The sequence below is a fragment of the Miniopterus natalensis genome, chromosome 7, assembly GCF_054644295.1.
Source record: "Miniopterus natalensis isolate mMinNat1 chromosome 7, mMinNat1.hap1, whole genome shotgun sequence".
NCBI classification, from domain to species: domain Eukaryota; kingdom Metazoa; phylum Chordata; class Mammalia; order Chiroptera; family Miniopteridae; genus Miniopterus; species Miniopterus natalensis.
The window spans coordinates 5,194,929-5,323,173 of NC_142087.1; the positions used below are offsets into that span (position 1 = coordinate 5,194,929).

Below are 128,245 nucleotides of genomic sequence, written 5' to 3' on the forward strand. Positions count from 1 at the left end.
TGTGCTAAACTTGCATCAAGTGGCTGATTCACTTTCCGAGAACTGGTGTTCTATCAAGGGCTCAGCCTTGGTCTGTGCCGCTCCTCGTCTATACGTTCAGTAGCTGCATCAGCTTTCGTCCCTGTGAGCTCATACGATGCACAGCCTCCAGCTTTGTGATCATGGCAGCTCTACTCAGGGGTCCATTGTAAAAGCGCTGTCGTCAGTAAAGATAAGGCCTGGCCTATGTTAACTGGCTGAGACATCTGGTAGACCCAGGTGTGCCTCCTGTCTGAGGGCTAAGGTGCTTACTTTGTGCCCCCATTGTTCCCATGTCTTCTTGGAGTGTCTTGCTCTCTCTCTGATCTATTGATTATTAATTATGTAATATAGAATATATTTTTATACTACTAATAATTAATATATAAATAAGTCTTGAAAATACAGGTGTATAATATGTATTTTTAACTTTATTAAGATATAACTGAGCCCGGCCGGGAGTGGCTCAGTGGTTGAGCGTCGACCTGGGATCCAGGCGATCGGGGTTCGATTCCCGGTCAGGGCACATGCCCGGGTTGTGGGCTCGATCAATGACTCTCTCATCATTGATGTTTCTGTCTCTCTCTCTCCCTCTCCCTTCCTTTCTCTGAAATCAATAAAGATATATTTAAAAAGAAAAAAAAAGATATAACTGATATACCTTAATAAGTCTGGAAAAATACATATGTGTTATATATAGCATATATATAGTATATATAATATATATTAGGTTTTCCATCTTTGTTAAGAAATAATTGACATATAACTTGTGTAAGTTTAAGCTGTACAACATGTTAATTGCAAAATGATTACTACCATAGTGTTATCTAACACCTCCATCACATTACATCATTATTATTTTTTTGCATGGTGAGAACATTTAAGATCTACTCTCTTAGCGATCTCCTACCTCTGGTAACCACCACTCTACTTTCTGTTTCCATTATATAGACATCATATCTTCTTTATCCATTCATCTGATGACGGACTTAGTTTGTTTCCATATTTTTTTACACATGTTTCCTTTTAAAATTATTTTTTGTAAATTATTTTCTAATTAGAATATCTTTTAGGAAAAAAGATAGGTTTGCAAAAGGAGAGGGTTAGCCCTGGCCAGTTTTGCTCAGTGGTTAGAGCATTGGCGCACGGACTGAAGGGTCTCAGGTTCGAATGTGGCCAAGGGTACATACCTCCGTTGCGAGTCAGGGCACACTTGGGAGGCAACCAATCGATGTGTCTCTCTCACATCTCTCTCTCTCTCTCCCTTTCCACTCTCTTTGAAAAAGCAATGGAAAAAATATCCTCCAGTGAGGATTAAAAAAAGGAGAGGGTTAGTTATGTGACAGGAAGGACAGTCTCTACAGAAGCCCAAGGCCCACATAGAACAGGCCATGGGGAGGGGCGGGCACAGGGGAGGACACAAGGACTCCTGGCCCTGCCCTGGCCTGGCCAGTGGAGGCAGGGAGGAGCCCAGAATAAGCTGTTCTTTCTTTCCTTCCCTCCACACGCCAGCTTCCAGGAAAGGCCGTGTCAGACATAGAGCTCGCTGCTCAGGCCAGAGTCATGCCAACCCAGGCTCGGCTGCCCATCCTGCTTCTTTGTGTTCTGCTGCTGCAGGCCCAGGGAGGGCACTATAAATGGAAAAAGAAGTTGAGTAGGTGATGGGCTGGGGGGTAGGGATGGGGAAGGGGAAGGAGGGACTGTGTCCAGCTGAGGACGACCTGGGAGTTGAGACCTTTCAGCACATCCCACTCTGACCACAGCACTCTGAAGGTTCTGGGTCCTCCCAGACCATGGCTCCAGCCCCTTTACTGGCCCTGGGACTAGTGATAGGGGTGGAGAGGAACCTACATCTTTTTAGTCTCCATTCCCCAAACCCAGAGACATATGGCACATACAGTAGCAAAAGGTGTGCAGAGCTGAGAATCAATCCTTTGGCTTATTCACACATGTGAGGAGGTCAACATCCAGAGATGCTTGTGGGAATAGGTCTAGAATTAAAGGACACTGGGAAAGCAAATTTTGGCATGTTTTAGATTTCACTGAGTTCTCAGAGTCAGAGTATAGATTCTGTGGGGTGACTTCACCAAGGCCATGAGCTATATGACAGACAGGGTCCTGGCTGTAGGAATGTTGAGAGGGTCCCGGAAGCCCAGGCATTGATTTTTATTGCTGGATGATGGGTGTAATGGGTTGAAGATACTACCAATCATTAGGATTTGGTGAGGGGCAGAAAGTGAGTTCCCTGAGAAGTCCAACAGTGTCATGAGTGGGACCTGGGTTCTGGGGTCATGAGAATACTTTAAGCTTGAGAGGAGTGTTCTGTGTGGCTTGGTTCCATTGACCTTGTTCGTTTCCTTTTTAGGTATCCAGGCCTGTGATAAGAAGCCCAGCGTAAATGTTTGCAAAAACCACTGCTCATATTTTCTGAAGTGTCCCAAATCAGATACCATATGTTGTTTAACTTCTTGCGGGAACGTTTGCATGAGCCTCCTGTGAGTGGGCCCAAAGGCTGGGCTGTGTCTCCTGCTCCGCTAACCCCCTGTTTAAGACCGTGCCTGCATCCAAGCACAGGACCTCAAATCCTGGGCACAGGGGTGTCAGCCTCCCCACTGTCTGGACTGCTTGTCTCTGTCAAATAAACCAGAACAAATGCCCAGGGACCTGCCTCTTTTATTCTCCGAGCTTGCGATCACTGAGAGCCAGGGCAGACCCCAGGTGCCCCTGCCTCCCTGGGTCCCTCTCCCCTTGTCATGCTCCTCTCCTCTCTCTCCCTTCGGCCCATGCACCCTTGCCAGGCCCGCAGAGGCTCAGCCCCCTTGTTGCTCTGCTCACTGACCCAGTGCTCCCAGGGGGAGAAACTGCTCATGTGTGGCGTCCCCGGTGCTAAAGAGAACGTCCTCATGCTGGAGGCCCAAGGCCAAGTGAACCATGAGCTAGGTGGAGGCCTCTTCTTTGACTTGACCCACCCCTGTCCCTTTCTCCCCACTCTCCTTGTAAAGTTCAGGTAACTGTCCCTTTATAAGGAGTCCCAGAGCAGTTCAGTGACATGCCCAAGGCCAAAGAGAGGGAGAGATCATTCATGATATGGCCAGGGGAGGGTGTCTCCTCTGAACTCCTTGTTTGCTCACTTCTTCTCCACTGTGGTGACGCCACAGGCATGGAGGTGAGGGCCTGTGCCAACCCCAAACTTCCCCACTCCCTCCTCCGCCAGGACGGCCACCCTTACCGTGAGGCCTGGAGCAGGGTGTCAGGATCCGAGACGCCAGTGCCTTCCATTAACTGAGCTGTCCCTCCCTTTCCAAATCTTCCTGCTTATGGCCTCATTCTCTCTCTCTCCCTTTTTCAACCCAGAGGGAAGCCACGGGGTGTGGGGACTGGTGGTTCCATTGTGATGCTGTTAAGGATTAACTGGCACAGGGTGGCTGTGAGTCTTGTCCATGGTCTCACGGCAAGTCAGTGAGAATGAATCACCGGGGGACAGCCTCCCTACGACGACCCTGTGCAATCACAGCCCCTCTGAAACGGTCCTGGGGCTAGATCCAGGGGCTGAGTCATGTGCGGCCAATTGGAACGTGGCGTCAAGTGTGGAGAACTCGGGCAGGAGGCCATGCTGGAGGCAGGTGTGCAGTGTGACACTCCAGTCCAGTGCTTTCTGCTGGGCATCGACGCAGGAGACACCAGAGGAGGAAATCCGCCTCCATCAGGCCAGAGCCTCTCACCCACCTCGGGAGCATCACAGGGCTCCTGGTATTGAGGAGATTCTCCACTAAGAGCTGCCCTTGGGCAAGGGGGCCTTGGGAAAGAGGGCATGGCCAACCACTAACAGACATCAGAGACAGATGGGCAGAAAGGGGTGCTCTTCAGGAGCTCTTATAATGTGCTTGCTCAGAAACCTCACTCTCCAAGCATCTCCACAGCACTTGGCCGTGTCTCAAACACCTAGGAGAGACTCTTAAGAGAGGCAAGGCTACCTGCCAGGTCACACAGAGGGAATGACCTCCCCCGACCAAGTCCTGTGCTCACCACCAGGTGGATGCACTGTGGGTGCCAGGCTCACCTATTCCTTGCCCCTGGCATGAGAACCATGGACCGTGAATTATACTGGAAACAGTTGTTCTTCTTCCTTGTGATAAGCGGTGCCCTGACCCATGTTCCAGAGAGTTGTCTGGACACTGCCCCTGTTCCATGGAACTCAGAGACCACACCGGGAATGCTATGGCTGGAGGAGTTCTTGCCTGGAGTCCTCACTGCAAGTTCTGTCTTATTGGGACAGCTCCATGTTAGGTGGATTAAAGAGTGTGGCCCCCTGGAAGGCCTTGAGTCTTATGGAGGCAGTGGAAGAAGCAAATGCAACTTCTGCTGTGACCTGGTCTCCAAAATGTCAATTCCCAGCCTACAGGGAATCTCAGGTCAGAGCAAGTCTGTTTGCAACCTTGAGTACTGCTGCTTTTGCATAATTTATTGTCTTCTCATGCTCCAGACCAGCTCCTAGCAATTTTTTTGTTTTCATTTCTATCGACCAAGATAATCAGAAGTAGCTTTTTCTCATGTATCAACTCAGCAACATACCTTCCCTCTGGCAACCACCACACTGCTGTTTGTGTCTGCGAGTTTCACTTTTATATTGCACATGTGAGTGAAATCATATGGTTCTTAGCTTTTTCTGACTGACTTATTCCACTTAGCATAATATTCTCAAGGTCCGTCATGTTGTTATGCATGGCAGGGTTTCATCCCTTCTCATGGCTGAGTGGTATCCACTGTGTACATGCACCACATCTTCTCTATCCCGTCCTCTATCGCAGGACACCTTGGTTGTTTCTGCGTCTTGGCCACTGTGACTAATCCTGCAATGAACATAGGGGTGCATATATCTTTGCGAATACATGTTTTGGAGTTTTTTGGGTATATTCCCAGGAGAGGAATTGCTGGGTTGTATAGTAGCTCTATTCTTAATTTAAAAAAAAAGAAAAAAAAAAGTCTTCATTGATTTCAGGGAGAGGAAGGGAGAGGGGGAGAGAAACATCAATGATGAGACAGTCATTGATTGGCTGCCTCCTGCATATCCCCCACCAGGGACCGAGCCTGCAACCCGGGCATGTGCCCTGACCAGAAATCGAACAGCTATCTCTTGGATCATAGGTTGATGCTCAATCCCTGAGCCACACCAGCCGGACTCTAGTCTTAATTTTTTTGAGGAATCTCCAGACTGCTCTCCATAGTGGTTGCACCTATTTACATTCCCAGCAGTGAATGAGGGTTCCCTTTTCTCCACAACCTCTCCAACATTTGCTATTGCTTGTCTTGTTGATAATAGCCACTCTGACAGGTGTGAGGTGGTATCTCATTGTAGTTTTGATTTGCATTTCCTTAATTGCTAGTGTGGGCGAACATCTTTTCATGTATATACTCGCTGTTTGTATGTCTTCTTGGGAGAGATGTCTGTTCAGGTCCCCAGCCCATTTTTTGATTGGGTGGTTGGTTTGTTTGGTGTTGAGTTTTATGAGTTCTTTATATATTTGAAAACTAAACCTTTGTCAGAGCTACTGTTTTTCAAATATCTTCTCCCATCTGGTTGGCTGCCTCTTTGTTTTGTTGCCAGTTTCTTTTGCTGTGCAGAAGCTTTTCAGTTTGATATAGTCCCATTCATTTATTTTTGCCTTAACTTCTCTTGCCTTTGGAGTTAAGTTTATAAAATGTTCTCTATGACCAAGGTCCATAAGTTTGGTACCTATGTTTTCTTCTATGTAACTTATTGTTTCTGGTCTCACATTTAGGTCTTTGATCCATTTTGAGTTAATTTTTATACATGGGGACAAACTCTAATCTAGTTTCATTCTTTTGCTTGTGGCTTGCCAGTTTTCCCAGCACCACTTATTGAAGAGATTATCTTTACTCCATTGTGTGTTTCTGGCTCCTTTGTCAAAAATTATCTGCCTATATACATGTGGTTTTATATCTGGGCTCTGTTCTGTTCCACTGATCTGTGTGTCTGTTTCTGAGCCAATACTTTGCTGTTTTGATTATCGTAGCTCTGTAGTATAATTTGAAGTCAGGTAACATGATACCTCCAGCTTCATTCTTTTTTCTCAGGATTGTTTGGCTATTTGGGATCTTTTGTGGTTCCATACAAAATTAATGATTTCTTGTTTAGTTATTTAAAAAATGACATTGGTATTTTGATGGGGATTGCATTAAATCTGCATATTGCTTTGGGTAAATATGGCCATTTTAAGTATGTTGATTCTTCCAATCCATGAACATGGGATATTTTTCCATTTTGTTGTGTCTTTTTCAATCTCTTTTAATAATGCTTTGTAGTTTTCAGTATATAGGTCTTTCACATTCCTTGCTAAGTTTATTCCTAGGTATTTTATTCTTTTGGTTGCAATTGCAAAATGAATTGTTTTATTTTCATTTCATTTTCTGAAGTTCTGTCATTAGTGTACAGGAAAGCAATGGATTTTTGTACATTGATTTTGTATCCTGCACCTTTACTGTATTTGTTTATTGTTTCTAATAATTTTTGTGTGTGGAATCTTTAGGGTTTTCTATATACAGAATCATATCATCTGCAAAAAGTGACAGTTTTACTTCTTCCTTCCCTATTTGGGTGCCTTTAATTTCTTTCTCTTGCCTTATTGTTATGGCTAGGACTTCCAGAACTAAGTTGAATAAGAGTGGTGAGAGTGGACATCCTTGTCTTGCTCCTGATCTTGGGAGGAAAAGCTTTCAGTTTTTCACCATTGGGTATGATATTGGCTGAGGGTTTATCATATATGGCCTTTATTATGTTAAGACAATTTCCTGCTATTTCTATTTTATTGAGTGTTTTAATCATAAATGGATGTTATATCTTATCAAATGCTTTTTTTGCATCTATTGATAAGATCATATGATTTTTATCCTTTCTTTTGTGAAAGTGATGTATTACAGCGATTGATTTACGTATGTTGAACCATCCTTGTGCCCCTGGAATGAACCCCACTTGACCGCGATGTATTATTATTATTTTTTATATATGGCTGTACTCGATCTGCTAGTATTTTGTTTAGGATTTTTGCATCTGTATTCATCAGGGGTATTGGTTTGTAGTTTTCTTTTTTGTGCTGTCCTTGCCAGGTTTTGGCACCAGGGTCGTATTGGACTCATAAAGTGTGTTAGGAAGTATTGCCTCTTCTTCAGTTTTTTGGAAGTCATAATCTTTTTAAAATTTCTTTGGAATGGATGAAATGGCCTCATTTTCATTTCTGATTTTAGTAATTTGAGTAGTCTCTCTTTTTTTCTTAGTTTACTTAGTTAAATCTTTGTCAATTTTGTCTATCTTTTCAAAGAACCAAATTTTGGCTTCATTGATTTTTCTCTATTGTTTTTCTATTTTGTTTATTTCTGCTTAATATTTATGATTTTCTTCTTTCTGATAGCTTTGGGTTTAATTTTATCTTTTTTTAGTTCAAGTTGTAAAGTTAAGTTGTTCATTTGAGATCTTCCTTGTTTTTAAATGTTAGCATTTACAAGTATAAATTTTCCTGTTAGCACTGCTGTTGCTGTGGCATTTTTGTTTGCATTCATCTGTAAGTATTTTCTAACTTTCCTTGTGATTTCTCCTTTGATCCATTGGTTGTTTAATACTGTGTTTTTAAATTTCCACAAATTTGTGGATTTTACATCTTTACTTCCATTATTGATTTCTAATTTCAACCCATTGTGGTTGGATAACATATAACTTTTAAAATCTAATTGAGCCCTAGCTGGTTTGGCTCAGTGATTACTCATGGAACCCTCACAACAACCCTATGAGGAAAGGGCTGTTATTAACCCCACTTTGCAAGTGAGAAAATTGAGGCACAGCGAGGACTAGCAACTTGCCCAGAGTAAGTGGGAGCTAGGATTTGAACCCAGGTTAAGTCTGCGTTATAAATCTCCATGCTATGTGACCTTTTCCAAGCTCTTTTGGTAGGGCCCTCTCTTTTTATCAGCACAAAAGCCATGAGACATTGATGATGTAGTGTTAGGCTGATGCCAGCAGTGGAGAAATTAATATAGAGGTGGATGGGACTTTACAAAAGTCGTCACACAAATGTTAGGGAAAAATAGATACACAGGTTCTCCCCCGCCTCCACAGTCACCCAGACTTCCAGAAAATGTGGGTGCCGGGGGAGGGGAAGCTCCTGTAATTCCACAGTGCTCTGCTTCTACCTCTATTCCCTGCAGCAAAAAGAAAAAAGTACTCGAATAGGAATCTGATGACAATCTGTACGCATTCAACTTATGGCCTGGGGCAGAACTCACCGATCTGCCACAACAGGAACTGGTCACATTTGAAGTCTTTGAAACCTGTTCTGCTCATCACCTGCCTTCTGTGTGGAGGCTGTGTGGTTCCCAGACAACAGGAAGAGCCATCAGTGAAACAGTCGCCAGCACTTCCAACTTGAACGTCTTCAAAGGTAGGTGAATATCAGTCCTGGCTGTTTAAGCGTGAGCCTGCAAACACTTTTGTTTGTGGCTTGGTTGGATGAGTTCCCTGTTCAGTGCAGGTGCCTAGATTATGCCAACACTGTTCCTCTATAGAAGAAATTATTGTCTTTGTTGTTCAAGTGGAGAAACTAAGACAGAGAAAGATGACATGGATGGACACCGTGTCACTTCATATGTGATGGCCTGAGAAGGGCACTATGTGTTGCCTACAGAGTATTTCCACTGAGGAGACATAACCTGAGTCCAATTGTGAAGAAATTTCAGACAAACCCCAAATAAGGAATGTTGAATTAAAAGAAAACATTGGCTATATTAGTATTTGGAGCATTCAAAAATTCTAATGTCATAATAGACAAAGGACATTATTGGGTGAATTTATAAAATGGGATACTGATGGTAGATCAAAGTATAAAAGTATATTTTTAATAATGTTCAATTTAATGAAGTTGACAGTTGACCTATGATCATGTAAGAGAATGTCCCTTTTGTTAATACTCACAGAAGTATTATTCCTAAATAAGAGCCATGATATATGACACTCTCAAATGGTATATATATATGAAAGAAGGTATTTAGGGGTAAATTGTTTTTTGTTTTGTTTTTTTTTAATATATTTTTATTGATTTCAGAGAGCAGAAGGGAGAGAGAGAGGTAGAAATATCAATGATGAGAGTCATTGATCAGCTGCCTCCTGCACGCCCCCTGCTGGGGATCGAGCCAGCAACCCGGGCATGTGCCCCGACCAGGAATCGAACTGCGATCTCCTGGATCCTGGGTCGATACTCAACCGCTGGGCCATGCTGGCTGGGCTCAGGGTAAATTCTTAAAATAGGTGAATCTGAGCAAATGGTATTCAGATGCTCTTTGTACTATTCTTACTCTTGGCACTTTGAAATTATTTCCAAATATTGGTTTAAAAACACCTAAAGGGAACCCATCTAAAGGTCCATGTGCCTTAAATGTTATTTTCCTCTTGTATTTTTTCACGTATGCCAAGAAGAGAATAAGCTTAGCCCTTCTAAAGAGTTTTGCACCGTTTAAAATGTCTCTAGGTACTGTGCCTGCTTTTGAGCATTTGGGGCATTTCAACCAATGCATGTAGGTTATCTTCTGCTTGGCTGAAAACACCAAAGCAAGAATACTTTGGGAGAAAATTGGTCACTTGCAGGGAAAGAGACAATCACTCGGCTGTGACTGTGCTCTGCGCAGCACCCAGGCTTCTGTCCTCCCTCCGCCTGGCTCAGCAGACTCGGCGCCCCTGGGCGGGGGCCAGGCATTGTTCTGACCGCACGCAGCCCCCCCTTCAGCTCCCCTCTCACCGCCAGTGAGCTGCCTAAAATAATAGCCACCAATTCTTTTGCATCTTGTTCCAGGCCCTAGACCCTCCCTTATTTTTCTCCTTCACACTGATCTTCATCTATTACTGTGTGTTTCCTTGATGTCTTGTTTATGGGGTGTCCCCTTTACTGGAACATAAGCTTTCTGAAGGCGGGGATTGCTGGCTTCGATCATTCCTGTATTCTCAGTGCTCAGAGTAGTGCCTGGCTTATAACAGTCACTTAGTAGAAGCATTTTTGAGACAAGTAAATTGAGGACAGATGAATAAAGGATAGAATCTCATCCGCTCATCAGAGCTAATTAAAAAAATAGGTTAAACAGTTAAAAAAAAAAAAGACCACAATGAAATCAATGAAATTAAATAACTTTCATGCCTCTGGATAAGAAAAGAGAGTTTGAGTTTAATAATAATACTAGGCAACATTTATCTTGCATATTCTGTGTGCCAAGTCATATGTTCAGTGCTTCACATATTCAAAATGTGCATATCACCACCATATTACCCATGGGAAAGACTGAGGTTCTGAGAAGTTAGGTGTTCGCCAGTCATACAACATGTTAAGCTAAATGTGTTGGGGTTGGATTTCAAGCCCACATCTCTCCAACTCCAGTGCCCACATTTTGTTCTTTGGTCTGTACTATCCCAACAGTCTTCAGTGTGGTAACAAGTGGGAGAGAATTTCCTCCCTATGGGGAGACAAGATGTGTATCCTGTTGGTAGAATAAACCAATTTTAATGGAGAAAAAAACTGACAACAACTATTTAGGGTTTGAGATAGGCAGTATCCTTTCCCCAGGCCTTCCAGGTTGATAAATTTGGGCTCTGAAGCTAATACTGCATTTAACCAAATTTTAGCTGCAAGAAAGTTCCCAATGACATTCATTTTTTTCCCTAGGGAAGAGAAATTACAAATTTTTAGATGTCTCATGATTAATGGGAAAATATGAACGATGTGTGTAACTAATATGCTGGGAAAATATTCATGGGAGACGTGATAAATAAAATAAAATGTGTCTCAAATTTATTTGGAAGAACTACTTTTTTCCCTGCCTCTGTACGAGAGCTTGGGTATAGAACCTGACTTTTCTAGACACTGCCTAAATTTAGAACGTATAAAAATGTCTAAGCCCATGCAATAGTCAAAGCACTAAGCTTGAATTAAAATTGTAGGCTTCCCCCACACCTAGAAACCTGCATTTGGGGAAGAGACTGGCCAGTTTCCTCGCTCTCTCTTCTGCTGTTGGCTAAGTGCCATTTTGGAGGTGGAGCCGAGAGAAGAGGTGAGGGAGTTTATAGTTCTTTTTGGCAGGTAGTTTTGTGCCTTTGTCTTTGTGCTTTCTGGGCTTGGTATTGCTTAAAACAGACTCTGGCATGGGTGGTTTCTGGGTTCTTTGAGTCTTTCCACACCCAGCTGATGAAAGTTTCTCAGCTGTGGTTCTCTTGATGTGGCTGAATCCAGCTCCTTCCTGGCTGGTCTAATGGTCCTTTCCCAGGCCCTGGCATCTGGCCACTCACTTTCTACTTCCTTTAGCTGAAGTCCCATGGCCCTCCCAGGAAACCTGCCTGGAATAGTCTAGCACAAACCCGCACTGGCTCTTATCTGCATTTGCCCTGTCAAATTCGTGCAAACTGTAGCCTCTTTCTTGTGGTCATAGCTCACTTGGCGAGCCTCTTGGGCTTTTGTGTTCCCCGCTGTGACTCAGACACCTGGCAACTGTATCTCCACAAACCCTTGGGACACATACAAAGTTCAGTGGGAGGTATCATTAAAGCCTTTCTCGCGGCTTGATATTAAGAGAGCACAACATTTTTTAAAGAAAATCTGCTTAAAGATCTCCAAAAAATATGTCAGATTATTGACCATTTCCATTTCTAAAACAAGTAAAGGTTTTAAGAGTTCCTGAACCTTTTTTTGGGGGGCCAGCTTTCTCTCTCTTTTCAAAAGTCCTAAAAGTCAAAATGTATAACAGCAAGCCTGATAGGACTTCAACTTTATAGAAACAATTCATATTCATATATATGCACATATAAAAGACAGAGTAATATATGCCAATAGAGTGGGATTACTGGAAATATCTCATTGTGTTCTTTGTACTTTTTTAGCATTTTGAAAATTTTATATGTTGAATTTGAATGATCTTTTCCTCAGGGGAAGGTAACACATTTGTAAATATATATATTTTTCTGCACAAGGAAGGCGCAGAGTGTGAAATGGCTTAGCAGTGTCCAGCTGACGTGTGTGCCTGTTGCTGGGTGGGTAGAGGGCAAGGGGGAATAATTAGAAGATGAAGCGTAAAACATTCGATGAGCACTTTCTCTTGCATTACAACTCTTTTTATCTCTCGATCTCTGGCAGCAGTTGGGAGGGGAAAGAAATCCTGACAACATACATTCAGACAAGTACGGCCAGCATGACGGAGCTCTGGGCGCCTCTGCTCACGATCTTGTTTCTGACGCTGCTGCTTGTGCTGGGGGAAGTTAAGGAAAGACCAATCGCAGGTGATGAGACTGGGCTGGAGACAAAGGGTCGGGGGTCGTGCTGGCTTCTGGACGAGTTAAGGGGTGTTACTGTGTCTGGCACATCTGATTCAGGTCCTTCCTTCCCTGGATCACATATTGGAGAATCACGATGTTTCTATGCCCAAAGATCTAAGAAATTTCAAAGTTGAGGTCCTTTAACGCCTGAAAGCGGCAGTGAGTATCTGTACACTTTTACACACATTCCGTAGGTTACAAGGACATACAGCCCCGCCTCAGGCTGTCTTTGAGAGGGGAGCACCAGTGCTGAGCTGCTACATCTGCCCATAGTTCCAGAAGCTCTCTGTCCTAGCTGTTCGTACTTGGATGAGTCCAAATGGGTATTTCTTAATATACATACCCTTTGAATTAGTGGTAGGATCTTTCAGAATGTGGAAAGATAGAGAAGAAAACACGACGAAATGAGTCCTTAGTGGGACAAAACTGAGGACCATATGATAAGAAAGAAGAATCAATGGAGGGGGCCAAAAAATTGAGCGAGAGAGAAGAATTTGAGGGAGGCTGTTATTAAAGGCAGGGTCAGCAAGGAGGGGAAGAAAAGGGGAGAGGATCTGCTCCTTACTTGCCCTGGTCTAGCTTCCCCCACTATGAAATAGGCACGGTAATGAGGCTGGAGGACATCTCAGGCACGGATATATCCTGTTAGGTAAGTGTAGACTTGATAGGAGGGCACATGAAGGCTGGGGGTACACTGAGTCCTCTCTCTAGGATGCTCAACGAGGGCCCAGAGGTCTGCAACACTGGTAGGAACTTTGGGAGCAGAAAAGGCAAAAAATTCAGTGCGGGTACAACGAGGAGCCAGGTCAGTGTGGCTCAGTTGGTTGAGCATCTTCCCATGCACCAGGAGGTTGCGGGTTCGATTCCCAGTCAGGGCACATGCCCGGGTTGTGGGCTCGATCCCCAGTAGGCGGTGTGCAGGAGGCAGCTGATCGATGTTTCTCTCTCATCAATGTTTCTATCTCTCTCTCTTCCTCTCTCTGAAATAAATAAAAACATATATTTTTTAAAAAGATGCAATGAGGAGGCTCAGGAAGGGGTTTTTCTTTCTTTCTTTCTTTTCTTTCTTTCTTTCTTTCTTTCTTTCTTTCTTTCTTTCTTTCTTTCTTTCTTTCTTTCTTTCTTTCTTTCTTTCTTTCTTTCTTCCTTCCTTCCTTCCTTCCTTCCTTCCTTCCTTCCTTCCTTCCTTCCTTCCTTCCTTCTCCTTCCTTCCTTCCTTCCTTCTCCTTCCTTCCTTCCTTCCTTCCTTCCTTCTCCTTCCTTCCTTCCTTCTCCTTCCTTCTCCTTCCTTCCTTCCTTCCTTCCTTCCTTCCTTCCTTCCTTCCTTCCTTCCTTCCTTCCTTCCTTCCTTCCTTCCTTTTCCTTCCTTCCTTCCTTTTCCTTCCTTCCTTCCTTCTCCTTCCTTCCTTCCTTCCTTCCTTCTCCTTCCTTCCTTCCTTCCTTCCTTCCTTCCTTTTCCTTCCTTCCTTCCTTTTCCTTCCTTCCTTCCTTCTCCTTCCTTCCTTCCTTCCTTCTCCTTCCTTCCTTCCTTCCTTCTCCTTCCTTCTCCTTCCTTCCTTCCTTCCTTCCTTCCTTCCTTCCTTCCTTCCTTCCTTCCTTCCTTCCTTTTCCTTCCTTCCTTCCTTCTCCTTCCTTCCTTCCTTCCTTTTCCTTCCTTCCTTCCTTTTCCTTCCTTCCTTCCTTCTCCTTCCTTCCTTCCTTCCTTCCTTCCTTCCTTCCTTCCTTCCTTCCTTCCTTCCTTCCTTCCTTCCTTCCTTCCTTCTCCTTCCTTCCTTCCTTCCTTCCTTCCTTCCTTCCTTCCTTCCTTCCTTCCTTCCTTCCTTCCTTCCTTCCCCTTCCTTCCTTCCTTCCTTCCTTCCTTCCTTCCTTCCTTCCTTCCTTCCTTCCTTCCTTCCTTCCTTCCTTCCTTCCCCTTCCTTCCTTCCTTCCTTCCCCTTCCTTCCTTCCCCTTCCTTCCTTCCTTCCTTCCTTCCTTCCTTCCTTCCTTCCTTCCTTCCTTCCTTCCCCTTCCTTCCTTCCTTCCCCTTCCTTCCTTCCTTCCCCTTCCTTCCTTCCTTCCCCTTCCTTCCTTCCTTCCCCTTCCTTCCTTCCTTCCCCTTCCTTCCTTCCTTCCCCTTCCTTCCTTCCTTCCTTCCCCTTCCTTCCTTCCTTCCTTCCTTCCTTCCTTCCTTCCTTCCTTCCTTCCTTCTCCTTCCTTCCTTCCTTCCTTCTCCTTCCTTCCTTCCTTCCTTCCTTCTCCTTCCTTCCTTCCTTCTCCTTTCTTCCTTCCTTCCTTCCTTCCTTCCTTCCTTCCTTCCTTCCTTCCTTCCTTCCTTCCTTCCTTCCTTCCTTCCTTCCTTCTCCTTCCTTCCTTCCTTCCTTCCTTCTCCTTCCTTCCTTCCTTCCTTCCTTCCTTCCTTCCTTCCTTCCTTCCTTCCTTCCTTCCTTCCTTCCTTCCCCTTCCTTCCTTCCTTCCCCTTCCTTCCTTCCTTCCTTCCTTCCTTCCTTCCTTCCTTCCTTCCTTCCTTCCTTCCTTCCTTCCTTCCTTCCTTCCTTCCTTCCTTCCTTTTAAAAAATATTTCTTCGGGGGAGAGACAGAGAAAAACATCAGTGATGAGAGAGTCATTGATCAGCTGCCTCCTGCACGCCCCCCACTGGGAACCAAGCCTGCAACCGGGGCATGTGCCCTGACTAGGAATCAAACTGTGATCTCCTGGATCCATAGATCGATGCTCAACCACTGAGCCATGCTGGCTCGGCAGGAAGCGGATTTTCTTACAAGGCAGATAGATACCTTGCTGGGAACTTGAGCTTGGATTCTCAGAAGGGTTGTTAAGGTTATGAAGGGCTTCTCTTCCCATGCTTGCTAACCTCTTACAGTTTCATCTCAATTTTAGAGAATAAAAAGTTAGTTGAGGAGTGCTGGGGAGAGCCAAACATCATTGACTGTACCAGGAAGTGTTCTAAGACCTTTTTATGTATAAAACTGAATTACGTATGCTGCTGGACCTACTGTGGAAACATCTGCTGGGACATAACTGTGAGTTGGGAGATGTGTGCTGGGCTATGTATCTTCACTGATTCTCACCCTCTTCTCTGATGTGTTACTCCTAAACAGAGGACTGATGTACCCCAAATCCTAGGCACCAAAATAGCAGAAGACAATATCCCCTAAACCTGGAAAGCAATTCACTGGCAAATATACCAAGACATCAGATTGGGGCACATTGCTTCTTTCACTATATAATCAATGCCTGTGCTTTCCTCATTATGTTACTCAACAGTTTGCTCTTTTCCTAATTTTCATCCAGGTTTCTAACCATTGCCTCCATAATCAGACCTTTCCATGCGCCCTTTTGGCTCAACCACGCACCAGATTTCTACCTTTCTCTGTTTGATCAACCAATACCACACTTCCAACCCACTCTGAAGTGGACAATTCCTATTGTTACATAAAGTATACAGGATGGGTAATATTAAGCTTGGGAATGAATGCTTGTTTCTCAGAGTTCCTTAGCCTCTTAACATCTAACCTTTCCCTCTTGCAGAAAAACAATGAAAGACGTTTCAAACAGCAACCTCTTGATGACTGAGTGTAGCTCAGTGGTTGAGCGTCGACCTGGGATGCGGGAGATCGAGGTTCGATTCCTGGCCGGGGCATATGCTTGGGTTGCAAGCTCGATCACCAGTAGGGGGTGTGCGGGAGGCAGTGGATCAATTATGACTCTCTCATCATTGATGTTTCTATCTCTCTCTCTCCCTCTCCCTTCCTCCCTCTGAATTCAATAAAGATATATTTAAAAAACAAAAAACTATAACCTCTTACCTAGGACACCAGTCAGTTCTCACTGAGGGCTGGGCAGGAGCAAATCCTTGACAAATAAACTCATTTACCAACAATGGCCCTTGGCTTTTTTCTACTCCATTCCACTGCCCTTGATTGCCTTCTTATAACCCTCAAAATGGTTCTTATCCTACAGTATGCATAAGCTTCCAACACTTCCTTCCCCATCTAATTAACTTAGAACAGATAGGCTAATCTCGTGAGCTTCACAGTTTATGTCTCACATGCCATTTTAACGTGGGCAATTGGCAAGCAGCCTTTTCATTCAGTTTTTCAGAGAGCAGGTCTCTGGTTAATTGGTTTCTCACAGGGTATGGGTAAACAGTTCTAAAACGACTTTACATATATACAAGATTGAACAAATAAGTAAATAGCTGTTAGATGATAGGAGTCAGGTTTCTAATTGTCAGAGAAAAGAAGCCACAAATAGACAAAGGGAGAATGTTAGAATGAACTCTTGAGTATCCAGAGACATCAATATGAATTTTAGTTTAGCCTAATCTACATACAAATAGACAGGCAAAGAAATAATTATAAACACATGTGTATACGTAGATTAGTTATACATACCTATATTTCCTAGTTACGCCTGCTGAAAGGGCCTGGAAGCAGTGATATCACAGTAGCAATAAACACACCAAGAGCCCAGGTCTTGTTTTCTAAATACCATTTTCCAATTAATGAGCCAAAGCTTCTTAGAGAAATGGCAGATTCTAGAACTGGGCTTTGAAAATACAAGGTAAGAACTGGGGCATCTTTTAGGGTTAGAAAGTTAGGAAATGCTCAAAATTTAAAATATTGGAGAGACAGGGACCAACCTGAAAGAATTCAAGTGGCCAAAGCTGAGAACAATGTGAGCATAAAACTCTCACCATTGGTCTGTTAAAATAAAATGTTACAAAGTTAATGGAAAGAGAGAAGACAACATCAATGTAAAACTGCTATTAAGGAAAACAGAAAACAAAAATGGAAACATTTCTGTTGAAAAAATTCTCCCCAAAGGGTAATACAACACTGCAACTTTAATTAAAATGTCTGTAAACAAACACTTTTACATATGAAAAATAGCTTGTATCAGGCATCTAAAAACTTAGCACATAAGTAGATGAAACAAAAACAAAACAAGCAAAAAAACAACCCAGGAAGGTAGGAAATAAGGGGTTGACAAACGTAAAAAACTGAAGAAAGGGATAAAAGTCATCTGAGAAATAAAGATTGTACAACATACACAAGACAAGAAATTCAACTAAACTATAAGAGGTATTGAGAATAAGAATGAAAAAAGCCAGGACACCAAAAATAAAATGCAAAAAGTAGAAACAATAAGAGAGAAAAAGATTAATAAAGAAGATGGGCAAAGAAATTCTGAATATATAATAATTGGAGTTTTTCAAAAGAAAAGTAACTAATCTTAAAAATTACAATCCAAGAAAACTTTGTGTCAATAAAAGGAAACCTGAATCAACATAAAAAGGGACCATCATATGCCCAGTAATAGTGGCCCAGAATAGTCTTGGAAATCAGATGTTTGGTGTCCTCTAACTAAGAGTCTCACTTCCACCTTTTCACACCCTCTCGCTAACGATCTTTAGGAAGTGAACTCTTTCCCACCTCAGACACTGGACATGACCTTACCTGATGGGCATACTCTTAGAGAATGTAATTTTAATGGTAGAATTTTAAACTTCAGAATAACTTCCTCTGGATAAAACCTTCCTTGAACCCCGCATGCCATGCCCATTCTAATTTTATCTGGGCCAAGGCCCATTTCTTGGTGACAGATACTAACCTCGGCACCTATACCCAACCCTTAATCCAGACAACTTCCTGTGGCTTCTTATTCTTCTCCTTTTAAAAATATCTTTCTATTGATTTCAGAGAGACGGAGGGAGAGGGAGAGAGGAACACCAATGAGAGAGAGTCATTGATCGGCTGCCTCCTGCACGCCCCCACTTGGCATCAAGCCCAAAACCTGGGCATGTGCCTTGACTGGGAATCGAACCCTGACCTCCTGGTTCATGGGTCGATGCTCAACCACCGAGCCACACCGGCCGGGCTTCCTGTGGCTTTTTAATTAGGCATCCTGAGTTTGTTATGACACAGACAACTACCAGATGCAGGGTGGGGCACACTTTGCCGGTAAAGAAATCGATATGGATCCACCTCTGAGCACTGGGGGCAGCCAAAGGGTGGAAATGAAGCAGGAGCTGACCAACATCATGATTTATGAGATGGGAGATGCTTCTAGAGTACTCCCATCTGTATTGACATAGGGAGGAGCAGGTGTGGAGTATGAGAACAAATAATGCAAAACTAGTGGAAACCATGAAACTAAGTGTTTTGCAGGCTGAGACTTAATATTTTGGAGACCAGGTCACGGCAGAAGTTGCATTTGCTTCTTCCACTGCCTCCATAAGACTCAAGGTCTTCCAGGGGCCACACTCTTTAATCCACCTAACATGGGGTTGTCCCAATAAGACAGAACTTGCAGTGAGGACTCCAGGCAAGAACTCCAGCCATAGCATTCCCGGTGTGGTCTCTGAGTTCCATGGAGCAGGGGCAGTGTCCAGACAACTCTCTGGAACATGGGTCAGGGCACCGCTTATCACAAGGAAGAAGAACAACTGTTTCCAGTATAATTCACGGTCCATGGTTCTCATGCCAGGGGCAAGGAATAGGTGAGCCTGGCACCCACAGTGCATCCACCTGGTGGTGAGCACAGGACTTGGTCGGGGGAGGTCATTCCCTCTGTGTGACCTGGCAGGTAGCCTTGCCTCTCTTAAGAGTCTCTCCTAGGTGTTTGAGACACGGCCAAGTGCTGTGGAGATGCTTGGAGAGTGAGGTTTCTGAGCAAGCACATTATAAGAGCTCCTGAAGAGCACCCCTTTCTGCCCATCTGTCTCTGATGTCTGTTAGTGGTTGGCCATGCCCTCTTTCCCAAGGCCCCCTTGCCCAAGGGCAGCTCTTAGTGGAGAATCTCCTCAATACCAGGAGCCCTGTGATGCTCCCGAGGTGGGTGAGAGGCTCTGGCCTGATGGAGGCGGCTTTCCTCCTCTGGTGTCTCCTGCGTCGATGCCCAGCAGAAAGCACTGGACTGGAGTGTCACACTGCACACCTGCCTCCAGCATGGCCTCCAGCCCGAGTTCTCCACACTTGACGCCACGTTCCAATTGGCCGCACATGACTCAGCCCCTGGATCTAGCCCCAGGACCGTTTCAGAGGGGCTGTGATTGCACAGGGTCATCGTAGGGAGACTGTCCCCCGGTGATTCATTCTCACTGACTTGCCGTGAGACCATGGACAAGACTCACAGCCACCCTGTGCCAGTTAATCCTTAACAGCATCACAATGGAACCACCAGTCCCCACACCCCGTGGCTTCCCTCTGGGTTGAAAAAGGGAGAGAGAGAGAATGAGGCCATAAGCAGGAAGATTTGGAAAGGGAGGGACAGCTCAGTTAATGGAAGGCACTGGCGTCTCGGATCCTGACACCCTGCTCCAGGCCTCTCGGTAAGGGTGGCCGTCCTGGCGGAGGAGGGAGTGGGGAAGTTTGGGGTTGGCACAGGCCCTCACCTCCATGCCTGTGGCGTCACCACAGTGGAGAAGAAGTGAGCAAACAGGGAGTTCAGAGGAGACACCCTCCCCTGGCCATATCATGAATGATCTCTCCCTCTCTTTGGCCTTGGGCATGTCACTGAACTGCTCTGGGACTCCTTATAAAGGGACAGTTACCTGAACTTTACAAGGAGAGTGGGGAGAAAGGGACAGGGGTGGGTCAAGTCAAAGAAGAGGCCTCCACCTAGCTCATGGTTCACTTGGCCTTGGGCCTCCAGCATGAGGACGTTCTCTTTAGCACCGGGGACGCCACACATGAGCAGTTTCTCCCCCTGAGAGCACTGGGTCAGTGAGCAGAGCAACAAGGGGGCTGAGCCTCTGCGGGCCTGGCAAGGGTGCATGGGCCGAAGGGAGAGAGAGGAGAGGAGCATGACAAGGGGAGAGGGACCCAGGGAGGCAGGGGCACCTGGGGTCTGCCCTGGCTCTCAGTGATCGCAAGCTCGGAGAATAAAAGAGGCAGGTCCCTGGGCATTTGTTCCGGTTTATTTGCAGGAACAAGGTGTCCAGATAGTGGGGATGTGGCATTGCTGTTGACAGCCCTGTGCCTGAGACTGGAGGTCCTTGTTCTCTAGCCCAGTCTTAAACGGAGGTCTGGGGGCAGGATGCACTCAGAGAATGTTCATGCAGATGCTCCCGCAGAAGCTCAGACAGCACACGTTATTGGCTTGACATTCTCTGTGATGTTTACAGGGGCGATGGCACAAGTACCACTTGACTTTCTTCTCACATTCCTTCATTTCTTCCGGTGTCTCTACATCTGAAACTGAACAGGAACAGGGTCAACGACACGCCCCTCCCCCAAGCACCCTTTTAAAGCAAATAGCCCCCTGCAGGACCCCAGACACCTCCCACTCATGACATTCTTAGATTTTTAAGAGAACTCACTTTCTGTCCCTCATCAGATCCTGGTGATAGGTAGTATCTTCAGTCTCTTACCCACATTCTCCACCAGCAGAGTTCAATGCTTGGGCTTTCTGGACCCTCTCAACACTCCTCAGCCAGGACCCTGTCTGTCCTACTAGTCATGGCCTTGGTGAAGTCACTCGCATAGAATCTACAGTCAGAGCAGTCTGAAACGTCTGTAACCCCTCCCCCACTCTCCAGAATTTACAGGGGCCAGAGAAGAAGAAGATTCGCGCACCTCTCCACCCTCTCTTTCCTCTTGTCACTGTGTCTGTAGTATCTCTGCCCCTTCCCCTAAAATAACACTTGTAATATTTCCCTTCTACTGTCATCATCCTGGTCCTCTGATAATAATTTTAACTTGATCCTTTACATCCCAAAATTTGCTTTCCCAATGTCCTTTAATTCTAGACCTGTTCCCACAAACATCTCTGGATGTTGACCTGTCACAAGTGTGCATAATCCAAAGGATTGATTCTCAGCTCTGCACACCTTTCACTACTGTATGTACCATATGTCTCTGGGTTTGGGGAATGGAGACTAAAAAGATGTAGGTTCCTCTCCACCCCTATCACTAGTCCCAGGGCCGGTAAAGGGGCTGGAGCCATGGTCTGGGAGGACCCAGAGCCTTCAGAGTGCTGTGGTCAGAGCTGGATGTGCTAAAAAGTTTCAAGTCCCAGGCCGTCCTTCCCCCCTCCCCCCCCCCTCCCCTCCCCCCCCATCACCTACAATTTGGCTTCTTTTTCGGTTTATGGTACCCTCCCTGGGCCTGCAGCAGCAGAACACAAAGAAGCAGGATGGGCAGCCGAGCCTGGGTTGGCATGACTCTGGCCTGAGCAGCGAGCTCTATGTCTGACACGGCCTTTCCTGGAAGCTGGTGTGTGGAGGGAAGGAAAGAAAGAACAGCTTATTCTGGGCTCCTCCCTGCCTCCACTGGCCAGGCCAGGGCAGGGCCAGGAGTCCTTGTGTCCTCCCCTGTGCCCGCCCCTCCCCATGGCCTGTTCTATGTGGGCCTTGGGCTTCTGCAGAGACTGTCCTCCCTGTCACATACTAACCCTCTCCTTTTGCAAGCAGAACTTTCCCCCTGGAAGATATAATCTATTTCTATTTTCTAATTTCAAAATAACTTCAGAAAAGAAAAATATATAATTTAAAAATGATGATAATCTCATTGTACAGAATTAACCTGTGTCTCATTGTATAGTTGACTATGAACAACATGAATTTGGAGTGCACGGGTCCACTTATACTTGGGTTTTTCCATAAATACTGTTGACCCTTGGATATCCTTGAATTTCCCATTTGCTGCCTTAAGTAACTGTGATTGAAAACAGTATTCTTGCATTTACAAACCCAGAATAAAAAAAAATTATTGTTTTCCATCTGCCATTGATTGAATCTGTGGATACTAAGGGACAACTGTAGTTAAGTTTGGGAGTCAAATGTTATAAGTGGATTTTCAAGTGCGTCGCGGTGGGCACCCCTAACCCTCACATTGTTCAAAGGTCAACTGTATTATCTTTTTAGTTTGTTTGCATATTGAACTTAAGCAATTCTTTTTTTGTCACATTTTGAATCATTCCTTTTTGTTACCTATCTTGTCCCACCCTCATTTAATCAGGTAAATATTTCACAAAACATAGTTTTCCATAATTGTACAGCTCTCATTTAAGATAGATACTTATTGTCAAACATTTGTGTTGCACCAGTTACTGGTTATCTAGACAATATCATGTTGAGCATTTTTATTCATAAATCCTTCATTAAAAAAAAAAAATTTATTGGGATAACTTTAGTTCATGGTTACATAAATCTCAAGTGTACAGCCCTGTAACACATCTGCGCACCGCACTGCGCTCACCCCCCGAAGCCCAGTCTCCTTTCATCACTGTGTATTTGTCTCCTCATTTTCTGCACACTCCCCCCACCCTTTCCCCTCAGATACCCACCCTCCCCCACCCTTTCCCCTCAGATACCCACCCTCCCCCACCCTTTCCCCTCAGACACCCACCCTCCCCCACCCTTTCCCCTCAGACACCCACCCTCCCCCACCCTTTCCCCTCAGACACCCACCCTCCCCCCACCCTTTCCCCTCAGACACCCACACTCCCCCCACCCTTTCCCCTCAGACACCCACCCTCCCCCCACCCTTTCCCCTCAGACACCCACCCTCCCCCCACCCTTTCCCCTCAGACACCCACCCTCCCCCCACCCTTTCCCCTCAGACACCCACCCTCCCCCCACCCTTTCCCCTCAGACACCCACCCTCCCCCCACCCTTTCCCCTCAGACACCCACCCTCCCCCCACCCTTTCCCCTCAGACACCCATTGTACTGTTGTCTTTGTCTGAGTTTGTTTGTTGGTTTTGTTTGTTGTTTTCTGTTTTATATCTTGCACATGAGTGACTTCCCATCTGACTTATTTTGCTTAGCATGATACTCTCAAGATCTGCCATGTTTTTGCAAATGTCATTCTTTTTTCGCGGCTGAGGAGTATCCCGTTGTATGTATGCACCACATCTTCTTTATCCAGTTGTCCGCTTAGGTTGTGTCCATGTCTTGGCCATGGTAAATGATGCTGCGATGAACATAGGGATACATATATATTTATAAATAAGTGTTTTGAAAATTTTAGCGTAGATACCCAGAGGAGGAGTTGCTGGGTCATACGGCAGCTCTATTCTTACATTTTCTGAGGACTCTCCATCCTGTTTGCCACAGCGCCTGTCCCAGTTCACAGTCTCAGCGGCAGTGTGCGGGGATTCCTTTTCCCCCACACCCTCCTCAGCACTTGTTATTTCTTGTCTCATTGTGGTTTTGATTTGTATTTGCCTTCCAGCTAGTGAAGTTGAGCATCTTTTCATCTGTCTATTGGCCATTTGTATGTCTTCCTGGGAAAAGTGTCTGTTCAGGTCTTCTGCCCATTTTCTAATTGCTTTTTGTTGTTTTTGAGTTGTGTGATTTCTTTGTATATTTTGGATATTAGCCCCTTGTTGGAGGTATTGTTTGCAACTATCTTCTCCCATTCAGTTGGTTGCCTTGATTTTAAACTAATGTAAAAGGAGTGGACAAATATATGCTTTCTACAAGAGACCCACCTCAGAACAAAAGAATCACACAGGCTGAAAAAAAGCCAAAAAACTTCTGGAGGACTTTAAAGGAGAGATTGCCAGCAATTCAGTCACAGTAGGGGACTTTAACATCCCACTGACTTTACTGGATAGCTTTTCTAGACAAAAAAAATCAGCAAGGAAATAGTGATTCTAAATGACACACTGGATCAGATTGGATTTAACTGACATTTACAGAATATTTCACCCCAAAGCTGCAGAATATGCATTCTCAAAGATAGACCATGTTAGGACACAAAACAAGTCTCCACGAGTTCAAGAAGACTGAAATCACATCAAGCATCTTCTCGGACCGTGGAATACTATGCAGCTTTAAAAAGGAAGGATCCCTTACTTCATTTTAAATGAGGAGATAGTGTTCTAAATTCTGCATAGCTTTCTGCAGGCCCATCTGTATGATCCAGAGCCAGGAGTAGCAGGAATCCTGGGAGAACCCTCTTTGGTACTTGTCAGTGTCTGTGTACCTCAAACAAACCATCAAGAACCCCCAGCTTCTGGGCCCAACACAGAGCATGCACAAGGCTGTGATTGTCTTGCAAGAAACATTATTTTTCTGCAATATAAACCAATGTCTTGGGAATCTATAATTCAGTCATTTTAGGTTTGGCACTATTTGCAGTCCCTAGGTCCCCAAATCTGTCCCTACGTCCCCAAATTCTGCCTTTTGTCTCTGTACTGGTCCACCCTCCTCAGCCAAGTCTCCAGAATCCTGGCATATATTTCTTACTGCTCAAGACACCCAACAAAGCCCAGGGGAAATCACTCACATATAGATATCCCTTGTCACTGTATAAAGCATACCTGTGGACAAGGTTTGAGAGAAGGAAGTCTGCTCTTTGGGACTCCCTGGCCCTTGACCATTGACTCTTTTTTCTAGTGAGCTTCAAGTCATGTGCTCGTATGCCCAATATAATGGCCCCTGGTGAGCCAAATCTATTTTTTCTAAAGTCCTTCGTATTTGATCTTTTTTTATCTACTAAAAGCCACACAGCATTTGGTGGCAGATGATGTTATGTTTTAATTAGCAAAGGAGAATCAGTACAGAAGAGGGTGAGACCTTCAATAAACCACACAATTCAAAGGAAAATAGATACATAGACCATCTTCCACTCCCAACTTATGGATAGACTCAAAATGCATTAGATAAAGACTCTAGCCTGGGTGGCTGCAACCCAAGTACACAATGTTCCTCCTAGGTTAGTAGGAGATACTGCTCACATCAAAGAAAATCCAGTACTTCTGGATGGGTGAGTATTGAAGGAAACACTCAATGACATGGCCAACATGTAGTTCCCGGGCAGAACGTAAAGCTCTGCCACTACCAAAATCATCATTAAGTTCTAGGCCTTTGATCTTTGTTTTTTTTGCTCTTCTGCTCCTTGTTCCAGGACACAACCTCCCTTCCTCTCTCCAAGTAATAAGAATCCAGATGAAAGAGCTGTCAGCCAGTTACTGCAGACACTCAACTCAGTCACCTTTAGAGGTAAGTGGGGTAAGGGCCTTGAGGCATAAGCTTTTATTTGTGGCTTGTTTGGATGAGTTCCATGCTCAGGTGATGTCAACATTATTCCTGTGAGGTGGGGATCATTGTCTCTGTTGTTCAAATAAGATACAGAGATAGAGGTGATGTGACCTGTCTGAGGTCCCATAGGTAAAAGGGGCAGAGATGAAACAAGATACTAGCATTCCTGACTCAAAATTCAATACTTTCTCTCCTTTAACACTATCTGGAAAGCCCAGCGATCCTGAATTTTGTGGGGAGCAGTAGTTCTGTGTCTTTGTGATACCTAGGGACCTTTTCATTGTTCTACACTCCATTTCAGGATAGCCATAGAATTCACCCAGAACTCTGTATATGACTAGTACCCAGCCTGGGTGTGATGATATATTTCTCTTCTCTGGGATCACTTAGTACAACTGAGTTGTACAAAGAAGGGGATTTGGCATCCCCAGATCCTAAACAATCTTCAAGGGCAAGTAGTGAACTCAGAAAACTGAACTAAGCATGAGGCCTTTTAAATGAACAGATCTCAAAGCTCTGGACAAGTTGGGTCTAGAATGATATTTTTAAATACCAAAAACCAGCTTTACAGAACCCATTACTTTGGAATTATTGTGTTTCTGTCACCATGTGCCAGACTTCTTCCTTTTTTGTGCAAAAGACAGGTGCCAAAAATCCAGAGGCCATCCCAATCCATGACCACCTTCATCCCATACCCTCAGCTCTCATATCCTCACCTGCAAGTGGTTAACGGACCATCTGCTTTGCACATGTCTTGATCTGTGCCGGTGCCTTCAGAGGACCAGAAGAACATTCTGATGCTCAAGGACTGGGCATCCTGTCAATGCACACTGGCTTCTATGCAAAAAATACAAGTGTTTTATAGGATTTTTGGAAGGTTAATGTGCTCAAAGATAGTTCTCCTTTGGCCTGGAGCTTCACCAATTAAGTTGCATCCTTTGATGTAAATATTGCCCAATGGTAAATGAAACCTCAGCAGCTTAACTTGGCAATTTTCCTTCATTAAGCCATGCCAAGGCAAACTGGCAGGGATGTGGGTTCTGAATGGAGTAGGTTGCAGAGCAGATAAATCTCTAAGAGTGAAAGCCCCCAAACAGCTGATCTTTGACATTTTAAGGGTGTCTCTCTTTTTTTTCTATCTCTCCATAATCTCCTTCTCTTGCTCTTGTCTCACCTCAAGTCATCTAAATCCAATTTGCCTCAAAGTCAATGAGTCAATGATTCACTTATTTAAATCTGGCATTTACATCATCTATGTAGATGAAAGATTTAAGAGTTCCTTAACCAGTTTTCAGCCACCATCTTTTCTTGAGTCCTGCTGAGTAATCTGTCTCAGCACTCGCTCTGGAATCCCTCTGGTACTTTGTTTTAGGGTCTTGACTAAATAATATCATCCAGTTGCATATGTTCTTAAATAAAAAATCAGGACCCTCAATGTGTTCTGTTATTCCCATTTCATAAAAATAATGACTACAACATTAAAGGATACACATATACTGGTTATCTCTGGGGCGGTAGAATTCCTAATGTTTATCTGTTTCCCCTTTGTATTTTTTTGTCTTAGAAATTATACAATCTGAAGATTTACTGCTTTTTAACTGGAAAAAGAGCAATGTATTTTTTCGGAGAAATAACTTTGCGAAGGGAGCTGTACGCAATGTAAGATGGGGAAGAAGCCAGGGAAGCCAGTGGCCAGCTTGACATGTTGTTAGGTGCCTGAGGGTGAGAAGCAAAAGTAGGAGAAAGAATATCACAATATTCACAAGTACTCTCTCTCTCTTTCCTACCCTATGCTCCTTGGCATCTTTTCTACTCTAGCAGCACTTGAAGAAGGCCTGTCTTTTGCCAGAGCTTAACCCAAACACACGCAGAGCCACCATGAGGCCCTGGGCTCTCCTGCTCATCACGTCGGCGGGTGGCGCTGTGCTGCTTCTGCCTGCGCTGGGAGGCGTCAGGAGAGTGCCCGCCTGTAGGTGTGTGGTGAGGGAGGGGGGGCTGCCCAGGCCTGGGGTGTCTGGCATAACTGATTCAGGGCCCAGTTTCCAGAATCGCCCTTCAAGGCATCAGAACTCTCTTTAAAGTAGAAATATCCAAGAAAGATTAGGAAAGATCCCAATCTGGCGTCCCTCCAAGCTCCCTCTCCCAGATATGAAAGCAATATTGTATATGTGTAAAGGTGATGTAACTTCTGCCTACGTTTCATAAGCTCAGAGGAGATGATATTTTCCTATGTCAGACCACCTTGGGTAGTGGCGACACCCGCACAGCGCTTCCCTCTGAACTCACATTTTCAGAGTCTCTGAGCCTGATCTGAGTGAGCCTTGGTCACTACCAAAAGGGTAACATTTTAACACATTCCTTTAGTTTCAGGGGGAAAGACCTCTTAAACCAGGAGAAAACAGACAAGACAAATAGGAGGTCCTTAGCGAGTCAAAGTTTGGGGTCATTGGTAACAAAATGGAGATAATGAAGGGACTGAGAGGAAAGGTTGTGGGCCAGTAAAAGACACGGAATTTGGGGAGAGGCTGAATGCTTAGGTGGTGTCAGCAGGATGGACCTAGAGCATATTTATTCAGTGAAATAAGTCAGTCAGAGAAAGACAAATACAACATGATTTCACTTATATGTGGAATCTAAAAAACAAAATAAACAAGCAGACTGGAAACAGACTCATAGGTGCAGAGAACATTTTGATGGTTGCCAGATGGGAGGGGGGTTTGGGGGTGGGGTGAAAAAGGTGAAGGGGTTAAGAAGCAAAAATTGGTAGTTACAGAATAATCATGGTGATGTAAAGTACAGCATAGGGAATATAGTCAATAATATTGTAATAACTATTTTTTTGTTAATACTCACCGGAGGATATTCTTTCCATTGATTTTTTAGAGAGAGTGGAAGGGAGGGGGAGACAGAGAGAGGGAAATATTGATGTGAGAGAGACACATCAATTGGCTGCCTCCTGCACATGCCCCAACAGGGGCCGGGGGGGCGAGTCTCCAACTAAGGTACGTGCCCTTGACAAGGAATGGAACCCATGACCCTTCAGTCTGTGGGCCAACACTCTAACCAGTGAACCAAACTGGCCATGGCTGTAATAAGTATTTATGGTATCAGATGGGTACTAGATTTATTGGAGTGATCACTTCATAAGTTACATAAATGCCTAATCATTTGGGTTGTACACTTGAAACTAATGTAATATTGTACATCAACTGTAATTGAAAAAGAAAAATTATTAAAAAATAAAAATATAAAAGTTAAATAAAGAGAGAATAGAAAAGGGGAAAGTAGGTTCCTAGTCTCCCCCAACTCCGTTTTCCATTCTGCAAATTGGGTGTGGAAACTGGAGCCAGAGGAGAGTGCGGGTCCTAAAATCTAAGGTTATATGAGAATAGACTTGATGCGGTAATGTCAGACGTGGTGAGGGTGTCCTAGGGCCTGTCGTTGGGGAGCTTGGAGAGGACTCGAAGGCCTGCAATACTATGGGGACGCGTGGAAAGCGGGGAGTTATGTCATGCAAGGGTGGTCTCTTCTAAAAAGACACTGGCTAGAATTCAAGGAAGGGATTTTCTTGAAAGGCAGAGAAATACTTTATGGCTTTGAGCTCAGGTCCCAGAACCTAGGGATTAAGCTTAAGGAGGGTTTCTTCTCCAAATTGTAAATGGATAGACCCTACCAACTCCTACCATCTCAGTTGCATCTAGAGCAAAAGAAATTGAGCAGTGCTGGGTACAGCCTCCGTTACTGTTTTGTATGAAAAGGTGCACTAAGTTTGGAGGATGTGTGTTAGAAAATTATACATGCTGCTGGACCTACTGTGGAAACATCTGCTTGGACAATGGGTAAGTTGGTTGGGAAGGAATGCTGGGCCTGGGTATGATCCCTCACTCAGATGTGACCTGAAACAGAAGTCCGCAGTCACCCAAATCCTGGCCAAAGAGACGGGAAGCACAGGGCAATGTGCTCCAATCTCCACAACTTGGCTGCCACTCACTGCAAAATAAAGCAAAACACCAGCATGGGTGGGCCTCCACTCTTCTTTCACTCTCATTCGGCTCCCCCGAAACATCATCCTTCAGTCTGTTTATTCTTCCTTTGGCCAAGGCCCCAGTTACTGCCTCCTTGGTCTGGCCTCTTAGTGCCCCTTGTCTCAGCCAGGCCCAAGGAGACCCAGTCTCCGCTTATGGTCCCAACTCACAAACCTCGTGGGTGAATTTGCTTAAAAGCGGGTAACTCCTGATGGTCCAGAAACAGTGTCTGTTCCCATTAACTGGGACCAAGGGTATTATTAAGTTTGGGAATGGATGTCCTCCAGGGTCCCCTGACTTTTCACCACTAGACTTTTTTCTTCCAGAGAACCCTATAAATCTCTCCTGGTGGCAGATTCGAGCCAGTAGTGCGGGCAGGAGGCTGGCTCGGCGGTCTGAGAGCGCCCGGCCCCCTGCTCCAGCTGAGGGCCTCTCCGGTCTCCCCTCCATCTCTACCCTGAGAAGGCTCAAGGGTTTGCCAAGTAAACTGTTATACCAACCCGAGGGCTCCGCTTTCTCTTTTGACTCCATCCCTGTGGCTCCATTTCTTTTATTACAACGCCCAGTGGTCCCAACAGTTGTTCCCATCCTCTTATGGGCGCAGGCAACCAACTCTGCCTTCCCAGCTGGACCTAGGTAGTGGGCAAGTAAGCTCATGGCTGCAGCAAAAATGCAGAGATTTAGAAAAATCTCATGGGATTAACACAGTAAAAGTTTATCTCATTCACAATCCATTTTACTGAGGATGGTCAGTAAACAGACACATTTACCATGATTCAAGGATACTGGCTCCATCCATCCATAGCTCCACCATCCCCCAGGCCCTCCTTTGCATCCAGCCAGCAGATGGGAGAAGAAAGGTAGCACAGAGGCTCAAACAGAAGTGGCTTTTGTTTTTTTTGTTTTGTTTTGTGTTTTTAAATATATTTATTGATTTCAAAGAGAGGAAGGGAGAGGGAGAGAGATAGAAACATCAATGATGAGAGAGTCATTGATCGGCTGCCTCCTGCAGGCCCGAGACTGGGGATGGAGCCCGCAACCCAGGCATGTGCCCTGACCGGGAATCGAGCTGCGATCTCCTGGATCCTGTCATTTTTTTTTTTTTTAATTCAAACAGAAGGTTTTAAAGAGCCAGGTCTACAAGTGGAGCTCTTTGCAAAGGAGACTGAGAAACATATTTTATCTATGTGCCCAAGAGCAACAGAAAGAGGAATTTGGTGAACACAGGGCAGTCTCTGAGCTGTCTACTTATGTAAAACCAGACTCGTTAACCAAGATCTAAGACGCTGGCTTCCACATCACCTTGTCCAATTGAACGAGCACACCCCTGGTGAGAAACTAGCATCTCTCAGCATTAGAGAAAGTGTTTCTGCGCTCAGGGTGGTTACTCTGAGCTTCCAGAAGGATTCTTCCTTCTGCCATCCCCAGTATCCTGCTATTCCTGCTAGGTCAGTTCTGTCTTCCTGGCAGTTTTACCTGGGTAATATACTTGTATCTTGAGATTTTAGGTAATGCAAGGGAGGCCTTCCTGCCCACACTGTTTCCCTAGATTGTATCTGAATTTCTACCATTTGTCATACATATCTTGACCATTATTTTTAAAATATAACTTCCCTCTTGAAGAGATTATAGAGTACTTACAATGTATCCAAGTTTGTGCCTCTTTCTGGCCCAGAGGACTAGATATTCTCATTTAGATGGATGGGTCAGCACATCATCACACTTACCAACCGCATAGCCAAGGGAAGGCTTCTGACTGTGATGCAGCAAAGACCTAGGCCAGGCAAGGGATTAAGGTCTAATAGAGCAATGGTTCAGGGACCCAGGTAAACAGCCTGCAGGAGTGGGGCTTTGCCTTGGCCTTCAGGGATAGAGAGAACTTGGATTTCCTTAGAGTGGGAGTGGTTGTTCCTTCTTGACCGAAAAAAAAGTAGAGAACAAAAGGTTAAGGACCCCCAAAGGAAGGACCAAGGAAGGAAAGGGTCATCCTCTTGGGTATCCTTGATATTGTGGGAGAAGAAAAATCATTTTTTTCTCTCCCTCACTAGTTTCTTGGCTGAGACACACACTCCCCCCACGTTAAAAGACAGACTAGCAGGAGAAAACAAACAGAAGTTTAGTAACATGTATACTCTCTGTATACATGGGAGAGACCCAGGAAAACTGAGTAACTCCCTGAAATCTCACAAGCCATCACACCTTAAATACCATCTTCATCTAAAGACAAAAGATACTGGGGGAAAGCTAAAGGCCTTACGGGAGGTTACCAGGAAAGGCTCGGTAAGCAAGGATATGGCTGTTAACGCAGCTTTAAGTTGCTGCCTTCTCCACTGATAAAAAGTTTCTAGAGATTTAAAGTGCTTCTCTTCCTGGTACAGAGAGTAGGATGTCTTTACAAATGGAGATTCTCCCTTATACATAAATGTAAATGTTTCTAACAAAAGGGTAACGTCTGTGGAAATGTCTGCATGCTTCTTCAAGAAATTGGTAAGCTCTAGGAAGCCTCTTTCCCTTGTCACTAGGCTCTCAAAGACTGTGGACTACCAAACTTTGGGGACACAGAGAGCAGGAGACTATGCCTCCCCAGTCTCTGTATCCAATCCAACCTGATGACCCCTGCTTCTTCATCCCAGCCCCAGGGTCCCCACTCTCCACTTGCAGGCTTACCTAATTTATCCAAACCCCAGGAGGTCTGACATTTATGTCTCTTTGCTTATTGGATTTAAAATACCCTGAGAGAAGGCTTGTGTGGGCATCTCCTAAACCACAGAAAACATCCCTACCCCCAGGATTGGGAGAATCTGTTATAATTAAAGAAATGTGTTTCTCCAGACTTGGGCAACCAAATACCTACCCCTACTCTCTTCCAGAGAGCAGCAGTCTGGATAATAAAATCAGCAAAATAGTGTCCACTGCTAAGCCCTTAAGCCTCCAGTGAGAGTTGGAGAATTCCTGGGAGGCCTTGGGAGACGGCTGCATGACCTCCAGTAGCATCGTCTCCCTGCCCCAGCTGTGGGTGAGCGAGCGGGCCCAGCCAATGTTTCTTCTACCTGCCAACCCTCTTCCCTGAGTGATTATACTCCCAGGTTTAATTCCTCGACAAATAAGCTGTGATAGTAACCCAGAACTTCTGTTTCTTCTTGTAACCCTGGAACCGTCTGCTGCCCCCTCTCCCCTTTTACCTGAGACTCTAACCCCTGCCTCTCAGCAAGGATCTTCCTGCCTTCTTGCCCTTTAGAGGCCTGATCTTCTTAGCCAGGACTCCTGGACTCTACTCTTTGCTTATTGACTAACATCCCTAAGGGAAACTGCTTATGTGTGGATGTTCTTATGGCTATAGAAAACATCGGCCCTAGAGGTTCCTTGGTACACCCTTTCTCCTGTTATCTCAGGCTTGTGATTCTAGTAGCTTCTTTTAACTAATCCTTGGAGGTACAACCTTCCTTAAAGGTGACAGCACCAATGGAATAGAATCGAAGCAAAATGCCATTGGCCCCCCCAATTCTTTTCCCACACAATCCCTAAGTTGTTACCAATATTTATTCAATTATTTGGGATCTACAGGGATATTTTCAAGTGTACATGCTCCTAGAAAGAATAGGCAACCTTCAGAGGGTTATAGAAAGCCGTGTGCCCAGGCTTGTGGCAAGGGCCACTCCATGTAAGTGGAGGTGTCACTATGTCTATCTGTTGGCATATAGCCCAAGGAAGGGTAAAGTCTTATGATCCAAACAAGTAGAAACCAGGACGGGGCTTGACAAGAAGGGACCAACAGGACATACATTCAGTACCTTAAGATGTAGAAGACAGAGGGGTCGCTATGGGTCATGCTTGGTCCTACCTTGAGGAGTGAGGAGAAACTGAGATACCTAAGAGTGAAAGTTATTTCTTCTCCTTGACAAGATCAAATGTAGTAGTTGCAGACAAGTTCGGATCATGAATTTGGTATTAAGCTCTATGACCACAGCATGTCCTAATCTGTCAAGTTTTACTTGTTGGCCTCTGTTGTTATGTCCACAAAAGCCGCAGAGCACAGGTATTGTTTGATAAATTCAGCAAAGGAGAACAAACAGGCACAGACCTACCCAAGTTCACTCAGTGAGTTGATGGCATCCTCAGATGCCTCTGTGCTTGAGTTGCCTGAAACACACCTATGCCAGCAGCCAGAGGCGTGCTTAAAATTGGGGGTGTAGAGGGGAATAGGGTTGGGGAGGGGCACTGGCAGAAAGAGCGTATATGGAGATGGGTGGAAGAAGGCAGGTCCTTAGTGTTCTGGACAAGCAGGGGGCGGCTGCCTTAGGGCAAAATTAATGAATTGTTTCCTTTTGAGCAGTTAGTAAAAAGAAGCAATGAGAAAAAACTCTGGGGCCACCTGGTAGATAGGACACTCTCATTCGCCCCAGGTGCACTAAAGAACACCGAGAGTCTTTGCACTTGGCTGTGTTGCTTCAAAGCCCGGAGTTAACCCCTCTGGAAGCTGCAGAAGTGGGAGGTGGTTGGCACGCAAAGGTGTGGGCTGGGCGTCCCTCAGGGGGTCTCATTTTAGCCTTACTGGAAGGATTTGTCCCAAGTAAACTGGCCTGCCATTGCCATCAGACAATTAAACACACTTGTCTCCATAACTGATAGACTAAGAAGACAAAAAAAAAAAAATATATATATATATATATATATATATATAGTAAGAATATAGAAAATCTGAACAACATAAATAAAACAGTGATTCCATGTAATCAACTTACATCAAAAGGAACTCAGAATTCCTGTGAAATATACATTTTTTTCTTTTAAAAAATGTCTCAACAAATGTCAATAAATTAAAATTAAACTGACCAGAGTGGAAATAAGTTAGAAATAAATAAAATAAAACAGAAAATTTTTCATCTGATTAAAAATTAAGCAAAGCAATTCTAAGGAACCATGGGTCAAAATGAAATCATGATAGGAAATAGAAAATATTTTGAACTAAAAAATAAAAATATGACATATAAAAAATATGGATACAGAGTGATATCAACAAAATGATGACATGGGAGACCCCAGTCCCAGTCCCCCCCACAGAGATCAACAATTAGACAGTTATCCATGAACACACAGCTCTGGGATAGCTCTGGAGACCACTTGAGATGCTTCAGCAACACAGTGGAACAAAAAAACGGAGACAACAGCCAGAGAATAGAAGAAAGAACAGCTACATTTTGCCAGCAGCATCCCGCTCCCCACGCTGGCACTGCTGTGTCAAGAGGAAACCTCCTTGTTAGAAAGTTCCCCCCATCAGGAAAGGAAGAGCAGGGCGAGAGACCAACTTCCCCAGCCTTTCGAGGCACCAGACCCAGGCCGGCAAAGCTGAGGCCTATACACACAGCTAGCAACAAGGCGGAGAAGCAGGGGCCACCGGCAGCCACCCGATGGGAGTGATGGTGGGAAACAGTGACCTGCTCCGCAGACAAACCCAGCAGGTTTCACTGCTGAGGAAACTCGTGGCCAGCAGCGCAGCTGCCACAGACATCCTGCGGATTTCACTAGCTTTTGCCCCAAAGGTATCTGCAGTCACTGATACCAGCATCTGAGTCCCTCCCTGCCCCCTGCCCCCTGCCCCCTGCCCCTGCTGGAGTCCGAGAGCGGCACTGGCAGTCCAGGCCTCCGAGGCTGCACGGCTGAAAGATGCCCATCTAGGTCCCTGCAGCTGATGCCCACCGCAGTGCGCACGCGTGGGAAGGGACCCTCCAGCTGTGCACTTGCATGCTCCCAGTCGGACACCTGTCACCACACTCGGGGCGGGGGTTGGGGGGCTGCGCCACCATGGAAAAGCACACTGACAGCCAGGGCCCCTGCAGCTGCCAATTAGCCCATAGTTGGCCCTGGCCTTTGCTCCGTGCCCTGGCCCCCACCACTACGTGTGTTTGTAACTGGCCCCTACAACCTCACAGGCACCTGCAGGGGACCCCCGCAGTCAAGCGTAAGCACATCACAGCTCTGGCCACCACCACTGCTTACCTTAGACCTGGAGGTGGCTGCTGAGGACGCCAAAAGCCTTTGGGGCCATTGCAGCTTGAGCCAAAGAGACATCACACCCCTCTGGATCAGGTGCCATCACATGGCCTTGGGCACTTGCACCACTAGACCCAGGGTCACAGCATGCTCCACGTGTCCCCACCTGCAAGTGAAAGTCTTCCCTTACTGAAGTCAGTCAATAAAGTATGAAAGTGGTGACTACTTCTTCAAATGCCCAGGCACCTAAGCAACGCTAGAGATCATGAAGACCCAGGGAAACAGGACTGTGTCAAAGGAATACAGTCAACCTCCTGTAAACGGCCCCAAAGAGATGGAGATACAGGAATTGCCCAACAAAGAATTTGAAAATTTGTTCTGAAGATGTTTAGAGAGCTACAAGAGACACAGATAAACAACTTAACAATATCAGAAAAACAATACAAGAACAAAATGAGAGGTTCAGCAAAGACAAAGAGAGGGCAAACAAGAACCAAACAGAAATTTTGGAGTTGAAGAATTCAACAGAGAGCTTCAGAAGCACACTGGGCTCAGCAGAGGTCAGCTAGGACACAGTCAGCCAGAACACAGATCAGCTGAAAGGATCTGATCAGAGGAGCCCAAAGAAAAAAGAATGAAAAAGAATGAAGAAAGTCTACAGGATTTATGGGACACCATTAAAAGAAATAATCTATACTGGATTATTAATAATCATCACTGGAGTCCCAGAGGAAAAAGATGTGGAGAAAGGGGTAGAAAGCTTATTTAAAGACATATTGGCTAATTCCACAAACTTGGGGAGATATTTGGACAGCTAATTTCATAAAGCTAATAAACCACCCAAAAATTTCAATCCAAAATGATTTTCTGCAACACTGTCTAAAATCAAAGACAAACAAAAAAAATTTAAAGCGGAAAGAAATAAAAGTTTTTCTCATATAAGGGAACCCTCATAAGGCTATCAGTGGATTTCTCAGCAGACACCTTGCAGGCCAGGAGAGAATGGGATGGTATATTCAAAGTACTGAAAGAAAGACACTGCCAACAAAGAATAGTTTACCCAACAAAGTCGTCCTTCAGAAATGAGGTAAGGTAAAGGCTTTCCCCAATCAACAAAAGCTGAGGGAGTTCATCAAACTAGGCCTGCCTTACGAAAAATGCTGAAACTAGCTCTTCAACCTGAAATAAAGGAACACTAATTGGTAATATGAAAATATACAACACGCTGGTCAAGGTAAGTATATAGTCAGGTTCAGAATACTCTAATACAGTAGCAATAGGGTGGTGTGTTAACCACTCAACTCTAGCATAAAAGTTAAAGGAAAAATAGCATTAACATTGCTATAGCTACAATAATTTGTTTAGAAATACACAATATGAAAAGATATAAATTATGACATCCCCAAATTAAAAAGGGTAGAGTAAAAGGATATTTCTATGAGTTTGAAGTTAAATTGTTATCAGCATAAAGAAAATAGACTCTGTCTATGTTTTCTGTAAGCCTTATGGAAACCACAAAGCATAAACTTCCAATATTCACAAAAGATAAGCAGAAGGTAATCAAAGCACACCACCACTTAACATGATCAATTCGCAAAGGAAGTCAGCAGGGAGTGGAGGAAGGAACACAGGAAGTATAAAACAGAAAACAATGAATAGAATGGCATTAGTAATAGATGGATTTAAAAAAAAACAAGAACTAACTCTATGCTTCTTACTAGAGACTCACATCCATTTTAAGGGCAAACAGGCACAAAGTGAATGGATGGGAAAAGATATTCTATGCAAATGGAAAACAAAAGAGAGCAGGTGTAGCTATACTTAAACAAAATGGACTAAGCCCAAAACAGTAACAATTACAAGCAAAGTACTTATATAATGATAAAGGGGTCCATTCATTAAGAACATGTACCTATTCGTTGGAGCACCTGAACAGATTAAGAAAGGGTTAACAGATCTGAGGGGAGAAATAGACAATAATACAATAAGAGTAGAAGGCTTTAGAACACTTCTTTCAATAAGGATAGATCATCCATACAGAAAATCAACAAAGAAACGTTGGACTTGAAGCATACTTTAGATCAACTAAACCTAAAGACATATACAGAACATTTTATCCAACAGCAGCAGAACACGCATTTTTCTCAAGTGCACATGGCACATTCTCCAGGATGGATCATGTGATAGGTCACTAAGCCAGTCTTAGCAGATTTAAGAAGATTGAAATCACACCAAGTATCTTTTCTGAGTACAACGATATAAAATTAGAAATCAATAACAGGAGGAATTCTGGGAAATTTTCAAATAGGTGGAAATTAACACACTCCTGGACAAACAATGGGTCAAAGTAGAAATCAAAAGGGACTTTTTTTAAAGGGGGAGATAAAAAAATGTCTTGAAACAAATGAAAATGGGACCACAACATACCAAAGCCTATGGGATGCTGCAAAAGCAGTTCTAAGAAGAAGGAAGTTTATAGCAATTAACACCGAAATTAAGAAAAAGAGAAATCTCAAATAAACAACCTAACTTTTTACATCTTAAGAAACTAGGAAAGAACAAACTAAATCTAAAGGTAGTAAAAGAAAGGAAATAAAACCAGAGCAGAAATAAATGAAATAGAGGCCAGAAAAACAATAGGAAGGGTTAATGAAACAGCTTTTTAAAAAAATTTCAGTTATTATATTCTTTAATTTTTTTTTTTTTAATCCTCATTTGAGGATATTTTTTCCATTGCCTTTCTGAGCCAATAGGAGGGAGAGAGAGAGACATTGATGTGTGAGAGACCCAGTGACTGGTTGCCTCCTGCACGCACCCTGACCGACCGACTGGAGGCGGGGACCCAACTGCAAGCCAGGTACGTGCTCTGGGCTGGGAATTGAACCGCAGCCCTTCCCTGTGCGGGGTGATGCTCTAACCACTGAGCGCACCAGCCAGGGCATGTTCTTTATAAAATTTCCATTTTATTCTTCTTGAGTCTTCAGTTTCTTTACTGACACTTTCTACTTTCCCATCAGTTTCAAGGGTGTTCCTGAGCGCTTGCTGCAGGATTTTTATACCTACTCTCAGGTCTGTGTCAGATAATCGCCACATTTCTTGAACCTTGGAACTGGAGCCTGTCCACCGTCTTTCTGAGTGTGAGCTGACGCATCCTTTCCGTTCACTTGCTGCATAAGTCTGGACTGTCTACCGGACATTTTGAAAACTTTCTTATGAGGCTCTGGCTCTCCATGGAGAAGGTTGATATTTTGTTTTCCAAAGTAATTGAAATTGCTCGGCTCAGGCTGCAAAGTCCAACCGGCCCCCTGTGGGTCGGGTTCCAGGGTGCGCGCAGGTCCCGACGCCCTTCAGCTCGGGCGTGTTCCCCGCGCGCGCCCCCTCGTGGCCGGCGGGGGCCCAGCGGGGCCGCGCCCAGGGGGAGCCGCCCGTGCCCGCGCGGCCTGGGGGAACCCGAGGGTGGACCACCAGCCTGGCGGCCTTGCTGCCCTGGCTTCCTCCCTCTGCGGTCTCCCCAGTACCCTCTGTTTTCCCAAGGCTCCAAAAGCCTGGGGCTCTGGTTTCCCTGCTCTGCTAGGCGCGCCCACATCCAGGGCCAAGTGGTGGGAGAACGGAAAGGAAAGAAGAAAGGGGACCAGGGGGGCCACCCACGCTCTTAGAATTCCAGTGGCCCCCAACAGAGGACGATTTCCCCTCCCTCGGAGTTTTGGCTCCTTCCAAGCCCCACACCAGCTGCTGCCTTCCTACCACAGTATTTAGGGGGCAGGGGGCAGGAGAGCACAAAAGGCAAAGAAACCAAACCAAACCGGGGGATTTCTGCACCTCTTCTGAGCACCCTGTGTTTAGGGTGGAGCTCGGTTTATCAGATGATTTTCCCCCCAGATGACCGCTCTACCCTCTGCTTTGGGCTCTCTGTGAATGACCGGCTCTTGCAAGCTCTTGTTAAATGTTCCTAGCCTGGTGGATTAGTGGGGTGGTGGTGGTTGGGGGTCCATTCTCTGTTGTTCCGTTAAGTCTGGGTCTTAGGCAGACACTGTGTCCCTGGGTCTCAGGGATGTTGTCTTCTTAGTGATCCTGCCCTTCTCCGGACTCCCAGGACAAAGTTTTGAATCTGGCTAGTATTTCTGCCCTTCCCCAGCTGCATTGAGATTTCTCTTGTACCCTTAGGGCAACAGTGTTGCTCCTCTCTCCCAAGATTAAAGCTTTGTTCTACCAGTTTTTTTGGGGGAACTTTAGGGTTTTCTATGTATATTATCAGGAAACACACTATAAAGCTGGGGACCAGACACCTTTCGCTTCTTGCCCCTCCCTCCTAGAGAAAAAGCCTCAATTCTGTGCTTTTAAAAAATCTTACAGAGCAGTGCCTCCTGTAAGAAGATACCCCCTCCTTTCTTTGTTGCTAGCTGTCCCAGTACTTGTTATATTTGGCCACTATATAATGCTAAAAAATTCAGCTCACCAGGAATTCATTCATATTTACCTAAATCAATAGAATCAGGATATAGTAAACAAATACCAATGGAATTACAGGCATAAACTGAGAAATCCATGGCCATGTGAAGAGCCTTCAACATACTTTTCTCAATTATTGTTAAGTCAAAGAGAGAAGAAAGTTAGAAATATTTAAGACATTTAAACAACACACAATGGAGATACATCGCGCTCTGCCCTCCACACTTAGAGACAGCCTTTCCTCAGTATCAGAATGCAGATCCCTGAGTAGGAGTTATTTAGAAGGTCATGTCTTTGGAGGAGGCAGCTACTTACTCTGAGTTTAAGGCAAAGTGTATTAAGGAGACCTACAGAACTAATTATCCTCCTAAACATCTCCTGCCCAGGGACTGAGGCTAAAGGCGCATTCGTGGTTGAGTAGCCATGCAGCAGAACACACCATGACACTGGGTAGGAAGATCTGAACAAGGAGCTTTCATGCATGGAAACAAAACAGGATCCTGAGGCAGGGTGTGTTCCCAGTAGGGGAGCAGGACAGGGTCATGATGGGGCCTTACCTGCAGTTTTCAAAGGTTGTAACCTGGAAATTCACACTGTTTCCCCAGCTCCTGGACATCTGTAGATCTTTCTGTTTCAAAATGTTCCTCGGTTTACTGCAAAGAGCAACCTCTACCACATGGGGAAAGAGGTAGGTTCAATGATGGGGATCTGGAGAAACTCCTGGCCAACCAGGCTCAGGAACCAAGGAGCCTACTGGGTTTGAAACAATGTCCTAAGGAAAGTTGGGAAACAGGAAACATCTCCTCACCATAATTCTAAGTGATTTAGATTGTTAGGGTCCCAGAAATTTAAGCTAATTACTTTAATTTCTTAAAATATCTTGATCTATTAGAATGACTAAAGTAAAAACATTTCCAATACTAAGTGCTGGCAAGTATGGGAGCAAGTGGAACTCCCAGCTGGTACTAGTGGAAAAGCAAAATGCATGGCCTCTTTAGGAAACAGGTTGGCAGTTTCTTACATATGCTCAGCATATAACCCAGCAACCCCACTGCCTGGAGAAATGATCATTATGTTCCTATAAAAACCTGTATACAAATGTTTATAGTGCATTTATTCATAATTGCCAAACCCTGGAAACAACCCAAATGTCCATTAACTCATGAATGGGTAAGCAACATCTGGTACATGATACAATGACGATAACTCAGCAGTAAAGAGGTACAAACAATACACAACATAAAAGAATCTCAAATGCACTGTGCTAGCATGTTATAGATATTAATATTTTAAAAAACTGCTATGTAACTTTGACAGACAAATTAATTGGGGTCAAAATACCACACTAATTTGATACCTACAATCATCCATTTAAAAAATATATGACTTTTTTTTTCTGCTGGAACTGACACCTTCCAGTAATTCACCAAAATAACCAACACAAAGGGAAAGAGGAGAGACACCTGCTGTATGTTCTCCAGGCCTTTTAGAAAACATAGAATTGCTCCTTTGGTCACATATATACAAATCTGTAAGAAAGGTGGTATTGTGGACATCAAAGGAATGGGCACTGTTCAAAAAGGAATGCCCCACAGATGTTCCCACGGCAAAACTGGAGGAGCCTAAGGGTCACCCAGCACGCAGTGGGCAGTGCTGTGAACACGCAAGCGAAGGGCAAGATTCTTGCCAAGGCAGTGAATGCGCGTGGCAAGCACGTCGGCGCTCTAAGGGCCCAGACGGCGCCCTGAGCCGTGAAGGAAGGTGATCAGGGAAAGAAGGAACCGCAGAGGAAGGTTCCTGGGTTCAGCTGAAGCGCTGGCCTGCCCCGCCCAGGCAGCTCACTGAGAACCGGCGGGAAGGGGCCTGAGCTGCGGGAGCCCAGGGCAGCTGAGAACCGATGGGAAGGGGCCTAAGCTTCGGGAGCTCAGGGCAGCTGAGGACCCATGGAGCCTGAGCTGCGGGAAGCCCAGGGCAGCTCACTGAGAACCGGTGGGAAGGGGCCTGAGCTGCGGGAGCCCGTTCCCTATCAATTCCCGGCACGATGAGTGTGAAAAACTAAAAGACCTCTGTACTGATAAAAAAATATATATACATATATATATATATATATATATATATATATATATATATAAACCACCTTAATAGTTGGAAATTTAAAAACCCTTTTTCTTCTCCTTGAACTCCTATTTCCATTCCTCTTACTTAGACCTTTAATCTAATGGAATATCCTCTTATGCTCAAAGCTCTTTTACTCATGATTTTTCATACTTCTATGCAATAAAAACATGCATATAAATTACAATTTAATGTTTGCATCTACCGTGACCATGAGACTCTAGGAATAAAATTTTTTCTTATGGATTTATTTTTGGTTCCATTTGTTATTTAAATAACATAATAATAATAATGACTATATAAATAATTACATTGAGCCCTGGCTGGTTTTGCTCAGCGGTTAGAGCGTCAGCCTGAGGACCGATTCTTGGTCAAAGGCAGGTACCTCGGTTGCTCGTTTGATCCCCAGCCCCAGTCAGGGTGCATGTGGGAGGCAACCAACCGATGTGTCTCTCTCACATCGATGTTTCTCTCTCTCTCTCTCCACCTCTTCCTTCCCTTCCAGTCTCTGTAAAAATCAATGGAAAAAATATCCTCACCCTGGCCGGTTTGTTCAGTGGTTAGAGCGTCAGCCTGGGGACTGACCAAGACCCCAGTGCCATATGCCCAGTCTCTCCTGAAAATCTCAGTTTCTTGTCATGAGTGGTGCAAAGAAAGGTGCTCACTAGTGCCTGGGATCGCCCTCCAGATGAATAGCTGTGATCATTCAGGTGGGGCCTCTCACCCAGAGCGAGACAATGGGCGAGGGTCTGGGAAGGGTGTGGGACCACTGGGAGGGTCCTGGGACTGAAGGTCCTGTCCCACTTGCCATGTGACCAGAGACAAGCCCCTGGCGCATTGTGCGTCTGCGCTTTCTCCTGTGCGAATGAGGGAATTGGCGGCTTGTTTCTCAGGGTCATGGGCCTGTGCTTTGTCTCTCTCGGGCTGGGCCTCACCCCTGCCCTTTCTCGTCCCCACAGGCCCCTTCCTTGCCACAGCTCCACCTTCCGCAGCAAGAACATCGCTCTCCTGCTGCTTCTCTCTCTCTCACTGGAGCAGACGTTTGCATCGCTACACAAGAAAGTCAAACGTGGGTTCAGAAAATCTGCAGCCGCGTCCCCGCAGGCCTTGCGGACCGAGGGTCAGACGTGAGGCGAGGACTTGTGTTGGACCAGGCGGCTCCCACCGCGGCTCCGGGAACTAGCCCTGCTCGCCCGCCCCGGCCCTCCAGAGCTTTCCCTCCCCTGGTCCCCGAAAATCGTTTCCCTGACTTTTCCTGATATGTGTCTTTTCCAAGTTTAATGTTTTCAAATGAATTAGTCACTAGACAGGAGTGTGAGGGCAGAGGACCAGCGAGGAGGCTGCTGGGAGAGTTGAGGAAGGTCGGAGGAGATGGGGTGCTGGCTTGGGGAAGGAGCAAAGACAGAGGGGAGATGGGTTTGGAGAGTTAGGAGACCGAATTGACCCGGGTCCGCGACTGATAGGGTGCTAGGCTGGTGGAAAGGGAAGACTGAATCCCATGGGAACTACTGATGCCAAATGTCAAGATGGGAACAGACTGAAGGTGCTGCTTGGGCACCGGGAGACACTGGCTCTGTTTAAACATCTTGCAACAGAGGTGCTTATGAGACGCTCAAGTGCGGGTTTCCCCAGGTGGTTGGATATAAGTGTCTTCTCCTGGAAGACAGGATAGGTCTGGAGGAGATAGGGGATCACAGTTGGGAGTGTCACAGGAATGGATGTGGTCACCTGGGAAGTATGTGTCAAGTAATGACAGGAGAGGGCTGAGACCAGAGCTTGGGGGACTGTCCCCAGTAACTGCGGAGGAACCCCTGGGGTGTGTATCACAGAGGAGACTGTACACAACAGGTAAGTGGCTGAGAGGGCTGGCAGGGAGGAAGAACTCTAAGTGAGAGTTCAAGCTTAAAGTGGGGTAAGAGGCTGCCATGACTGAAACCCAAACAGAGGTTTAAATGGCCCCCCTGATATGTAACTGAATCCTATAGTGGAACTCAGGTTGGTCTTGAGCTCACAGGGAATTAGGGGCCAAAATCAGGCCTCCTGATTCCTATTTCCATGATATTTCTACTACTCCCCACTAATTAATTCCCCTTGTCAACTAAGATACTAGAGACAGTAATTAGGCATTAAAATATTAAGTTTCGAGAGGACAGAGGAGCTCCTGAATTTAAGGCAAGGATCTTGGCCCCTACTTAATCCCCTACTCTGGAATCCAAGACCTTTCTCCTTTAGTTCTACCTGTGCTCACATTTCTGATTCAGATCTATCTAAATGGACTAAGAGTGGTGAGAGGCAGACCCAATCCATAAATACATGCGGAGTAAGAACTGAAGATTAAAGGCAGAGGACATGACTGAGAGAATTGCACTCTTCGCCCTTGCTGTGGGAGAAGAGCTGAAACTCTCAAGCGTTGTGAATTCAGACATGTTTTTCTTGCAGAGAAATTGGGAGTGTGCCCCAGAGAGAGGGCCATCTGTAAGACTAAGGGCCCAAACATGTGCAAAGACGATTTCTCCTGTATTGAATTCCTGAAGTGCTGCTCTTTCGGCTGTGGGAAGAAGTGCATGGATCCGTACCAAGGTAGTGGCTTCCAGCTGACGGCAGAGGTGCTGTTTGAGGTGCCCTCCTCCTTGCTTGGTCCAGAACTGGCTGACCAATTCCCTGGGATGTCAGGATAAAGAGGCCAGGGGTCATGTTTTGCTCCTCTAATGAAACTCCAAACTTTCAAGTGCATGCTCATTGTGTGTCAAGAGATTATTGTTTGCACAGTGGTAAATATAAACCTCAGTCAGCTTAGAGGACGGGGTTGCTGTTGAACTCTTTGGCCTCCAAGGAAGTTTTCTGGTAACTCAAAGTACTGAGCATCTAATAACAGGGAATTGTGCATTTTATATAGATTCATTCAACAAATATCTATTGTCAATGCCCTTTGGCCAAAGACCACCAGGAACACGTCTGTAATTGACCAAGTTGGGTTTATTACTCTTGAAGACACGGAGAATGTTCATCATAGACAACCTGAGGCATCGCAGTAAGAAGCTATTAGGAAGAATCTACTGTAGGACTGAGGCGTTGATAGGGTAATTTCAGGGAGGGTCCAAGGAAGTGGGGGTTTGTTCTAGATTGGATGCTGTCAGAAGTGGGGGCAATTCCATGAGTACCTCAGTGAATCTTATCTATGGAGAGGGCAGGCTGGAATAGGATAGAGTTGTAATTGGTAGAGACGCATAAATCACTCTTAGGAGTTTGGTATTTTGTGGGTTTCACAATGATTTTTTTTTTTTTTTTGCCTCACTTTATCCTGGTCTCAGAGTGACCTTGACTGATGTGGATGTCCTGTGAGATTGTTTATGTCCAACAGAGAAACAACATGACTTAGCTGTGAGCATCAGATAAATTTCTAGTCATGAGGGGCTATTTTGTTTTTTTCCTTTCTCAGTGTTTTATTGCTCCTCCATGTCAGGCACTGTCTTAGGCACCTTGGATATTGTTGCTGAATAAAGCTCAGCAACTATAGTTGCCCTTCCAGAGCTCAGGGCAGTGGAAAGATCAGCTCCAAAGCATCCTCATGTACTCTTCATGATATCCTTTGCAAGGAAAAATGATGCTCAGAGACGCTGTGCACTACAGAGTATTCATAGTAGAACTAGGACTAGAATGTTTATTGACCAGGGCTCTTTCTATGACTTGAACGGTAACACCTTGAACTATACAAAGGCTGAGGGCCTGACCTCTTCCCTCTTTTGCTACCTTTTATGTTTTTCCCTCTTTGCTTCTTACCCTCAGAACCCTGCATGGCATCCTTAGATCCAGGACACTGTAGGGAACTGAGGAACCGCTGGTATTATGACTTAAAAATTAATTTATGCAAACCCTTTAAGTATGGAGGTTGCGCTGGGAATGCCAACAATTTCCTCAGCAAGGAAGACTGCAAGAAGGCTTGCTCACTAACTGGTAAGATTCATATCCTTGGCAACCTGAGGGCCTAGTCTAACTAGAAACAGAATACTGTCATTGTCATAGGCTCAGCCTTTGAGGTTAAACTGCCTCTGTTCAAGTCTTAGCTCTGTCTTTCATTGGCTGGGTAGTCTTGGGTCAGTTGCCTACCTTTTTGTGTTCCAGTTTTCTTGTCTATAAAATTGGGATAATAATAGTATTTACCTAGTGGATTTGTGCTAAAAATGAGATAGTGCACATAAAGTGTTAATAAACTTTGGCCAATGGGACCTGAGAGCCCAGGCTATCCCTTGGAAGCAGGTGTTTCCTCATTGCATTGACCTGTTGAGTGTCACCTGAGAAGTCACTCCAGACTGAAGCATGGGCAGGCCAGCCCTGGAATCCCATGATGTAGGGACAGAGCATGGAGTAGGTGAAGAGTAGGATGGGGTGAAGGTAAAGGGTGTGGATTCATTCCTTAGTATGAAAACCAGCGCCCGTGATGTTGGGAGACAGGGTCCTACAGAGATTAGAAGCCAAATAACCTGGATTAAAATCCTACTTTTCCCATTTGCTGCAAATTTCTTCACCTCTTTGAATTTCAGTTTTCTCCCACGTAATGCTGGAATAATAGCAAAGACCTTGTTGGGTTGTTGGTGAGATTATATGTGAACAAGGACACAGAGATCTGACATGGTGGCTGTCCTGTAGTGTGGGCTCAGTAAATGGCAGCAGCTGAGATGGTGACCACTGATCTTCAAAATGCAGCGCTGTGTGATTTACAAGGAAGCATTAGCATTTTGACCATAGACTCTGTGAGGCAGGCCAAAAGTGTCCCATCGCCACCATTGTACAGATGAGGAAAGGGAGTCAGAAAGGTAAAGTTAGTTGTTCAAGGATTCACAGTGGGTCAGGGTAGAGCTGGAATTATAATTCCATGAGCCTGAATGGCCAAGGCAATCCTGTTTTCTGACCTGATGAAACTAGGACCACAAGCTTCCCTTGGGAGGTTGTAAGAGATCATGCCACTATGGATAAGACCTTGGCCCTCTCTCAGGAGCCAGCAGAAAGAAGAGGCCAGGGAAATGGGCTTGGGCTGGTTTGTGGGAAATTTAGGTTTGGGGCGCACAGAGAATTTGACAATAGCTCTGAAAGCCAAACATATTACAGTCTGAGTCTAACCTGAGGAAGAAGAGGGAGTGAAAAGGAACACTTCTTGCCACTGTAGAGTTTGCAATCAGATGAGGACAACAGGAGACATGCGCATAATCCTGAAGAATTAACTTAAATATCATCTATGTGCTGATGATACACGAAGGTGTCTGTCCAGCCCAAGTCTGCCTCCCAAACTCCAACCACTTACTCTACACCTTCATCTAAATCTCACAAATGCCTCACATTTAACTTGTCTAAAACTGAATGTCTTACCTGAACTCTCCCATCTCAAACCTGCTATAGCCATAAATCTCCCCATCTTTGTTGAACAACACACACCAAACTCCTAAATCCTCCTTGATACGTCTCTTCTCAGTCAACATCCATTAAGTTAGGAAAACAGATCCAGAATCTGACCGCTTCTTCCCACCTCCACAGCTGCCACCCTGATAGGAGGTGCTGTCTTCTTATGTGGATTAGGCTAGAGCCTCCTCAAAGGTCTCCATGCTTCTATCCTTCCCTTTTTACAATCTATTTTCAACACAGTAGCCACAGTGATTCTTTCAAAATGTGGGTTAGATCCTGTCACTCTTCATTCAAAGTAAAACTAAATCTCCTAAAATGGCTTACATTGGCTTGGGTAGATTTCACATAATTACTCCTATTTTATAGAGAAGGAAACTGAAGTCACTTATTAAGTGGCAGGACTTGGACTTTACCTTGGGGCTTCAAACGCCAATCCTAACTCTTTTTCTACTACATCCCATAAAATGTGAGGCATTTCATTCCTCCACAGCTCACTAGAGGTGGGCAGAATAAACCAAGTCACAGAGAAACTAGTTTTGAAGAGAAAGAAAAGCTGCCTTAAGTGTGGGGGGATGGGGTGGAGTTTGAAGGAGCTCATATCTGCTCTTGTTTTAGACGATAGAGGACAATGTCCACTCTTCCCTTCCAAGAGTCGTATGGAATGCTTGTCTTCATGTCTGAGTGACCATGATTGCTCTGACGGGGAAAAATGTTGTGATTCCATGTGTGGCTTTGTTTGTACTAAAGCCTGGACAGGTGAGGACTGGGATATGCCTCCCAAAGTCTACTGGGCTGAGGGTGCCATGCTGTGTCTTAGGTTGACCTTAGAGTTCTCTTGGAAACCTTTCCCCTTTTAATGCCTAACCAACGCACTTACGTTGCCCTCCTGATCTCAGGAGACTATTATGTTATTCTTCAAAGCCAATCATGCATGATATTACTCCCCATTTTCACCCATGAAAACTCATTTTTCTGAATCTCATTCTTTAATGGCCTAAAGGGTGTCAGGATGCATTTATTCATACAAAAAAAAATCATAACCACTATGTTACTAATAAGTCTGCAGAGAACTTTAGAGCATGCACACAATATTCATATTCACATTCTGTAAGGCAGGGGTGGGGAACATCCAGCCCTCAGGCCGTGTATGGCCCACGAAATCATTTGGCCTGGCCCTGCCAAGGTCTCACCAAAGAGCAGTTCCAGCCATCACATTAGGGCTGAGTTAATTAAACGTTTGACCATATATAGCAGGCTAATTTTTAAGTTGATAATTTTGTATGGCCTGCAAATGTTATAAATATCCAAATGGCCCTTGGCAGAAAAAGGTTTCCCACCCCTGCTGTAAGGTGTGCTAGGGAAAATGGTAGCAAAATGCTGTTGGGGTAGAAGTGAACTCACCGCCCCTAAGGCTAGTGATCATTCCCCCACACAGTGCTCAGATAGTATGGTCTTGTCTCAGGAATTATCAGTGTTTTGAGGTTTAGGCAACCCACTTCCCCTTACATGGTCTTCAGTTTCTACAGTTTATAAAACAAGGAAGTCCTGGATAACCTCTAATACTCCTTCTACCTCTCTACTCTGGGATTAGATAACCAAAATCCTTTAATTCTGTAGGGACAGGTAAAAATACTTTCAGATTTTGTAAGTCAGAGATGGCAAGACTTTTTGATGCTCCTCAAATTATTAGCCATAATTTGAGGATAAATTATGGAGGATATTCTGCCTCCTTCATTCTATTATTACTCTAGGGGGAAAGATAAAAGGCTTAATCAGAAGAAAACTCTGTTTAAGGTTCCCAAGAGTCCCCAAATTTGTCTCAAACTATGATCAAGTATTTCAAGGTCAAGTGTCTTGTTTTATCCCATAAAGTCAAAACAGGTTCCTGCCCACAAAAGCCCCAGACCTGTCCAAAGATTGGTAAACCCAGGTGCACGGATGATCACGACTGCCAGTTGGGAGAGAAGTGCTGCTCACTTTGTGGACTGAAGTGCGTGGAACCTGAAAACTAGATAGTAAGTCAAAAATATTTTCATTATATTTTATTTATTTTATTTTATTATTTTATTAATCCTCACCTGAGGATATTTTTCCATTGATTTCTAGAGAGAGGGGAATGGAAGGAGAAGAGGGAGAGAAAGAGAGAGAAAAAAAAAATCAACGTGAGAGACACATGAATTCGTTGCCTCCTGCATGCTCCCTGACTGGGGACAGGAAACCTGCAATGGAGGCACGTGCCCTTGACCGGGAATCGAACCCGGGACCCTTCAGTCTGTGGGCAGACGCTCAAACCACTGAGCCAAACCAGCCAGGGCAAAAATATTTTCTTTTTTAAAAACTTATTTTAGAGAAAGGAGAGAGAGAGAAATAGAGAGAAAGATCAATCTGTTGTTCCCCTTAGTTATGCATTCATTGGTGGATTCTTGTATGTGCCTTGACCTGGGATTTAACTCACGACCTTGGCATACTGGGATGATGCTCTAACCAACTGAGCTACCTGGCCAGGGCAAGTCAAATATATTTTCATCAAAATAATTGTGAGTAGCATGATAAAAAGCTATCAATTTTGTCTTGTATCCAACTACCTTGCCAAATTGTCTTATTAAGTGTAACTATATTTAATGAGGTTATTGTGATTTTATATATATCATCTGAAAATGATGATAAATGTGGCCCTTATTTTTTCCCAACTTTATGACTTACTTCGTTTACTTGTCTTATATTATGTAGAACCTGCAAAATAATGTTGAAAATAAAGGCAATGACACCTGTTCCTATATAGTTTTTTATTTTAAAGTCAATGTCTTCTGCTGTATAAAATATATTTGTTGTTGGGTTTGGGATAAACAAGTTTTGTCACATGTGTGGTGTTTCCTTTTTATCCATTTATAGCTGCTATTGGAAATTACTGCTGAATTTTAGCAAATACCTCTTAGGCATCTAGTCATATAATGATTTTTCTCTTACAATTTGTTGGTATAATAACTTACATTATTAAATGTTTATATGTTGAACCATCCTTGCATTCCTGGAATTACCTTAATCATACTGAGGATATACTTGTATTAATACACTGTTGGTTCTTTTAGCAAATAGTTTACTGGAAATTTTCATATCTATAGTCAAAAGAAAAATAGGTTCTATGACTTTTGTTTTGCTATTTGAGTCATACTACCTTTAAAAACTAGCATGGGGGGAAAAAAAAACTAGCATGGGAAACTTACCTGTTTCCTATGATCTGTAATATTTCTCATATATCAATTCTCTGTCCTTTGAAGGATAGATAAAACTCCAAAAGCATCTAAGTAAGATTTCTTCTATAATGGTAATATTTTTACTAATTTTTTTTGTACTTCATCTTGTAGTCTGTACAGGCTCTGTACCACTCCTTCTGTAAATTTCAATCTTTTATGTTTGCTAAAATAAATGCATTTTCTTTATATTTTCAAATGTATTATTTTAGAGTAGTAAAAATTATTCTCTATATAATTCTTTTCATATCTTTAATTTTGGTTAATGTTTTCACTCATCATTCATGTTTCCATCCCCTTCACCTATGCACCAACCATTTAATCCACTTACTTGCCTATCCATCTGCTCATATAGTCCTCTAACTGACATACCTTTCAACTCATCTATCTTCCCACTCATCCTTTCACTCATATATCTATCCACTTACCTTTTTCACTCATATTCCTTCTATCTATCCAGCTGTCCATTTAAATCCAGTGTTTCTTCCATGCACCTATTATCTACCTATTTATCTTTCACATGCACATATTCTCTAATAGCCATCAACATATTTCTCTATCATTTCTATACCCACCTCCCCTCCATCTACCTATCAATCCACTCATCTACCTCCCATTCAAACAGCTTCCATCAATAGATCCATTCATCTCATCATTAACCTAACCATCCTTAGATTCAACCCAGTCCTCTTCTTCACCCAGTCATCCATCCACTGACCCTTATCCATGCACCCAAATATCCATGTTATCCTCACCCATTCTTCTTCCTACTCACCCAACCATCTTCCTAATCATTACCCTATGAATCATTCATATCTACCTACCAATCCCCCACCTACCTTGCTCATCCAACAAATGTACTTAGTGTTTATTCTGGGCCTATTCATGTCCTAAGCACTAGGTTCTAGATATAAATATATCCAATGGAGCTCAAAATTTATCTGTGGAAACAAACATGAAACTCAGTAATACAGTTAGATGCACAGGGAACAACACAGAAAGCCAGTGACAGGAAGTCAGAGCATGTGACAGTGCTTGGCCTAATGAACAAGCAGAAATTTCCAGGTAAAAAACATATACCTTGGGCCCGGCCGGGCGTGGCTCAGTAGTTAAGCATCGACCTAGGATCTAGGCAATCAGGGTTCGATTCCCGGTCAGGGCACATGCCCGGGTTGCGGGCTGCAGCCAATCAATGACTCTCTCATCATTGATGTTTCTATCTCTCTCTCCCACTCCCTTCCTCTCTCTGAAATCAATAAAGATATAAAAAAAAAAAAAAAAAGAAAGACATATGCCTTGGTGCTCTTTGGAGTCCCTCATTCTGAGCCCAGGATTGGCCCTAGAACAGAAGCGTGTCTGAGGTAGAGGCGAGGCACTATGTCCATCAGTGAGAGGTGATAAGGGAAAGAGGGACAAAGGCTCAGGTGGATCCTTACCCAATCTCTCCAAGAAATTTTGAGGGAAGGGCCAAAAATGGCATTCATCCCAGGGTCCAAAAACAGAAATTTTATCTCATCTGCTTGGAAAGTGAGATCTTTGGGTAGGGCTGGAAATTAGGCAGAACAGAATGGGATAGAACAACAAGAAATTCTGAGTTTTGGAGTCCCTGTGTGAGCAGAGGGTTAGAGGCAGGGGCAGAAGAAACAAAGTTTGGGGGCTTCTCCCAGGCTGTTGTCTGGGTTGCCTGTTTGACAGCCCCATTGCTCACAAAGGCAATGGCTTCCAGACTCCTGTGTGTGGTCATCCTTGGGCCTCCCGGCTCTGGCAAGGGTATCATGTGCCAGAGAATCACCCAGAGCTTTGTCCTCCAGCATCTCTTCAGCAGCCAATTTTTGAGGGAGAACATTAAGGCCAACGAGGCCAACATGGACATTAGTGATATGACAGACCAGTACAGAGAGAAAGGTCTTTTGGTTCAGATCATGTGATCACATGCCTAATGATGTCAGCTGGAGAAGAGGTGTGATCGGCACTGGATACTAGGTGGTTTTCCTAGGACATTAGTTCAGGCTGAAGCCCTGGACAGAATCTGTGACCTAGTTTTAGTGGTCACTTTGAACATTCTATTTGAAACACTCAAAGATAGTCTCAGCTGATGTTGGATCCACTCTTTTAGTGGGAGGATGTATAATCTGATTTCACCTTATGCACCTTCCTTCTACCTATCCAGCTGCCCATTTTTAATCCAGTGTTTTTTCCGTATACCTATTATCTACCTATTTATCTTTCACACCCACATACTCTCTAATAAAACATCAACTACTTCTTCATTTCTATACCCACCCCTCTCCATCGACTTACAAATCCACTCAACTACCTTCCATTCAAACAGCTCCATCAATTGACCCATTCATTCCATGGGTCTGCAATTCATTTTTTCTCTTAGGAGTGACATCTTCTCTGCATCCATGCTTCATAGAATCTCTTCTTTTCAGACATTCTGGAACGAAAGAATTTGGCTTCTGCTATTTTATTAGAATGTATTTTTTTTACATCTATTTTCTCCATTCCTAGGCCATAAATACAGATGGTTATTGCTTTTGTCCCTCTGAAATTCCTTTCTAAGAGCTGAGCGCTAGGGGACGATGTTGAGTAACTTCAATGCTCCAGGAACTGATACACAGGACTGATGAAGTCACTGGTGAACTCTTGGTCCAGCAGGAGGAGGATGAGCCTGAAGCAGTTTCTGCCAGGCTAAGACAGTACAAGGATGTGGCAAAGGCAGTCATTGAACTATACAGGAGCCAACAGAGACTGACAAAATCTGGCCCTGTGTTTACATGCTTTTCTTGAACAAGATCACACCTATTCAGTCCAAAGAAGCATACCGAACCCACCCAGTGGAAGAACCAGGAAGATGTGGTCACTCTTTCAGTTGTATGTGTAGTTTTGGTGTGGTGTCCCAGTTAGAAGCTAGCTGTGATAGCTTGCAGCGTCTTTTCTAGTTTAAATTGTGAGCTGATATGAAAAGTAATGAGTAGAAAGAATTAATGAAGAGGCTCTTAACTGCCTTTCAAAAGAAAGGTCACCTACACATGTTGAAGATATCCCTGCACATGTGTAAAACCGTTCACAAGAAAACAAGTACAGGCTGGATTTCAAATGGTGTATAAACCAAGCTCTAGCTGATCTGACAGTCGTGTTGTTGCCAAGTAGCCATGATGGTGGTGGTCTCTGGGCCTCCCCATCCCCTAAAGGCTGTTGAACCATAGCACCAGTAAGCCTGAGAATGCCAAGGGTAGTAGCCTGAGGTTTCCCCACGTTCTCTGGTGTGTGTCCTCCTGGTGACAATGAGGTTGAAGCCAATTACTTTCAGTGGTTGCTTCTCTGACTTTGAGTGACTGTGTCCACAATTCATTTTTTCCCTCTTAGGAGTGACACCTTTATTTAAAAAAATTATCTTTATTGTTGAAAGTATTACAAGTGTCCCCTTTTACTTCCCCCACTGATCCCCCCCCTCGTCTGCCTTCTCCCCAGTCCTTCCCTCACTATTGTCTGTCCATGGGCTATGCATATATGTATATAAGGTCATTGGTTAATCTCTTCCCTCCCCCCTCCCTCTGAAATACATCAGTCTGTTGCATGCTTCAATGTCTCTGGATCTATTTTGTTCGTCAGTCTATTTTGTTTATTAGATTCCACATATAAGTGAGATCATGTGATATTTGTCTTTCTCTGATTGGCTTATTTCACTTAGCATAGTACTCTCCAGGCCCCTTCATGCTGTCTCTAAGGGTAAGAGATCCTTCTTTTTCACAGCTGCATAGTATTCCATTGTGTAAACATACCACAGTTTTTTTAATTCATTCATCTACTGATGGGCACTTGGGCTGTTTCTAGGTCTTAGCTATTTTAAGTTGTACTGCTGTCAACATAGGGGTGCATATATTCTTTCTGGTTGGTATTTTTGGCTTCTTAGGATATATTCCTAGAAGTGAGATCACTGAGTCAGACGGCAGTTCCATTTTTAATTTTTTGAGAAAACACCACACTGATTTCCACAGTGGTTGTACCAGTCTGCATTCCCATCAGCCATGTCCTTTTTCTCCACATCCCCACCAGCACTTCTTGTATGTTGATTTATTGATGGTAGTCATTCTGGTAGGTGTGAGGTGGTACCTCATTGTGGTTTTAATTTGCATCTCTGATAATTAGTGACATTGAGCATTTTTTCATATGTCTCTTGGCCATTTGTATGTCCTCTTTGAAGAAGTGTCTCTTCAAGTCCTCTGCCCACTTTTCAATTGGGTTGTCTTCTTTTGTTGATATATTTATATATATTGTTGATATATTTATATATATTTTGGAAATTAACCCTTTATCAGTTATATCACTGGCAAATATGTTCTCATACAGTGGGTTCCCTTTTCATTTTGATGATTTTTTTTGCTGTGCAGAAGCATTTTCTTTTGATGCAGTCCCATTTATTTACTTTTTCCTTTGTTTCTCTTGCCCTAGGCATTGTATCAGTGAAAATTTTGCTACATGAGATGTCTGATAGTTTGCTGCCTACTTTTTCTTCTAGGATTTTTATGGCTTCACAACTTACATTTAAGTCTTTTATCCATTTTGAGTTTATTCTTGTGTATGGTGTAAGTTGGTGGTCTAGTTTCATTTTTGTTGTTGTACCTGTCCAGTTATCCCAACACCATTTATTGAAAAGACTATCTTTACTCCATTGTATGCTCTTGCCTTTTTTGTCAAATATTAATTGAGCATAATAGCTTGGATCGATTTCTGGGTTCTCTCTTCTGTTCCATTGATCTATATGCCTGTTCTTGTGCCAGTACCAGGCTGTTTTGATTACAGGGGCTTTGTAGTATAGCTTGATATCTGGTACTATGATGCCTCCAACTTTGTTCTTCTTTCTTAAGGTAGCTGTAGCTATTTGGGGTCTTTTTTGGTTCCACATAAATTGGAGTATTTGTTCTAGATCTGTGAAATATGGCATTGGTATTTTAATAGGGATTGCATTGAACCTATAGATTGCTTTGGGTAGTATGGATATTTTAATGATATTAATTCTATCAATCCATGAACACGGTATAGTCTTCCACTTGTTTATATCTTATTCAATCTCTTTTCAACATTCTGTAGTTTTCAGAATACAGGTCTTTTACCTCCTTGGTTAAGTTTTTTCCTAAGTATCTTAATTATTTGTTACAGTGGTAAATGGGACTGTTTTTTAGTTTCTCTTTCTAGGATTTTATTATTGGTATATAAAAATGCCATCAGTTTTCTGCATCCATGCTCCATAGAATCTCTTCTTTTCAGACATTCTGGCATGAAAGGACGACTTCTGCCATTTTTATTAGACTGTATTTTTTTTTACGCCTATTTCCTCTCTTCCTAGGCTATTAATACAGGTACTCACTGCTTTTGTCCCTCTGAAATTCCTTTCTAAGAGCTGAGCACTAGGGGACAACGTTGAATCATTTCATGCACCAAGAACTGAGTTCTGCAGAGGGTCTGCTTAAACTGCTGGTCTGATTCTCATGGGTGTACACAGTTCTTTTTTTTTTTTTTTTCTGAAAACATAAAATCCACAGTCTTTTGGAAATCCTTAAAAAAATAAGCAATATGCACCACATAATGTGAAAAAATCCTATCTTATGTATAGATGCAATAAGACCATATGGAATTACTAGCCTAAAAGAATAGTTTAGCTTTTTATTCAAGATTTTTAAAACTATTTTGAAAGTGTTGCTAAATGTTGATGCTGACAGTGTTTTTCTCCTGTGAGTGATCCAAGCATATAATAAGTAGTTGATAAAGGGAATAGAGTCCATGGAGTTGAGGAAACATGTCACACTGGCTGTGCCTGGACTAAATATGTCAGCTTTACAATTATGAGAAAACAAAATCTTAATTTTTTTCTATTCCAAGGATCCTATAGGGTGGCCATAAATTCTGGAACTGTAGATAATACTATTTTGTCATTCATTGTAATGTAATATCAATAAATCACTTATTAAGAATTTGGTTTCCAGACTTGGTGGCCACCATGTATAATCCTTGTTCTCTTCTGGGAAGGACAATGAAGTTTATTCCTGTTGCCTTAAAAATGAATATCCCTCTTCATGCATTGTGATTCCTGCTGGTGAGGGTCCTTTACTGTTCCTGGGAGTGACTGCGGTGTAACCATTGCCCTTGGAGTTTTGGGGAAAGGTTTAAGATATGGGAAATGGCCTGACCCCTGATTCCATACTCTACTCCTCCATCCTTCTCTCTCTTCCAGCAAAATAGACAGTTATAGCCAGCGTCGGGGTTGCTTAATATGTCTCAACAGTGTTTGCCATTTTTGAGATTGCCTGGTGACTGAGGGGCCTTTGCTAGGTGAGACCAAGAACATAAACACCTTTACCGGGGTCTTCGAAAGACAATGCTTGTTGCATGTTCAGTGGCCTAAAAAAATCAATTTCTGGTTTTCTTTAACAAACTCCTTCAATGATTTTGTAAAAAATTAAAGTTTTTTTAAAAAATATTTTGACAAAAGTGAAATTCAAGGGACAACTTTTCTTGGTTTTCCTTCTATTGCCACACATGTGGTTCCTTCACTGTTATGTAGAAAGTAGTTTGGATGGTCCCTGAGATTCCCACCTGTCCTCACAATCTGTCATTCTAACCAGCTCTGAATTCTTTTGTTTTCCATTACTCTGCCAAGGCTTCCCACTTATTAGAACTTGAAAATGTTGCTGTTTTTAATACTCTTTAACACTAAGGCAAACATAAAGTAGGTACCATTTGTTGGAGGCCTACTGAGTGACATGTGCAGTTTTAGGACCTTTATACACATCTCGTTTCATCTTCCAAGCACCCTGTGGGATAGGCATGATCCCACGTTTATAAAGAAAGAAGGCAAAGTCAGAGATGTGAAGTGTCTTGCCCAGGCTCCTGCTGCCAATAAACAATGTAGTCAGGATTCACACTCAGGTTTTCCTGACTCTGCAACCTGAGTTTGCTCCTGGATGTGAACTACCTTTTCCCTTTTCCAAGTAACTCCAGGGCCTGAGCCTGCTTGGTTTTGCTTGTATTTAGGAGAGTTCCCTGTGGTGACTTTCCACTTTGTATGAGACTGTTCTTATTTTTCCCTTTGCTTAGAAAATCTGAGCCTCTGGTCCTCCTCTGTAACTACTCGTTTATAAATAAAATGAAAGGCTATCAAAGTAGACTGGCTTGTGTCCTGGCTAACCTGTGGCGGAGACAAGCTCATGTGTCTCATCTACCCTTTGGTGTCCATGGCGTTGTGCCCCTGAGGGGACCATTACCCTGAGCCACCCTCAGCCATGGTGCGTACACATAGGCCCAGGCTCCTTGGAGCTCTCTAGATACTCACTTTTCTTTTCTAAGATCAGAACAAGTCACTCCCTCACTGCTACCCCTATATAAGGCCCCGATAATAAACTGATTCTTCCTAAAGTTCTGGCAGGTGACTGAGCTCCTAGCACAGGGTAATCCCTGACTTTATACCATCTCCCTACGTGACATTACACATTAGCATGCTTCTGAATGGCAAATTCACACCTTCGCCTGCCATCTGATGTGGTGGCACTTGTCATGCACAATCCTGATAGAACCAGGGGAGACTGGCTTCCTGACTTACCCCCTTCCCCAGGGTCATTCCCCATCACCCTTTAGCAGCCAAGCTCACTTGAGCTCCGGATTCACCCAGGGTGTACCCCCCTCTTTGGTAGGGAGGGGAAAGGGTAGAAGAGCAATGGGTAAGAGAGGTGCTGCAGTGGCTTTTCCTGCCACTCACAATGTTGAGACAGGAATACGTTAGATAGGACGATGCCTGTGCAAACCCGAAAATAGAGCTTTTATAAGATTGAGTTCACTGGAACCTGAGTTCAATATTTACTTCAGTTGTTTGTCTAAACAGTTTACTAGCCTGCTGGAAGTCTTCGTTCAAATCATAAAGACCACAGGTTTCCAAATGTGTTGCGGTATAGGCATTCTCAGTAGTTACTGTTTATTGGTACTTTATACTAAGCTCATTACACACGCTGTCTAATTCAATCCTCAACAATTACCCTAGGTAATAGATATTATTTCAGTTATCTTGCCTCCTTGTATTTAAAAACAGAAATAATCCTGTTTACGTGACCTTGTGTTTTCATGTAGCTGCAGGGATTAGAAATTCAAAAGGGACTGTTTGGCACCTTTCTTTAGTTTGAGATCTCCATTCTAAATAATAGGTGAAACAACGCATTTGCTCCCACCCGGGATCTTTGCTCTGGGGGGTGGCTGAGACAGGAAATGGGGGTGTGGGCGGCAGCGCCCCCGCATACAGGGGGTGCACGCCTCCTCTGTACTCCGCGGCGTTCCGCACCTCGGGAGGCATCCGCACCCACTTGATGAATTTCACTTGTTACCTTTCACTTAACGGCCAACATCTTTTCTTGCTGCAGTTAATTTTGCCAGGGAGACAATTCATCCATCAGAGTCATTTTCACAGTATGAATTGCTTTCTCTCCATTTTTAGTAACTTCCTTGTCTATTTGGCTGTTCAAAAGAAGGACCCAGTAACAGAGGCTTCTATTAATACAGGAACGTGGCCTGGCCCAGAGCTCCCCTCCCTTTCCACGTGGAACTGAGCCAGGCTGGTCTCCAGAGGAGGGTGCAAGACCCAGGTGTCAGGAAACAATAAAGCCATGTTTCAGCGACAGAGAAAACTCTGCTTCCTGCATCTGTTGAGACGTATTATAATGACAAATGTTTGTAAATGCCATACCTCATCTTTCCTTTAACAAATCGCACAATTCTGGCCAAAACAGATGTTCTTATCTGTATGCTTCCTGGAATTCCCCAATTTAATTTGTGTGCCTGTGAGAAAGGAGGCGAGAAAGAGACAGAGATGACACAACATTTTCAAAAGGGAGAAAGCTCTTGCATGGCATAGATATTGCTTTCTTCCTTAGTGATAGTTCGGCTATTCCAGGAGACACTGTATCATTCTTGAAATAAAAGATTCCCTGTGCAAAACTTTTCAAAGGAGCAGTGCACCTGGGAGATTCTCACCGCCCTTAGTGTGAGTCTAATTCCATTTCATTAAAGCTTTCTTTTCTTCGTTTTAAAGCTTTGGCTATACAGACAGAAATGTACTAAATAAAAACAAACTGGTTTGTATTTAACTTAGTGTAAAGGGAAGGAAAACAAAAACTCAGTCTTCATGTAAGTTCCAAGGTATCAGGGCTTAGAGGGCTTTTCTAGTTTTATGAGAATGTGTACTACTGATTTTTATATAGTTTTGTTTTTGAGGTGAACAGATCTCTGGGGGAAATTGCTGAGTTCCAATGGCATTTCACTGTGACCCCTCTCAAGCTCAAATCAGTTCTCTAACCCAATGACAACTTCTCTTTGGTTTACTGTCCTGTGAAAAGTCAGCTCCACTTTCCCAGAAGTCACGTGTTTACGGTGAGTCAGTGTGAAAGCCACTGGGCTCTTGATTTGGGTGTTTGTGCTTAATTCAAAGCATCTAAACCTAACCTGTTAATGCTCTTCTAACTGTTCCTGGTGTTATTGATTATTTTGATTATCTTGCTTGAGGATTACTCATACTTTTTAATTTGATAGAAATAAAGATTTTTTTCTGCTAAACAAAAGAAATTCTGAGTTTTCATTTACTTTCAAGGAAATTTAGAGAAAATTTCACCTTACTTGGGGACCCTGGGAACCATTTGGACATTTAGAGACTTTGTGGGTCTTTGGCCCCTATCCTCACTGACCTTCATTCTCTTTAGACTCACTATTCCTCTCTACCTTGAACTCCATAGTAAAATATTATATTCACACCAATATCAGAAAAGTCCCTAGTGACTTGTGGCAAAAAGGCACCCAGCTCCTTCCTACCGTTACGTCTGACATTGAGTCAGCACCTTTCACTTTTCTGGGATTTGATGATCCCTACCTGGAAGATGAAGAGATGGGAACTGTTGGGCCCTCAGAGTCCTTCACCTAGGTATTTCAGCTTTTTCTTCCCTCCTGGGCTGAGTTTGGGAGAAAAAGAGGGACAGTGCTGCTTAAGACATCTTGGTTGTTCATTAGATATTCTATTCCTTAGTCTCTCAGTGGGATCTAGTGAGATTGTGAAGTTGGTGGGATGGGATTGTGTAGTGTAAGTGTCTGACATCAAGCTGTTTGTAATGTAAGTACCTGACATTAAGCTTTTGATTGCCAAGGCATTCATTTCAAAGACATCCACCTCTAATAAACATATTGCCAGCTGTAAGACATAGCCATCAGCAAAATAACTAGGTAAAGAATCAGGCTGCCTTTTAGAAAGCCCTGAGTAACCTAGATAACTTGAGTAATCCTACTTCTCTCTTCCCATGTCCTAATTCCCACTTTTATGCTTTAAATTCTCGAATAGAGTGAACTGTGAAACCCTGGACACCTCATTCTTGGACCTTAATAATGGCAGGACCCCAAGTCTACACTTTCTGCCCCTCTCTCTGCCTTCAACCTTGCTGTGTGGCTCTCCAACCTGCCATGTACCCTTTGGGACCTTGAGTAATAAATCTTGTGCTTTAAAGTTCCCTGATGGTTTTGTGGAGGTGAGTCCTGCAATCATAAGAAGAACCACAAGGGCTGGTCCAAGCACCACATTGGTCCTGGTGGTGGTAGGGGGATGTCTGTGGGCTCACTACATGAGTGAATACAGGCACCTGAGTGTCTCAGGCATTTCTAGCCAAGGACATCACTATCCATAGGCTGAGGGGCTCCGTCTGTGATCTTAAATTTTGTGACCATATAGTCACTCACTGATGGTAAGGCTGGCTTTGTCTGGCTTGTGTCCATCAGGTAGGACTATGGGAGAACAGAGCTTGGCCCAAAAGTGCAAGACCTAGTTAGGAAAGGGAATGGGAACCTTAGAGCTCACATTGACTCTTTGAAGAGTGTCTCCCTCTATGAAGACTGGTTGACTGACTCATGGTTTGGATTCCATGGCTGCAGAAAAGCTGCCAAGTAGTCCAGCACTCTCCAGTGGGACCTCCACTGTTCCAGTTAGAATCCAGCAACTGTGCTGCCTTATTGACCTTTATTGTATTGTAGTCTCTCAGGCAGGTTTCTTCATTGAAAGTTCCTCCTCAGGCAACAGGGGGTTTGCACCAGATGACAGAAGCTCTCTATAAGCTCTGACATTCTCTCCTGCTCTCAAAACCACATGACCTTGACAAACTCTATCTGCAACTCTACTATCAGCCTGTTTCCTTCCCCACACCCTGCTAGGGGGCAACATCTTTACTCTTTGGCCTTAGTCAAAGAATATGAGTGACCCAAGGAGAAAAGGGAGAGGGGTGGGAGAGGAGCATGGGAAAGGGAGAAAGAGACACAGAGATCACGGGAGATGCACCGAAGAAGAAAAAGTCAGACGTAGACACACAGACGCTCGGAGAAGCAGAGATGCCAAGAGATAAACAGACACATTGTCAGAGACAAAAGGGATGTGCCCCAGTCAGTGTGTAGATAAAATGGAAAATAAATAGAGAATGAGGACATGCCACAGCTCTCAAAGTTATAGAGAAGATCCCATTCACTCCTAAGATAGCTTGGAGAGTGAGACAAGCTTTGTCCCCCTACCCCCGTTGACCAGAGGACCCAGCCCAGCCAGTCCAAGGGGCTAAGAACCGGGAGCCATCCAATAAGGGACCTTTCCCCAGGGCTGTGGATTATAGGTGCCAGCTAGTCATGTTGATAATCTCAGGAACTTGGCGTTCTCAGGAAGAGGGTGGCTGGCTTGACTCCAGATCTCATATCCAAGATACTGACTGCTGAAAAATAGGCTGAACAAAGGCAGTCAGACATTTTTATGTTCTGGAACCATCGGACGGACAGGCCAGCTCTTCTTCAAAATGATGTCTTCTGGACTTTTAAAGACACTGATGATATCCATCCTTCTAGTGACTGCCCAAGAATTTAGTCTGGGTCACTTTCTCTCTCCTCGTAAGTACTGGGGTCTCAGCCCCTGCCCAGGAGAGAGGGAAGGTTGCTGGAAGGAAGAAACAATTGTTCCCCAGTCTTGAGTTGCTTTTTACTATCTTAGCCTTGGTCCTGGGTTGGGAGAGGAGAGAGATATTTGGAATATTTCTTCCTATTTCCCTCTCTGTGGAAGATCCCTTCCATGAATGCAAGAATCCAGACCTAAGATAACCCCTACTTTCAGCTGCTTTGAAGTAGAGGGTCTTTCTTGGGAGAAAGAGGGAAGGGCTGGGAAGAGTCCTAGGATAAAGCATTTGTGGGAGGGTCTATAGGAATCCAGGGAGCCTAAGGGACCTTCCCCTTAACCCACAACAAAAATTGCTTCCTTTCTCAGGACCTCATCCCTATCAATTCCTGATTTGTTCAGATAGAGTCCTATAAAGTATCCCTGCCCTCCCAAAGGTTCCTTGACTTAGGGATAAAGGACAGTATCCAGAAGTTCCTTTGAACTTAAGACAGTAATACTCCATGACTATATAGTAAAAATGATAATTGCTACATTTATGGAACACTCAGAAAGTAGGGATTTAAAGAGAGGGATCTGGAGTCAGATTTGGTGGGTCCAAGTTCTGGTTCCACCACTTAGTAGCCATGTAACCTTGGGCAAGTTTCTTAAATTCCATGTGCTTCAGTTTCCTTATCTGCAAAATGGGGATACTAACAGAACTTACCTTATAGAGCTATTATGGCAATTACATGAGAGAACACGTTTAAAACGCTTAGAAGAGTGCTTGGCCTATGGTAAATACTTAACAAATGTTGGTTAATATAACTGCATCAGTTACTATGATTATAGCTTTATACATGTTGTCTCATTTCTTCATCACAACTCTGTAAGGTTAAAACAATTTTACAAATGAAGAAACCAAGGTTCAGAGAGGGTAAGTAGTAAACCAAGAGTTAAGAATTTAAAAACCTAACTGTCTGAGGCCAGGGTGAGTGATATTAATCACTGTATACAATAGCCCCACCAAGAAGGAACTCCCAAACACTGACTCCCCTACCAGGTCCAAATGACCAGATTCAGTTAGACCAGTGGCTTTTCATAGGGCAATTTTGCCTTCCAAGGGATATTAGAAAGGCCTGGAGACATTTTTGGTTATAACTGGGGTGTGCTACTGGCACCTAGTGGGTAGAGGCCAGGGATGCTGCTAAATATTCTACGACACACAGGACAGCTCTCCCCTCCCATCAAATAATTATCCCTCCAGAATGTCCTACTGTCAAGGCTGAGAAATCCTGCCTTAGAAGGGCTGGGGTTGGGGGCAGGACTAGGATAGGAGAAGGAGGTTGAGAGTGAGGGTCAGGAGGGAGGGTAGTGCAGGCAGTGCTGGGAAACACATAAGAGCACCCTGAGGGAAAGGGCTCCTGGGATGAGCAAAGTAAAAGCAAACTTCTCTGACTCCCCAGAGCTGCCTTGAGTCTGGAGAAGAGTGGGCACTGTGCTCTCCAAGACTCATGGTTGTGAGATTGTCTTTTCCCCAGAGAGATGCCCCAGAATCCAAGAGAAATGTGAATACAGAGAAAGGGATGTGTGTACGAAGAACAAAAAATGCCCGGACAAGATGAAGTGCTGTGTCTTCAACTGTGGAAAAAAATGTTTAGACCTCCGACAAGGTATTACTCAGAGCCTCGGTATAACCAGTCCTTCTACCCAAGCCCTCACCTTCTGCCCACCTGGGCTGGCTTTGTCCTTGGTTTGCTAAGGGTTGGTGTCTGAGCAATATTGCTGGGCTTGGGAGACCTGAGATCTACGTTCATCCCTGCCCCCAATGTGGTGTTTGACATTAGGTAATATCTTCATTTTGTCTGGGCTTCGGTTCACTCCCAACAAAGGCGCAAGGGTGTGACTGAGTCAGATAGCCTCTTGGCTACTTTCCACTCCTACTATTTTGAGTCCCAGGTGGCCATTGTTGGCTTACCATATACCAATGTTGCTGCTGCAAGTGATAATGAAGCTACTGGTATCACCTAGCTTCTTGCTCTAGTGTGCCTGCCTCTCTCCTAATCCAACAAGTCTGACTGAGCACCAGGAAACCTCCCCTGACCACTCCAGACTGGAGAGTTTCTTTGCTGCTACAGTCTTTACTCCATGCCCATCTTCCTGGGTTCCCGAGAGACTATCAAAGATTCTGTACTCATTCATTGAACAAATATTGAGTCTCTGAGACTCAATAGGATTTGTCCAATGTGGTCAGGGAGGTTGAAGGAAGCTTCCCTGAAAAAGCAAACCTGGAGTTGAATTAAGAAAGATGGGTAGTAAATTTAGGCCAAAAGTGGGTGGATGGGCTTTCCAGGCACAGGGAACAGCATGCACTTAGTAGTGGAGTCTGGGGAGCATGAGTGTGGTACAAGGGAAAAAAGATAGTAGGTAGGTAGGTTCTGATGGGTCAGACTCTCATTTTGATCTTAAGAACAATGGAAATTCATTGAGGTGGGGGGTGACCTGAACAGGTTTTTACTATGCCTGCAGAGGAGGAATGGAATGCCTTAAAGGACTTCAGGATGAAAGAAAACGGTAGCTTAGACTAGAGAGGCAGCTGAGGGGATAGAGAAGAGTGGGATGTGTTTGGAATGTATTTAGGAGGTACCTACTCTGATCCATTGTCGAACAGGATTTGACAGTGGAGCAGAGTGGGAAGGCGGGAGAATGGTAAGTTGTTCATTTGCCTGCAGGTGAGGAATTCTGAATTCAGACTTCCCAAGTTCAAATCTTAGCTCTAGTTTTTGCCAGCCAATTTATTTTGGGCAAATTAACAACTTTCCCTCACTGTGCCTCAGTTTCCTCAGATAACAAAAGGACCAATGTTAGAAGTTATCTGGAGGATAAGTTGATGTACATGAAGTGCTAGGAGCAATGTCTTGTAGATAAGAGTCACGTGACACATATTGGCTTAAATTATTTGTCACTTGTGACTGGGAGCTCGTTAATAGCAGAGGCCATGCCTTTTCTTTGTCACTTAAAGCATCTAGCACAGGGTAGGTGCTCAATGAATGACTTAGTCCAGATCAAAGATTCTTTATTCATTCATTGTTTTACCCTCAACATTTTGCCAAATTCTATACTGTGCCAGACCCCCTGCTAGGAATGGGGTTCCAAGATGAAATCAGACACAACCCTGCTCATTAGAAACTCACAACCTCACAGATGAGACTGAAGACGTAAACAAATGAAAATATGCACACGAGACTCAGAAACACCATAGAAAAATTCAGGGTCAATTCAGCACCCGTGGGGGTGTAGAATACAGAATGGAGTCAGAGACACCATGCAGGAGTTGATGTCTGAGAAAGGTTTTGAAGGGAGAATAGGAGTGTCACTAATGAACAACAGTGGGCGGGCAGAGGGATTATGGAGTGAGAGGTGTGAAGGTGTGGGACAGCGCAGTGTACTGAAGGCTGCAGGAGCATGTAGCTCAGAAGGGCACTGTGGCAGGGGAGGGGCAAGAGCCACAAGCAGGAACCAGATCATGAAGGGCCTGTGGGTCATGAGGAGACTTTGTCACGAAGTCAAGGTCTTAGTGTGGAATGATGGGATCAGCTTTGCTTCAGATCCATCAGGTCCTTCTCTCTGGTAGGCAGCATGAATGATGGGTTGGAGGGGCCAGGGATGGAGGCAGGAAGGTCAATTTGAGGCCATCTCAACAGCCCAGGCATGAGACACGGAGACTTAAAGAGAGTGGCAGATGTGGTGCATATATGCAATGGAATATTACTCAGCCATAAAAAAGAATGAAATCTTCCCATCTGTGACATGAATCATCATAGAGGGTATTATGCTAACTGAAATAAGTCAGACGGAGAAAGACAAATACATATGATTTCACTTATATTTGGAATCTAAAAAACAAAATAAACGAACATACAAAACAGAAAGAGACTCATAGATACAGAGAACAAATTGATGGATGCCAGATGGGAGGAGGGTTGGGGACTGAGTGAAAAAGAGAAAGAGATTAAGAAGTACAAATCGGCAGTTACAAAATAGTCCTGGGGATGTAAGTACAGCATAGGGAATACAGTAAAAAATATTGTAATAACTATGTACGATGCCAGCTGGGTACTAGAAATATCAGGGGAAACACTTTGTAAAGTATATGATTGTCTAACTACTAAATTGTACACCTGAAACTAAGTCAAAATAATACTGAATATAAACTGTAACTGAAAAAAAATTTTTTAATATTGTAATAACTATGTATGGTGTCAGGTAGATACTAGAGTTACCTGGGGGGATTGCTGTGTAAATTATATAAGTGTCTAACCACTACGCTCTACACCTGAAACTAATATAATATTGAATGTCAACTATAATTGAAAAATAAAAAATAAATAAATTTTTAAGAAAAAAAGAGTGTTAGAGAGGTGAGCTGTGAGGAAGTGAAAATCAACAGGACTTTACTGTTCAACTGAACTCACAGTTTACTTTGGATCTGTTTTAGTTTGCTAGGATTGTTGTAAGGAAGTACCACAAACTGAGTGGCTTAAACAACAGCAAAGTATTGTCTTACAGTTCTGCAGGAGAGAAGTTCAAGGTCAAGTGTTGGCAGGGTTGGTTCTTTCTCAGGTTGTGTGGGACAATGTGTTCCCTGCCTTTCCCCTAATATCTGGTGGTTTGCTGAAAACCTTTGGCATTCCTTGGCTCGTAGACCTCCGTCTTCATGTGGTGTCCTCCTTGTGTGTCTGTGAACAAATTTCTCCTTTTTATAAGGACGTTGGTCATACTGGATTAGAGATTCACCCTAATCCAGTAATACTCATCTTAACTAATAACATCGGCCACAACTCTATTTCCAAATAGGATCACATTCCAAGATACTGAGGTTTAGGACTTTAACATATGAATGGGGGGTGGGAATGAAATTGAACCCTTAATGGAACTGAAACTAACTGCAGGGAGAAGAGGTGCTTGACCATCTGAAAAACCACTCTTGCCTTATCTGCATGGAGCTGCACTTTAGTCATGATCCCACGTTCTCTTCTTGGCATAGTTTAGAAGGCAGAGTAAGTGGCTTATAATTTCTAATTTTCAAGACACTTCCATGTCTTTTATTTATTCAGGGCCTATTTATTGGGCAGCTACTCTCTGCCAGGCACTGTGCTAGAGGCTGCACATTCAGATACAATCAAGGAGCTCACAACTTAGAGGGCCTAGAGGGTGGTCTCACTGCCCCTCAGGACAGCCCTGTGCAACAAGCAGGGTGGGGTTTTGCATTTCTACTTTACAAAAATGGAAGTCAGGGACAAGAAGGTAATATGGGCAGACACTGAATTAGGAAACAAATTTTGAAACCAGTTTCCTCACTCTCAGGGGAGACAGTGAAGCCTGTGACCAGAAGGGAAGGGAGATACTGATGTTCTCCAGGGAGGCAGACACCCAAACAGCTCCACTTTGAGGTCTCCCTGCAAACGTGCACAATATATGAGTGGAGCTGGGCCCCCGAGGTGTGATAAGGTGAAAGGAACCTGCTCAGTGTCATCTATGGGGGTTGCCAGAGGGACAATAACAGTTGTATTTTTTCAGGGTGGGCATTCTAAGTTCTTAACTTGGGGTCTCCCTACAGACATATGCAGTTTGCCGAAAAATCCTGGTCCCTGCATGGCTTTTTTTCGTCGTTGGTGGTATGATAAGGAAAATGGTACCTGTTCCATCTTCATCTATGGTGGCTGCCAAGGAAACAATAACAACTTCCAAACCAAAGACCTGTGTCAGAACATGTGCGCCAAAAAACGTGAGTCCTGAGGGCCCCCATCTCCCATCCTCACCAGGGCCATGTGGGAGGTCTGGGTGTTGGCTAGTCCATTCCGAGATGGCTGAATCCTTGGAGGCCAGGTGCTAACAGAACCAGCTCCAACCAGGAGGTAGAACACATCTCCTGGAGGGTTGGACAGTGGCTTTCTGGGAACTGAGGCTGGGAAAAGATGTCATGAATCAAAGTTGGCAAGTATGCGGGGTGGAGGGGGGATGCAGAAGTGGTGAAATCTCAGAGACCCAGCTTCAGAGAGGTCACAGGACACCCAGCCTAGCACTAGGCATGTTTACCACCCACCTCAGGCCATTAATTGTCTCATACAACTCTTTGCTAGCAATCCACTCCTATCCACATCCATTTGTCCTTTAAGGAGATTTATGGCTTTGCAAAGTAAATCCACTCCCTTTAACTTTTTAATTTTCTTTTTAAAATCTTTTTTTATTAAATTTATTGGGGTGACATTGGTTAATATGATCATATAGGTTTCAGGTGTGGGTTTGCATGTTACAAGATCTGTATATTGCACTGTGTGCCCACCACCCAAAGTCAAATCTTCTCCCGTCACCATATATTAGGACCCCCTCCCCCTTCCCTCTGGCAGTCGCCACACTGCTGTATACTGCCATTTGCAACAATATGGCTGGACCTTGAGAATATTATGCTAAATGAAATAAACCCACTCCTTTTTAATGTCCCGTGGAAAGATGTACAAACATAATTTTAATACTAGTCCTGAAGGTAAGCCCAAAATGCTCAGCTGGTCCTGTCCTACACTCTCAACAGGCTCCTAATCCTGAATCCATAGGATACACAGGATACGCAGGAACAACTGCCAGGATTTGGCTCATGATTCAAGGCCCTGTCTGTGTGCCTGATCGACATTCCAGGTTGGCTTCCACTGTTCCAATCCTAGCATTCTAAGGCCTTAGCCCTTCCCAAACTGAACCTTGGGATCTGCCTCCCCCTTCCTCCATCTCAGCCTTCTCTTTCTTCTTTCTTTCTTTCTTTCTTTCTTTCTTTCTTTCTTTCTTTCTTTCTTTCTTTCTTTCTTTCTTTCTTTCTTTCTTCTCTCTCTCTCTCTCTCTCTCTCTCTCTCTTTCTTTCTTTCCTCTCTCTTTCCCTTCCTTCCTTCCTTCCTTCCTTCCTTCCTTCCTTCCTTCCTTCCTTCCTTCCTTCCTTCCTTCCTTCCTTCCTTCCTTCCTTTCCTTCCTTCTTTTCTTTCTTTCTTCTTTCTTTCTTTCTTTCTTTCTTTCTTTCTTTCTTTCTTTCTTTCTTTCTTTCTTTCTTTCTTTCTTTCTTTCTTTCTTTCTTTCCTCTCTCTCTCTCTTTTCCTTCCTTCCTTCCTTCCTTCCTTCCTTCCTTCCTCCCTCCCTCCCTCCCTCCCTCCCTCCCTCCCTCCCTCCCTTCCTTCCTTCCTTCCTTCCTTCCTTCCTTCCTTCCTTCCTTCCTTCCTTCCTTCCTTCCTTTCTTTTCTTTCTCCTTTCTTTCTCTTTCTTTCAAAATATATCTTTATTGATTTCAGAGAAAGGGAGAGGGAGAGAGAGAGATAGAAATATCAATAATGAGAGAGTCACTGATCGGCTGCCTCCTGCACGCCCCCCACCCCCCACTGGGGATCAAACCTGTAACCCCGGGCATGTGTCCTGACCGGGAATCAAACCACAATCTCCTGGATCCTAGGTTGATGCTCAACCACTAAGCCACACCCGGCCAGGCTCAGCCTCTTTTCATACAAAATATTCTGTTTTGATCCCATTTCTATAGTCCAACTTCTAGCATTCCTGGTTTATACCTGTGTATCTCCCAATTTTTCCCAATAAAGTACTCTGATCCTGTGCCTCTGAAACTGAATGACTCACATCTGTTGGTACATTATGGTTAGTGGAGAATAAAAGCTCATTGTGGCTTCTGGAGGCACCATTAAAGGGATTGAAGAAAATCACCTTGAAAGCTGAGAGCCCCAGGGATATTGTTATTCTCTGTTTCTTCAAAAACTTGCAAGACCCTTTAAAGTCAAGGGCTCATGGGCATTGCCTTAGTTTGGAGCCCCCCGAAATTTATCCTAGGACAAAGGCATGGGTAAAAGTAGTTCACTTGGGAGATAAATGTGGGGAGTGGGTTAAGTGATATAGGAAAGCAAGGAGTTGATTACGAGCTGGTTACCACTGTGAGAAACTATAGCTTAATTCTACTGGAGACCTTCTAAGGGACCATGTAAACCATGCCTCCATATTTTTTCATCCGTCTTCAGTTCTTGGGAAGCTGAGGCGTGTATCCACTGATTCCCATAGCCTACGGGATGTCTGGGGGCGTGAGCTCCCTCATTCTTTCAGGCTGTCCTTCATGCAATCTGAGCAGGCTCCCAGAAGCCGGAGAAAACCCACAGCAGAGAAGTAGAGACTCTGATGTTTGAAGTGGAAAGCTATCAGTGTGCACTGGATATTACTCAGCCATGGAAGGAAGGAAGCACGAATACATGCTACGCTGTGGAGGAACCTCAGAAACATTGCTCTAGGTGAAAGAAGCCAGACGCAAACGCCAGTCACAGAAGTGACTACTAATGGCTGTGAGGTTTTCTTTTACGACGAAGACGTTTTGGAACTAATAAAAATGATGGATACACAACATCATGAAGGTATTAAAAAGTCACGTAAGTGTTCACTTAAAAATGGTTAATTTTATATGATATGAATTCCATCTTAATGATAAAAAATGGATTAGAGAAAAACGTGCACTAGAACTGTCTCCTGCAGCTGCAGGTGACATCAGAGGCGAGCTGAGAGTATACTGGAGCTCAAGCCTTAAGTTGGAAAGTTAATAGAACAATCTTCAGGCCCCACCCACTGATGCAGCTGGTTCTGAGGTCATAACTGACATTTATTTACTATTTCCCTCCTGTACCACCTATTCCAAACTGCTCCCAATGGCAGAAGCTCTCCATGAGCTCTAACTCTCTCGCCTGCTTTCAAAGCGCCGTGATCTTGACAGGCACTCTGAAGATTCAGTTCCATCTGGAATCGGCCTGTCTCTTCCTCCACATGCTGCTCATAGTAACACCTTTACTCTTTGCCGATGGTTAAAGAAAAGGGTTGGCCCAGAGAGAAGAACGAAGGAAAGGCCTGGAGGGGAGAAAAGGGCAGGGAGAAAGAGACCCAGAGAGAGAGACTCACAGAAAAGGAGAGAGAGACAGAGAGTGAAAGAAAGAGGCACAGAGCGAAGAAAAATAAACAGTGTGAGGAAAAGCAGCAGACAGAAAAATAAACATGTCAGGGGAAGAGTAAGACTGGGGAGAAAGGCAAGAATTAGGATACTCTTGACCTCCAGACTCCCCTTGAAAAATGAAAAACCCTGGAATCGAATGTCCCCTCTGCTAACGGAGTCTAGGAGCCCCAGGTAAGCGCTGTGCCCTCTCCCTGGTTGCCCAGGGAGCCAGGGAGCCTCAGCTCACGTGAGGACTAGGTGCTGCCTATCAAGTGGCCCTTCCCCCAGGGCTGGTGCTGTGGTTGCCAGCTAGGCCCACTGATGGCTCCAGGGACTTGGTGTTCCCCAGAGGCGGGAGTGTAGCTGGCTCATCTCCAGGGCTGTGTGGCTCCTGGAGTGTTAGGCTGTGCCAGGGCAGCCAAAACTCAGGAGAAATTGCTGCTGAGCACCGGCCACAGCAGCCCCCTCCTAAAATGGGCCTCTTAGGACTTCTGCCAATACTGGTACCATTCATCCTCCTAGGGGGTGTCCAGGAACCTGGACTGGTTGAGGGGTCCTCTAACAGTAAGTACTGGGGTCTCAGTCCTCCTAGTGGAGAAATGGAACTCTGCTGGGAGGAAGAAACAAAGAATTCTACCCATAAGAAATGCTTTCCCTCATCTCAGCCTGGGATCCTGGGGCGGGGACAGTGAAGATATTTGGAGTCTTCTTTTCAGCTCCTTTCCTCCTGGTAAGATGCCTCTGTGGATGCAGGAAACAGTCTGTGGCAACTGACCCCCCACCATCATTATGAGAGGAAACTTCACTGCCTGGAAGTGCCTGGACCTGGAGCTCATGAAACAAACTAAGGGCCCTGGGAAGCTTAAGGGTCTTTTCCATAAGAAAGCCACTCCCCTTAGTAGCACCCTTCCCATTGCAGCCCCATTCTTTGGGGATAATGAATGGTCTCTGGAAGTCCCTTGAAATGCTGAGATAGGAAGACCCTCATAATTAGCAGCTAAAATATAAGAAGCACTCAGACAAGAGTGGAGCCAGGCACTGCAGGTTCAAATCCTGGTTCCACTCCTCAGCAGCTGTGTGACATTGGGCAAGTTTCCATAATTTCCCTGTGCTTTAGATTCCTCTATTAATAAAACGTGAATATTAATACCCATAGAGTTGTCACTAGGATTAAGGAGAGAAGTACAAGCACACAATAAGCACTTCATCAATATCAGTTATTACTATTATGCCCAAGGCAGCCTGACAGTGGCTTTACAAGCTTTGTTACATTAATCATCAAATCAACTCTAGAGGCAAATGAGGGAGTCAAGGTTCAGAGATGGTGCCTGCCATAGCAAGGGTTGCACAGAATTCAAAAGCCCAGCCATCTGACTCCAAAAATGGAGAGCTCAATCACCAAAAGCTATGGCACCCCCCACACACACACTCAGGGAGTGTACAGATACAGGAAGATCAAGTGACTAGAAGAGTCCTCAGGGAGAGTGTCCTCCCTGAAACTTTGTGGGGCTGGGGGTGGGGGAGAGGCTGCATTTAGGGATTAGGTTGTAAATTGTTATGGGCATTGGGAATGGGGGCAGCAGTGCGTCAATCATGAGCCCTCTGAAGATCACTACTTTCTGGAGACAATGAAAACAAGCTTCCCTAAATCTGCAGTGGCGCCCTGGACATGGGAATGGTGCTCTGGCCCCTTCAAGGTCCTTTCTTCCCTCCCCTCAGAGATGTGTCCTAGAATCAGAGTACAATGTGATATGGAAGAAAAGAACCAATGTCTGAAGAACAGTCAGTGCCCCAAGAGGATGAAGTGTTGCAACTTTAACTGTGCAAAGAAATGTTTAGACCTCAAAGAAGGTAACTAAGAAATCCCCTGAACTATCCAATGCCCTCACCCCCTACTCCCACCGTCTGCCCACCTGCACTGGGCATTGCCAGACTTCTTCCCTGGTCCACTGATAGCTAGTGTTTGACCAAGAGTCTGGGTGCATCTTCTACTTGATACAAATCCTGGACTGGGGTGGGTGGGTATTGGAAGTCATGGGTTTTATTTCTTTTTTGTTTTTATTTAGGTATGTGATGTAACAGAATTTTCCCTTATGTGTCTTAGTTTCTCCATCTGTAAGAAAGATGGGGGGGGGGGGACAAAAAAGAAAGAAAGATGTGGGCATTAGACTACAATTGTCTCTTGGCTACTCTGTGATCCTCTGAGATGCCAAATAACCAGTGAAGTCCTCTCAAATGCCAACATGGTGTCAGATGATAGAATAGCTGTAAGACACAAATATACGATTTTTATTTCCTGGCTTTCCCCCACCCCCAGGCTTCTCTATCTATATAAATCCGAGATGCCTTCCCTAACGACCTTGGACCTCCTTCACTCTTTCCCCTCTGCTCATATCACTGAGCTCTAAAGAGACCATCAAGGACTATTCATCCATTCATTCATTTCACAAATATTTACTGGTGCCCCTGACACCCATGATGGGCTCCACTTGCTCAGTGTAGCCAGGGAGCTCAGGAAAGGTTTTCCTTGTAAAGGGATCCACAATTTAAGACATGAGAGATCTTAAACTCTGAGGTTCTAAAAAATTCTCTTTTGCCTCATAGCACTATGCACAAAATAGTTGCTCTATAAATGCTTCTTGAAGTTCAGGATACATCTGTGTGTTTTTTTAAAGATTCTTTTTACTGATTTTTAGAGAGAGAGAAAGGGAGAAGGAGAGAGACAGAAACATCAATGTGAGAGTGAAAAATGGATTGGCTGCCTCTTGCATGCCCCCTACTGGGGATTGGGTAGAAACCCGGGCATGTGCTCTGACTGGGAATGGAACCAGCAACTTCTCAGTGTGCAGGACAGCACCCAACCGAGTCACATTGGCGATTTTATTAATTTGTTTTTTTTACTGTGAACATTCCTGAAACATCCACTCAGTGCCAAATTATCTGCTCGGAACTGGTGTACCAAGATGACATAAGGCACAAAACTCACATTCTCATGGAGGAGTCAGAAAATGCAAACAACTACATAGAAGTGGTAAATGTGTGTGCAAGATTGAGAAGCAATAAGGAAAAGCAGGAGTGAAGCATAAAGTCAAGAAAGGCAAAAGAGAAGAGTTTGACATTTGAGAAGGGTTTTGAAGAATGAAAAGGAATGTACCTAGTGCACAAGAGGGATGGGCATTCCAGGCATGTGCAAAGGCATGGAGGAGTGTAAGAGTAGGCACCCAAACCGCTTTACTCTGAAATCTCCTTGCAGACATATGCAGTTTGCCAAAGATAGTTGGCCCCTGCCTGGCCCACTTTCCACGCTGGTGGTATAATACGGAAACTCAGGCATGCTCCAAATTCATCTATGGTGGTTGCCAAGGGAATAATAACAACTTCCAATCTGAATCTATTTGCAAGGTCATCTGCAAAAAAAAAAGTAAGTCCCAGGGGTCCCGTCTCCCATGCTCATTTGGGCTATCCTGGGAGGTCTGAGTGTTAGCTGGTCTATTCCAGAAACTTGGCAGATTTGGGGCTGACATAACCAGTCCAATCAGGAGGTAAGAATGCAGTTTCAGAGGGGTAAGTAAAGGAAAAAGGGTGGGAAGTGAAGCAGTAGGCAGAGTTGGCAAGCATGAGATGAATAAGGGCCGCAGAAAGAGGAAGCAGAAGTGGTGGAGTGTCCTAGAGCAAGTTAGAAGATGGTCCAGTGAATGAGCTCAGTGCTGGACACCATGAACCAGCCAGTCACTCCAGGCCTTTGTCTCACCAATACTCATCCCTGATTCTCTTCCCTTTCTTTCTTAAGGTGATTATAGCCAGAACAACCACATGCTATATTGATTAAACCAAGACATTTCTGAGAGTGAAAGGAGACACCATTAATTATTTTACTGGGACAACAGACATAAACTGAGACTCTACTGGAAAACCAAAACACGTGATCATTTTCTGAGCCCCCAAAGTCACTCCACTTCTGTTTTCTCTTCCTGTGAAAAGATGTCAAAAAAATCTTCTCTCGAAGATGCCCACACTTTATTTCCCCTTTCCCAGGCATTTATCCCTGCTCTCTTTCCCTTAAGATTTAAGGGTCCTGGTAAGACTTGCAACCAGGGGAGCAGTGGGTAGTGGGAGCTTGTCCCAGGCTAACCCCCTGAATCTGTCCAAGGCATGTCTCCCATTTCTCTCACTTTCCAGTGAGCTAACAGCAGCCCTGCCTTAGCTCACTTCTGTCACCGAGACTTTTACTTCTCAGTGAGTCCACACTGCCCTGCATGGCTCACTTCTTTCTTATAATGTTTCTAGAGGGTTAAGCAGGGCACCACCTAGGTCTTTCTGTTGCTTCTTCTACCCTAAGCCCTTCTTTTGTTTCACTATCCCCAGCTTTAATGTACATACTCTAAAAATGACACACACACACACAAAGATCTTATCTCCCTTTTCCACTGACTGCAAGATTTGGTTCTTAAGGGGATTAGAGCCCAAGCATCTCACCCTTTTTATCCTGCTATCTCGCAGAATCATGGTCTTGGTAGGATAACCTGAGCTGGAATAGCCTCCAGGATTTGGCTCATAATACAGGCTGTCTCCACGAGTCCTTGACTGATGTTCCATATTGGTTCCACTGGCCAAATCTCAGCTGCCAAGACTTGGCTGTTCTAATCACTGAACCCCAGGATTTGCTTGCTCCCCCTTTCCTCTAGCTCAGCTTCTCTTCAAACATAATGCCCTTTGCCCTATGACCCTTTCTCAGTGTGTGACCCTGTCTCTTCAACTTTATCCTTTGGAAGCCTCCAGTTTCCCCTAATAAAATGCTCTGTAAGGTTTGATGTCTCTGAGGCTGAATAATTCACATCTGCTCCCTGAGGGCAGTTTTCAGAGAAGTCATTGGGTCTCCTAGTGACTTCAGAAGAGGGAGAGAGGGGTAGGAAAATCTTGCAAACTGAAAACTTTGATGACACTGTTGCCCTGGTAAAATTGGAACCAGAGCAGATCCATGTTTTGTATAGTCTAACACTTATAAAGTTAGAGGGTTCTTTCTAAAAACGAATACAAATTAAATTAAGAAGTGAATGTTCTTTCAAACGAGAAAGGAAATCATAACCAATTGCAAATTTTAAAAAGCTAACAAATACCACAAATTGTACAAGATCCATGTAGATTATTAAGTTTTTACATATATGACAGCAATTCTGCAAAACTCAATTTCTGTGGAAAGATAATTCATTTTTTTTGTTGAACATGGCTGAACAAAAATTATTGCATTTTGACTTTGATTGTACTTAGGATGCATAAAAATAGAAGCATGAATGCACAGCCATACTTGATATTTGTGCCCTAAAAACACAGGAATTCAAATAAATTCTCTTTTGTATTATTCCATCAAGAAACTTGGTTGGGACAGGGCAGGGTGCAGGGATGCTCCCCTCAGGACCTCAATTTTCCACCCATAAGTTGAAGGTAGTGGGCTAATGTCAGAGAGTACTTCTAAATTTGAGACGATAAGGCAGCTCAGGAGCCCTGCCCAACCTGATAAGCACCTGGAGCTCTTCCACCCATCGGTGTTTCTCAATCCTTGCTTGAGGATGATGTACATGAGTGACTAGAACAGAATCATCTGTCCTAGGGGCTCATGGACCAGAGGTGTCCTTGAAAATAGCTAGAGTGTGCCCTGTGGTTAGCAGTATCAGCTCATCTGCTATGCTCAGGGTGAGCTCAGAGCTCTTGTGGCTGAACACAGGGAACTCCATGCCTTATAAGGACCTCAGTGAAAGCTACGGCATCACTTCATTGTCAACTGTTTGCTCATTTCTCTGCCCGCTAGAACCCAGAGGACACCCTGAGTGGGATCTTTAGGTGTTATTCATGGTGCCATGCAGAACCCCCCATATTCTCTCTCCTTGTTCTCACCTCAAAGCTCCCTGCAGAGCCAGAAATGCCCAGAGGAAGCTGTGGGTGGTTTGAAAACTCAGGAAATATCCAAGCTGAGGGTATTAGAGAGCTCCTCTAGCCCCAATAACCTTTTTTTTTTTTTTTTTTTTTTTTTTTTTTACACGAGTACAAATGCAAGCTTCTAGTAGGAAATAGACATCCATGATCAAGATCACACAGCAAATCAATAGCAAAACTGGAGCTAAACTCCAGGTTCGAAGAGTAGCAAGGTGCTGCCAGATCTCACAGCCTCTTTGGAAATCAAGGTGGATATAATGGCCACTTGTCACTTTGTTTTTTAATATTCAACATCTTAATGTCATTCCTACAGTTGAATTCCCGACCGTCGGGAGTCTTTGTGTAAGGTAGAACCAGTGTTGAAAGGCCAGTTGAAAGACTGTATTGGTCAGGGTTTAGTAACGGACACATAAACCATACTTAGTATTTCAAACAGAAAACGTAACACTGAGAATTGGTTACAAGAATAGTGAGAGAATCTGGACATTAAGAAAGAACTAGGGCTTTAGTAGGAACCAGAGAGAACATTTTTCTCCAAAATAACAAGATAAAGTGAGACTAGTTCCATGAATAATAGAAAAAGCTTTGGGCTTGGGCAGCTGATCTCTACTGCTGGCCCAGGCATTTAATCGCTATGTGACAATGAGCGTCATTCTCTCTGGGCGCCCGTTACCACACCTGCACCACTTGTAAAAGACAAAGAAAGGATCTTCCCCCAACCCCAGTCTCACCTGGGGCACGTCCTTGGCTCTTATCCTTCCTGGCCCCAGTGATGTTCAAAAAGATACCAGTGGTGTTAGTGATGGGGAAAGTGTGGGCCTGTGCAGAGCAATAGGTGATCCGGTAAAACACTGTAGACCACACACTGTTCAGGAAGACCCGGGAGTCCAAGCCCTTGTGCTATATCTGCCTCTCATTAGGTGAGCTGCACTCCAGGCCAATAACATATCGGGAAGGGAGAACTGAGTCTGTATAACTGTTATTTGTGTTTGAAGGAGTTTCCACTCTTATTCAATAGGATGTACACTGCATAGTCAACAAGTACTGCTAGCTGAGCTGTTGTAAGATATCTCAGACATGAAACAACTTCAGCAGGCCTTGTGAGGAAGATGGGCGTACATCACAGAATCTCTTAAATACATTGTCTGCCTTTGAGTAGGTCAAGGATTTTTTTCTGTAGCCAAATCATCTAAGTGGCTCACTAATACCAGTGCATTAAGAACTCAGAGATTCTAGAGTCTTTAAAAAACTGAATTAAAAGAAAATGAAAGGTCTTAAGGTGACTCTGATGCATTATAAGTTCGGAACTACTTGTTTAAAACTCTTCTGATTTAATATCATACTCCTGATTAACATAACTTCCTTGAGTCTTGGTTTTCTCATCTGTGAAATATGCAAAACAATAAAACCAGTGCCACCCTAGCTGGTTTGGCTCAGTGGTTAGAGTGTCGGCTTGCGGACTGAAGGGTCCCGGTTTGATTCTGGCCAAGGGCATGTGCCTTGGTTGTAGGCTTGATCCCCGGCCCTGGTCAGGGTACATGCAGGAGGCAACCAATTGCTATGCCTCTCTCACACTGATGTTTCTCTCCCTCTCTCTCTCTCTCTCCCCCCATTCCACTCTCTCTGAAAAGCAATGGAAAAAATATCCTCAGGTAAGGATTAAAAAACAAACCAACCAGTATCATGGAGTTTTTGATAAGCACACAAGATGAGTAATTTAAAGTGTATATAATATACTGCCTGGGATGTTGATGTTCCATAAACAATAAAGATTAGTATTGTTACGAGAACAAACATAGTAAAAAAGGCAGGCACCCCTTTATTATCTCAACCACTCACATGCAAACCTTGTAGGGTCACAGCTTCCAGAAGAGGGGTCAACCTAGAGCTCCCTACAGTGAGCCTTTTCCATGTCTTATGAGTAGTTCCAGACTCCTGAGCTCTATAGACACTTTCTCCCTCCTCTATTTATATTCAAGCTATTTGGCATAGAATGCTAATAATTAACCTCTGCTAAAAATTCTACTTGGATTTCTGAAGACATAAATTAACTACTCTTAAACTAATCAACCTTATTTTGCCCCTCTAGACATTTATTTGGAATATAAATTTAAAAATAGAAATAAACTCTCTTAGTATATGTATGCTTATGATAAATGTATTTGTTATATGTATAAGCAAGTCTTCCCTCTAAGTCCCTGTACCCCTGCTGTATAAAATGGGGATGACAATACTGTCTATCCCAAGGACATTTTAGGAGAGTGAAATGAGACAAGGCAGAAAATTCCCTGACATGTTGGTGTTGAAGTGGTTAGTTTCCTTCTCCCTTCTAGAAAAGATAAAAGTTCTGTGGAGTTCATAATCTGAATGGGAAAACTTTTCTTTCAAAGCCCCACTCGCCCGGCAGGGCGTGGCTCAGCGGTTGAGCATCGACCGGGGATCCAGGAGATCAGGGTTTGATTCCCAGTCAGGGCACATGCCTGGGTTGCGGGCTAGGCAGCCGATCAATGACTCTCTCATCATTGATGTTTCTCTCTCTCTCTCTCTCTCTCTCCTTTCTTTCCGCGCTCTGAAATCAATAAAGATATGTTTTAAAAAAAAACACAAAAAAAACCCACTCACATTTACTTCCCCCATCCCTATATCACCCAAATCCATGGATCTCAATCAAAAGTAATTTAATTCTTTACACACATATATGGTTGGTATAGTGTTAGTAAGGCTCCTTTGATGAGTACAAGGGCTAGATAACTAGCAAGAGCTTCCTGCTAGCTTCTCTAATGTGCTTTTAATAATCTTACACTTGCCCTCTATCTTCTGGAATGACAGTAACCCTATCGCCCAAATCACCTGAGGAAGAGCCAGGTCACTGAGTTGTACCCCCGGGCAACCCAGGTACAGAGTGCCTGGCTTTCAAAGGCCAGTACCTCCCACACCCACCCACAAGGCCTGTTCAGCCAAATAAGTACAGGCACATCCCATCAAGCACTGCCCGCACTGCAGAGTCCTTATCACATTGCTCTCTTTGGGAATATTTTTATAATTAAAAAAAGTATTTATATCCATAACTCTTCTGCAGGGTTTCCTAACCTTAGCACTATTGACATTTGGGGGCAGATTATTCTTTGTTGTGGGGCTATCCTGTGCTTTGTAGGATCGTTAGGTTAGCAGCATCATTGGCCTCTACCAGTAGCTGCCCCCTATCCCCAAGTGGTGACAATCAGAAATGTGTCTAGACATTGCCATGTGTCCATGGGGGGTAGAATTGCCCCTTCCCAGATGAAAACTGCTGTTCTGAATTGTGTGTTAAAAGGTCACTTTTTATTTCCTGGCCAGCTGATCTAGAAGAGGGAGCCATGTGGGAGCTCTCAGCAAAGAGCACCCATAGAGAGTCCTGCCTTTACTCTGCCTGAATGGCAAATGCCAGTCTGTTCACTCCCTGGGAGACCCCTTCTGCCATTATTTTGTTTCTGATGAACAGATTTGATGATCCAAGAGAGCTAAGGAAAGAGATACCAGGAATAATCTTAGCTGACCCACTAAAGTGCAAAAAAAAAAAAAAAGGCGTATGTATCATAGAGATGTTGAAACTCAGGTTTCAGAGGAATCTTCAAGAAAATAAAGGCAGAGGAAGCAGTGAAGATCAGCAGGTGATGAAAGGGTTGACCAACCGTTGCGTGAACTGCAGTTTGGAGAGGCAACATCCAAGGAATGAGTGCCACTAATGTGCACAGTTAGATAACACCTTTTTGTAGAGAACAAACAAGGTTCTGATCCAGTTTGCACTCCCATTTCCAAAAAGGTCATCATACACACACACACACACCAGCAAATGTCATGTGTCTGTGTGTGCATTCATAATGTATGAAGCATTTGTATATTCACTGAACACTTGTGCAGTTCTGGGAAGTATGCTAAACCAGCATCATTAATTTCAATTTATAGATGAGAAAACTGAGGTTCAAAGAGATTACATGACTTGCCCAAGGTCAAGAACACCTGAACTCAAAAGCACAACCTTATACTTCATATCCAAGACTTACTAAATCCCACGAAAGCATTGTCACCAGCTTTGTCTTCAAAAAAATCAGATCTCTAGAGGATCTGGAAGTAGGTGGGGAATGTGCTGGTCCCTGGCAATTGAGATGTCTCTATAAGCAGAATGATTCTCTAACCCAAACAAAGCTAGGTGCCTCTTCTACACAACAATGTGTGTGTTGCTCTCATAATTCCCTGGGAGACCTCAGATGGGAGGGAGATAGCACTTAAGACTATGCCTGGCACACTGTGGGTGCTCGATAAATGTTTGTTGAACAAATGAGTAATACATGGGCATTGCAGCTGGGCAGACAAGGGTCCCAGTCCTGGCTCTGAAACTCACTATCCACGTGAGTCTAGGTAGTTTAACCTCGCTTCATCTACAAAATGGGGGTTCTAAGCCATGTGTGAATCCTGTGTGGATTCAAGGGAAGTGATGTGCGAAGAGCAGTTTATTACGGTGCCTGGGAAGGGAAAGTCTCTCAACAAATGGTACCTATTGTTTTATTATTGTTACAGTGGCTTCCACCCTGAAGTGTAATAAGGTGGCCTTGGATAAAGGCCAAAGATCAGATAAGAACAAACCAAAAAGGCAGAGACTTGCTTTGGTTGGACACTCTGTTCCGGGAGTAGCCCAAACTCATTATTAGCAGGAGTTAGGGGTGAATGAGCTGAATGTGGGTGCAGGCTCCTCCCCATTGGTTCCCTTTCTCCCTAAAGTGCCAACCTCAGCCTGGGCCACTGGCTGAGTGGCACCATGCAGCACCGGGTCTCGCTCCCATTTCTCCTGCTTCTCACCTTCAGCCAAGAGCTTCAATCGGGAGTAAGCAAAGGTTGGTGTGAAGTGGGAGTACCAAGTGTAGCCTGGGATAGGGCAGGGGGCCGGCAGTGCAAAGAGAGTCTGTTCCTTATCTCATAGGGTAGGGAGTCAATTCAATTCACTTCATCAAATATACATGTTGGGCACATGCGATGTGCCAGGTACTGTCCTGGGTGCTAAGGCTAAAGTAATGAGTGAAATAAAGCCCCCTGCCTTTGTGAAGTTCATGTTGCACTGCGAGAGACAGACAATACGTAATACACATAATAGATGATAAATGTGCTATAGAAAAGAGAAAAAGTAGAGAAGGGTAAAAGGGATTCAAAGTCTGGGCTAGGGCTGGTTGTGAGCAAGGTAATATTGAGAAGGGGAGAGATAAGCCAAAATATGAAGATGAGGGACTTAGCTAAGTAAGACCTACGTGTAGAAAAAGGGTCCTTAATGGTCTACTCTTTTTTTTTCTGAAGCTTAAAATCTGCAAATGTAATTGGGGAGAGTAAATGCCGTATATCCAGGGTAATCAATTGGAAATAAAGACAGTTAGCAGTAGTTGCTAAAATTTTTGAGCAGCCAGTAAGCACCCTTTTTAAAAATACATCTTATAATACATGATTATAAAAATAATACCTATACTTTGTAGAAAATTTAAAATACAAAAGTATAAGGGAGAAAGTAGACATTTGTCAAAATCTTACCTACCAGACATTATCACTGTTAACGTGTTGGTAAGCATCCTTCATGTATAGCTCTCTGCCAAGTATGTACATGCATGAAGCTATAGATTATAGATTCGTATATATAAATGGGATCTTAAACCTCCCAATAACCCTATGGGCCAGTGGTTCTTAAAGTTTGTCTCCTGGTCCAGAAGCAGCAGCATCATCTGAGAAGTTACTAATTCCCAGTCCTTCTGGATCAGAGGTTCTGGGGGTGGTTCTCACAATCTGTGTTTTAACAAGCTCTCCAGGTGACTCTGATGCACACTCAACTTTAAGAACCTCTTCTGCAAGGTAGAAAAATATAGTGGTCAACAGGATGGGCACACCTGCAGTTAGATATCTGCGTTGAGGTCCTGTCTCCACCACTTATAAACTCGATGCCTTGGGAACATTATTTAGCCTCTCTGAGCTTCAGTTTCTTCTCCTATAAAATAAGGTGAATGATTTTACTTACTTTATTGAGCAACTGCTCTGATGCATGTAAAGCTTTTAGTATAACTTAGCTGTTAATATATTCTTGTCTTAGAACTAATCAGTTATAAAAATGCCATAAAACTTTTAAGATGCAGCTAAAGTGGTTCTTAGAGGCAAATCTATAGCCTTAAGTGTTCATATTAGGAAAAAAGTTGTAAGTCATTTAGCCAAGCATAGCACTCAAGACCTTAGAGAACAACAGAGTAACCACTATCCCCCAAAATAAAGTAAAAATAATAAAAAACAGAAAACAAGATAAATAGGGATAACAAACAAAACTATTAGTTGTGGGAGGGGCAGTGAAAAAAATAGGTTCTTGTAAAGCATTAGCACAGTTTCTTCCATACTCAAAATATACACACACATACATATGCTCACATATGCACACATACACAGAGGGTATTATCATCCTAATTTCATAAGAAAAGAAACAGATCAAGTGATTTTTCTTTAGTTTAATGAAATGGAGGAGCAGAGAGGCAGGAATGAGAAAATTAAAAAGCAAATGGGACTCCAGCCCCTACAAAGCCACTTCTAAGGATCCAGAGGGTAAGGCTGCTATGACCGGGATGTCTCAGGAACATTCCAACATGCCCCACCCTGCTTCCTATCTTGACTGGACAACTAGTCTGCCTCTTTTCCATTATCCTTCACCCTCAGGGTCAGTCATATAGGGTGGAAGATAAGACAGAGCCTGAACCTTTTCCTCTGCCTAGCCTGGTACTTAAAAATCCACTACAGGAGTGATCATCCATTCATTCTACTACGACAAATATGGCTTGAAAACCTGCAAGCCTTTGCAGCCTGACCACCCTGGGTTTGATGCTTGGCCCTACCATTTTCTAGTATGACATTAGGGAAGGCACTTCATCTCTGACCTTAGTTTTTTCATGTAAAGTTGGAAGTCCTAATATCTACCTTGAAGAGTAATGGCAAGGATAAAACCCCTCACATAAAATGAGACTACAAAGAAACTTGTAACTCCACCTCAGAGGGTCTCATGGGTTTCTTTTCTATGAAGAAATATTTACTGAGAACTAAGAGCCAGGCCTGTGTGAGGCATGTAGACTGTGGAAATGAGTAGGGTGAGATCCCTGCTCTCAAGAATCTTCTTGGTTAAGGAAGAGAAAGAGTGATTGAGAGCAGCTACTATTTATTGATGCTTTTCTATTTATCAATGCTGCTCATGGGTTATCTCTAAGCTTTCAGTAAGCCTAAAGTGTGAATATTATACCCCCATTTTACATGAAGGAAATTTAGTGCCAAAGATATAGGTGATTTGTCTGAGAGCACACAGCTAGAAATTTGAATCAATTATAAACCCCATTCTCAGATTCCAAGTCAGTCCTTTCATATAAGATATCAACTCTAGCCCGGCTGGGCATGGCTCAGCGGTTGAACATCAACCTAGGGTCCAGGCGATCAGGTTCGATTCCTGGTCAGGGTACATGCCCGGGTTGGAGGCTCGATCCCCAGTCAGGGGTGTGCAGGAGGCAGCCAATCAATGACTCTCTCATCATTGATGTTTCTGTCTCTCTCTCTCCCTCTCCTTTCCTCTCTCTGAAATCAATAAAGATATATATTTTTTAAAAAAAGATATCAACTCTAGAATGATTATGAGACAGGAGGTGGAAGCCTGAAAGAGCTTACTCATCAAATCCTAGAAAATCAGATCTGAAAGGATGCTCAGAAATGATGAAGTTTAACTCCTTAATTTTACAAATGAAGAAATGGAGATTTGGAGAAGTTGGCACAATATCACACAGTCATAAGTTGATTTCACTAGAGCTGGATTCTCAAGTCTGGGATTTTGAGCACAGCAGGCTACTTCTAGAAATGAAAAACCTCAATTTCTGTATAGATGGATAAGGCCATGGCGGTGTGGGCCAGGCAGGCTGGTTGGGAAGAGGTACAGAGCTCAGCTACCGTGAATTGAACGCCTCACAGATGTGCCTACAGCCATCCCAGCCCCTGGCATATGGGGCTAACAAGGAGGGAAAGGTGATAAATTTGGCCTCTCTCAACCAGTTTCTCTCTTTAGGCCAACAGAGTCACCAAGAGAATGTCTCCCCAGATGTTTGCAAGCTTCCTATTGAAAGGGGCCCTTGTCGAGCCAAACTCCGGCGATGGTATTACAACTCAAAAACTCATGAATGTGTGATATTTTACTACGGAGGCTGCAATGGTAATGGGAACAACTTTTTGAAGAAAGAAGTATGTATGAAAGTCTGCAAGGATGTTTGATTTCCTAACAAGAGCCCAACCCTCCCTAGAGTCAGGATTGCTCTATGGCAATAAAAACAGTTTCTGTGAACAAGAGATGCATTACTCCACCCCAAATTTATTCTCCCTGCTGTGTTCTTAAAATCACTCATCTCTGTGCCTGAAATTCTATAAATATTGCCAACATGTTTAAAATCTCAAGACCTTTTTTACATACATACATACACACTTACTGGGGAAAGTAAGAGCTAGCAGTCATTCACACTGAATCTGAATTACTGCTTAGCCCATTAGAGCGTAAAGGTTTTGGAGGAGAAGGGGGTGAATCTGAAAACCTGAGCATGGTATTAGAAAGGTCTACCTTGGACAAGGAAAGAATTTCTGGAGTCCTGTGAAATAAGACAAGGGAACAGTAGAAACCAGAGAAGAAAGGGAAATGGGGGAGGAACCGAAGATATTAAGGCCACTTTTGATTTAAAAACTAGTGAAACTTTATGAAAGCCCTTATCTTCTAAGGCTGCACCACATTGTTCCTCATGGGCTACGTGAGGAAAGAAGTGAAGAGCCCTGGTCCTGTAGTCCCTTGATTTGCTTTAAGCGACATCAATTATTACAACTTGGAGGGGAAGGAGAAAACATGGGAATAATCTGTTCAGTTACATAAATCAAGAGGGGAAAATGGAGGACCAAAGATGGGTAAGAACCTCTCTAAAATCACAGGGTAGAAATGAAACAGAGGCATCACTAATCCAAGAAAAATACCTACTCCTCTGCATTGTAATGCCCACCCTATGATTTTTCCCAAACTTCCTCTGTACTCAGGGATGGAGCATTCAATTGATCTGGAGACACACCCATATGGGCCTCCAGAGCAAGGTCTACAGACCCCAGTGCTGGCTGTGGAAACTGAAGCAGCCCAGGGGCTTAGTTCCAGCCCCTCTCAGCCATGGTCTAGGGCCAGTTCTGCCCATTTAGGGACCCATCCAGTGACTAAGCACCAGGGACCTGGTGGGAGCCACACTTATGATGTGCCAGGAACCAAGCTAAGTGCTTTACATACAGTATCTCATTTAATATTCCCAACGGCTGAGAGGGGAAGATTCTATTAATATCTGTATCTTACAAATGATATTAACTCTGATTACTTGAGTAAGGTGGTATCAGCAAGTATTTGTTGGGAGGAACTTAGGGTTTATTTTTTGGAGTTAACTTCTTTTGTTTGTTTGTTTTAATCCTCACTGGAGGATATATTTTCTGTTGATTTTTAGAGACAGTGGAAAGGAGGAAGGGAGGGAGGGCGAGAGAGAGACGTCAATGTGAGAGAGACACCTCGGCTGGTTGCCTTCCACGCGTGTTTGGAGTTAAGGTTTTAGACTATGTGTGAATGCTTTGAGTCTCATTGTCTCTGAATTATGGAAGAGAGAAAGGAAAGAACGGAGACAGGAGGAAGGGAGGGAGGCATGAAGAGGGAAAAGGAGAAGTTCTAAGCTCTACTCAGAATGGGTGGGTTAACGTAAGGCTTAAGGGTAGCCCCTCTCGGGAGTAGGCTATTACACTACCAAGATGGAGTAAAGTTTAGCCTAGGACATTTAACCAAAACTCAGAGGAGAGATCTCAAAACCTCCTACAAAGCTTACCCCCTGCCCCACCATGTCCCCAGGCTCAGGGGTGTAGCTGAAACACAGCACCCACCCTTCACACTGTAGCTAGAGTCAGGAAGCCAAAAGAGAGCTCAGGAAGGATAGAATTAGAAAACCATTGTTTAGCAATCGTTAAGTAATCATTGATTCAGGCAAGAATCACCAGTGAATGCTAAAATTAGTGAGTAAAATTTTGAGAAGTAATAGGATATTTACAGGTTATCAAAGTGCCTCCCTCCAGACACTTGTTCATCACAAAGGGGCAAATGGGAACTTAGTGGAGCATCCTGGCAGAATCCACCTTAAGTAATCAAAGTTAACATCCCCAGTAACAAACAAGTCAACATCGTGATCAAGAACACAGTGTCCAGAGAAACGATATGGCGGCGTACGTAGCAGCTGCACCCGCCGCCTCCCGAAACCACATCAAAATCACAACTAAAATACAGAACCACCATCACCCAGAGCCTCCTGAGATCTGGCTGAACAGAAGCCCCACAACCAGGGACCTGAAGCAGCACTGAGACCCGCAGGAGGGGCGGAGGCGCAGGCGGATCAGGGCTGAATCCGACATGCGGTCGCGGGCCCACACCCGGTGCCACGGGGTAAACCCGGGAGGGAATCTCGGTGGCGAGGTTTCCCGGAGGAGGGAGGGGTCCCAGCCCCCCAGCTGCCCCCAGCCCAGGGCTCCAGGTTCAGGAAGAGACGTCCCCACAACTCCGGGCTGTGAAACCAGCGGGGACTGTCCCTGAGGGTCGCGGAGGCCGCGGGAGCCCCAGCAGCTCCTCTAAAGGGCCGCGCACAGACTCACTCGGACGCTCCCTCTGAGCCCAGGGCCGGGCAGCAGCCTGAAAGGACCCGGGACACTCGGGGAGGAACTAACCTGCCTGAGATCTGGGCGAGAGGCGGAGGGCGGCTTCCTCCCAGGCAGAAGGGCTGGCGGAGGCCATGGCTCCTGTGGCGAGTCCTCCCCGCACACAGCCGGCAGGCAGGCGCCATATTGGAATCGCCAGCACCTGACTCACCTTTGGCCCCGCCCCATGATTCCCGGAGGCCCCGCCCCTTCCCACCTGCAGCTCATCCAGGCCATTTCCAGGGGCTTTTCTGTGCAAGTGGCCTCTCGAGCCTCATGCTGAGGACTTTCCTAAAATCTCTCAAACAAGCAGCAGTGGGCCCCATACAGCTTGATAAGCTGCCCCAGGCCTGGCACTAGCGGCAGCTGCATTGGCTCATAGCTTGGCCTCTCCTGGCCACCTCCAAGCCCAGCACAAGTAGCAGCCAACTACGGTTTGCTGTGTAGCTCATGTTGGGTGGCCCTGGGCAAGGCACTGGCACAGGCTGACTTTGCACCTCCCCAGAGGCCCCAGAGACAGTGCATCTGGTGGTCAGACTCGACCACACTGGATTACAATCCTACCACATCCATGAGTGACACTCAAGGGGCCCACTTGGTGAACATCAAAGCTCCACTGAAGTAAATCCTGCTCCATAGGGGTGTCTCCAGCACAGCAGCTCTTTGGCTATAGTTGCAGCTGGTCCTCACAGCTGATTGGTCTGGGGGTCAATTCCTCCCAGTGACGCCAACACCAACCAAGGCTCAACTACAACAGGACAGTGCACACAGTCCACACAGGGGAGCACCTAGAAGGCCCAGCTCAGGTGACTGGGGAGGCTGAGCCACTGGACCCTATGGGACACCTACTACACAAAGCCACTCTACAAATTCCAGGAGACATAGCAGCTCTACCTAATACATAGAAACAAACACCTGGAAGCAGCCAAAATGTGGAGGCAAAGGAACATGTCACAAAGGAAAGAACAGAAGAAATCTCTAGAAGAGGAACTAAATGAAATAGATCCAAGCAAGCTAACAGATACAGAGTTCAGAATTTTGTTTATAAGGATGTTTAAGCTGACTATTAAGGAAATTACTGAGAAAATTGACAACATAATAAAGTACCAATTTAAAATGAAGGCTACACAAACTGAAATGAAAATAATTTACAGGGAATCAGTAGTAGAGTAGAGGACACTGAGAATCAAATCAGCAATTTGGAACATGAGGAAACAAAAAACACCCAACCAGAAGAGCAAAAAGAAAAAAGAATCCAGAAATATGAAAATAGAATAAGGAGCCTCTGGGACAACTTCAAGAGGCCAACATTTGTATTATTGGGGTGCCAGAAGGGGAAGAAAGAGAGTAAGAAATTGGAAACCTATTTGAAAAAATAATGACAGAAAACTTCCCCTACCTGGGGAAAGAAATCAACTTACAAGTCCAGGAAGCACAGAGGGTCCCAAACAAGAGGAACCCAAAGAGGCCCACAGCAAGACACATCATAATTAAGATGCTAAAGGTTAAAGGCAAAGAGAGAATCTTAAAAGCAGCAAGAGAAACACAGTTAGTTACCTACAAGAGAGCACCCATACAACTGTCAGCTGATTTCTCAACAGAAACTTTGCAGGCCAGAAGGGAGTGGCAAGAAATATTCAAAGTGATGAAAAACATGGAACTACAACCAAGATTGCTCTACCCAGCAAAGCTATCATTTAGAATTGAAGGTCAGATAAAGAGCTTCACAGATAAGAAAAAACTAAAGGAGTTCATCATCACCAGACCAGCACTACAGGAAAAGTTGGTCATCTTTAAGAAGAAGATAATGAACAAAAGAATCTGACAAACTAAATAGATTCAGAGACATTGATGCATGCAACAGACTATCATATTTCAGAGGAAAGAGGGAAGTTGGGTGGAAGGTGGGAAGAGATTAACCAAAGAAGTTATATGCATATATACATAACCCATGGACACAGTTAATAACGGGGTGAAGGCCTGGGGAGGGGGTGGGAGCAAAGTGGAGGGGGTCAATTGGGGGGGGAATGGGACACCTGTAATACTCTCAACAATAAAGATAAATTTTAAAAAAACCACACACAGTGTCTTTTCTGTGTCTTTTCCAAGATGCAGAGAGTAAGTGTAATTATGAGGAAATATAAGATATGTCCCATGGAGAGACATTTCATAAAACAACTGACCTATAATCTCCGAAAATGGCAGATTTTGAAAAAGAAAAGAAAAAAGGGATCAAGTAATTTTACCAGATAGAGGGGATTAAAGAGACATGACAACTGAATGCAATGCAGGGTCCAGAATTTTCTTTTGCTATAAAGGAAGTTATTGAAACAATTAGTGGAATCTAGTAAGGTGTGTAGACAGGCTTCATGAACTCAGAAGGACCCTGTACCGGGGTTAACGATCTGTGGTCACTGTCTTGAAATCCTCAGTAATTTTACCTTTGAATTTGTGTTTTGTAAATGAAGACCAGTACAGCTGGGGCCACAAGAGTATTGGGGCTGATAGTTCGGGGGGCCTCATACCAGGTTGGGGGGGTCATTTCTTCCCTTCCCTAACCTAACTGCTCTCCCTGCTTCCACATCACCTCCTAGAGTCTATTCTTAACATAGCCGCCAGACTGATCTCTTTCAAAAGTAAGTTAGATGATGTCATCGTTCTGCTCAACCCCCTCCTGTGGCTCCTCAATTCACTCAGAATAGCAGCAGTGACCACAGGGCTCTCTGAAATCTGTGCCCACACGGCCCCTCTGACCTCATCTCCCTCATGCTCCTGACCATTGGCACCAGCCTGCTAGATGATCCTCAGACACCCACAGGACGCTGGCCTCAGGCCCTTAGCCCTGGAAGTTTCCTCCGCTTGGACAGCTCTCCCCGTGGATTGCCACATGGCTCATTTCTTCCTTCCTTCAGCTCACTACTTGCATGGCACCTTATGAAAGACCTTCCCTGAACGCCCTCTGCAAAGTAACCACCCCCACCTCTACCCATTCCCTGGACTCCCTGGTCCTCTTACCCAGCTCAGTACTCCTCTGTCACCTTTCCACATCCTGACATGTTACACATGTGTTGGTTCATTCTTTTATTGACTAGTCCTCCCAACACGCGCGCGCACGCGCACACACACACACACACACACACACACCCCTCCTTGATGTCAAATCCCCACCACCTAGAACAAAACACAGCAGGAGCTCAATAAATATTAACCAAATGCGTGAATGTCCCTGCTTATGCTGTTCCTTAGGCAGGGCTGTCCTCTACTGGTCGGCCTTTAGAGCTTCATTTCTTTTTTTTTTTCTTTTTCTTTTTTCTGATGGGCAGAGAATGAATACGGGGTTTATTTGACAGCAGGGCAGTGGGGTGGAGGTAAGGGTTGGGGAGGGGCATGCAGCCAGGGTCTAACACTGTTCTCAAAGGGTTTAAGAATTTGAGTGAAATGTGCAGGGACTGAGTTTGTAGACAGCCTGAATGAGAATTCTAGCACTCAATCCTAACACCAGCAACCTAAGGTACAAATGTATAGAGCTTCATTTCTTAAGCTCCCACTCACTTCTATGTTGTAACTTCCCTCCAACCCCAAACCTGCACTTGCCTGCAAAACAGATATTTGTTTCCATATGAGCGATACCACAGGGCCCTGTGGACTAGAGATGGGGTTTAGAGGCATCAGCAAAGCAGCTTGCTGCTTGCCGGTGATGGGAGGAGGTAAGAGCAGGAAGAAACCCTGCCCTGCACAGTTCTGGGAGCGGCCGAGAGGGTGATAGTCGCATCTGGAGCTTGCAGTTTTCCTGGATTCCTGATCCTGCTCAAATTAGGGATTGCTGTGGTCTGACTACAGAACACGGAGCCCATCAAGACCTGGAAGAGGGGGAGAAACGGACCAGTCCAGAGCCTCTTCCTTCTTTCCTCTTTCCCCTCCTCAGCCAAAGACCTTCAGAGGCCCTGACCTACAGCAGCCATTTGGCTGCAAAAGTTGATCAAAGAAAGGTCCTGGGCCCGGCCAGCATGGCTCAGTGGTTGAGCGTCGACCCAGGAACCAAGAGGTCACCAGTTCTATTCCCAGTCAGGGCACAGGCTGGGGTTTCGGCTCAACCCCCAGAGGGGGGGCTTGCAGGGGGCAGCTGATGGATGTTTCTCTCTCTCTCCTTTCTCCCTTCCTCTCTCTCTAAAAATCAATAAAGGCATATGAAAGAAAGAAAGAAAGAAAGAAAGAAAGAAAGAAAGAAAGAAAGAAAGAAAGAAAGAAAGAAAGAAAGAAAGAAAGAAAGAAAGAAAGAAAGAAAGAAAGAAAGAAAGAAAGAAAGAAAGAAAGAAAGAAAGAAAGAAAGAAAGAAAGAAAGAAAGAAAGAAAGAAAGAAAGAAAGAAAGGTCCTGGGTCAGGGGCTCCTCCTACCCCCTCCCACATTTCTCACCTGACCCACTGTACCCCTCAACCCTCCTTCCCAGGCAGATTCTCCCTGTTCATCCCTGGGATGCTTCCTAATCTCCACCCTGGCTCCCCCCACCTCATCTTCCTCAGGAGGCCCCTTGAAAAAGCCCCACCCCCTCTTAAAGTTCTGGTGGAGGGCCTGAGGTTCCATCTCCCTCAGACCCCTGCTCAGGTTAGCCCTGTGCAGCCTTCTCACTCAGTAGAACCTCAGCCACCACGTCTGATATTCCACTGTTGACACTTTATTTCTTTTAGTTATTTAGTATTGAAGGGAAATATATTTTTATATTTCTTTATTGATTTCAGAGGAAGGGAGAGAGAGAGAGAGAAACATCAATGAGAGAGTCATTGATGGATCAGCTGCTTCCTGCACGCCCCCCATTGGGGACCGAGCCCGAAACAGCAATCCGGGCATGTGCCCTGACTGGGAATCAAACCGCCATCTCCTGGATGTTTCTCTCTCTCTCCATACGTCGATGCTCAACCTCTGAGCCATGTTGACCAGGCAGCACTTTATTTCTTGAGTTAAACCAGGAGTAGCAAATTTGCCTGCCAACTCCAATGAATGGATAGCTGGTAGAAGCTTCCTGGAGCCCTGACGTAGATTCTGTGGCCACATACAGGATCATGAAAGGAGCAGCAAGAATGATAACATTTTGCAGGGAGGTGCTGGTGGAAGGAATGATGACATGCATATGAAAGACAGAACTCTGCCATCCCTGAGTCAGACATCCCCCCTGTCCCCCCAGGGCTCTCTTTCCACATGCAAACCTGGAGAAAGTGAAGGGGGTGGTAGCCACACATTTAGTCCCTAACAACTCTACCCAGCCCATCACTGGCTGCCTTTGTTTCTGCCTTGGGGCTGGGCAGACCCAGCATGGACAGGGACAGAACTCAGCAAAGGGGAAGTGAGAAAGAGCTACACAGCCATCTATCACCAGGGGGCAGCCTTAGGCACTGAGCACCCTGACTCCCATCCAGGAGGCTCATTCACCTTGTATCCCCAGTGGGAGGGGATGGGGAAGCCCTCGGTTCTTGCCTAGCTCATGGCCTGGGGCCAGGATTCACAAGAGCATAAGAAAGATTAAGCTGGCTAAACGCCAAGCCACCACTCTTCTATCTCCAGGCAATCACACTCAATCTGCCCCCATTGCTCACACTCCACAGGAGACATAAATGCTGTCCTGGGGGGCCAGAGTCGCTGCCCTCACTCCTGTCCTTTCCCTTCCCCTCAGTCCAAAGGCTAAGTCCACACCCCATGGATTAAAATGAAGAATCACTGCAGCGGAACAAGCATGGGACTCTGGCGTCGGGACTCAGGTTCAAATCTAGATCTGCAAAAGGTCGAAAGCAACCTAAAGAGTCTCAGTAGAAGTGTGGTTAAATAAACTTTGTACATCTAAACACTGGAATACTCTACGGCCATAGGAAAGAATGAAGAATTCTTTACCCTTTACCACGGAGTGATCATCAAGATACATTAAGAAAGCAAGATGCAACACGTGTGTGTACATAGTGGGTGAGTCGTGTTAAAAGGTGGTAGAGATGAGAATCTTATGTCCACGTATCCCTAGGTAGGTGGTGATAGATGATAGAAATAAGAGGCATGGAGTGGGATGGGGAAGGAGGAGAGGGAGAGAAATAGGGAGGGGGAGAGGAAGAAAGCAAAATAGGTGCGGAATGGAGGAATGGAGAGGGGGGATGTATGTGGAAGAGCAGAGAGGGGCTATTAAAAGAAGGGGGGAGAGAGAGAGACGACAGAGAGAGGACTGCCCAGGTGGGATCACAGTTGGGGCCCGGCCTGGGTTAGCCTGCCATGGGCAGCCCTGTTACCTGAGGGTGCCTCCTGCTAAATGGCCAGAGGTCTTGGAGGCGAGGGTTGTGCCAATATCTACAGCTACAGAACCATCCCTCACTCTGGGCTGACGCTCTGGGCTTTCGTCTGCCCAGAGCTTTGGGAAGGTGGGAAACAGCAAGCATGCATCCTGCTCTCTGACCATCTCTCGTCAAGTGCGCAGCACAGGGAAGCCTGCTTACCAGAGTTCTAACTTCTGTTGGGCGGTGTCACCAAGGAAGTGAGGTCAACCCCTCAAGGTTCCATTACCTGGACTCCTTCCCATCAGAGCCACCCAAAGTCCCCTCTGGGCTACTGCTGCTCACCCTCCTTGCCCATGTCATCTCCACACCTATGCACGGATATCCAACACAGCTCCCCGGGAGTGTACCAGCTTCCCGCTTTGAGGAGAGAGCTGAGTTCAGACCTTTTTCTTATCAGTTTTCAGTCCTGGAAAAGCCTTTGTGCCTCTCAGGGCCTCCCCACTCCCCCAACCGGCACAATGAAGATGACGCTAGACATCATTTTTAAAGGACATCATTAGGTGTAGAGGAAGTGATACCTAGGACACCTGCGGGTACTGAGAGAAGGGAATAGAGGAGATAGAGAGGGCCATGGAGAAGGGGGACAGAAAAGAGGTGACAGAAAGAGGGGACAGAGAGAAAGAGGGTAGAGTGTGAGGGATAGAGGGGGGAAAGAGAGGGAATAGAAAAGGTGGCCAGATAAAGGGAGGGGAAGGGGTGGGGGGGGGAGGGAGGGAGATAGAAAAAGTCAGGGAAAAGTGAGGAAAGAGAAAAAGGAAGAGAGAAGAGAGGAAAATAAAGGGGGGACCAAGGGGGAGACAGGAAAAGAGAAAGAGAGAAGGAATTAAAGAGAGGGAGGCTAGACAGAGAGGTGGAGCTATGTCTCTGAAAGGCTACCCAAGAAACTGATCTTGGCCGCACGGCACCATAGAAAACAGCTGGTGCTTGAGTTGGAGGGAGGGAGTCAAGGGTGAAAGATGCTTTTCATTCTCACCTTTTAAATTTTGACCCATATGACTATATTGTTTATACCAAACAATGGTTTGACTAGAACCACCACAATAACAAAGGACCCTGGCTTTGCCCCCTTCTTTCTCTGTAACTTGGTGGAGTCCTGTCTACAATGCAGGGCTGTCATCAACCCCTCGGGCTGTCTGTGGACCCAGGAGCTCTTGCCAGGGAATCTCCCAGCGCTGCATCTGGAGCAGAGCGCATGCTGCTGCTATCATCAGAACCCCCAGCAAGCAAGCAGAGTGGTCTCCGAAGCATCCCATCCTCTCTCTGAGCCTGTGTTCTCTTCCATGCTCCTGGGGACGGGCCACCACCTGCACACCAGACGAGCCCTGTAAATCTGTTCACTGTTCACCGCTGATCCCTCTCTGGGCTTTGTGCCTGGATGCTCTGGCCCCCCCCCCACCCACCCATCTCAACCCAGAGTCAGGGGAGGCAGGGACAGAATGATAAGAACTGAGGCCACAGCCCCACCAGTGCTGGAAGTGGTCACTTTATTGGTTGGAAAAAGAAACTGTGGTCAGCACAGGAGGGAGTGCAGAGGCCAGAAAGAGGGGAGGGCCGCTGGGCTGGAGCCAGATGGGCCAGGCAGGAACTTCCACTCCCTCATTCCTCAGGCTGTGGTGGCTGGAACTGGAAGGAGAAAAGCATAATAAAACCATCAACAACAATATCCACAATACTAGACAAGAGTACCTGCAGCTTAAATTCTGGACCAAAGCTTTGTGACTCCATCCATTTCCCCCCCATACTTTACCTTCTTGAGGCCCTGGGGCTCTGCCTGTACTTCTCTGCAGGTCCTGCACTCACATCTTCTTCTGCTTCAGACTATTCCTAGCACACACCTGGCTATCCCATGGTCCCTGCTGGCTGTGTGGCCTTCCCAAGGAGCCATCGCCATTTATCTCCCCGAGTCTCCCTACCACAAGGAAGTTCCACCAGGCCTCCATTCTTTGGGTTAAGCTGGGATTAGCTGATCAAAGAGGTCTTATTTATCCCATTTTATAAGTAAAATAATTGCAGCTCAGGGAGGTAAAAGGCTAGTTAAGTGTCAGAGCTGAAATTGGAAACTGTGTCTTCCTGACCCAAAAGCCCGGCCATGCTGTTGGCATTCAAGGAGGTAAGAGAGGGTTGGAATCCTTGGGGAGCTCTGGGCCCTAGGGGGACCGTGGTTCCCTCTCCGGCCCTGAAGGTCATGCCTTGAAATAGCAACTGTGGGGCCTTGGGCTTGTCCCCCCCTCTCTGGGCTTCAGTCTTATCTGTGCAATACTGGGTTCCACTGTGACCTGCCCGCCCCTTGGCTGAGAGCTCGTCAAAGGCAGCAGCAGATCAACAGTGAGGTCTCAGCCACAGCGCGCTTTCAGGTCCTTGTTCATTCTGTTTCCTCGGCCTGAAACAGCCTCCTCACTGCACTTCGCCAGACTGGCCACCTTTCACTCACCCTTCAGGACTGGCTCAGGGTCACCCCTCTGGGAAGCCTGCTCCATCTTCTCCCCAGTCCTGCCCGGGTGAGGTTTTGCTTCTCTGTTCCCACAGCACCCCACCCTTCCCTCCAGTGCAGCACCGACCACAGGCACTGGGAGTGTCTGTCCATTTTCCGCCTCAGCCACTGGCTGCAAGCTCTGCGAGGAAGGGCAGGCGTCACCTGTCCCAGCACTTGGCACAGGGCTGGTGGCACAGTCCTGGGTCACCCAGTGGGCCAGCTGAGCATAGAGTCAGGTTTGGTTCTGCCATACTTGCTTACACTTACTTTAGGACTTAATATTGTTTTAATTATAGATGGGCAGAGAGGCGCCACAATCCTTTCCTTTTAGTGTCAGAGCCACTAGGGGTGGCCGAATATAGCCCCAGCCTGTTGCAGAAGAAGATCCTCAGTTAGCTGATCTCTACTATGTTCATCCTGAAAAGCCAAGAAGCTTCTCAGCAAAAGTAAAGATCAACTCTTCTGCCTCCCACTGGCCATGCAAAGAGCTTCCTATCTCCCCAGGGACCCTCCAGCCACTGTTCCCTCTCCCAAGATACAGCTGCTCCTCTAGCTGTTGCCTTATTTAAGCGCTGTGTTAAGGAAACAAAGGAGTAAATCTCTTTCCCTCATGGCGCAATGCATCGGCGAATATTGTCCCTTTCACTTTCACTTCCGTCCCAAACCCAGCCACTGGTCTCTCCGGGTCTGACCTCCCGCCTGGCATCTTACAGGAGCCTCCCAGCTGGTCCCGCCTGCTCTGCCGCTCGCTGCCCCTACAGTCTGCTCTCTACACAGCAGCCTGACAAGACTTTTCAGATCTAAGTCAGAGCATGTCCGCTTCCAAGGACACAACATATTTGGGTCAACACCAAAGTCCTCAGGAGCTCCCCTGACTGTCCCACGAAGAAACCCCGGCAACCCTGCTCGGTGCCCACCCCACTCCCACCCCAGCACTCCTATCCCTCTTCATTTTTCCCTCCCTCCCCGGCACTCATCCCCTCTGACATGCTATGTTGCTCCATTTACTGTCCACTAGCCATACACCCCATCAGAGAGAAATTTCCATCTGGTTTGGTCACTCATGAAGCAGCCCCAGCACCTCCAGGAGAGCACGGCCCCTAATAGATGCTCAAGAAATATCTGTTGAGTGGGTGGCAGGTCCTCCTCCTCTACCTCCCCACAGGTGTCATTACATCTGGGCATCAGGGCACTTCCTTCCTCCCACCCACCTACCTCAGAAGACAGGTGTGACGCAGGACACCTTCCCGCAACCATTGAGGCAACATTTCATCTGGTCGGGACACTCGCTGTCCACCTTACACTGGTCCCAGCAGATGCCCAGCGGGGGCAAGGGAAGGTCCATCTTGGGGCAGGAGCCCGGCTTTTCTGCATAGAAAAATGAGTGAGGGGAAGTGAGCGGAGGGATATGCCGGGGGGGACACTTACCCACCGCTGACCTCCCACGGCCCTGGCCCTGGAGGATAGCCTGCAACACCCCACCCCCCCCCCACCCCCCGCACAGGATTCAGTCCCAGCTCTGCCTCTGCTTAATGCTGTGGCCTAGGGCCAGAATCCCCCAGCGCCCCAGGGCCTCACAGGCGAACAGTGCTGCCCACCTCACGGGGTTGTTGTGAAAGTAACGGGGGCAACAAGCCTGCGCTGATTCTCCCTGAAAAGTCAGACTCCTTTGCAACGAGAATAATAATGAGTAATCAGAACAGTTCCCATTTACTTAGCTCCTTCTATGTGTCAGGTGTTATTCTAAGCACTTGATGGAGTATTAACTGGTGTATTAACACATCGAATCCTCACAATAGCCCTAAGAGAGGGGGAGAGGTACTGTTGCTATTTCCTCATGTTACAGATGAGGAAACAGGGGCACCAAAAGGTTAAGTAATTTGAAAGCCAGGAATCTGGCTTCAGAGTCTATGTGCCATGCATTGTGCTGCTTTGTAAGCTGTAAAGTGTGGTGCACATGTGAGGGATTATACACCCACATTCTCTACCCACTCCCATATACTCCCATTTACAACCAGGAGCACCATGACCCCCACCCCCCATCCACGCTCCTCACCCATGTGCAGACAAGCATTCTTCCACAACACACACAGGTTGCAGAGATGTGCCACTTACAATGCTCTGTGTAAATCCATTATCTCCTTTAATCCTCACATCAAATATCTCCTCTGTAGGGGATATTTCTAACCGGTTCCTATCACGGATGAAGAAAATGAGGCACAGAGATGTGAAGGCATCACCCAACACACTGCTGGTCACAAGTAAAACCAAGACCTGAGCCCAGCCTTCCAACATCCAGGTTCTCTCTCTCTCTCTCTCTCTCTGTCACACACACACACCCTGCTCCACTTCCTGGGTCAAGGAGAAGGGAACCAGGCTCACTTCCCAGAAGCCCCAGGAGCAGGCCCAGCTAAATGTCAAACACAGGCACAGAGCTGGGTGACTAGCTGCAGAGGACAGGAGTGGCCAACTTCTTAGCACAAAGAAACCCTTTCCTTTGAAAAAGGCAGGGGCCTGGATGCCCGGATGCCCAATGGTTTACTGACAAAACAAGGCACTGTGTATAGAGTATTTACTCTCTACTAAGATATTTTACACACATTATTTTATTTAGCCCTTATGTCACTCCTATAAAGTTTGAGTGAGAGACAAGAACGCAGAGGTTCAGAGAGGTAAAGTGACTTGCTCAGGATCACACAACTAGCAGGTGGCAGAACCAGGATTCTAGTTTAGGAGGCCGCCTAGCCGTGGTCCTCTTCCTGCCTCAGTCTGTCCATCTGAGACAAGGGAACAGCAAAGACTCCACCTAGCAGCGGAGACTCCTCTTTTTTTTTTGCCCATCCACCTCTTTCATCTGTCTGCCTGCCTCTTGCTTTCTCTCTCGGTCACCATCTCTCCTTCTGCACCTCCTATCTCTGGTCCACATTAGAGGTCTCCAGACCCAGAAGCTGCCCCGATGGGCCAGTCCTTTCTCAACCTCCCACCTCCTAGATCATAACTGTCTGAGGTCTCTAATTACAAACTTTCCCAACCCTTGCTGGCATCTTTGGAGAAATAACAAAGTATTCTAGATAAGGGGCAGTGATCACAATAGTTGGTACCCCAGGTCATAGACCTGCTTCTAGTCCTCAGTTTTTCCCTGTGAAAAACCAGAAGCTTGGATTCCATGCTGTCTAATGCCACCTCCTGTTCTGATGGGAGTTTCACCGCCTAGTGGAGAGACTTGAGCTCTAGCGAGTACTTTTTATGGTGCACCTGAGCTTTCCCACACATTCTCTCACTCAGTCCCTAGAGTGGAAGAAAGAGGTGTTGTAAAGATGAGGAAGGGGGAGGAGTGCTCAGGGGAGAGTCCTTCAAACCACTGGGACAAAAACTGAACCTCCTGGCTATGGCTCCTGCTCAGTCCAGGTCTGCGGTGTGACCTCAGGCAAGAATTTTTCTCTTTCCTAAATCTGAAGATTTCCTCCTGCCTGAATAGAGTAATCTGGGAAGTCTGGCCAGGCCAGGATTCCCAAGTCCTTCCCCTGGTGCTGGGGGAGGTCCCCGGGCAGGGGCTCCGAGAGGGATGAGCGCCCCAGGCCTGGGAACCCAGCTCACTAGCCAGCTCTGGGCTCCCCGGCGCCAGGACAGCGTCCCTGCTGTGGGTGCCCGGAAGCCCGTCACGCACCAGAGGCTGGAACACAGGCGGGGCCGGGGGGGGGGGGGGGCCCCCTCACCGCCCGCTGCTCCTCGGCGACGCCTTTGTGTGCCCAGGGTCGAGCCAGCGAGAGCACACACCGATCTGGTTCCAGCCGCCTCGCCTTTGCCAGGGGTGCCCGGGTCCCCGAGCGCCCCCTTCCTGGAACCGGGAGGCTCCCGCCTCCTCCCCGCGCCCCGCCCCGCGGCCACCGCGCAGTTACCGTTGGGTAGGTGGCAGACGGAGGAGCAGCCGGCCTGGCAGCACTTCAGGCCCTGGGCGCACTCCCCGTCCGAGCCGCACTCCCGTGTGCAGTTCAGGTCCCCCTTCAGCTCCGGGCACACGCCCGGCTTCTCCGCTCCTGTGCCTGGCAGGCGAGGTGCAGGACGGTCACTTGGAGGCGCGAGCCCCGGTCCCAGAGGATGCCCACCTCCTGCTGCCAGGACCCCAAGTCTCAAGCTTCAAGGAATCCTCAGTCTCTGGTCCTAGGCGCTCCCCTTACAGACTTCAGCGGATCCCACTTCCAGGCCAGGGGTCCCCAACACCGGGGAGTACAGGAGTTACCTAACCCTTGGTTCCAGAGCCCTCTAGCCTCAGGGCTCCCCCTAGCCCCCCCCCCCCCAGCTGACTGTCTAGGAGCCACCGATGTGTAGGCAGAGGGTCCCCCTCTGCACACAGTCTTCGCCTTCAGCACAAAGCCTCTCTCCGCCTCCAGTACTTTGGACCCCACAAACTACACTCCACGGGGTCACCACCTTAGGCACCAGGGATCCCAAATTTCAGTCTTCCTGGGTGTCCCCACTTCCGCCCCAGGAATCCCACTTCTCTAGCCCGCAGGGAGGCGACGCCTCTGCGCAGCTCCCTCCAGGCCTCCCGGCCCGGCCTCCCTCCCTCCCACCCTCCTTCCCGGCCCGTCCTCCCTCCCTCCGGGCCTCCCTCCCTCCCAGCCGGCCTCCCTCCCTCCCGGCCTCCCTCCCTCCCGGCCTCCCTCCCTCCCTGCCCGGCCTCCCTCCCTCCAGGGCTTCCTCCCTCCCGGCCTCCCTCCCTCCCTGCCGGGCCTCCCTCCCTCCGGGCCTCCCTCCCTCCCTCCCTCCCTCCTGGCCTCCCTCCCTGCCCGGCCTCCCTCCCTCCCTCCCTCCCTCCCTCCTGGCCTCCCTTCCTCCCTCCCTCCCTTCCTCCCTCCCTCCCTCCCGGCCTCCCTCCCTGCCCGGCCTCCCTCCCTCCGGGCCGCCCTCCCGGCCCGGCCTCCCTGCCGCGCTCACCATTGACCTGGCAGAAGCCGAGCTGCAGCAGGCCCAGGAGCAGGACGGCGGCGAGCAGACAGCAGCGGCCGGTCGTCATGGTGCTGCGCCCGGCGGGGTGCAGGTGAGAGCCGCAGCCTCGGAGATGCGGGGCTTTAAGCGCCCGCGCGGGGGGCGGGGGGCAGGGGCGGGGGGCAGGGGCGGGGCCGCGCCGGCGGGGGTAGGCTGCTCGGCCCCGCGGGCGGGCGGGCGGCCACCTCCCGCCGTTTCACAATCCCCTGGGATCAGGTGTCACTCTTGGCCCCGGTGGGAACCAGGAACCTAATCAGCTTCCAGGCAGGCGCAGCTTGACCAGCCGCAGCCGGACCCTTGTCCACTTCCCCTTCGCCTCCTCCCTCCTGGGGCCTGAGGGCAGGGCCGCGGGAGGAGGGGTCAGGCCCAGCCGGGCTGCCCAGTCGCGTTCCAACACTCTGGGGTCTCCCCGTAATGCCCAGGGTCGTAGGAGGGGGGTGGGGAGGGCGGGACCTACAGGGAGGCTATCGAGCCTGGGGATTAAGTGGTTGGGTTTGGGGTCAGGGATTAGTGATGGAGGTCTAGTGTCCTGATACAGAGCCCATAGTAAGGGCTAAAAAAAATGCAGTTGTTACGAATAAATGAACCCATTTGGACACAAGAAACTGAGGCCCATATAGGTGAAACACCTATTCGCAGTCTCCAGCCGTTGGGGGCGGGGGGGGGGGGGGGAATGTCCCTCTCTCGTTCGCACATCAGCCGTCTAACAGTCTGACTGTAAGCCAGGCTCTGTGCTCTGTGTCTCATGGAGTCTCCAGGACCTTCCCGGCAAACCTATGCATAGAGTTTGCTTTAGCATCAGCTGCGTATGAGGGATGAACTGGATGCTGGGAGGTTTAGACCCCTCCCGGGCACGCTCCCATGCAATGCTATAGAGACAAGGTTTTGAATCAGGTCCCATTCCATCATAAATATTCTCTAGGTGGCCACGATGTGACACATATGGGGCAAGACACTTGGTTTAGAGAAAGCAGTCAAAGGAACCTTCCTGCATTGGCCTTGGGGTGAGAGTTGGGGTTTGATGACCTCCACCACTTTCCAGCTGAGGGACCTTGAATGAATCACCTCCCTGTTCTGAGCTGACATTTTGTCATCTACAAAGATGATGATAATATCAGAATTCAATGAGAACATGAATGTAATGCTGCTGACATGGAACAGCGGTGTGCTCATTGAGGGCTAGGTCCACATGACGGACACAGGAACACAGCCCTGCCACATAATGGGTACATGGCATCTCCTGTTACTAAGGAAACTGGTAAGTATATACCAAGCTTTAGAATCCAGGCTGGCAAACGCCGAGACAGGGTTACCCAGGGGTTAGACAAGAAGTGCCTCCAATATCCTTCCTGCTCCGACTATCTGAGATTCTGTGAGCCCCAGGAGGTCTTTGCTGCTGAAGGCTGTAAGGGGGTCGGGGGCAGTGATCACTGGGATGACATGTGAGTAGGTCTCACCTCCAGCCGTTGTACCCATAGATGGATAAGGCTGAGAATGCCTCCCCAGCTCCCCATGCCCAGCCTGGGGACTAGAAACATGCCTTCGCTGGGAGGGGCCAGGACTGTTTACTCTGAGCTCAGAGAAGTGAGCAGCAGTGAGCAGGAGCCAGGTGGCGGCACAATGCTGGGTGAGTTCCTGAAACTCGGTCTAGGGCACACAGAGGACTCTGGTGACCAGCCGGATCTAGCCTGCGGACCCAGCTTGCTACTGGACATTCAGCCTTGGGCACTGCTGCCCACGGCTTTCTTCCGGGACCTGCCCAGCTTCTCAGCCGGGAAACTGCCCAGCCTCACCACTCCCCGGCCCTCATGGGCTCCCCCTTTTTGACTCTCTTTTACAGGAATGAGGATCAGCCTGAGGCTGGAGGGATGGGGTGGGGCAGAGGCTGGAGAAGACATTTTCGTCAATCTGTGGCCCATGGCAGGCAAAAGATGCTTCACTTTTTTGTTGCTAGTCTCTGTGCTAGGGACATTCATATGTTTTCTCTTCTACATAAAAAGTAAAAAGGGTAAAGGCTTTAAAACCAAATACATTCAGGTCCAAATCAGGGTCTGGCCACTTCCTGGCTATTGACTTAGAGTGACACTTGGCTTTTTGGACCTACATCTTCTTCCTCCACCTTATTTTAAGAATTAAAGGCAAAAAGCATAAACCAGAGGTTGCAAATCTGGCCAAAACATATCTATTGTTAGCCACACAGTACATTTTTAAAATTTGAACTCATTGCCAAGATTTGAAAGCAGGGGATTTCACATAAAAATATATGTCTAGCCTGGCCGGGCGTGACTCGGCAGTTGAGCATCGACCTAGGATCCAGGCGATCAGGGTTCGATTCCCAGTCAGGGCACATGCCCGCGTTGGGGGCTCGATCAATGACTCTCTCATCATTGATGTTTCTATCTCTCTCTCCCCCTCTCCTTTCCTCTCTCTGAAATCAATAAAAATATATTTTAAAAAAAAATAAATGTCTAGCTTCTCTTGGAAAAAATAAAACATCTGGCAACACAGTCCTGCAGTCATATGTAGCAGTAAGTGGGTCTCAAACTTGAGCAAACATCAGAATCACTTGGAGAGCTTGTTAAAACACAGATTGGGAGATCTTTACCCCCAGTGTTTTGGTTCAGTTGGTCTGGGATGTGAGGAAGAGAGTGGAGAAATGAAATGGAGTCACTATAGTCAAGCTGCTAAATGACTGAAATCAAGTAGGTTGAGATATGAGGAAACCATTCTATTCTTGCTTTAGCGAGCCTGGGAACTTAAACTTTTGAACTTTCCAGTCCTGCATCAGTGCCTGGTTATATATCAAACCTCCAGATACCCGTCCAATTGCCCCCTGCAGGACTCACGTAACCAGACCGCCCAGTATCCATTGTCCAGACCGCTTTTCGTGACCAGACTTCCGTCGCTCATCTTCCGGGCCTCCTGGCATCTAACTGATAACTGTCCTGAATCAGCCCAAGAATGGAGGACTCGTTATTTCCCAGAACACACTTTTTACTCTAAGAACTCTTAACTTCTCTTTCTTCTTTGGAACACTGCTGGGTCTCTTCCTAGTTATGTTTCCAGTTTGCAAACAGTAAGACTCGACTTTATCATTTATTTCTAGCAAAGCCTCCAGGCTCTTTTTGACTTTAACAGGTGAAAACTTGCATTTCAAAAAGTTTCCAGGTGATGCTGATACTGCTCTCATTTTATGAGGGGAGAATTCTTTCCACTTTCTTATAATCTCTACTACTCCTAATTGTCTCACATGCCCTCACCCCCATTCCAGCTACTTCCATTCACATTACTTGCCTGGCCTGGAAGACATTTAATATTGTGACATCTGGGATAGCTGCATAGTAAGTATTCAGTTAAAGGTAGCTAGTATTTACTTAATAATCTTATGAATTAACTATTGTTATTCCTGCATTACAGATAAAGAAACTGAAATTCAGCTATGAGAGTGACTTACTGGAGGAAACACAGCCAGTAAACCAGAAGAAACTCACTGTCACAAGCTTTTAGTCATGTGGTCCCAGTAATTTCAATGTTATACACACACACACACATGCACACCCCTGAGGTTAGCATAGGTGATGCATCAAAGGTTTTGGACATGACTTCATGAGCATAAAATAATATTTATCAGGGAAGAAAAGAAAGGAAATAGGAAAAAAGGAAAGGTTTACAATGGGAGGTGATATTAGTCAGATACAGACACACCCACTCTAAGATGATTATAAACAAGTTAACCTTGACGATTTCAAAAATTCCCCGGAACAAACAGGGTGTCTTAGCTATACAATGAGGCCTCATCCTCTTGGACCACTGAACCCACAAACTTCCTCCACTCCACGGGAAACTCTCCCTCTGAGTCTACTGGCTAGGCTGCTGTTTTGTTACCTAGCAGCTGTTTGTTCTTTTTCTGATAACAGTACCTGGCTTTGCGTTGGGGGAATGAGTCTTCCTCCACCCAGGACAGGGAGGCAGTGGGGTCCGCTGATCAAAGTGCCTGCCCTATCCCCAAAGAGTGGCCAAACAGACTCTCTCCCTGCAATCTTAACCTTGAGCAATGAATGGCTAAAGACCTGAAAATGTTTGGCGCTTATTCAGAGATGCCCTGGGAAGACTCAGTTGTGCCTTGTTTACCATTTTTTCCAAACTAGGTTTTTTTAGCCTTCCCTCTAATTCTACTACTTGTAAGACGAAGAATCCAATAGGGGCTAACTTAAGGCGACTTATTAGGAAGGGAGAATAGATGCACACTACATGCCCACACCATTCTCACAAATTCCTTCTCTGCTTATAATAGCCAGAATTTGTTTCTGTTGCTAGCAACCAGTAAGATTTAACTGCCTATACCCAGGTCACCACCAACTTTCTTATTTCCAAATCCAATGGCTTTTTCTCAGCTCCCATCCCCTCTCTAATTCACAATTAAGGCCTTCATGACATAAATACAAACCAAATTCTTTATACAAAAATTATTTTTCCAAATAGTCTCAGTGCAAAAAACCATGAAAAGCAGAGCTTCCCTATTTGAAGCACCCGAGTTCCCCTTTGTGATCCCTAGGGTCTTTGAGGACACAGCTTTCAAACCTCTTTTAGAGGACAGTCTTTGGAGTCAAAGGGTCTTGAATTTGAATCCTAACTCCTGCCATTATTGGTTATTTGACCTTGGAGAAGATGTTAAACCTCTGAGCTTCAACTTTTTTTGTCTTTAAAATGGGAATAAAACCTCCTAAGGTTGTTGTGAGGTTTCAAGATAAAGATACATGTGCACTTGCCACAAAATATGTGCTCAGTAAGTGGTACTGGGTATTATTCTATTATCTTATACCACTCTCAGAGATTACCTCTCTCAGAGTTACTCAGAGACTTTTACCACCACATCAAGGCAGGGAACCCATTCTGCCACTTTTGTCCCCTGAGGCACCCAGCAATCCCCACACCTTGCCTGGGCCTCAGTTTCCTACATGTAAACTAGGATGATGACACCAGCCCTGTGGGCACCTTTGAAGGGCTATCTGCAATTACGAATGTAAAGCACTAGCAATGTGCCTAGCACATAGTAGGTGCTCAGGACATGTTGATCTCCACCCCACAACCACTCCTCTGAGTCTATGACACAATCTTTTTCCATTCTTATTTTGGTCTTTTCCACCAGCGGTTGTTGGCTTTGCACATTGTTGGTGCATGTCCATCTGGGTGTCCTACCTTCTTAAGCTCAACACCTTTATCAGCAAGACCAGCTAAAGCTCCTGCCTCGTTGTTTAGGGCAAGAGGTTCACAATCATACCATCACTGTTGACGCTTCCTCTTCCTCCCTGTCCAACGTCACGAAGTCCAATGTTCCTCCTGAACATTCTTCACATCCATCTGTTGGCTTCTCTGCAGCACAGGCTTTTGTTACCTCAAGGCTGAGTGATCACATGCACCCCCTATATCCTTCCTAACTCCATTCTATTGTATATCCTCACTTGGATGTCTAACCCGCATCCCAAACATAACATCTCAAGCCAAATTCTTGATTCCTCCTTACCGTGCTTCTCCCATCTCATGCATGGCAACTTCATTTTCCCAGGTGCTCAGGCCAAAAGCCTTATAGTCATCCACAACTCCTCCCTTTCTTTCATAACCCGCAGAAATCTATCAGCTAACCCTATTGCCTCTGACCTCAAATATATAAACACTTCCAGAACCCGCTTCTCACCATTTCCACCATTCTTGCCTGGTCCAAGTGTTATCAGGTTGGCCTCTCTTCCATCTATTCCATCCGTTCTCCACGTGCAGCCACGTGTGGGTGTTCCAGTGGCCAACCCCAACTGAGCTCCCAGCCAACAGCCAGCACCAAGTGCTGATCTTGCGGGGGAGCCATCACGGACATCCAGCCCAGTAAAGCCTTCAGATGACTGTGGCCTCAGCCACCGCCTGACCCAACCTCCTACAGAATCCAGCTGGTCCAAGTCAACCCACAAGGCCACAAGAGATAACAATAAATTGTTTTAAGCCCCTAGTTTTGGGGTGGTTCGTTATGCACAATAGATCACCATAACAGCGGTAAACCAGATAGACAAAGTACTGCCCTTGGAGTATACTCTCTAGTGAGGAAAATAAGCAAAAACATTGCTAAATAGAAAATATCAAAATGCTGTTTAAAGAAAAAAAGCCAGGCCATGTCATTGTAAGTCAGGGGTGGAGGGGACCGGGGAAGTGCTCTCTGAAGAGCTGACACTTGCACTGAGACCCAAATGATGTGTAAGGCCTATCCATACAGTCATCTAGGGGCTGAGGGTTGGAAAAAGGGCTAAAGCTCTTGGCACAGTCACTTTTGTATGGGGGACAGTCCCTTTTCACACATCTAGATCTTTTCAGAAGCAGTAGAAATTGGCAACTAGGGTACATTCATGCATCCCAGATAAAATGCAGAATATTATGTGGTTGCACATTATACTGTTAAATGGAACTGTTAAAGCCATTTTTATAGTTGTGATGCACAAAATAAATAAGGGCTTCTATCAAATAGTGCTTCAGTAAAATGTGTATAGTTTGCTGTCCACGATGGGTAAGAGTATTTACTAAAATTAAAAATTTTTTTAAATAAATAATGTGTTTATCGTCCCAGTCATAAGGGAAGGGGGTGCACGCGGGTTCAGGTGGAGGTTGTACTTCCTTCTACTGCCACGAGGGGGCACGCAGGGCTGCCTTAAAGAGCGGTTCCTAATGGCTGAAGAAGGGGCGTCTTGGATGCCTAAGAAACCAGCAGTGTCTTCCAACACTGACAGATGCCCAGCTTGAGGAGGATGGCTGGGTCAGATGAGCCCATTTCTGGAGGAGCCCACTGTTCGCTCTTTCACAACAGCAGGTCAGTACGCTAGCCTTCTGGACCAGGGGCTGATATGAGGGACACCCTGGGCATGTGACTGGCTGGAGCTGCTGGTTGGAAGGCAGACCACTTATTCCATTGGTGCATCCTTCATTTGTTTCTCTGTCAAATCCTGCTTCTGCTCCACCAGTGCCTGAGAGAACCAATGCATGGTGACTTTTAGGTGGAAGAACTTATCCAAAAAGGTGAAGCGGAACCAGCCAGGCTCCTTACACATGTAGGCTATCCTTTAGAACTGAAAGAGAAATTAAGGGCTTCCCAGACAAGTAAAAGCTAAAGGAGTTCATCACCACCAAGCCAGTATTACAAGAAATGTTATAGGGTCATCTTTAGGAAGGAGAAGAAAAAAAAGATAAAAAATACGAATAATCAAATGGCAATAAAAATATATCAACAATTACTTTAAATGCAAATGAGTAAATGCTCTAATCAAAAGACGTACGGTGGCTGAGAGATAACAAAACAAGACCCTTACAAATACTGTATATGAGAAACTCACTTCAAATTGAAAGACACACAGATTGAAATGAAAGTAAAGGGATGGAGAAAGATATTCATGAAAATGGAAATAAAATTTTTTTAAAAATCTTGGGTAGCAACACTTATACCAGACAAAATAAACTTTTAAAGCAAAGGCTATAACAAGGGACAAAGAAGGACCCAGCTATTGCACTTCTAAGTATTTATCCAAAACACCAAATCAAAAAGACATATGCATTCATATGTTCATTGTAGCATAATTTACAATAGCCAGGACATGGAACAGCCTAAGTGTCCATCAATAGATGAATGGCTAAAGAAGAAATGGTGTATATATATAATGGAATATTACTCAGCCATAAAAAAGAATGAAATTTTGTCAACTGCAACAATATGCTTGGACCTAGAGGGTATTGTGCTGAGTGAAATAAGTGAGACAGAGGAAGACAAATGCCATGTGATTTCTTGTGGAATCTAAGAAAAAACAAAAAACAAAATAAATGAACAAGCAGAACAGAAACAGACTCATAGATACAAAGAACATTTTGACAGTTGCCACGTGGGAGGAGGGTTGGGTGAAAAAGGTGAAGGGATTAAGAAGTACAAATTAGTAGTTACAGAATAGTCGTAGGGATGTAAAGTACAGCATAGGGAATATAGTCAATAATATTCTAGTAACTATGTATGGTGTCAGATGGGTACTTGGTTTATCAGGGTGATCACTTCATAAGTTATATAAATGTATAGTCACTGGATTGTACGCCTAAAACTAATATAATTGCACGTTAACTATAATTAGAAAATAAAAATTATTTTTAAAAATTATTGACATAAGATGGGCATGATAATGTAAAATTAGCTAGTTATAAAAGAACAGTTGGAATAAGTTAAGTTTATCCACTCAGATGGTTAAGGCTTTTTCCTATGAATAATTGTGGAGAAGATAGTCTTATGGAAACTATGGGCTAGATCTTAGGCAAGGGCACTTCTATACTTGTATTTTTTTAAAAAACTTCATTTCCTTTTCATTTTCCTTCAGTCTCAGGAAATGAGGATGGTAAAGATAACTTTGAACTGCTTCTAGAGCTGCATCTCTGGTTTCACAGAGATTTGTAAGATAGAACAATTGCTCTCAGTTCCTCCAAAGAATTGGGTTATAACTTCAGTGACAATATAAGTTGATCTACTCATCCAATTACATCATCCTTAATTTGCTTGTTTCCCTCTGGGTACATTGTTTGATTTTAGCAGAGAGGGAAAGACCTAAAAAAAGAAAAGGAGCCCGGCCAGTGTTGCTCAGTGGTTGAGCGTTGACCTATGAACCAGGAGATCACGGTTCGATTCCCGGTCAGGGCACATGCCCAGGTTGTGGACTCGATCCCCAGTCGGGGGCGTGCAGGAGGCAGACGATCAATGACTCTCATCATTGATGTTTCTCTCTCTCCCTCTCCCTTCCTCTCTCTGAAATCAATAAAAACATATTTTTTTAAAAAAAAAGGAAAGAAAATTTCTATCAGGCTCTGAATATGAGCTTCCAATTTGGCCAAATTTCTGATGAAAAATCATTAAATAGTTTCAAATATGTCATGAGATTTCAGCCAAGACATTGTAAATAATTCTGGCAGTATTAAGCAGTTACATGACATTTTAACAAACTTCCCCCAAATCAAATTCTAAGTCAAGTCTCTCTGACCTCCAAATAACTTTGAGGTTTTCCAGAGGGTTCCTGGAACATTTTAAAGGATTTGTTCTCTCTCCTCATAAAAAGAGAAATGTTCATCTAATTAGGATCATTTGATATGTTAAATTACCTGGGAAGCACTGACTACTAAGAAGTAATACTAAACCTTCTTAGATTATATTTGTATTGACATATGTTATTAATATGGGTCCCAGGATTATATAAAATTCCTAATAATCTGATATGTCCTGGTATAATATCAGTCATAATTCCAGTTACCGTATTTGTGTGATAACCAGAAACAAATGTAAAAGAAGTTAAAATAGTGATTCTGTAAAAGGTCAGTTACTTTATTTGTTGGTTACCCACACATATTAAAGATTGTTTAGTGTAAATACCCTTTTTCCAGTTATAAAAAATGATATTTTCCCTGGCTGGTGTTGCTCAGGGGTTGGAGCGTCAGCCTGTACACAAAGGGTTGCGGGTTTGATTCCTGGTTGGGGGCATATACCTGGGTTGTGGGTTTGATCCCCGCTGCGGTCAGGCACGTGCAGGAGGCAACCGATGGATGTGTCCCTCCCTCCCTCCCTCCCCCCTCCCTCCCTCCCTCCCTCCCGTCTTCCACTTTGTCTAAAATCAATGGAAAAATATCCTCAGGTGAGGATTAACAACAACAAAAAATGATACTTGTTCATTGTCATTCAAATGACTAATACGAATTTTTAGAAAATAAAAACCATATGAAATTCCAGTACCCAGAGATAACTATCCTAAATGTGCAGGTGAACAACATCGAGTCATCATTCTATAGGATTATACACATATTTTACATCAAAGGGAACAGACTAGATCTCCTATTTTGTGGTTTGCTATTTTATTCAACAAAATGTATGGCCCCTCTCCATGTTAATGTATATAGATTAACCCCATGCTTTTTAATGACTGCTTAGAAGCCCATCAATTCCCTATGGTGAAGATTTCTGCTTTCCCCAAATTATACTTTTTGCGGTTATAAACAAGGCTACGACAAACATCATGATGTCGAGTTCAGAGAGGCTGTAGGATGCAAAGCTTGGGACTTGAAATTAGGCAACTAGGAAGAGGAGAGTTGCCATTAACAGAGATGAGCCGACTAAAGATGAGCAGGTTTGGGGTGCAGGTAGAGGGTATCAGAAGCTTGGTTCTGGAGATATTAAATCTGAGATGCCTTTAGACATCCAGGTGCAGCTGGCAATCTGGAATTCAGGGAGGCCTAGACTAGAGATGGGGGGTGTTGTCACCACACAGATTACATGACATGGTAGTGGACGCTGTTTCTACATACTGCCTTGGCAGGGGGTATAAAATACAGTCAGGCCACAAATCCATGCTCTTCTGACTTGGCCACTCCATGCTGGCTGCCAAGCCCACTTAGCTTCGGACATACCCACATCAGCATTTTTCTCATTTACACCCTGCTTCTTTACTGCTTTGGAAATAAACTGAAGTCAAAGCATCTTGATTAAATTGCTCCCTTCCTCCTCACACACGGATGCACTCACATCCCTTATGTGCTCTGAGAGCTCTTAGAAACTCTCAGAGGCAACCTAAACAGTCCCATTTGTGTTGGCTCTATGAACATCACCTCTACCATTGTGTTGAAGACTGCTGCACTCATACTTGTGGGGTTTACAGGTGCCCCTTACCCTATCCATCCCTAGCCCTGGACCCCAGATCCCAAGCCAGAATAGCCTATGTCAATTCATACATTTACCATTTGCTGACTGAGCACTTACATGTCCTGAGCTGGGTCAGGTCCAGCTCGAAAGACAGCCCCTGTGCCTCCAGAAAGTCCACAGTCTAATGGAAATTAAAGGATAGCAATTACCAGGGTGATAAGGAATATGTAAAGGTAAGTCCAGGGAGCTGCAGGAGTAGAAGGAAGGGGCATCTACAGCAGCGTGGTATATCAGGGAAGACTTCCTGGAGGAAGCAACAAATCATCTGATTTTGTAACAGTGAATCAGGCAGTTCAGTGGGGCATGTGGTTGGTGGAACAGGGCATTCTAAGCCAAACCATTATGATGGGAGGGACAGATTGCAAGTAACTTACAGTTGATGCCAATTGTGTCAGAGGGAGATGGAAGATAGCGGCAGGGGAGGACCCCACCTAAGGACCTGTTTTACAGGAACCCAGAATTATATAATCGGAAGGGGAGGTGGGCAGGGGCAGGCTTCAACCCAATGGGCCTGGCTTCAAAGCCTGCGGGTGGTCTAAGGCCCACCTGCACCACAAGCTCATGAGGAGCCTGATAAAATTTGAAGGCTGGGCTACAGCCAGACCAATGGAGCCCATAGGGTCTGGACCCTAGGAAACTGCATTATTTTCACAAGAGCACCAAATAGTTGTGGACAATCCAGATTGAAAACCACCACACACAGCTCTCCCGACTCCGCAGCTCTACCCTTGCTGATAGGGGCGCAGTTCTCAGGGCCCCTAAAAATGGTGGGTGATGATTCACTTTCATGGTCATGGATTGCTTACATACAATCCCAGACAAACCCAGGGAGTTCTGGGAACTACTGTCAGATGAGGCCAGTGGGCAAGGAGTAAGCAGACTAGCTGAGGTGGGAGATCGGGGAGTTGTTTTAGGGGGCAGGAGTGTCTGTTCAGGCACTCAGCAACCAAGCCCTAGTCCCAGCTCTTCCCAGGCCTCAAGGAGACAGGAGGCAAAGAACCACAGAAGCAGCCACTTTTTATTCCACAACCAGTAAATCCCACCTACCACACAGTGACCTAAATTCTCCAGCACAGCCCACGATACAGGCCAGTGTTGTCCAAGAGGACTTTCTGTGATGATGGAAACATTTGTTCCCACTGTCCAGTACAGCAGCCACTTAACCACTTCTGCAGCGTGCTCAGCTCCCCGCTCTGCAGCCCATAGCCACTCACATACCGCTGGGCGTAAAGGAAGGGCACTGGCAGGGCCTCTGCATAGACCAAAGTCAGTAGTAAATAGCTCCTAAAGCAAACGGTCACTGCCCACCCCCACTCCCCAGGCCACATTCAGAGTCTCAAAGCCAGGGAGGGGATGGGGAAGAGTTCTGCTATCAGAACCGGGAAGCCTGTGCTCTGGAGCCATCCCCATCTTCCCCAACGGCACTTCACATCTTGAAACCTGGGCAGCAGACTGGCACTTGAAATGTGGCTAGTACAACTGAGGAAGTGAAATTTTAATTTAAATTAATTTAAGTTCAAATGCCACATCTGGCTCACAGCTACTATACTGCACAGTGCAGCTCTAGGCCCTGGCCTAGTCCAGGGACAGTTTGGTTCAAGAGCCAACTCTGGGGAGAACAAGCAGCAGGAACAGCCATTGGGGTCGCCACCACCCCTCCCAAGAGAGAAACAGCAGCCCCGGCGATGAAGAGGTCAGGTCTTAGGGTCTCAGAGGGGGGGGACGCCACGGGCGCGCCGGATAAGGTTAGCCAGCCTCTTGGCCAGGCCACCCGTTCTGGGCTCCTCAATGTAGAAGGTCCGGGTGAGGAGATTGTAGAAGGAGCCATAGCACACAGCTACCACCGTGCACGTGAGGCAGATGACATTGTAGGGCATGCTGAAGTCCGGCGTTGGCAGGTTCACCAGCAGGGGCTCCGTGTAGAGCCGCACGAAGTAGCTAGAACTATCGGAGACTGGGAACCTGGGGGTCAGGAAGGAGTGTTGAGGCAGGATCCCTGCTCCCCATCTCACCCCATCACCCCTTGGGTCACACTGGGCCAATGCTCGGTGGCAAGGATTTTCAAAGTTTTCTTAGCCTTCCAACCTTTCCAACAGAAGAAATCTCAGACGAAGGCTCAATACATAAAGCTGACAGAGCTGCCTTGTACTGAGGGGAAAGCAGTCCTGCTTTTGCCTGGCTGCCTCTTCCACAGCCTTCTGTTCTCAGCTAAAGGCATCTCCTCAGGGAAGCCTTCCTGGATCACCCACCAGGTTACTCCCAGAACCACCTCGGACCCCACTGCTCTCTAGAATAGAACCTTCCCTCTGGACTGTTAACAGCCAGGCAGGGGCGAGTCTGTCTTGTTTACTGTCGGGTAACTGATGCTCTCTGGAGTTCTCAGCATTCGATAAGTGCTCAATGAAATATTTGTTAAGAGTATCAGTGAGTAGCTTGGCTGGTGTTGCTCAGTGGTTGAGCATTGACCATGAACCAGGAGGTCACCAGTTCAACTCCAGGTCAGGGCACATGCCTGGATTGTGGGCTCAATCTCTGGTGGGGGTCATGCAAGAGGCAGCCAATTGATGTTTCTCTTTCATCGATGTTTCTCTCTCTCTATCCCTCTCCCTTCCTCTCTCTCTAAAATCAATAAAAACATTTTTTTAAAAAGAGCATCAGTGAGTAAATACAGGCTTTAAATACTGCTCCTTTCACCTATCTACTCTTCCAGAAACACTTTAGAATCATTTTATAAAGTCTGTACGAATATTACAGACCACTGGGACTTTCATTAGGATTGAGTTAAATCTCCACATTGCTAGGGGAGAGGCAACACCAAGCCCCAGCCTACCCTGCAGGAACCAGACTATCTGTGCTGATGCCCCAAACCAGGCAGCTGAGGTCATACTCACAGGCTGTTGAAGAGAGGACTCTCTTCCCAGTCCACAGGTTTGGCTGCCACCATGCTGGGCACGAGGGCACTGAGGACAGACGGGCTGCAGAGAAGCAGGCAGGTATTCCATGAGCCAGGGATGGTGGCAGAGAAGGTGGGTCAGGAGGGGAGGGGCAGCATGGGGGGGTCAGAGCCCACCTGATGTAGAAGCCATGATTGGGGTCTGGGGTGTACTCAGTCCACTTGAGCAGCGCCCGTTCAAACTGGATGGAGACCTTGGTGACAGAGCTGGCTGGCAGCTGAATGAGCATCTCTAGGAGGTGGGGCTGCAGCCGGTCCTGGGCAGGCTGGTAGTGGATGTAACCTGGAGACAGGCGAGGCTCAAGTGCCACCCATACCTCTTCCCTCAGGCCAGACTACCTGCACCTCCTGCCCCACCTATTGAGGCCTTGAGGCTTGGATATGGGCACCCAGAGGTGGGCTCTGGATCAGAGGAGCCAGGCAGGATCTCAGAAAAGGAAAAGTGTTTCCAGGGCAGCCATCCCAGGCAGGTAACTAATTAAACTTCACATCTTAAAAACTGGGCAGCAGACATGGATGTGATGCAACAGGAAGTTCACAGAACCACCTGGGATATTTTCCTGCCAAAAATAGGGGACCTGAATCTAATCAAGTCTCTAATACTAACCACCACTACTCAAGAAATATAGGGAACGGAGGAACATGTAAACATTGACAGGACAAACAATGACAGTACAGAACATTCTGTACAACAAATGACCCAACAACAACAAAAGAATGGAAACTGTTACGGATTAAAAGAGACTTAAGCCCTGGCTGAGTAGCTCAGTTGGTTAGAGAATCATCCCGATTCACCAAGGTTGCAGGTTAGATCCCCTGCCAGGGCACATACAAGAATCAGCCAATGAATATATAAATCAGTGGAACAATAAATCAATGTTTCTCTCCTTCTCCCCCTTCCTCTCTCTCAAATCAATAATTTAAAAAGAAAGAGAGAGAGAAGGATATTAAAAAAAAAAAAAAAAGACTATTGGGGAACACGCGAATAATGATAGGCCATATTCTTTTAAAGTCCTTTATCCGTTAGAGATATATATACACTAAAGTATTTAAAGGTGAGTTGACATGATGTCTAGGACTTGTGGTTTTTTAAATGTCTTTATTGATTTTAGAGAGAGAGGGAGAGGGAGAGAGAGATAGAAACATCGCTGAGAGAGAAACATGGATCGGCCGCCTCCTGCATACCCCCTACAGGGAATCGAGCCCACAACTTGGGTATGTGCTCTGACTGGGAATTGAACCAGCGACCTCTTGGTTCACGGGTTAACACTCAACCACTGAGCTACACTGACTGGAGTAGGATTTGTTTTAAGATACTCCAGCAGAAAAATAGCCAACCAAAAAAAAGTGGGGAGGGAGAGATGATACAAAAATGAGAGGAAGCCAGAGACTGCTGAAGCTGCTGATGGGTCCAGAGGAGCTGATTATATTATTCCATTTGGGTGTATGTTTGAAATTTTCCAGAGCAAAAGGCAGAAAAAACACAAAAACACAAAAACAACCTACAAAATACATAGGTAGGGTGTTGGAAGCAGTTATTTTGAAAGTGGTACAAGTAGTGGTGCTGAAAATAAATAAAACTAGTAACCACAGGCTTGAAAATATGGGAAACAAGAGAGGGGTTTAAAGACAATGTAAGGTCTGGCCATCTGGGGTGTGCTGTGACCTCTTCCTAATAAGTCTTTTCTGTAGTATTAGTCTCTCTCCACTCCAGAGAATAACAAGTGCTTTATTATTATGTATTTATTATTTAGTGCTAAGCCTGGTACCTAACAGAAAGCAGTCAGGAAATATTAACTCTCCTTCAGAAAAATAATAAAAAATTTAAAAATTTTTAAAAAGAGCACTTCTTCCCTCCCAAGGAAGCAAAAACCTACTCCAGATCTGTAAACTTTGTTCCCAATACTCTGTTGTTCTTGCTCACCCTTCCTCTACCTGAAAGAGCCTATAAATCATCACAAAATAGTGTGCCTGGCCCAGCCAGGTGTGGCTCAGTGGTTGAGCATCAACCTAGGATCCAGGAGATCAGGGTTTGATGCTGGGTCAGGGAACATGCCCGGGTTGCAGGCTAGGCAGCTGATCAATGACTCTCTCATCATTGATGTTTCTATCTCTCTCTCTCCCCCTCCTTTCCTCTCTCTGAAATCAACAAACATATGTTTAAAAAAAAGAAAGAGAAAAAAAAAAAGTGTGTGCCTGGAGCACCAGGAAGGAGAAAGTAAAAAAGGTTAGGAAACTACTGCCCTCCTCAGGTCTTATTAAGAATCACCAGTACTATGTGTTTTACTCATTTGTGCTTTATAAATTACTCAGGATCTGGCATTGGTGAGGCTGCCCTTTCCATTTGTCAAACTATTTCTAACTTTTTCTGCCTGTGTAGTTTTTCTGGGGTATGGACTTCAGGAATTACCCTGAGAAGTGAGGGTTTGGGGAACTTGGAAGGAGAGAGAGCAGGTGGGTGGGCAGGGGTAGAGGGAATGGTCGGGGACTCAGCTCTCACTTGGCTTGTTCTCCTTGCCCTTGGAGGTGATGGTGAGGGTGTGCACATACAGCCGCAGGTACCAGGGCACGGTGTCCAGGAGCAGCACAGGGAAGGCCCGGTACGGGTGGGTGTTGTATAGCAGCGTGCTCAGCTCCCCGCTCTGCAGCCCATAGCCACTCACATACCGCTGGGCGTACAGGAAGGGCACTGGCAGGGCCTCTGCATAGACCAAAGTCAGTAGTTAATACCTCCTAAAGCAAAGGGTCACTGCCCACCCCCACTCCCCAGGCCACATTCAGAGTTTCAAAGCCAGGGAGGGGATGGGGAAGAGTTCTGCTATCAGAACCGGGAAGCCTGTGCTCCGGAATCATCCCCATCTTCCCCAGCCCACAGCATTAATAGAATTACTATTATTTCCTAAATACTTATAAATGCCAAGCCCTGTGCCCCTGCCAACCAAACCAGGTGCTCTCATGATATTCTGCACTTTTCCTGGGTAACAATGAACACAACTGCAATTAATTGTTTAATGTCTGCCTCAACCAGTAGACATTGTTTCTCAAATGCAGATACTATCTTCTGTCTTCAAAAAGTTTGTTGATTAAATGAATACACAGACAAACCCCATATTTTACATTATCTCATCCAATCTGCTAGGTATTGCTGTCCCCATTTTGCAGATGAGGCAGTGAGGTTAGGGAACTGCCCAAAGTCACAGAGCTTTGAAGAAATGGAGTTAGCCCAGCTGGGCGTGGCTCAGCAGTTGAGCATTGACCTAGGATCCAGGCGATCAGGGTTCGATTCCCGGTAAGGGCACAGGCCCGGGTTGCAGGCTGCAGCCAATCAATGATTCTCATCATTGATGTTTCTATATCTCTCTCTCCATCTCCTTTCCTCTCTCTGAAATCAATAAAGATATATTTAAAAAAAAAAAAAGAAGAAGAAGAAGAAATGGAGTTAGAACCAACTGGCTGACTCTAGAGACCTGGGTCGAAACACTAGCCTATTATCTCATGATGATGAGGCAGGGCTGTAGGCTTTCCCCAAGAGATGACATCTCAGCATGTGGTGGCCCACCCTCACCCACCATTCTCTGGAGGTCTCTTCCACTTGAGCTGGAGGTTAAGGTTGCGGGAACTGTTGATCACGGCCGAGTCAAGCAAGTCGTAGACAGCATAGGTCTTCCGGGTGCCCAGGATGACGTCCTGGTATGTGGTGAGGGGAGGCGGGTTCACCTCCAATGTCTCATTGTCCTGGGGACACAAGGGCAGGGCTGAGAAGTGAGTGGAGGGGCAGGCTAGCTTTTGGGAGGGGGGATTATGGGTGTGGCTGGAGACCTTGGTACCTGGCTGTAGCTGGTGATGTCCACGTAGACTCGACTCTCTGAAGCCAGGGGGCAGGGTTCTGTTAGGGTTCGGGAGAACATCCGGAAGAGGGACCAGTCTGGGAGGCAGAGAGCAGGGTTGATCAGGGGCTGGAACTAGGCCTGGTGTGCACAGATAGGGTGGGGCTGGCGATGGGTGAGCAGAGATGAGTTGCCATGGTAGCTTACCCTTCTTCCCCTGCCCCGTGACGAAGGCATCAAATACAACAGAAAGGGTCTGCCTCAGCTCCCAGGAGACACTGGTACAGCGAGCATTCTACCAAAAGGGCCAGAGAGCAGCAATGAGGACATCACTCCAACCTCAGAGCCTCAGGGACTCCTACCTGGACTTGGTCCCTTGTCTACAATATATCTTCCCATCCATCGATTTGCTACCACTCACTATTGAGCACTTGACCCTGTGCCATACCCTGTGCCAGCAGCTTTATGCATCAGTTGGATGAACCATTGCCAACAACCACAGGAAGTACTACTACTATTACTCTCATTTGACAGATGGGGAAACCAGGCTCAGAGAAACAAAATGATTCACTCAAGGTCATGTCAGCTGGTGAGAGACTAAGTTAGCAGGTGCACTGCATAGCTATTCTGAACCACTATGTTCCATGACAAAGATTTACTGAAAGCTTGCAGGCAACCACTGTTTCCTTGGTACGTGGCCAATGCCCCAAAGAGTCATCATTGAATCTACCACTTACTACTGGCTCAGCCCTCAACAGACACTGGGCTACGTGCTTTGCCTGCACTTTCTCTCCGAGCCTATGGATGGCACGCTTCTCCCCTCCACCCCCATTCCCCATGACTTACTCTGCAAACAGGGCGGATATGCACTGCCTGGGAGTGGTAGCTAGTGTGGAACAAGCGATCAGCCTTCAGCAGCATAGAGAGGCCTGCCTGGAAGAGGTGGGAAGAGATGAAAGGTCAGTGCCCTGGACACCTGGGCACAGAGCAGAGGTTATCTGTAAATACATCTGGCTACTAGCAGTGAAAGGGCATTTGCCAACTCCATCCACTCTCCGGACTCCCACCCACATTCAGACCACTCTGGCCTCACCTTGGAACTACAGGGCAAGAGCTTCTTCCATGGGGTGAGGTTCTCAGTGCAGACAACCTCCCGCGGTAGCACAGCATAGCGTAGGAAATAGTGATCAGTGTCTAAGGGAGACAGAAGTCTGTCTGGGGTGGGTCTTGGGCCCCACTCCTCAGGACCCACACTCTAGTGATGGGGGTTACCCCTCCGTGTTCCCCATATACCTCTCTAGCACCACCACCCTAACAGTCCCAGCTGGGAGTGGGATCCTCTCCTCCCCTGAGAGAAGGCAATGCAGAGACAGCACAGTCTCGGGAAGCCCTCTTCTGGGGCCAGCACACCCAGGAGATTTATGATCTGGCCCCACTGAGGAAAGAGGAAGCTGAGGGGAAAGGAGGCAAAGGTCTGGGCAAGAGGTAACAGGGAGAAGGAAAGGGCCGCAGGGGCTTCTCACCATTGGCCAGTCCCAGGGGTTTGAAGGAGGCAGTGGGTGTGACCGTGTTGGTAGAGTCAATGAAGTTGAGAGAGGCACAGAAGATTCCTGAGAGGACGTTACTGAGCTCCTTCCAAGATTTATCCACACTGGACAGAAACACAAACCCCCTCACTGCCCCAGGGCTGCCTCTGCTCCCATCTCAAAGCCTGCATTGGTTGCCACACCATTAGATCGGCTAGTTGATGGAGCTAGAACAGCATCACTGCCCCTGCTCAGCCCCCCCTCCTCCTCGCTCCCTGTAGCCACACAGCCTGCAAGATGACACCACCTTCCCCTGTCACAGTCCCTTCATGGCCTGCAATAGGCCTCAAGGTGGGCACTCACTCAGTGACGGTGTCTTGGAACCAGACCCAGAGTTCTGCACCTGATGGGGCCTGCAGGAAGGGTGGGCCCCAGTATCGAGTCCTCCAAAAGCCTTGAGTGAGTGACAGGTGCAGCTCCCGGAGCGAATACTTGGAGATCAACTGACCCAAGGCTTTCGGGAAGAGCCTATAATGAGAAACTAGAGAAGGGGGAGTAGGTGAGAGATGATCCTGGAGGGAGGGTTCTCAGCCACCCCAAAGAAGCAGTAGACTTCAGCTCTGAGGTCAGAGAGATCTGCATTCCAGCCCAGACTGTTCTTTACCAGCGATGTGATCTTTAGAAAGCCTTTAACTCTCTACACCTCTGATTTCTTCCTAGTAATCTTTCCCAGGACTTAGCACTGTGCTTAGCACCCAGGATAAATGGTAACCAGCAACATCATCATCAGTGTTGTGGACAGAAGGCTCTAACTAAAGATTGAGAGTGGCAGCCTGGAGCTGCGGAAAAAGCACTGGACTAGAAGTCGCTGCCCCTGTCCGGGCCATAGTTTCGCCAACATACATTGGAGTTCTTCAATAACTATCCCATCCTTCCCCCACGGACCCACTTGGGCCGGCTCCACGCCCACCGACCGGAACCCCACCGGGAACTAGGCACCGCCCCCAAGGCTTGCCCCCTCCCACCGCCAGCAGGTGCCACAGTTATCTTTCTCCGGTCAGTCCGGTCCTCTCACCCCCTTCCCGCTGCAGCTCCGAGTCCCACCGCGTGCGGAACTGGAATGTGGCGGCTACGTCTCCAGAAGGCAGCGGGGTGATGACGAGCTCCTCCCGCAGGCTGTCGCGTGGGGGCTCTGCATGGCCCCAGCCGCCCGGCCCCAGAAGCAGCAGCAGCAGCAGCACCGCGAACGGCACCGCCGCCGCCATGCCTCCGGCTGCTTCCGCCCAGTAGCGCCCGCCCCCAAGAGACCAGCCTCCAATCGGAAGAGCGTATGAGAAGTGACTTCCGGTACCGTCCTGGAAGCCCGAGTACGGTTACCAGAGCGACGGCAAGGCTAGGCCCTTCGGGGACAGTGAGTTGAAGGGGGCGGTGGGCGTGTGGCGCAGTCGGGGGCTGGGTTGAGGCTCTCCAGCTTTGAAGAAGTCCCACCCACGAGAAAGTGTTTAATAATACCGAGTGCTTCTGCGGTAGTTGGGAAAACAGACTGAAAAAGATTACTTTTGCGAGGTAACGCTCCTGCCTCCCTCAGCTAGCGTCTCCGTTTGCTCCGTCCTGAGAATAGCCAGCTCCTCTGGTGGCAGAGCTTTCCTGCAAACCCCCAAATAACTAGCCCTTTTCTTATAAAAAATTTAAAACATGCAGCGAAGTTGAAAGAATGAACCCCATCACCTTGATTCCGCCGTTAACATTTTACTCTGCCTGTACTTGCTTCATCACACATCGGTCCATAAATCCCTCAGTTCATCGTGTATTTTCATGCATTTCAAAGTAAATTGCAGGCATAAGTACCCTTCCCCCTAAATATTTCAGCACGTATATCATTAACTAGAGTTTAATATTTGTTTACATTTCCATACAATGAAATGCACAACTCTGAAGTGCGCATTCCCCGAGTCTGACGAATGCATTCACCTGTGTACCCAAAGTCCGGTGAAGATCTAGAACACTCCTAACGCCCCAGAAAGCTGGCTAATGCCCCTTGCCCATCAATTCCTGCCCCTCCCCACCTTCCAGAGGCAACCTGTTCTGGTTTTTCTCCACAGAATAACTTAATCTGTTGTAGAGCTTCATATAAATGAAATCATCATATAATATGTACACTTTTTTTGTGTAAGGCTTCTTCCATGGCAAGAATGCCTTTGAAAATTATGTTCTTGCATGTATTAGCAGTTTCTTTTTATTGCTGTATAGTATTGCATTATATGAATATACCATAGTTTATCCATTCTCCTGTTGATGGACACCTGAGCTCTTTCAAGTTTTTAGTTATGAACTAGACCGCTGTGCAATTTACTTTGTAGACACGTGTTTATCATTTACCTTGGGTAAATATTTATTAGTAAAGGGTAGGTTAGGTGTATGTTTAATTTTTTTTCTTGCCAGTTTATTCTTGGGCAACAGACCTATTCAAACTTTCTGCCAAATCACAGTTATAAACATCAAGTCATGTTATTTTAGAATTAGAAAAGACATTAAAGATGATCAATACTTGAATTATTCAGCTAAAGAAATTAAGTTAAGAGAGGGTAAGTGAGCCCTGGCTGAGTAGCCCAGTTGGTTAGAGCATCGACCCGATATGCCACGGTTGGGGGTTCAATCCTGGGTCAGGACACATACAAGCAGCAAACAATGAATGCATAAATAAGTGGGACAACAAATTGATGTTTCTCTCTCTCTACCCCATCCCTCCCTCCCTTCTTCTACCTAAAATCAATAAATAAAAATTAAAGAGAGGATAAGTGAAATGGCATGACTGCAAACAACACATAGCTGGCTGCTGGTACAGGCAGAGTAAAGCCAGGTCTCCCAATCCCTCTCTCTTGCTTTCCCCACCTCTTTACAGAGACTCTCTCTTAAATGAAAGACTAGCACCCACTCAGCTGAGATTAATCTTGTAGCAAACCTTTTTACTAAAATTCAAATTAATCAGGATCACTGGGTTTATTTTCTTCTGCTTGGGGGTGTATCTCCAGTAGTACACAGGATTTAAGCCAACAGGCTCTGACTGTGGTAACCAAGGAAATGGGAGGATCTGGGAGTCATTTTGTTTTCAGGACGTTTCCAGGAGGAGTGTGCTGGGCGGACATTCTTTGGCCCAGAAGCTTGGTACCAACTTCCTTTGCTTGTCCTGAGTACCAGAAAAGGCTGGACTGCTTGTTGCATCAAAAGATAAGGTTTTAATCTGATCCTAAATCATAAATACTATACAGTGTTTATTTAAAATATGGCAATTTCTACTAGAAAATTGTAGGAAGAATAACTTTGCTCTTATTGGGAATTCAAATCTAGCTACTACTATTTTTTTTTTCTTAACATAGCTTATTTTTTCCTTTTTATTGAAAAAGGGTAACGCTGGTTAACAAAATTATACAGGCTTCAGGTGCACAATTCCACAAAACATCATCTGTACACTGTATTGTGTGTTCATCATCCCAAGTATTTGTGTTTAATTTTATAAGGAACTGCCAGACCTTTCTCCAAAATGTATCATTTTATACTTGTACCAACAATGTGTGAGTACCTGGTCAGCATTTGTTTTTAATTTTTTTAGTATGTGGGAAAGTATGTAGTGGTATTTCATTATGGTTTTAATTTGAATTTCCCTTTTACCTAATGATGTTGAGCATCTTCTCATGTGCTTATTGGCCATTCATATATTTTCTTTAGTGAAAATTCTGTTAAAATGTTTTTGTACCCTCCCCTCTTTTTTACTGGCTGGTTTGCCTTTTTATTATTGACTTGTAGGGGTTCCAGGGTTAAGTTCCTGCTTTAGGTTTTCCAGCTGCCCTGTGCGGAACACATACATGAAGTTTGCACATGGTCTCTTGGTAAAACTCACCACCATACTTCTATGAAGAGCCAAATTTGGTGTCAGGCAGGTCTGCCAAAGATATACCCCAACCAACCAGAGGGGAAGTGTCAAAAAGGTGTCATTATCTCATGACTTCACTCTGTTTACATTCAGTGTTCCTGTCCCACTAGACATGGAATAGAAGGCAGGCCATGAGTTTAGATGTCAGACAGATATGGGTTCAAATACCTACACCAGCCTTTAATCCATATGAGCATGAGCAACCTGAGTGTCACTTTTCCTCTGCTATAAAATGGATAAGCCTACTTTCAGGGTGGTTGTGAGGATTACAACTTAAGTACATATAGGATCTGGAATGTAGTAAGTGCTTAATAACATTTACTCAACCCTTTGAGGTAGGTACTGTTATCTCCAGTTTAGAGAGGAGAAAACAGATACAGAAACTGAGATAATTGTTTTAAGATCACAGTGAGGGATGGAGCCAGGACTAGAGGCTACACTATCAACCTCTACAAATTTTAAAAAAGTGGCTGCCATCAATATGATTATTTTGTTTTTCGATGCTTTCTTTCCTTTTGAAATTGCCTGTCCCCATCATTCAAGACACAGTAACCTCCAGAGAACACTTACCTTCACCCTCTCTAGTGTGCTACAGTCCTCTGTGTACTTCTGCTGTAGCCCACATTATATTTCCATTATCCTTGGCCATGTCTGCTCCTGGAAGAGCTCTTGGTCACCTTAGTATTTCTGTTGCCTAAGCAAGGAGGCTAGCATATAGTAGGTGCTCAGGAATGTTGAACAAACAAACACACACAAGATAACATCATAGCACAGTTCTGTGTTGCCCCACACTGCCATGCTGTTCACAGTGTCAAGTTCTGTGCATTCCTGGGGACTGCTATAGTGTGAGCCTTCTAGGAATCTTTCCCTGGGTTGTATTTCCTCCTATTTCTATAGAGCAAGTTTGTCTTCTTCCTTCCTTTCCAGAGTCTGTGATTAGTCTATACAACAGACAAAAGAAGCCACACTGTGGCTTAGAGACTAAAAGCTGGGCTGTTTGCCTCAGAATTGGCTCCAGATCATCTTCCCATCTCCAAGGGCACTGTGTTGCCTGAAGCCAGCAGATGCTGGCTCTGAAGGCCAGCCAAGCCCCTGTGGTTTGGCAGAAGAAGAGGTCATTATCCAACCAGGAAGTGGTCCTGGGGTCTCAGCTGACCCTAGACTTTTCCAGGCAGGGCTGGGATTCATGACAGCTGAACTGAAGACTCCCCATCAGCTCACAAACAATTCTGCCTCTCCAGAGGGCTATAGATAGATCCCACTTCCTAGGCAGACTCCCTGCCCCAAAGCCCACATTCTTAGCATCCTGTGCCTGGGGTACTAAGAGGTCTGTCGACATGTTGACAGCAATCAAGCTAGTCTAGCTACTCACCACTCACCTTAGAGGGAAGTAGGGTGATCCCAGGGCTGAGAACCCCTTCATAGCAAAGCTGCACAGCTTACAGGCTACAGCCCAGAATGCTCAGCCACAGTCAGACAGGAGGTTGAGCTTTGCTGCTCCAAAGGAAGGGAGGAGGCACAAGAGGACAGAGGACAGAGACCCTGTGTACAGCAAAGTCATAAGCAACCCACAAAAACTACACTATTTAACATAAGACTGGGCCCTCACCCAGCTGAATGGATGATCTCAACTTGGACACAGAGGCTTTTAGACAAAAGGAACACAACACTCCCACAAGTTTCTCCCTGGTGCTAGGAAAAGCACTTAAGAACTGTCACTTACAATAGCCTCCTGCAGGGGTGAAAGCACGATGGGACTATGGGAAGACTGCAGCCCTGTCACTCAGCCTGGGTGGCACAAAGAGCTTTGGGATTTAGGCTGAAGGTCATTGATCTGTGGATGGTGTTTGATGTATAAAGAGAGGGTGGAATGATTTGTTTTTTCTAATGTGAGAAAAGACTTCATGTTCCTTAAGGTTGGGTCCTATAACTCCTTTCACTCATCACACTCTCCCTGGGCAAGCTCATTCACATCCATGGCTTCACTTACCACCTATACATTGATAACTCATGTATTTATTTTTCCAGCCCAATGCTCTCATTTAAATCCCACACTCATGACTCCAACTCTGTACTCAACATGACCCCTTGGATGTCTCAAAAGCACCTCAAACTCATCATATCCAAAACCAAATTTATGCCCTTCCCACACCTGGTTCTCTCCTAAACTGCCCATCTGGGTGAAGCACCCTGCAAATCATCCCGTTGTACAAGGCAGAAACAATGGTGGCACCCTGGACCCCTTCCTCTCATACCCACCTATCAAATCTTTTGGAATTTGCCTCCAAAATCTCTATTCTTTCGCTTTTCTATACACCCCCCCCCCCCCAGCCAATTACCTCTTATCTAGGTGGCTGCAATCATCCCCTAGTTTCCAGACATCCACCTTGGTCCCCTCCAGTCAGTACTCCATAAGGAGCCCTTCAGCTATTCCTAGTCTACTCCTACTCATCTTTCAGATCTCAGCTCAAATGCTGCTTCCTCAAGGGAAACACCCCGTGACCTCTCTGAATAGGCTATTAACTCCTTTCTGGCACTAGTCAGAGTTGCAGTTTTACATCTGGCCTCCACAAGACTCTAAACTCTGTCTTTTTTTGCTACTACTACATTCGCAAGGCCATGCTGTGTCTTACACATGTTCAACACCCACATCTAATATTTACCAAAGGAACGTCATTTGTTCATTCCGTTAAGCTCATCATTACAACCATCTTCTGGGCCACTGGTGCATCCTGCATGAACAACCGTGTTGTTACGTCTGTCTTGACCCTGTCCTCCAGTATGTTCTCTACACTGCAGCCAGAATTGTCCTTTTAACAAGCAAATTCAACCACTTGTAATCTTTCATTGCTCCCAATGCAATTCAAATTCATTAAAGTGGCCACTAACATGTAAACTGCTAGTTACCTATCCAAAGACTGCTGTCCTCTTGTTCCTTAGTAACAGAGCCCTAATTTTATCAGGATGGCAGTGTGCCCTACTAAAGGGCTGGCTATCCCAGCCTTCCCAGTAACCAGACTGCTTCTGAAAGGCTTGAAAGGTAGAACAGCAATCAGGTGCATTGGTGATTCAGTGACCTGAAAGGGTTATTGTCTTTCCAAAGGCCAGAATTTCCTTTCTAGACAGTGCCGTGTCCCTATATCTATAAAATGTCCATAAATAAAACATTTCTCATATTAGCAAGTGCTGGCCAATGAGATGAAAGTGGTTAGAACTTCCAAAAATGCTTCTTGACGTGGGGATAGACAGCTGGGTGTGCTTTG

At 45.5% G+C, this 128,245-nt stretch overlaps 8 protein-coding genes and 1 pseudogene across 8 annotated transcripts; 6 read left to right on the plus strand and 3 right to left on the minus strand.

The window, feature by feature from the left end:
- The first annotated feature begins 1,581 nt into the window (after positions 1–1,581).
- LOC107530878 (protein WFDC10B) lies at positions 1,582–2,517 on the plus strand. Its single transcript, XM_016204797.2, has 2 exons — positions 1,582–1,672; positions 2,384–2,517. Exons 1-2 carry the CDS (start codon positions 1,582–1,584, stop codon positions 2,515–2,517), a joined length of 225 nt encoding a protein of 74 aa, XP_016060283.1.
- Positions 2,518–8,417: 5,900 nt separating this feature from the next.
- On the plus strand, positions 8,418–15,452 carry WFDC11 (WAP four-disulfide core domain 11). Its single transcript, XM_087818532.1, has 4 exons — positions 8,418–8,468; positions 11,114–11,118; positions 12,198–12,337; positions 15,250–15,452. The coding sequence occupies exons 3-4, from the start codon at positions 12,250–12,252 to the stop codon at positions 15,450–15,452; spliced, it is 291 nt and encodes a 96-aa protein (XP_087674658.1). The 5' UTR covers positions 8,418–8,468; positions 11,114–11,118; positions 12,198–12,249.
- Positions 15,453–20,418: 4,966 nt separating this feature from the next.
- On the minus strand, positions 20,419–21,536 carry LOC107530859 (WAP four-disulfide core domain protein 10A-like). The gene is made up of 2 exons (XM_087818533.1): positions 21,443–21,536; positions 20,419–20,573 (listed from the first exon to the last, which is right to left on the minus strand). The coding sequence occupies exons 1-2, from the start codon at positions 21,534–21,536 to the stop codon at positions 20,419–20,421; spliced, it is 249 nt and encodes an 82-aa protein (XP_087674659.1).
- Positions 21,537–26,261: 4,725 nt separating this feature from the next.
- On the plus strand, positions 26,262–29,759 carry WFDC9 (WAP four-disulfide core domain 9). The gene is made up of 4 exons (XM_087819275.1): positions 26,262–26,296; positions 27,184–27,334; positions 29,057–29,204; positions 29,717–29,759. The coding sequence occupies exons 2-4, from the start codon at positions 27,244–27,246 to the stop codon at positions 29,757–29,759; spliced, it is 282 nt and encodes a 93-aa protein (XP_087675401.1). The 5' UTR covers positions 26,262–26,296; positions 27,184–27,243.
- Positions 29,760–40,468: 10,709 nt separating this feature from the next.
- Positions 40,469–49,354, plus strand: WFDC8 (WAP four-disulfide core domain 8). The gene is made up of 6 exons (XM_087818534.1): positions 40,469–40,518; positions 42,905–43,014; positions 44,385–44,525; positions 45,732–45,899; positions 47,958–48,098; positions 49,215–49,354. The coding sequence occupies exons 1-6, from the start codon at positions 40,469–40,471 to the stop codon at positions 49,352–49,354; spliced, it is 750 nt and encodes a 249-aa protein (XP_087674660.1).
- A 2,954-nt stretch (positions 49,355–52,308) lies between these two features.
- On the plus strand, positions 52,309–53,538 carry LOC107530879 (adenylate kinase 4, mitochondrial pseudogene; annotated as a pseudogene).
- An 8,910-nt stretch (positions 53,539–62,448) lies between these two features.
- Positions 62,449–85,755, plus strand: LOC107530862 (carboxypeptidase inhibitor SmCI-like). The gene is made up of 6 exons (XM_087819276.1): positions 62,449–62,543; positions 64,065–64,192; positions 68,140–68,307; positions 73,249–73,380; positions 74,783–74,950; positions 85,553–85,755. The coding sequence occupies exons 1-6, from the start codon at positions 62,449–62,451 to the stop codon at positions 85,753–85,755; spliced, it is 894 nt and encodes a 297-aa protein (XP_087675402.1).
- Positions 85,756–96,060: 10,305 nt separating this feature from the next.
- On the minus strand, positions 96,061–102,091 carry WFDC2 (WAP four-disulfide core domain 2). The gene is made up of 4 exons (XM_087818535.1): positions 101,948–102,091; positions 100,909–101,052; positions 98,225–98,377; positions 96,061–96,159 (listed from the first exon to the last, which is right to left on the minus strand). The coding sequence occupies exons 1-3, from the start codon at positions 102,024–102,026 to the stop codon at positions 98,226–98,228; spliced, it is 375 nt and encodes a 124-aa protein (XP_087674661.1). The 5' UTR covers positions 102,027–102,091; the 3' UTR covers positions 96,061–96,159; position 98,225.
- An 11,475-nt stretch (positions 102,092–113,566) lies between these two features.
- On the minus strand, positions 113,567–122,316 carry PIGT (phosphatidylinositol glycan anchor biosynthesis class T). The gene is made up of 12 exons (XM_016204848.2): positions 122,127–122,316; positions 121,415–121,592; positions 121,049–121,176; positions 120,619–120,719; positions 120,372–120,458; positions 119,733–119,820; positions 119,526–119,623; positions 119,268–119,433; positions 118,199–118,399; positions 115,816–115,981; positions 115,637–115,720; positions 113,567–114,707 (listed from the first exon to the last, which is right to left on the minus strand). Exons 1-12 carry the CDS (start codon positions 122,314–122,316, stop codon positions 114,455–114,457), a joined length of 1,740 nt encoding a protein of 579 aa, XP_016060334.2. The 3' UTR covers positions 113,567–114,454.
- Positions 122,317–128,245: the final 5,929 nt, after the last annotated feature.

Bases quoted from the DNA above. Each gene is read 5' to 3' on its own strand.
- LOC107530878 (XM_016204797.2), top strand. From the start codon at position 1,582: ATGCCAACCCAGGCTCGGCTGCCCATCCTGCTTCTTTGTGTTCTGCTG. The intron at 1,673-2,383 runs GTAGGTGATGGG...TTTCCTTTTTAG, and splicing joins TAAATGGAAAAAGAAGTTGA to GTATCCAGGCCTGTGATAAG.
- WFDC11 (XM_087818532.1), top strand. From the start codon at position 12,250: ATGACGGAGCTCTGGGCGCCTCTGCTCACGATCTTGTTTCTGACGCTG. The intron at 12,338-15,249 runs GTGATGAGACTG...TCTCAATTTTAG, and splicing joins TAAGGAAAGACCAATCGCAG to AGAATAAAAAGTTAGTTGAG.
- LOC107530859 (XM_087818533.1), bottom strand. From the start codon at position 21,536: ATGCCAACCCAGGCTCGGCTGCCCATCCTGCTTCTTTGTGTTCTGCTG. The intron at 20,574-21,442 runs GTAGGTGATGGG...GTTCCTGTTCAG, and splicing joins ACCGAAAAAGAAGCCAAATT to TTTCAGATGTAGAGACACCG.
- WFDC9 (XM_087819275.1), top strand. From the start codon at position 27,244: ATGAGGCCCTGGGCTCTCCTGCTCATCACGTCGGCGGGTGGCGCTGTG. The intron at 27,335-29,056 runs GTAGGTGTGTGG...CTACCATCTCAG, and splicing joins CGTCAGGAGAGTGCCCGCCT to TTGCATCTAGAGCAAAAGAA. The intron at 29,205-29,716 runs GTAAGTTGGTTG...TTTTTCTTCCAG, and splicing joins AACATCTGCTTGGACAATGG to AGAACCCTATAAATCTCTCC.
- WFDC8 (XM_087818534.1), top strand. From the start codon at position 40,469: ATGTTCCTCGGTTTACTGCAAAGAGCAACCTCTACCACATGGGGAAAG. The intron at 40,519-42,904 runs GTAGGTTCAATG...TCGTCCCCACAG, and splicing joins TCTACCACATGGGGAAAGAG to GCCCCTTCCTTGCCACAGCT. The intron at 45,900-47,957 runs GTAAGATTCATA...CTCTTGTTTTAG, and splicing joins GAAGGCTTGCTCACTAACTG to ACGATAGAGGACAATGTCCA.
- LOC107530862 (XM_087819276.1), top strand. From the start codon at position 62,449: ATGATGTCTTCTGGACTTTTAAAGACACTGATGATATCCATCCTTCTA. The intron at 73,381-74,782 runs GTAACTAAGAAA...ATCTCCTTGCAG, and splicing joins ATGTTTAGACCTCAAAGAAG to ACATATGCAGTTTGCCAAAG. The intron at 74,951-85,552 runs GTAAGTCCCAGG...TTCTCTCTTTAG, and splicing joins GGTCATCTGCAAAAAAAAAA to GCCAACAGAGTCACCAAGAG.
- WFDC2 (XM_087818535.1), bottom strand. From the start codon at position 102,026: ATGACGACCGGCCGCTGCTGTCTGCTCGCCGCCGTCCTGCTCCTGGGC. The intron at 101,053-101,947 runs GTGAGCGCGGCA...CTCGCCTGCCAG, and splicing joins CGGCTTCTGCCAGGTCAATG to GCACAGGAGCGGAGAAGCCG. The intron at 98,378-100,908 runs GTAACTGCGCGG...TTTTCTATGCAG, and splicing joins CGTCTGCCACCTACCCAACG to AAAAGCCGGGCTCCTGCCCC.
- PIGT (XM_016204848.2), bottom strand. From the start codon at position 122,316: ATGGCGGCGGCGGTGCCGTTCGCGGTGCTGCTGCTGCTGCTGCTTCTG. The intron at 119,434-119,525 runs GTACCAAGGTCT...TTGTGTCCCCAG, and splicing joins ACATCACCAGCTACAGCCAG to GACAATGAGACATTGGAGGT. The intron at 115,982-118,198 runs GTGAGAGCTGAG...GCCTGTCTCCAG, and splicing joins GGGCAAGGAGAACAAGCCAA to GTTACATCCACTACCAGCCT.